We start from the raw sequence: 144,179 nt of genomic DNA on the forward strand, positions 1-144,179 counted from the left end.
ACGTCGGTTGAATAAATAAATGACTTACTTATATCTTGACATTTTGGAGATGTCAGAAAGAGAAGAAATAGGGAGTTCTACAATCCCCAGTATTGCCTGTGGCAGGATTCAGCGCTTGACTTTGAAAGCATGATGTGTAGCCTCGCCTAGAGAATGAATCTTCCCCGGGTGGAGGGATGTGGATATATGTTTGACAAATCAATTTCGTTCTCTGAGAAGGAGAAGGGAGACTCCCACAGGGGTCAGGCAGCTCAATTACCAGAGGCAAAGCAGGGTGGCGGAGGTCTTGCAGAATAAGGTGGCCCCTCGTGCCAACGGCTGCACGGGGACTGGCTAGCGTCACCTGGTCGGCTGGGCACAGCTGCAGGGAGCCTCTGAAATTAATAACATCCTCACCTCCACCAGCAGGGCCAGCCTCCACCTTCATTCTCTCGGGTTCAGAAACACCTCAAGGCTAAAAAGCAAGCAGTGTTCTGCTAAAGAGGAAAAATGCCCCCACCGGGTCCTGGGAGTTGCTTCTCTCTTGTTATTCGGGGGACCATTTGCCCCAGGGGCCCTCTCCCGCCAGTGCCCATGACTGGGATCATTTACTCTTCCTCGCAGGCAGAGGGAGCTAGCATTGTGGTACCCAAGGAAGTCATAGAGAATAGTTTCTGCTCAACAGCAGCACAAAAGAGGCAGTGAAAGTAAGGGTTAGGAGTATGGGATAAAAATATTCTAGGGTATTCCCTGATGGTCCAGTGGCTAAGATTCCATGCTCCCAATGCAGGGAGCCTGGATTTAATTCCTGGTGAGGGAACTAGATCCCACATATGCCACAACTAAGAGTTTGCAGCAACTAAAAGCTGGCTCGGCTGAATAAATAAATAAACATTATATATATATATATATATAATTCTACCACTCAGTAACAATATAATTGTAGGCAAATTTTTCACCTCTCCAAGCCTCCATCTTATCATTGATTACCATAAGTATTTGTTATAGTACTTAGTTCAGAGAATTGTGAGATTTTAATTAATATGTAGAGAATGCCATAAAAAGTACAAGTGATAGACATCAGCTATTACTACTGCAGTAATCATTAGTGTGTGTGCGTGCATGCTAAGTTACTTTAATCGTGTTGGATTCTTTGTGAAACTATGAACTAAAGCCTGCCAGGTTCTTCTGTTCATGGGATTCTCCAGGCAAGAATACTGAAGTGCATTGCCATGCCTTCCTCCAGGGGATCCTCCCGAATCAGGGATCAAACCCACATCTCTTACGTCTCCTGCATTGGCAGGTGTGTTCTTTACCACTAGCACTACCTGGGAAGCCCCCATTAGTGATACCCACCAAATATTTCTTGCTCTTTGTATTCAGGTACATGTAACATGGTAGATTTCTCCAGAAAGGTAAACTAGCCACATGACTTGTTTTAGTCAATGAAATATATCACATGTCTCCTCCAGGCAGAAATTCTAAAAGCTGGTATTCAGTTTACCCATACTACTTTCTTCCTGGAAAACATGGAAACATAGAGATGAAGCTTCCCTCAGCCTGAGGGCTTGAGTGAGGAAGAGAAAAAGCCAAGATCCCAGCGCACCTTAGGTAGACCTGTAGTAAGAACAAGAAATACACATCCACTGAAACATTACATTTATTTCCTGCTTTGACATAATCTCATCTTTTCTACCTAAAGAAAAAAGGTGGGGGCGGCTAAAGGGACTTCCTGGTGATCCAGTGGTTGAAAATCTGCCTTGCAATGCAGGGAACGTGGGTTCAATCCCTGGTTGGGAAACTAAGATCCCGCATGCCGCAGAGTAGCTAAGCCCGTGAACCACAACTAAAGAGTCCAAGTGCCACAATCTCCCTGATGCACCTAAGACCCAACACACACATATATATGTGCATATACATATATCTATATATATGGTACCTAATGAGACCCCACGTGGCATTAATGGTAAAGAATTCAGCTCCCAATGCAGGAGATGAAGGTTCGATTCCTGGGTTGGGAAGATCCCCTGGAGAAGGAAATGGCCACCCAACGCAGTATTCTTGCCTGGAGAATCCCATGGACAGAGGAAGCTGACAGGCTGCAGTCCATGGAGTCACAAAGAGTCAGACATGACTGAGCAGGGACACACAAACATGACAACACAGCCCTCAAAGACATGGAGTTAACCTGTGACTCGAGGGGGTCCGTCTACAAATAGGAGACCATCACTGGAGGCTGGAAGGGGCCACCCCTAAGGTGCAGGGCTAAAGTATGTGGTAAAACTGCCACCTTCGCTAACCCAGAATACAGGTAAAATGTTATAGCTCCAGAGAGGTAAGTTATGAGACAAAATTTTCATTTTGATTGCATTGGCTTCATTTGGTGAGGTGATACAAGAAAGCAGCTCAAAAAGCAGCAGCCAGGGACTTCCCTGGTGGTCCCGTGGTTAAGAATCCGCCTACCAACGCAGAGGACACAGGCTCGATTCCTGGTCAGGGAACTAAGATCCCACATGCTTTGGAGCAACTAAGAGCACATGCTACAACTACTGAGCCCAAGCACCACAGCTAGAAAGTCTGCTCACCACAATAAAGGGTCCACCTGATGCAATGAAGATCCCACATTTTGCAACTAAGACCGGATGCAGCTAAATAATAAATAAAAATAAACAAATATTTTTTAAAAAAAAAACCCTGAAATGGGGTGTGTTTTAAAACAGAAAGGAAAAAGGAAAAGAAAACAGTTAGTTTGCCAGCAGGAAGGACTAGAAATGCAAAATCCCGAAACTCAGAGACTTGTAGATTTAGAAGAGTAAACATTAGAGATAAAACCGAGAAGTACAAAAGCCCATGAAGACTTTGCAGCAAGATCAGGTCGAGAGTTCAGCCTCACACCCATTGTTGGTGTTTATGAATGCCCTTACAACTGTGCTTGGAACCCGCAGCTCCACACAGGGGAACACAAGAACCTCTGTATCTGGGGTTTGGAGGGTGTGGACTCACTCTGTCCCACGCCCAAGCCTAAGACCCAGGGTCCTCCCAGAGACCTGGCCTGTATTCCTGTCCTGTCTCACCTCCTGTCTCCTAATTTCCAGTCCGTCTTGGCTCTCTGTCCAAAATTCCAGCTTTTTTAGCTCCCTGCCTTGCAAACCCCACCCTGTCCTTCTAGGGGTCTTTTTCTGAGCCCTGATCCTAACGATTCTGTCTCCACCAGCTCCTGTCAGGCTACAGGGATCCGGCAAACCTGAGTCTTTGGATATGACCCTAGTCAGTCTTGAATCCATGATATTTGCCTGTAAGTTTTCAGCATGCCCCTGACTCTGCGGTCTTTCTGGGCTTTCTCTAGTGGTCGTAGGCCAAGGACTGGCCAGTTTACAAGCCACAACTGAGCAAGTGTCCCATTGTCAGCACAGCATGCCTGCATGCATTCTGTCACCTCAGCCATATCTTTGCACCCCTACGGACTGTAACCCTCCAGCTCCTCTGTCCAAGGGATTCTCCAGGCAAGGATACGGGAGTGGGTTGCCATGCCCTCCTCCAGGGGATCTTCCCGACTCAGGGATTGAACACGCATCTCTTATATGCCTCCTGCTTTGTCAGGAGGGTTCATCACCACTGAGCCACCAGGAAGCCCGTTGTTAGCACAAGGAGCCTTGATATTTGGCCACCCAGGGCCATGGGTCTGGGGCAGCATTACTTTCACGGCTTAGGTTTGCCTTGCTCATATTTAGGACTGACTTCTACTCTATTTCCCTCCTGGTATTTTTTTTTCTTTCTATCTCCACGAAACATTAGTTTGCAAATGTCCCATTTTAGAGAGCTTTTCATCTTTAGAAAAACCCACAGTTCTGTTCTCATGAACCTGGAAGTTAAAATGTAACAGCCATGTTCCCAGCCATGTGAGAAATGACATCCTGATGCATCACCCCTGACATTCAGTCTGCCTGGCTCACACACCTGCACAATTGTCAATTGTTTAATTTTTCTTCCCAATCAGGAGAAACCTGAGAAAAGACACCTTAACATCTGCTGGGCTTTCAGGCAACTCATTATAGGAATTCAGCACCTGGGTTGCCTGTGGAGTGTCTGCTCAGTTCTCCCCAGAAAGAGAGTTCCTAGGGGGCTCTACACTCATCTATTCATCAGACAATTGATACAGGCAAATCTCATAAATGTCAAAGCAAAGTGCATCCAAGAAGCTTCTTTTAGTACATTTTAAAAAAAATTTTTTTTTTTTTCGCTGTGGATCATATTTGAAATCTTTATTGAATTTGTTACAATATTGTTTCATGTTTTTGGATTTTTGGCTGCAAGGCACAGGGGATCATAGCTCCCTGACCAGGGATCAAACCCACACTTCCTACAGTGGCAGGTTGAATCTTAACCACTGGACCAACAGGGAACTCCCACTATATTTTCATGACAACAAAGATCATTCTTAGCAATGTATGAAGGGGAATAACCTTGCAAGTATTTATTCAGAAAGAAGGAGAGACATAGAGAAAGAATGTGGGAGGAATGGGGAAGGGGGAGAGACAGACGGGGGAGGAAGGAAGAGGGGAGAGAAGAAGGAGGAGAGAGAGGGGCAAGGAAGAAGCTAAAGTGGGCTGAGCAAGCTGTCCACTGGCATCTACTCATGAAAGGTTCTAGACTGTGCAATGCAGAACCACAGGCAGACCATGTGAAGAACACCCCAAGGGATGAGGGTCCCCTGCTCTCATCAAGCTTGCAGTCACATGGTGTGGCAGGGCCAGGAAACATATCTTGTGAATGAATCACACAGCCATTAAAGAGTGGAGAGCCCCTAGAGGGGTGAGACTACACATTGGCTCGGCCCCATAAATATTAGCAGTTCTGTACACCATAGAGAAATGTGGGCCATAGGCTACATCACACTGTTGGAATGTGATACCAATAAAATCTTATAACTGTTAATAAATTTTCATCATAGGCAAGTGTTCTGGACAACAAAGTTATTGTCATATTCTGCAGTTGGCCCAGAGTTAAGCACATGTTTCTATCTGAAATAAGTCAGTATAAAATCTTTTACAACATATTACCTTGAACAACAACCATAACCATTTTTCTCTTATTTGTGACCATTGAATGAATATAATTTAAAAATAAAACTTTTCTGCTTTCATCTGTGTAAACTGCCTGCTCCTCACCCCACCCCACTCAAAAAAAAACAAAAAAAAACAAAAAAAAAAACAACCCTCTAAATTATCAAGGGAATCTCAGCTGAATTATTCCCAGCGCTGTCATCCTGCCATTATGAAAGTGAAGGTGTTAGTTGCTCAGTCGTGAATGACTCTTTGAGACTCCCAGGTTCCTCTGTCCATGGAATTCTGCAGACAAGAGTAATGGAGTGGGTTTCCATTTCCTTCTCCAGGGCATCTTCCCCACCCAGGAATCGAACCTGAGTCTCCTGAATGCCCATTAATTTGCAAAGGTCCTCACCTCTTTCAACTATCCAACGTAAGTTTACATTGAAACGCAATAGCTCATACCACAAAAGTAAGCCTACATGGAATTTTTAAAAAGGACTTGGAACAATGTAATGTCATTAAGTGGTTTTGAAAATGGAGTGGACAAACCAATCAGTCAACAAAGGAATTAAGAAATGAATTAGTGGCTTCCCTCGTGGTCCAGTGGCTAAGACTCACCCTCCCAATGGAGGGGGCGCTGGTTGGATCCCTGATCAGGGAACTAGACCCCACATGCTCCAACTAAGAGTTCACATGCCACAGCTAAAAAGGTTCCACATGCTGCAATGAAGATCAAAGATCCTGAGTGCCATATCTAAGACCTGGCACAGTTGAATAATTTAAAAAAAAAAAGAAAGAAAGAAATGAATTAATACAAGAGCCTGAAATCCAATAGGAAAGAAGTGAGAAAATGTGAATTGGGAACATTATCAAACTCTACTTTCACCGTAGGATCAGAACATTTATTATTAATTTTTTATTAAAAATTAAATTGTCACCAGACCAGTTGGTCTAAAGTTCTACATGATTTTTGCTTGTACATGTGGAGAGAATGATTTCCAGAAACACACTCCTGTTGACCCCACAGAGTATGGGGTAAATAGATTGTGCTGGTGGTGTTGAGAAGTTGGCTTCTTGCCATTTCATATGAAGGCAGTGAAAAAGACTGCTAGGGAGTCAGAAATTATGTGTTAGGTACAATTTTTAGTTCTCTGGATATGAAATACTCACTACTTTATATTTGAGGACTCACATGTGAGTCTTAATGTAGAAAGATGGAAAAAGACAAAATAATAAGGCGACATCTAATAGTGTGCTAGTTTTGAGATGTAATCTAATGTAACCTGATTATTTTATAATTTGTCATGTTTCTTTAAAAGGCTTGATAAGTAGGCTATTTTTTTCTTTTCTATCCAAGTCTGCCCTCTTGTTCTCCCTCTTGTTCTAAACAGGAAGAACAATCCTGATGATTATGAATGAGAATACATAGTCCCTGGTGGGATCATGGCTGCTAATTCTATTTCATCCCATTCATAAACCATCCTAGGTAAGTTACCGGTTGAATACAAGTACTGAATTATTCAGTGGAAAGTGCATGGAAATATCCTGTGAAATAAGGAGAGCCTATAATACGCATTTAGCATTCTTTCAATCAACTGTCCTATGTCATGTCTGCCTAATCCTCTCCCTGCCTTCAGCTCAGCAAGCCCTTCAGCTTACACACACACACACACACACACACATACACACACACACACAAGCACACAAACTCATTCTAAATAATCCCTCTCTGCTTTAACACGAGGAAGTCTTCTTTAACATACCTCATTCCATAATAAAATCCTTGTCAGAGCTATTTTTAAAATAAAGGACTGCTTTCAAGGAAAAATTATAAATAGGACCTCATTAATCGAGACCCAGCCTCAGTAATTTTACATATGTAAGAAGAGTGTAAAAAAATGCCATATCTGATCCCTTATGAGCAAATAATTTCCACTCTTTTCACAGTCATCCTTCTATCCTAAGGGCATGGGTGGCCCATTTCTAAAGCAGGTGTATTTTAAAGCGTTTGGTTTACATGGTTCCAACTTAAAATGAATTAGCAAATGAAATCCAGGGATACACTTGAGTAAGAAAGAGGGCTACAAATGGTGTGAGGCTTGATTGAAAACTGTAAGATGCATTGGAATCCAGCAAAGACTTTTTAAAATGATTTTGCTCTGCGCTTCCCATTAGTGTTCAGCGAATAGATTCATATCACAAATGGAAGAGTGGAAAGAGCAGGGCGATGATTCGCCTAGAGGAAGAGATAGAGGTAGAGATGAAAGGCCAGCGTTTGGCAGTCAAGAAGGGAGGAAGGTGGGAAGGGGGAGGAGGAAGGCCATGGTGCAAGAGGAAAGAGACAGAGGGAAGAAGAAGAAGAAAATCAACGTTTTAAATATCTGTAGGAATAATCGTATTAGAAAACAAACCCATGACGCCTTCAATGGGGCCCAAGGCTACTGTGTACAGGGTGCTTCCAGCATTCTGCACTCTCGTGTAGCCAAAAGTAGGGTGTCCTCTGCTCACGGTGATGGTCCTTGAATGGAAAACAGTGTAAACTCCAAGTTCCTCTTGGAGTCCTGCAGGCTAGAGGCCCTGATATGCGGGTGAATATCAGCACTAGAAGGGACTTGATGGTCCCGACTCCTCCCTGGTCTACAGTCATTGCTGTTCAGACACTCAGTCAAGTCCGATTCTTTGCAACCCCAGGACTGCAGCTCACCAGGCTTCCCTGTCCTTCAGCATCTCCCAGAGCTAGCTCACACTCATGTCCATTGAGTCAATGATGCCATCTAACCATCTTTGTCCTCTGTCATCCCCTTCTCCTCCTGCCTTCAATCTTTCCCAGCACCAGGGCCTTTTCTAATGAGTTGACTCTTCGCATTAGGTAGCCAAAGTATGGGAGCTTCAGTTTCAACATCGGTTCTTCCAATGAATATTCAGGATTGATTTCCTTTGGGATTGAGTGGCTGAATCTCCTTACAGTCCAACGGACTCTCAAGAGTCTTCTCCAACACCACAGTTCAAAAGCATCAATTCTTTGGCATTCAGCCTTCTTTATGGTCCAACTCTCACATCCAGACACGACTACTGGAAAAACCATAGCTTTGACTATATGGACCTTTGCTGGTGAAGCAATGTCTCTGCTTTTTAATGTGCTGTCTAGGTTATACTTTCATAAAGAGGAATTATGTCACTGTCACGAAGATATGCAATTGCTTCCCTGACCTGCACCTTGGTTATCTCTCCAAGCTCATCTTTGACCATCTCTCACTTATATTGACTTTGTGTTTTTTCAGTTTCTTCCCAGAGTCAGGTTCTTTATAAGAGCCTTCACCAATGTGTCTCCCTTTGCCAAAAAACTGCCCTTCTCTCTCATCCCCTGAGTATCACTTACTTCTTCAGGAATCAAGCATCTTATCAATGGCAAGGCTCTTGTAACTGAAGTCACAGAAACCCCAACTCAATTGGTTTATTTATAACAAAGATGTAGTGTAAAACATGAAGTCTTTTTTAGATGAAAATATTACTTGTTTTTTTTTAACATCTAATTGGTGGATAATTGCTTTACAATGGTTGTGTTGGTTTCTGCTGTATAACAACCTGAATCAGCCATAAGTAAATATATCTAGATCCCCTCCCTCTTGAAGGATGATGGGACAGAAAGACGGACAAAGCAGGGTCATTGATGACATTGTTGAGGAGCTGAGTTCACCAGCCTGAGAAGTCCCAGAGGGGTCTTTTGCTTATTTGGCTCCTTTGTGGTTGCAGATGGATGGGATGGTTCTATTACAGGCAAAACACAGGTCACAACATCATCCAGAGGAGAGGAAAGCCTCTCTCGGTCTCTGAGTGTCTCTAAGAGTAAGGAAATATTTCTCAGAATCCTTAATCGGGCTTTCAATTCTCAGTGACCAGCACTGTGTAACAAACCCATGCCTAAACCAATCACCAGCAAGAGCGGGATTACCATGATTGGATTAGTGAAGCACAGATTACAGGAGCAGAATTAAGTCAGCCAGAAAAGAGGATGGTGTCAGACTGGCAACCAACACTATTTTCTACAACCCCCAAACCCTTGCATGTTTCTTTAGGGGACCATGTCCTGCCACCGCTCTCGATTTTGCCCCCTCAGAAATCTGAATCATATATTGTGATCGACTATTCACTTATATGCATGCATGGTATGTTGCTCAGTCATGTTTCACTCTTTTGTGGCCCCCTGGACTGTAGCCTGCCAAGCTCCTCTGTGGAATTTTCCAGGGAAGAATATTGGAGTGGGTTGCCATTTTCTCCTCCAAGGGATCGTCTTGACACAGGGATTGAACCCATGTCTTCTGTGTCTCCTGTATTGGCAGAGAGATTTCTTTACTACTGAGCCACTGAGGAGTCATTCACATATTTGTCTACCCATTAATTTTAGAGCTTCTTAAAGTTGTACATTATGGCTTGTTCACTGTCACAGTCTAGAACCTGGTACGGGCTTGGAGCTTAAGAATGAATGAATACATGAATACATGATGACTATATAGAAAGTAAAATGTGAGTCGCTCAGTCGAGTCTGATTCTTTGTGATCCCATGGACTGTAACCCATCAGGTTCCTCTGTCCACGTGACTCTCTAGGCAAGAATACTGGAGTGGGTTGCCATTTCCTTCTCCAGGGGATCTTCCTGATCCATGGATTGAACCTGGGTCTCCTGCAGTGCAGGCAGATTCTTTTCTGTCTGAGCCACCATGGAAGCCCAAATCATTGTATAGATAGCTATTGGATACATGGGTAATCAGTAGCTTTCTAATGTAGCCATTCTTTTTCCCATTCTACACTTGGGCAAATTCCCCTTCAGAAAGAATGAAAAGCTTTTCCATCCATCATCATGCTATGGAACAGAGCCAGAACTTAACTTCAGAGGCTCTAAGCTGAATGCTGCATCCAACAGAAATGAGGCAAAGAAGGCCAGTGTATTAAAAAGACCTCCCCAGTGTCCCAGAGTAGCAGTGCTTGGAACTCTTTTTTTTTTTTTTTTTTAATGTAATTTTATTAACATGTCCAAAGACCATTTAAAATATTGAGTATAGACACACACTTAATCCTAAGACTTTTATTCAACCTGACTCAAATCTTACTCCGACTTTAGCTTTTTTTTCATCCCAGAAACATTTATATAACAAATTGACCATGATCTTTTGAGGATTCGGTTTGCAATCCCAACAAATTAAGGACCCTGAAGAATCAATTATTTTTACTTATCTCCCAGGCTAAAGGGGAGGAAGCCCTACATTTCTGGAACTTTGGCTTGAAACCTCTTGAAAGCATTACAGAAAAGCCAAGGGAATTAGACAATAAGAATTCTTTCAAAACAGTAGGATTTAGAGGATCTTATTACCTACTTTATAATCTTACCTTAAGGCTGTAGAAAGTATTAATTGGAGCAAAGACATCCAAAAGGGAACAGCGACTGTAAGTCATCTGCATTGTTGAAGTCTGTCTTTTATCTTTTTAATTGTTACATTGCCTCACCCTCGGCATCTCTTTCAGATAAACCTCCCCAACTCTTGACTCCCTAGTGTATTTCTTTTTTCCCCTCAGGACACCGACAGGAAAAATAAAAAGAGCTGGGCCAAGTGAATCAATGGCACTTCAAACTCCATTTCCTGCCCTGTTCAGCGGTTGATCCCTTCAAGAAAAGTGGGTTGGATAACAGAACAGGCACTAGACACGAAGAAAAACTCCGAAGTATCTCTAGAGCTGCCTTACATAAGGCCTGAATCCCCAGCATCCAGTTCTAACCATGGAGTGCAGCCCACCAGGCTCCTCAGCCCATGGGATTTTCCAGGCAAGAGTACTGGAGTGGGGTGTCATTGCCTTCTCTGAGAAGCAAGATACTGTTTCTCAATAGAAAGTGTGAAAGATTTTAAAGTAGGTTGGAAGCCACTCTGATCAATGAAAGCAGGATGTGCTAATAGCATCCTGTGGTTCCTCATTCACTGTGCCTGGGAGACCACCTCATCCCACTCACACATTTTTTTTTTTTTTTTGATGTAATCATCTTTGGCAAAAAAAAAAAAAAAAGAAAAGAAAAAAATCATAATCCCATGGAAAAGGGACTTTTGATCTTCATAAAGGGACCAAAAAGCCAAATCAACCCCTATTTTAAGGAAAATGGGTCCTGGTATAATTTTCTCTCCCAATTTGTAAATGGTTTCTCAGTGCATTAGGCTAACACTTGATTCCCTTTTTGCAGAAGATTTCTGAAGGCTATCAAGGGTACTGAAATATTTCTTAAACTGCAGTCCTTGATTCAGTTGAAAAATGCCAATTCCTGGGTGCCCCTCCCAGATTCTCTGACTCTGAAGTTCTGAGCGATAGGGCCAAAAATCAGAAACAGCTCCCTGGGTAATTCTTATGTATGCTACGTTGGAAGACCAATAGGCATGGCAAATGAATTCATGGACTTTGGAGTCAGAAAGCACAGGATTTGAAGGCTGTAAGCTTAATAAACAAGAGAAATCAACTCGTATGAGGAAAGGAAATACATTTCATCTTTATTGGTTTAACTAAGTAAACAGGATATTTATGAAGCCTGGTGGCTGCAGAATGTCAGGTTCACAAAGATTTTATCGATGACAATCAAGCAACTCTCGGTTCTGTGAAACTGATTTGTGTGCCCTGACTTTCTCAACTCCTGTCATTTTATCATAACTTATGAGCTGGGCCCTTCCTTTTGCTTCTCACCTGTTCTGCATATGTCTAGACAGTACACTCTCCAGACTGGACAGGTGCCTGTGAACAATCGTTTGGATTCAGATATTTAACCTCGCCCATTATTTTGACACTTTTTGACAGATTCTAAACTAAGAAACAGCCAAGGGCTAACCCCACTGCCCCGAGGCCTCCCCCTAAAAGAAAAGCCTGAAATTGGCACTGGGGGTTTTGATTGGTAGGGATTCCAGGGTCTGTTTTCTGAGTCTGGCTGACACTCAGCGGAGCCAAGGTCCTCACGTGGAGTGGTGAACTGGGTTAAAGAAAGGATCTTTGTGAGACTTCCCTTGTGGTCCAACAGCTAAGATTCCAAACTCCCTATGCAGGGGGCCCAGGGTTCGATCCCTGGTCAGGGAACTAGACTTCACAAGCTGAAACTAAAGATCCCATGTGCCACAATGATGATCAAAGATCCTGAGTGCAGCATCTAAGACCTGGCTCAGCCACATGAATCAATAAATTTTTAAAAAGAATGGTGCTGGGTATTTCTTAAACTTGCTCTGATTGGAATCAAAGAACACAACTGGAGTGAGCTTAAGTAGATAATAATGATGATGCTGATGCCACCGAGGCAGTTCAGAGGCTCCAGTGAAAATCTAAACAGCCAAGCCAATAGAAAGATAGGAAGCCAGGGCTATTCCCAGGTTTTCAGCAAGGAGAGTGGGCCAGTCTTTGTTCCAGGATCCTGGTTTTACTTGACTCTGCTCTCAACACCCACTCTTGCAGGAGAGTCTGACGACCTCCCCGCCAATCACTTTCTCCATGGCCTGGCAGAAAGTGTCACACAGTGGAAACCAACATTCTGCAGCCACCAAGCTTCTTGTGAGTGGGGTGGCCCGGTCCAAACAGTAGCCCCAGGCAACCCCTCTGGCACTTACCACGATCTTAAAAAAATACAATAAAATGCAACAGAATGTAAACTCTCAGCAGACTGACAAACTGTTGAGGGAAGATGATCTATGCCTCCTATGAGGGTTCAGCGCCTGGAAACACTGGGTTTGGACTCGGCCTGTCACCGTTTGAATTGCTAGTCCCCTTACCAAAGTTGCTCATCTGATTCTCAGTATATTTCAATCCGAAAACTACTCTATTCATTTGTAAAACAGGACAGTGCTAGTACTTAATTCTCAGGTTACAGTAGGGATGAAATGTGAATACCGGCATCCACCTAACAAGGCATCACCCGGTGAGGAATTTCTTCACCTCCCAAGCTCAAATGGAAAAACTTCTGTCCGCAGCCCAGGGGGAAAGGTACAAATCTCATTAACAGACAGCAGCTGTTATTAACAAAGACTCTTTATTAACAAAGACTCTCATTAACAAAAACTCTTTGCTCAACCTGAACCTGCTGAGTGATGAGTAAACTGTCCCTTTAAATCTAAAAGAGATATACCAAGGGTAGATGTCCAGAGTTTCCAAAGAGGCCCCGTAGCAATGAAGATGTCTCCTCGGTGAACTATTTCCAATCTCCCTCCAATAAAGCCTTGACAACCACTCTCATGCTCTGCTTCTGCTTTGGGAATTATTCAAATACTTGATTGGTATAACAGGGTGAGAAATTAGTTGAAATCTTGCTCTCCTTTTCACTCATTTCCAGACTCTTCCACTCAGGGCTGGAAATAGAAATAGGGTCTGGAGTTCCACTAAGGGGAAAGTCCTATGGCCACACTTACGAGGAAACTGGAGAGGCCAGAATGTATGTAGGGCACGGGGCCAAGGCTTAGAGCCATGAGGCTTAGGGCCACGCCTTGGAACTTCAGCAGCATGGGTGTTCTGGAGGTGCATCCCTGGTGCCCGACTCGGGGACATTGCTGGACCGCGCTGGACAGTCCTGCAAGAGGAGTACAGCTGCCCCCAGCTAGCATCCCACCCTCATTTTGAAAGGACTATGTAAACTCTTGAGTTTTTATACAGTCCAATGGGGAGACATCCTAAATATCAGACTTTTTAAAATTAATTTATTTTAATTGGAGGCTAACTACTTTACAGTGTTGGAATGGTTTTTGATACGTTGACATGAATCAGCCATGGGTGTACATGTGTCCCCCATCCTGAACCCCCCTCCCACCTCCTTCCCCATCCCATCCCTCAGGGTCATCCCACTGCACCGGCCCTGAGCACCCTGTCTCATGCATAGAACCTGGACTGCAGGTTCTTAATGACCTCAGCCCGGTGGGGACACGGCATTCTATTTATAGATATTTTTTCTTGTTATGTGATTCCTATTTTTTTAACTGGAAGATAATTGTTTTACAACATTGTGTTTCTGCTATACAACAAGGTGAATCAGCTTCGTGTACACATATATCCCCTCACTTTTGAGCCTCCTTCCCACCCCACCCCCGTCTCACCCCTCAAGGTCATCACCCCTCTGGAGCACTGAGCTGAGCCCCTGTGCTACGCAGCAGCTTCCCACTAGCATCTGTCTTACACACAGCAGTGCATACCGGCCAATGCTGCTCTCCAATGCATCCCACCTCTCCTTATTTGTGTCACATTTCTTTACCTCTGCCACAGGGGAGCAATCCCTCCTTGATATATACACATATACATCTGTGTGCATGTGTGTGAGCGCACACATGCACACTCAGTCATGTCTCACTTTTTATGACTCCTTGGACTGTAGTCAGCCAGGGCCCTCTGTCCATAGGATTCTCCAGGCAAGAATACTGGAGTGGGTTGCCATTTTCTCCTCCAGAAGATCATCCTGACCCAGGGATCAAACCCATGTCTCTTATGTCTCCTGCCTTGGCAGGTGGGTTCTTTACCACTGCAGGTTCTGGGCCTGGCAAAGGAGTGTGGGTGTCTTTGAGCACCTCTGGCCACCCTGATATGACTGGGTCTGTCTACAACAAGACTCAGACTTTTGGTGAGCAGGGATTTCACGCAGAGACCCTGCCCTCATTTAGCCTGCCCTCAGCCTTGGGCTCCACTGGGCCCCTGGCCCCCAGGGTGGCCCCCAGTTACACACCACCACCGTTCCTGCACATTTTGCCTGCCCACTAGCAGCCTCACTCACTGCTCGTTGTTGCAACCGCCTTCTGCAGGGTGCTCAGAGCCTCTCTGGTCAGTGCAAACAGTCCCCCAGCTCCCTGCAGTCCAAATCGCAAGCCTTCAAACCCACCTGAGGCAACTCTCCTTACTGGACAAACTAAACCCTGAAGAAGGGTGGGCTGGGCGGGCCTGTCCTGGGCAGGAGAGAACACATGGAGCCCATTACTCTAGGGGCCCAGCACCCTGTGCTAGAATTCCTAAGAGGTGTAACTGTGTCGGCCGAGGCTCTGGGGGAGCCTGCCTCCCAGACTCACTATTGTATGTAATGTATGTATATGTGTATTTGTAAATGTGATAGAAGTCTTCTGGGAAGCCACATATATACATCTTACTATCATCTAAGCTCCGGCCTGCCCCCTGATCACTCTCTTCTCAGGGAGCAACTTCTTCAGCAGCCCCTGCTCAGTGGGCTGGACCAAGCAAAACACCATGGCTGGGGAGGGGCAGTGACTGAATGTGCTAGGTGTTCAACCCAACACCCCCTGCACCTACAACTATGGATGAAGGTAGAGTGTGGCTGGAATGAGCCCATAGCTCCTGTTTCCCCGACAGAAAACCAGTGAATCCTGGGCCCTACAGAGAGGATCCAGAGTTTGTAAGGTGCAGAAACAGAGAGGCCAGGAGGGGCCATCAGAAAGGGATCAGCAGCAGAAAAGACAGGCAGAGATTAAAAGGGAGGCTCAGACAAGAGCCAGAATAACCAGCCAGGGAAGGCAAAGAACACCAGCATCAGAAAGATAATTCTAACCTGAGATCCTATTGCTGCTGCTGCTGCTAAGTTGCTTCAGTCGTGTCCGACTCTGTGCGACCCCAGAGATGGCAGCCCACCAGGCTCCCCCGTCCCTGGGATTCTCCAGGCAAGAACACTGGAGTGGGTTGCCATTTCCTTCTCCAACGCATGAAAGTGAAAAGTGAAAGTGAAGTTGCTCAGTCGTGTCTGACTCTTAGCGACCCCGTGGACTGCAGCCTCCTAGGCTCCTCTGTCCATGGGATTTTCCAGGCAAGAGTACCGGAGTGGGGTGCCATTGCCTTCTCCCGAGATCCTATTAGTTGTATTCATGGCCATTAAATTTTATGATGATCCAGGCACTGTGCTAAGCTGTTTAGATATATTAATCTCACCTGACTCCCTAAACAACCTGGCCAAACAGTATTAAGAACTCCACCCTATAGAAGAAGAAACAGAACACGGAAGTCACCCAAGGCAGCCAGCTGATAAGCAAACGGGGAGAACGGAACTCTGGCTGGGGTGAGGGGCCATGGGGCAGGGCCAGAAGGAAGGACCTATGCTGAAGGTGAAGCTCCAATACTTTGGCCATCTGATGCAAAAAGCTGACTCATTGGGAAAGACCCAGATGATGGGAAAGACTGAAGGTGGCAGAGGAAGAGATGGTTAGATAGCATCACTATGAAGGGACATGAATTTGAGCAAACTCCAGGAGAGAGTGGAGGACAGAGGGGCCTGGCGTGCTGCAGTCCATGGTGCCACAAAGAGGTGGACATGACTTAGCAACTGAACAACAACAGTCAGCACTCGTGACTCACTGTAATCACGTTCCATAAAGTCATGGCAAACACCGAATAAGTGAACACTGAATTCACTCCTGAGGGAAATACATTTTCATCAACCAGTCAACACATGTTTTGTCTGTGTTTCTGTTTAAAGACACCTTATTGAATATATGTGTGTGTTAGTCACTCAGTCGTGTCTGACTCTTTGTGACCCCATGGACTGGGGCCCACCAGGCTCCTCTATCTGTGGGATTCTCCAGGCAAGAATACTGGAATGGGTTGCCACTGCCTTTTCCAGGGGATCTTCCTGATCCAGGGATCGAACCTGGGTCTCCTGCAGTGCAGGCAGATTCTTTACAGTCTGAGCCACCAGAGAAGCCCCATAAGATATATACTTGATTCATTAACATTGAATTCACAGACAACAACAGCACTGTAACCCTGCCCGAACAAGGCTTACCCGACACAAGCATTTTCTCCGTAAGACACATCCTAGCCTTTTTGCACTTGGGAACACCGGACAGCTCTTTAGCAGTACGCGTGGAAGCTGTTCAAAACAGCAAAATCACAACCCAAATCACAGAAATGTGGAAAGCATGATGCTAAATACACTATGAAAGAGACCTCGTCAAAGTCTGAGCAGAAACAACAGAGTGTCACCTTGATAGTTTTTTTTTCAGGTCTATGTATGTCCATAAATGCCTGGGAAAGAGCGAGTATCAATTTGATGATTACAGATAAGTCTTAGCAAGTACAGTAAGTAACCTACGAACCTTCAAGTCGTGAACTTTCAAAGATGGAAACACACATTCGCATGTCCAATCATGTACATGTGGAAGTTTGGTCATGTATCTGCATTCTCCACAAGTGGTGGTGCTTCTGTGTACTTTACAGTCCTACATATAGTAGTGCAGTATGTTTATCTCAAGCCCAGAACCTTCCATCTGTGTCAGATATGAGTGAGATCCAAGCTTGCCCCTCCATCTCCTATTGCTGATGATCCTTCAGCTCCACCATCTCCCACCTCCTCTCCCTACTGCAGTCAATAACTCTTCTTGCCTCTTCACTCAGTGCCAGCCCATGTATGCAGCCGTTGTATGGTTTTTCTAGCAGTCATGTATGGATGTGAGAGTTGGACCATAAAGAAAGCTGAGTGTCGAAGAACTGATGCTTTTGAACTGTGGTGTTAGAGAAGACGCTTGAGAGTCCCTTGGACTGCAAGGAGGTCCAATCGGTCCATCCTAAAGGAAATCAATCCTGAATATTCATTGGAAGGACTGATGCTAAAGCTGAAACTCCAATACTTTGGCCACCTAATGCAAAGAACTGACTCACTGGAAAAGACCCTGATGCTGGGAAAGATTGAAGGCAGGAGGAGAAGGGGACAACAGAGGATGAAATGGTTGGATGGCATCATGGACTCGATGGACATGAGTTTGAGCAAGCTCCGGGAGCTGGCGATGGACAGGGAGGCCTTGGCATGCTGCGGTCCATGGGGTTGCAAAGAGTCAGACACGACTGGGCAACTGAAATGAACTGTACTTTTCACGGTACTGCACTGTGAAATGAAAAATGTTTACTTTCTGTGTTTGTTTTTATGAATTATTTGTGTGAAAAGTATTATAAACCTATGACAGTAGAGTATTGTATAGCCAATTGTGTTATTTGGGTACCTAGGCTAACTTTGTTGGACTTAAAAACAAATTGGACTTACAAAGGCCCTCTTTGAACAGAAGTCTTTCTTAGGTAAGCGAGTTCACAAGTGTGGAATCAACAAGCCATGATGGTTGACAATACTTTCTCCACTAGCAGTTCTGTCTTGAGCAGGAGAAGCACCTGAGCCCATTTCCCCATCTGTAAAATGGGGCTTACATTGCCTTCTCCCAAGGTTACCAGGGAGTATGAGACTGTTGACTCAGGGAAGCAGGTGAAACGGGTTCAGAAAACTTTCACGCCTTTCTGCCTCTCTCCAGACGCATGGTGGATTACCTCCCATCCCTACACTGATGAGAAGCCTCAGCGAGGCTGAGTGATTATTCAAGGTCACACAGCTTAAAAGCATCTGACCCAAGATGCTCCTCACGGAAGGCCTCATTTGAAGTTCCGCAACCTGCTGCCCCGATAACTGCAGCATGAATGGATTTGCTTGTGCGTGTTTTTTCTTCCCTTCTCCTCTTCAATTCCTCTTCTCTCAGCCCAGGGAGACCGGCCACAGGGAGGAAGAAAATGAGCCGATTAGTCTGGGCTGGGCAAATACCATTACACAGCAAGCCTGCCGGTAGGGAGTTCATGGAGTCAAGCGTAGGCATTGAATCCCAGCGCATCACAGCACTGAAGTCATCTTCATCTTTTAGCTTCTTTCCAGGCCATTCATTCACCAAATAGACAAATATCTGCATTTTTGTAGATAAAAATGAATGCAGAAGGAGCCATTTCCAAAGATAGATGACTGTCCTTTTTCCTTCAGCAAAGTTTAAAAAGGTAAAAATTATCATATTATGGGCTCAGTGGTCATGGAGAGAAAATGAGGCCACTGCTCAACGGGGGAAATTGCTCTCCTTGCTCAGGAATGTTTTAGCATTAAATTAACTCTCCTATCTCCTGCCTGCTAATAGGAAAGCTCTCACCTCTCTGTTTGGCAGGGGATCTACATTTGCATTTAGATGGAGCTGTTGTAAAGATGGCCCTGCACAGAGGCCTCCATCCCTTATTTACAATAGCAGCCGAGTGATAAAATGATTATCACATAAGAGGTTGTTTCACTGGTTTTGATAGAGCCAGAACCAGAATGGGAAAACCTGTCATGTGAATTAGTCAATGAAAGGAAAGGATAGTTTTTCCACCTGGTGAGAGCTCTGTGGCCTCTTTGACAACACTGAGGCAGGCTAGCTCCCCGCTGTCTGACAGAACACGGCTGTCCAGACACTTATTGTTGTTTAGTTGCTAAGTCGGGTCTGACTCTTTGCGACTTCATGGACTGTAGCCTGCCAGGCTCCTCTGCCCACGGGATTTTCCAGGCAAGAATACTGGAGGGGGTGCCATTTCCTTCTCTAGGGGATCTTCCTGACCCAGGGATTGAATTGCGTCTCCTCCATGGGCAGGCAGGCAGGTTCTCTGCCACTGAGCCAGCAAGGAAGCCCTGCCCAGACACTGGCTCCCTGTAAAAAGGCAGCAGAGGCTGCTGCTTCTCACGCTCCTGCTGCTTGCTGGACAGATTCCACGTTACAGTTTGCAGATCTCTTCACATCTCATAGCGGAAGGCAACATGCGGATTGTTGTTCCCAATTTTCAGATGAGGAAACTGAGGCTTGGAGCTGGGGTGCAATGATTCTCCTTTGGCCATATGGAGAGAATGAGAGTTTGAGAGCAATTCTAATCCCAACATAATGCACGATCTTTTACCAACACACCTCCTTAATCATCCATCCATCCATCCATCCTCCTCCCAGCATCTTCTTAAGCTCCTAGAACAGACCGCACTGAAGTGAGATCCAGAGAAAAACCGTTCTGATTTCTGCAGTTCATTGTGTGACACTGGGTAGCTCCTCCCACACTCGCACCTTTTTCTAGTCTCAAAGTTTTTTATCTATAAAAGTTAAAGATTTGGACAAATGTACCAGTAAGAAAAGCTTCCATCTCCTATATAAGTGTTGCAGCTTGTTCCAACATACAGGAGCCTGTCCAGCAGACTAAGAAAATGTTCAGCTGTCAAGGGAATGAGTCCATTCCAAGCTCCAGAGCAGTGTTTCTCAGGCTTAAGCTGCCATCAGAATCACCTGAAGGGCTTGTTAAAATCTCTTGCTGGCTCACAGAGATTCAGATTCTGTAGGTCCAGGACAGAACCCAAGAATTTACGCTACTAACATGATCCTGGGTAACTCTGATGCTGCTGGTCAAGAGATGGCACTTTGAGCATCATTGCTTTAGACATAAGAAAGTTCATACCATTGCAGGAAGGACTCTGACTTGTCACTTTTTGAGCCATCACTAGAGCCTTGTCCATTTCCGCTGTTTTCCTCACCTGTGATGACATTAGATGGTACAAGCCCAACCAATGGGATATCTCACCATCCACATGCCCTTATTGGCTAGGGAAATAATGACCACAGCAACTGACCACACCAACAGATGGGCAACAGGTGAGGCAGTGGTCTTGAAAAGTTTCAATAGGAAAATTCTTACTAGTAATACTTTGCAGAAACTATAAAACCAAGTCAAGCACAGTCTTTGGAAAGCTGGTTGTCTGTCCTGTACTAAATAGCAGTATAACTTCCCTCAATCTGGTGATAGATTCAAAAAGAGACAGATTTTATATGTAGGATGGATAACCAACAAGGTTGTACTGTATAGCATAGGGAACTATATTCAATAACCTGCAACAAACCATAATGGAAAAGAATATGAAAAATATACATGCTAGTGGTAAACAGCCTGCCAATGCAGGAGACAAGGATATGATCCCTGGGTTGGAAAGGTCCCTTGGATGAGAGCATGGCAATCCACTCTGGTATTCTTGCCTGGAGAATTCCCTGGACAGAGGAGCCTGGCAGGCTACAGTCCATAGGGTCACAAAGAGTCAGACATGACTAAAGTGACTTAACATGCATGCACACAGATATATGTATATGCATAACTGAGTCACTTTGCTGTACAGAAGAAATTAACACAACATTGTAAATTAACTATACTTCATTAAACTTAAAGATAGATTTTGGCCAGATCAGCCAAATGGATCCAGAGGTGGAACATCCAAGAAGACCCAAGATAACATCCAAAAAGAACTTGTCAACTTAAAAAATAGTCACAACCTAAAAGTTGAGAGTTCTGTTTTATTCAGTGAGAATTTTTAGGATTTCAAGCCTGGGAGACAGCATCTCAAGTAACCCTGAGAGAACTGCTCTGAGAAGATTAGGGAAAGAGTCAGGTTATATAGAAGTTTTGTAACAAAGGGCAGGTTGTCTGAACAACAAAAGCATTTTCATGAATTAAAGAAAACCAAATATCCCAAGTTAAGGAGTTTAGTGCTTTCCTATGTATGGGAAAATGCTTACTGAAATCATTCCTTTCATGGGCATCTCAGCTACTCATCTGGTCCCATCACTTCATGGCAAAGAGAAGGGGAAACAATGGAAACAGTCAGAGACTTTATTTTCTTGGGCTCCAACATCACTGCAGATGGTGACTGCAGTCATGAATTTAAAAGACACTCCTTGGACGAAAAGCTATGACCAACCTAGACAGCTTATTAAAAAGCAGAGACATTACTTTGCTGACAAAGGTCCATCTAGTCAAAGCTATCAGAGAAGGCAATGGCACCCTACTCTAGCACTCTTGCCTGGAAAATCCCATGGATGGAGGAGCCTGGAAGGCTGCAGTCCATGGGATCGCTGAGGGTCAGACACGACTGAGCGACTTCACTTTCACTTTTCACTTTCATGCATTGGAGAAGGAAATGGCAAGCCACTCCAGTGTTCTTGCCTGGAGAATCCCAGGGATGGGGGAGCCTGGTGGGCTGCTGTCTATGGGGTTGCACAGAGTTGGACACAACTGAAGCAACTTAGCAGCAGTCAAAGCTATGGTTTTTCCAGTAGTCATGTATGGATGTGAGAGTTGGACCATAAAGAACGCTGAGCACCAAAGAATGGATGCTTTTGAACTGTAGTGTTGGAGAAGACTCTTGAGAGCCCCTTGGGCAGCAAGGAGATTAAACCAGTCAATCCTAAAGAAAATCAACCTTGAATATTCATTGGAAGGACTGAAGCTGAAACTGAAGCTTTAATACTTTCGCCACCTGATGAGAAGAGCCAACTCGTTGGAAAAGACCCTGATGTTGGGAAAGATTGAAGGCAGGAGGAGAAGGGGATGTCAGAGGATGAAATGGTTGGATGGCATCACAGATTCAATGAACATTCATTTGAGCAAGCTGCGGGAGATGGTGGAGGACCGGGAAGCCTGGTGTGCTGCAGTTCATGGGGTTGAAAAGAGTTGGACATGACTGAGCGACTGAACAGCAGTCAGCTATCCTGGGCCAGTACCCCATGTTTTTCACATTGAGAGCTCCCTGGGGCTCACCATAGGGAGTGGCTGCAGGCTGATGGTTGTTAAATCAGAGGTATTTTCCTCCTTCCTGAGTGCCCTTAGGCTCACAGTGGAGAGCTGGAATTGCTGATGACTGTGACATCCTTGTTTACTGATATAGCAGGAAATATTCCATTTTTCAACCTTCACAGCAGGTACTGTGCTGTGTGTCCCTCTAGACCCAGAAAGTGGTCTTGCCAATTGGTTTCTGTCTCACAGCATACAAACTGGAATCCACTCATACATCCCAGCCTGGGAGAGCATGATTGGAAAAAAATAAAAACCTCTCCAGTCTGTGCCTGGGTATCAAGAACTCCTAGTAAAATAGGATCATGAGATGGTGTCCCAGGCTTCCAATGAGTGCTTAATTGCTCAGAGAGGTCTGACTCTTTGTGACCCCATGGACTATAACCCACCAGACTCCTCTGTCCAGGGGATTTCCCAGGCAAGAACACTAGAGTGGGTTACCATCCTTCTCCAGGGGACCATCCCGACCCAGAGACTGAACCCACAGCTCTTGCATCTCCCGCATTGGCAGGCTAATTCTTTATCACTAGCACAACCTGGGAAGCCCAGAGATCACATTTAAGGGAACTTCAACTCATCATCTAGTGTGTATAAATAATTGCTGATCCTTAAGCTGAGATTTCAGCTTTCATTAAAGCATTCTGCCTTGACAACACCCAGAAAACGGGGTCAGCAGAGATGCCTGGGTAAGTGAATGAGACTGAATGGCTGTGCTGGACTCGGGGAGAGGGAGGGTTAAAAGACTGCCACCTGCTACTGTTGCTTCCACCTCTGGCCCCCACTGCGAGGTAATGACCCCTGAGAGAGAAGGAGGAAGGCCAGACAGAGTGTGGAAGGGAAATGCAGATGAAAAGAAATCAGAACGTTTTTTCTTTCATGTTTCAAGTACCAAATTATGCTTGACATTTGAATTTTCCCCAAGGCTCACTTCCATAAAATCATGCCAAATTACCTTGAAAGGGTTGGAGCTTCCCAGAGAGACTTTTGACTGTAATCAAACAGGTCTCCTCCATTGTTCCAGACACTCTGAAAGGATGTGGAGGAGAAGGGGTGGAGGGCAGGTGATGGGAGGCTGGCTAACGAATGGTGTGGAGGCTGTAGTTCTGGTCAGAGGCCCACCACTGTAAGACCAGACATAGAAGCCGCAGACATACTAGGATGCAGCCATCCCCAAGAGCTGGGAGAATATGAAGATACCAAAACATTCTAAGGCAAAGGGATGTGTAATAATCCTCATATTGGCTAACATTTATGGAGGTTGATTGCAAGACCACCTGGAGAAAGAAATGGCAACACACTCTGGTATTCTTGCCTGAGAAATCTCATGGACAGAGGAGCCTGGTGGGCTACAGTCCATGGGGTCACAAAACAGTCAGACAGGACTTAACAACTAAACAACAACAACAATATTTCAGGACAGGCACTGTGCTGGGGCCCCTACTCAAAATTTGAACTTCATGACGGCCAGGGGCTGTTATTATTCAACCTTTGAATATGAAAGCTGAAGACAAGAAAAGATGAAGTAATTAATCCTCTTCCAGATGCCAAAACCTGAGTGCAGGTGCTACTGTATTGCCTGACTGACCAGGTGTAATGCCAATGCCCCAGGAAGAGGAAAGGGGCAACCCAGTACCAAAATATCGTGCTATGTTCTACTGTGATAAGTCACTTCAGTCGTGTCCAATTCTTTGCAACCCCATGGACTGCAGCCCACCAGGCTGCTCTGTCCATGGGATTCTCCAGGCAAGAATACAGGAATGGGTTGCTGTGCCCTCCTCCAGGAGATCTTCCTGACCTAGGGATTGAACTCTCATCTCTTACATTCTCCTGCATTGGCAGGCAGGTTCTTTACCACTACTGCCACCCAGTATTGAATATCAAACTATCAATGGGTGGAACTTGCCCAGAGGCCCAGTGGTTAAGATGCTATAGCTCCAATGCAGTGGACACAGGTTCAATCCCTAGTTGGGGAATTAAGATCCCACATGCAGTGCCGTGTGGCCAAAAATCTAAAACTCAAAGTATCAATGGGCATCATTATTTGATTGAATCAACCAAATCACCCAGCTTCAGGGGCTTCATCTAGACTAACTTATATTCATTGACTGGTCAGAAACCACTCATTCTATCACATCTCTCTCCTGCTGGACATACCAGTGTCAATGTTGGATAGGCGTGGACACCAGGCTGGGAAAAATCTTATAGACCAGTGGAAGCTCACTGCTGCAGGAGGCCTTGGCCCTCTCCAAAAGGTTCTTCTAGATGTTGCCTCAGAAGCTGGACCTGCTTCCTGTGGACTCCTTGCTGACTCTACTCTCTGAGTCACCCATTCTCGTGGGTGACTGTGGTTTAAACTCTTGCTTTCACTGGACTTGGTTCTTTGCTCTTTCCAAGCAGCACTTCCCTCCTCGTGCTCTGACACCACTTTTGTTGGTCCCCACCATTTATTCACATGGATTAATGCTGAACACTCCTTACACTTCTCCATGCCAACTCTTGACCCTTCAGCAGTTCTGCCAAAGTCATCTTTCTAGAAGCAAATCTGATCATACCAACTGTCTGCTCCAAACCCTCCCACAGCTTTTGAACTCTTCTGGAATCAAGCCCAGGTGCTTCATGGGCTACACAAAGACCTTCGGGCTCTGCTCCCTGGGACCCACCTCTCTCCAAGCCCTGCTTTTTCCTCCATGCTCCACCCACTGTCCACCATCAGCATGTCTACAAACAGACAGTGCTTTTTGTATCCCCCAAAACTTTGTGGGACACCTGCTGGACACACCAGTGTCGGTGGCTCAGATGGTAAAGATTCTGCCTGCAATGTGCGAGACCTGGGTTCGAACCCTGGGTTGGGAAAATCCCCTGGAGAAAGGAATAGCAACCCACTTCAGTATTCTTGCCTGGAGAATCCATGGACAGAGGAGCCTGGTGGGCTACAGTCCGTGGGGTTGCAAAGACTCGGACATAACTGAGCAACTCACTTTGACACTTTCTTGTCCTCAGGCAGATAAAGTCGTGGTGGTGGGAGGAGGTGTGTTCCAGGCAAGCCCCTGCCCATTCTTCAGTTCTCACTCAAATGCCACCTATAGGCACAAGACCCACATATCTCTCTGAGCAATTAACAAGACGAAACAGCCACCTCCACCTCAGTGGAAGGCCCCATGGGACTGACAGAGGTGACTGAGTGGGAGTTTCAGCCAAATATGACCTCTGAATAGGCAACATGTGGAACCAACCAGTCATCCAGAAAAATATCCAGGGAAAAGTTCTCTAGCAGGAAGCAATTCTCTAATAGCATGGAAATCAAAGTGAACATTACCGAAAACGCCAGCTCTAACTCCCAAGTTAGAGGGAGCACTCCCGAGTTTGTGCTCTAGAGGAGCAAACTTGGAAAATACTGTATTCATTGCTAAGCAGGCTTTGCTCAGCTTCACGGTAGAGACAACCCCAATGAGATGGTGTGCCATGTGCCCCTCCCCCGGCAGATGGATGCCTGCCTCTGTAGGTTTCCTCCAGGCTCAGGTGCATCAGTTCAGTCTACACAGCATGTGTCTTTCTATTCCTGCCTAGAAGCCTCTCAGAACCCCAGACCAACTGGCTGCACCTTGCCCTTCTGTCTGCAGCTTCCACAGAGAACTGAAATGAAGTGAAGTGGAAGTCACTCAGTCATGTCCGACTCTGCAACACCATGGACTGAATAGTCCATGGAATTCTCCAGGCCAGAATATTGGAGTGGGTAGCCTTTCCCTTCTCCAGGGGATCTTCCCAATCCAGGGATCAAGCCCAGGTCTCCCACATTGCAAGCAGATTCTTCACCAGCTGAGCCACCAGGGAAGCCTAAGAATACTGGGGTGGGTAGCCTATCCCTTCTCCAGGGCATCTACCCAACCCAGGAATCGAACTGGGGTCTCCTGCATTGCAGGCAGATTCTTTACCAGCTGAGCTACCAGGAAAGTCCCTACAGAGAACTGGGCCCCCACCTATTTTCTGGCTTCCACTCCCACTGAATTATAAGCACCAAGGTGCTCCCAGCCTGTGGTTGCTTAGTTCTTCCTGCCTTGAACTCTACACTAACCCAAATCAATCCTGCATCTTCACTGTCCCTTTGAATACCCAAATTTGAACTTCTATCTTTTGGGGATAAAGTCCTGGTTCACCTAACCTGGGGCTCACCTGTTCTTGCCATCTTCCCCAGCCTTTGACTAAAAAAAAAATTTCTTTTCATTATATTACCTCTCTCTCTCTCTGCAGGACATATTGAGGCAATTTGCAAATGCCTCATGACATCACTCAGCTTGGTGCTTTATGGAAATAGGTTTTCAATGAATATTTGATTTGAAACATGAATGGTTTTACTTCCCAGTGATGAATTTTGACTATGAGATGGAGATGATCACTGCTAAGAGGCCCCAGTGGATGGCTGAGCTTAGAGGGCACACCAGGCCCCGGCCAGTTCTGCCCCAAAGTGGGACTCCTTTAGGGAAGTCTCTGCACTGGAGCTCCTGTTGTTGTTCAACTGCTCCCTCGTGTCCAGCTCCTTGCGACCCCGCGGACTGCAGCACACCAGGCTTCCCCGTCCTCCACGACCTGCTGGAGCTTGCTCAAACTCACGTCCATTGAGTTGGTGATGCCATCCAACCATCTCATCCTCTGTCGTCCCCTTCTCATCCTGCCTTCAATCTTCCCCAGCATCAGAGTCTTTTCCAGTGAGTCATCTCTTTGCATCAGGTGGCACAGCCATGAAATTAAAAGACGCTTGCTCCTTGGAAGAAAAGCCATGACCAACCTAGACAGCGTATTAAAAGGCAGAGACATCACTTTGCCGACAAAGGTCCACAGAGTCAAAGCTATAGTTTTCAAAGTAGTTGTGTAGGGATGTGACAGTTGTCGCTTCCGTGCACCTGGCTAAGAGCTTCCAGGAGCTCCTCCAGAGTTTCAAGCTCTTCTACCCTATCTTCCTTCCTCGTTTCTTCTTTCACAGGCATCAGGCCTGCATAATCGGGCCGCTTTCCCCACCCACACCAGAAAAGCCTGAGGGCCCCACAGGCTCCTCCTGTCCTGTTTTCACAGATAAGGCTCTTGGATTACTTGTAACTACACCTGGGCACTCCCTTCCAGGAGGGTCAGCCCTGATACAGTATCATTCCATCATTCCACAGACAAGGACACTGGGATTCAGAAGCTAAATATCATGCCTTAGGTTGTAAGCCAAGACGATATGGAACAGAGAGAATTTACGTCTTGAGAGATGAATATCACAGTTTAAAGCAGCAGTTCCCAACCTTTTGGGGGCACCAGGGACTCATTTCATAGAAGACAATTTTTCCAGAGACGAGGTGAGGGGGACGGTTTCAGGATGATTCAAGGATAGTAGGGTTAGAGAAGCTAATCTATGAGAATCTAATGCTGCCACTGTTGATCCGACAGGAGATGAAGCTCAAGCAATAATGCAAGTGCTGGGGAGAGGTTGTAAATATATACGAAGCTTTGCCTGCTCGCCCACCCACCACTCACCTCCTGTGTGTGGCCTGGTTCCTAACAGGCTATGGACCAGTACCAGGTACCAGGTACCAGTCTGTGGCCTGGGGGTTAGAGAAATTGAAAGTGTTAGTCGCTCCATTGTGTCTGACTCTGTGACCCCATAGATTGTGGTCCAACAGGCTCCTCTGTCCATGGAATTCTCCAGGCAAGAATACTGGAGTGGGTAGTCATTCCCTTCTCCAGGGAATCTTCCCGACCCAGGGATGGAACCTGCATCTCCTGCATTACAGGCAGATTCTTTACCATCTGAGCCACCAGGAAACTCCATGGCCTGGGGGTTGCGGACTCCTGGTCTAACTTGACAACTCTGCCCCTGTTAGTGGATGAATTGTCCAAGATTCCAGATAAGGATTGTTGAGGCTGAATCTGCTATGGTTTGGGCTGGGTAGATATGAGAACAGCAACACTGAGGTCTGTGCCAGAAATCAGCAAGCAAGCAGAAGGTCCAGTCTGCCACCTGGGATGAAGCAGTCAACACAAGTATCAGGAGATCATTAGGAATCATAAAAGGAAAATTTTGAAAACTTCAAATCCAGAATGACAATCCACAAATAAGACATAGCAAACAGAAAGAAGGAAGATGGGGCTGGCCAGAGTCATGCTTCCAAGGAGGTCCATGGACCGGAGTCTCCTTCACCTTGGGCTGCCTGTACCAGCCCTCCATCTCCTGACACTGCAGAGGTAACCTGGACAGATGGCACTGGAGAAAATCCAATTTCCCTCTGTGCCTTATTTCCTTCCAGTTAGAGCAGCAGGATTCAAAAGCACAATATGGATGACCATTACTGAACTGACATCATTTGGTCATTTTTCAAGTTGATGGGACTTTGAGAGTGGTGCATCGTTCATAGCCTCACGAACCGCGGAAAACAGAAAGTGTAATTGAGTAACACCTCCCACTGCATTTTCAAGGCTTCCCAGCATCTCAGGGCATGGGGCACTCTTTATCATCAGAAATACCCAAAGCACCTTACCCTCCAAAATGGTAGTCATTATACCCTCTATCTCTTGTTTGAGGAAATAGGAAACAACTGCTATGAATGAACCAATTCTTTCAAATCTGCATTTCATGAATCTCAAAATTCACAGTCATTAGAAAATTGGTAATGCATAGATGGGCAAGATGTGTTACCTATTTGGTTGTAAGACAAGGCTTTCCTTAATGGTAATTTTTGAATATATGGTATTATACTGCACTGCGACAACAATCTAGATTATCCCCATATTACAGAAGGAAAAACTGAGGCACAAAGAAATCGAATAAGTTGATAAAGGCCACTTAGTGGAACTTTGGTGATATCCAAAGTTCTTTTTAAAACTGCCAAAAGGGCACTAAGTGTGGTGTGTCAGACTCTTCCCTGGCTGTACGTGTAGAAGACAAGCAAACTTCAACTGGCCAAAACAATATTGTCTGGATTTTAAACAGGAAACAGTCAGTTTTTGAAAAGGAAAGTATTCCCAAGCCACATTTCCACCCACCCAAGCTGTGGCGGCCACCCACTGCTGACCTGGCTACCCTCCCTCTGTCTACACGTCTGTACAGCTCAGAATCCTATCCATCTGCTCCAGTGGGAACGACCTGGAGATTACCCAAAGTGGCCTGGGTCTCTCTACACCCTTAACATCCAGCACAGAGTAGCAGTTCAATAAATGATCCTTGACTGTGGAGTGAATGAATCTGAGAGGCCAAGTCAGGATAGAACTTCCATGGACTGGAACAAAAACTCAGAATAAATCCAAGTCACTAAGCCACTAATTCAAGTGCTAAGGCCCTGTACTTTGTTCAGACAGAAACTGGGAAACCCCACAGAAGCATGACCCTGGACCTGTCACTCAATGACAACCCATGAGTTGACAGTGAGATAACGAAAACCTGATCTCGTGGTCGTCAAAAACCAGTGGGTGCTGTTCTGAATACACCAGCATCATGAATTTTTAAAAAATGACTCGCAGACTCACTCTACTACCAGGCTGTGCATACCAAATGCCAAACAATAAATTACAAAGTGGAGTGGGGAATATCAGACAAATGGGTGTTTTGAGCACCATAGAGAAAAAATTTCTCCAGCCACAGCCATCTGTGGATCGAGACACAACAAACCGTTCTGTGCTTTCATTCTGAGCAGAGAGCACTGATCAATTGCCAGGTTGTCAAGCTCTTTAAAGTCTGTTTTTAAACTCAGAGGCTTGACATTCCAGAGCATAAGTGTTGTGGGTTTGCCTATGGTGGCCTGGTGTGTGTGCAGTGTGGCAATTCCAGACATGTCAACAATTCCCCACCAAAGGGAGAATTGAAATGATGTCTTTCGAGCCAGAGGATACCGCATCCACGTGCTTGCCTTGGCGTCTACCTTCCTCTGGAAGGCTTGAGGGAGGTGACCGTGTCCTGTTTATGAACTTACCGCAGCAGCACCCTGGCCTGCACCCTGGGGAAACTTGGCCACCGGCTTCACTCTCTTCATCAGCCCCTCATCCACGGGGAGCTGAGCGCTGGGCAGTAAAAGTGAAAGTGTTAGTCGCTCAGTCACGTCCGACTCTTTGTAACCCCATGTACCATAGCCCACCAGGTTCCTCTGCTCATGGAATTCTCTAGGCAAGAACACCGGAGTGGGTAGCCATCCCTTTTTCCAGGGGATCTTCCTGACCCAGGGGCCAAACCAGGGTCTCCAGCATTGCAGGCAGATTCTTTACCTTCTGAGCCACCAGGGAAGTCCCGAATTCTGGGCAGAGATGAGCCAAGGTTCTCTCTTTTGGAGAGGTGTCATGAGGGAAGGGGCTCTCCTGGGGAAGATCAACGAGATCATTCTGGGGATTAAATTGAAAAGGTTTTACCCAGTGTGGGACTTCTTCCCTCTGTCTGTAAAGCTTCTCTGCTTTCTCCCTACGAGATACACAAACCCAAGTGACTACAACTTTCCAGAACTATGGCTGCCAGCTGCATTGATAACAAAAATAGCTGACACGGATTGAGCACTTACCAACTGCTGAAATCCTTCCATGCTCTCACAGCTTGCCGCCAGCACGGAAGTGGAGCCCGCACCAGGGAGCGCAACAGCAGGACCTGAATGGGAGGAGGAGACGCTGATGTGTGGGAACCAGTCTAGGAGGCATCCCAGAGATGCACAGCAGCAGCAGGGCGCCAGCCCTTCCGCTTTTCCCCGTTCAATCCTCCAGCCACACAGAGCAGCTCGGAACAACCCGGATCTTCCCAGCTGCGACCTTTGTGTTGCTCACTGTTTGCTACCTTGATAGCCACGCTCACTCCACTCTGTCCTTCAGTGTCTGGGAGGCTTCATTCTCTGCTGCCCTAGGCTGCCTCCATTCGTCCTTTCTCTGTGCGTCCAAAGCCCCTCGGAGAGGCAGAACATAATCAATATGCAGTCTGCTGCCGCCTCACAAGAAGGGGAGCTCCTTGAAGGTGTGTGCGTGTGTGCACGCGTGCTCAGTTGCTTCTGACTCTTTGTGGCCCTTTGGACTGTAGCCCACCAGACACCTCTGTTCATGGGATTCTCCAGGCAAAAATACTGGAGGGGGTTGCCATACCCTCCTCCAGAGGATCTTTCCAACCCAAGGATCAAAATCAAGTCTCCTGTGTCTCCTGCATTGGCAGGCGGGTTCTTTACCCACTGAGCCACCTGGGAAGCTCTCTTGAAGGTAGGGACCAGGAATAAGTCATCACTGGTCCCTGACTTGGCACAAAATAGATACTCAGTAAATTCTAGATTAAGGGGACTCCCCTGGTGGTTAAGGCTTCACCTTCCAATGCAGGGGCTGTGGGTTCAATCCATGGTTGGGGAGCTAAGACCCCACAAGTCTCACAGCTAAAAGAACAAAACATAAACAACAGAAACAGTACTGTAACAAATTCAGTAAAGACTTTATAAATGGTCCATGTGTAAAAGACTTTTTAAAAATACTAGTTGAAGTCTTCCCTGGTGGCTCAGGTGGTAGAGAAGCCGCCTGCCAATCCAGGATACAGGGGACACAGGTTTGATCCCTGATTTGGGAAGATCTCCTGAAGAAAGAAATGGCAACCCACTCCAGTATTCTTGCCTGGGAAATTCCATGGACAGAGCAGCCTGGTGGGCTACAGCCCCTGGGGTTGAAAAGAGTCGGATACAACTGAGTGACTAACACCGTTGAAGGACTAGAAAACACAGCTTCATTATTATTTTAGATACAAGAAAAAGGTCCTCTGACATTCTATAGATGCCAAAGCATTCCATAATTATATGCTAATAAAAACATAACTTAATGAAACAATGCTGTCTCAAAGACTTCATTTTTTTTTTTCACTCCCATCCTCTTTGGGGTATGAAGAAATACAACTCAAGAACTGCTTAAGAGATCAATTTGCTCCTTGGTATCCCTTTTCTTACCCTTGCTACCATCCTGAAAGTAAAAGTGAAAGTGTTAGTTGCTCAGTCATGTCTGACTCTTTGACCCAAGCTCCTCTGATCTTGGAATTCTCCAGGCTAGAATACTGGAATGGGTAGTCATTCCCTTCTCCAGGGATCTTCCTGACCCAGGGATCAACCCTGGGTTTCCTGCATTGCAGGCAGATTCCCTACCACCGGAGCCACTAGGGCAGCCCATTACCATCCTAGTCTTGGGCTATTTGTCCATATAAATTTCTTTGAAAATTTCAAAATTCACTGAAATAGTCTAAGAGCAAGTAACCAGATAATGATTGATAATAGCCATTTTTAAAAGAACCCATTTTTGAGCTGGTTGTAGCTCAGGCCTTGTTGGGTTTCCCGGCTGTTTGAGATGGCAGTCTGTACACATAGTCACGGCCTCTATAATTATTCCCAAATGCAATTACATTTCCAACAGGAAATCCTTCTCTAGAAGTCATACCCAGCCCAAGCAGCTGGACCATTAAGCTTGTGGAACACTGGGTGAAAAGGTCAAAGCCTCGTTTCCATCCTGGTGGTGACTCAAAAGTAGAACAGTGCTGGAAAATGTCAATAGTGGTGGGATTAGAGTTGAGATTTTCTTATATTTTTCTGTTTCCCTTTCAGCATAATGAGGATTTACTATTTTGATCATAGATGTGATTATACATTATACTATAGACATAGTATTCGTGAGTATATCATGTGTGTGTGCCAAGTCACTTCAGTCAGGTGTGACTCTTTGTGACCCTATGGACTGTAGCCTGCCAGGCCCCTCTGTCCATGGGATTCTCCAGGCAAGAATACTGGAGTGGGTTTCATGTCCTATTCCAGAGGATCTTCCCGACCCAGGGATCGAACCCGAGCGTCTTACATCTCCTGCATTGAAAGCTGGATTTTTAACCACTAGAGCCACCTGGGAAGCCCTAAGTATATCATAGATACAGGTAGATATAATGATAGGATTGTAAAGAATCTGCCTGCAATGCAGGAGACCTGGGTTTGATCCCTGGGTCAGGAAGATCCCCTAGAGAAGGGAATGGCCACCCACCCCAGTATTCTTGCCTGGAGAATTCCAGGATAGAGGAGCCTGGTCTATGGGGTCACAAAGAGTCGGACATGACTAAGTGACTAACACTTTCACTTTTCACTGTACTATAGACTATACAATTTTATAATTACCAAAAAAAAAAAAATTGTAAATGGAGGACAAACTCAGTTTAAAAGCAAAGAAGCAGGCCTGAAAGTCTTTACATGTAAGTCAGAAAGACAAACCAGAGTAGGAGCATAAGATGAATCCAGGATTGAATCTAAACCAAACAGACATGCCTCAGAGACCATGTGTGTGTTCTGCATGGAACACATGTGTAGCTCTAAGGTTTCCAGCAGCCAATGGTGAAAAGAGAAATCTGAGCAATTCCCCAGGTCTGACCTCATACAAGAGATTCCCTGGTGGCTCAGAGGTTAAAGAAAATGGCCAACATTTCCATACTCTGGGCCCAATGGAAAAATCTCATCAAGGTCTTATATGAAGGCTAATTCTGCTAGTGGTGAGGTGAATTTTTCTGCTGGCCTGAGCTGACTGGCCAGGTTTTGCAGATAGCTCATCATTACCCCCTTGGCTTTGCCAAGTCAAGAACGCACATCCCCCAGGGCAGAGCCACCCCAGGTCCACCCTCTCTATCATTTGTCATCCACCCCATCCTCTCACAGTCCTTCTGCTGACAATTTGTCCTGCTCTAGTTTCTCTTCCGCCCCCTCCTCCCAGTTCAATCCAGCATTTAGCTGCCTTCCCAGTTCTAGACTTGCTCCTCAGACTCAGTTGAGCCTTTTCAGTTCCTGGTGGTGAAAAGCTTCTGCAAACTAGTCAGCCAGTCTTCAAAGTCCCTGTGCCTGTCGGGGAAGGAGAGGGTGGGACGAATTGGGAGGGTAGCATTGACATATAAGGGCTTCCCTGGTGGCTCAGCGGTAAGGAATCTGCTGCAATGCAGGAGACACAGGAGACATGGGTTTAATGTCCAGGTCGGGAAGATCCCCTGGAGAAGGAAGTGGCAACCCACTCCAGTATTCTAGCCCAGAAAATCACAAGCTCAGCGGAGCCTGGCAGGCTACAGTCCATAAGGTTGCAAAGAGACATGAGAGCACACACACACACATATTGACATATATACACTGGTGGTGGTGGTGCTGGTTTAGTCACTAGGTCATGTCCAACTCTTGGGACCCCATGGAGCCTGCCAGGCTTCTCTGTCCATGGGATTCTCCAGGCAAGATTACTGGAGTGGGGTGCCAGTTCCTTCCCCAATATACACACTACCGTGTTTAAAATGGGTAGTGGGGAGCTGCTGCATAGCACAAGGAACTCCGCTCGGTACTCTGAGATGAGCTCAAGGAGTGGGGTGGGGCAAGGGAGGGAGGTTCAAGAGAAAAGGATATATGTATACATAACTGTGGTGTTGGAGAAGACTCTTGAGAGTCCCTTGGACTGCAAGGAGATCCAACCAGCCCATTCTGAAGGAGATCAACCCTGGGATTTTTTTGGAAGGAATGATGCTAAAGCTGAAACTCCAGTACTTTGGCCACCTCATGCAAAGAGTTGACTCATTGGAAAAGACTTTGATGCTAGGAGGGATTGGAGGCAGGAGGAGAAGGGGACGACCGAGGATGAGATGGCTGGATGGCATCACGGACTCAATGGACATGAGTCTGAGTGAACTCCGGGAGTTGGTGATGGACAGGGAGGCCTGGCGTGCTGCGATTCATGGGGTCGCAAAGAGTCGGACACGACTGAGTGACTGAACTGAACTGAACTGATAGCTGATTCACTTTGTTGTTCTCCAAAAACTATCACAACATTGTAAAGCAATTATACTCCAGTTTTTAAAAACGTCTGCATGCCTGTTATGGCATGGGTCTGGTCACCCCCATTGCCTTCCTGCCCTTCACATCAGTCACCTTCAGGTGAAATCCGAGAAAATGAACAGTTGCTGCCTCACATGCTCAGACAGTGATCTAGAGCAGTGCTCCTCAAAGCTGGCACCTCAATCAGCGCTGGCCCACTTGACCCACCAAGAGAGACGGGCAGAAGCCAACGGCAAGCTTGCCAGAGCTTTGATGGCACTGCCAGGTCAGCCAGCCACGGGAGCACTGAATTTGCTCCTTGTGCAAAGTATAGCCTAGCTCAGGTGTGGCTGCCTCAAGCTGCTGCCAACCAGTCGTATGCTGGAGGAGCACTTATCAGTGCCTGATGGAGTGGGAATCTTTAGAAAGTCCTTCCCCAATTTGGTTTGGAAGTACAATCTAGAGCCTTGCAACCAGTCTCTTGTCTGAGCATAATAGCACCATCAGGAATTGAGTTCCTGCTACTTTCCAGACACTGTGTGAGACAAATTGCCAGCGCTTTTCCATGTAATCACACCCACTCCAGGAGGTAAGTACTACTACCATAGTCGCCATTTCTCGGCTAACACAACAGAGTCCCTGGGTAGTTCTGCACCTTCCTCTAGGTCTTGTGCAGATGGCAGAGGTAAGTGTGCCAAATCCGCTTGAATCTAAAACCCATGCATCTACTATTGCCCATCGTAGCAGGATGATGTCTGCGGGACTCAGGGAATCGGCAGGAAACCGCAGGCTGTTTGTCCTTAATGAGGAGGAAGTAACAGGTAGCTTCTTCCCCTGCCTTCCCTACCTCAGTTCTTTACACTTAGAGCTTGTTATTCCTGATTTTAAAACAATTGTTCCCATGGAAACACCCTGGCAGCTTCTCTTAGCAACCATAGCCATCTTTCACCATTTTCACAAAGTTGGTTCAAATACAAAATTGCTTTTTGAAAGAGTTTTCAGAAGCAAAAACCAAAGTGATCAGTTGACCAGAGCTTGACTTTTTACACATCTTAAGAAAATCAAGTGGCAAGTTTTACACATCTTAGGAAAAACAACTTTCTAGTGGTGTTTCAAAACTAGGTGAAAAGAGAAACACCCAGGTTTGCAGGTCAGGATAGTGTTTGAAACCTAAATAATATGCAAACTCTCAGATGTGAAATTTTCCTCTGGTTGACTAAAGTTTCACAAACTGAGAGTCTTTAAGGTTTACAGTTTTTTTAATTAATGTTTTACCGGAGTATATTTGCTTTAGAATGTTGTTAGTTTCTACTCTACAGCAAAATGAATCAGCTACGTATCCCCTCTACGTATACACATATCCCCTCTTCCTTGGATTTCCTTCCTACTTAGGGCACTACAGAGCACTGAGCAGAGTTCCTAGTGCTATATGGTAGGTTCACATTAGTTATCTATTTTGTACATAGTATCAAGCACGTATATATGTCAATCCAAGTGTCCTAATTCATCTCACCCCTCTTCCTATCTCCATGGTGTTCATATACTTGTTCTTTATGTCTGTGTCTCTATTTCACAACTAAGATAATCTATACCAAATTTCTAGAGTTTATACATGCATTAATATACAATATTTGTTTTGCTCTTTCTAACTTCACAATGTATGATGGTCTCTAGGTCCATCCAAGTCTCTACAAATGAGCCGATTTCATTCATTTTTTATGACTGAGTAATATTCCATTGCATCTATGCACCACATCTCCTTTACCCATTTCTCTATGGATGGACATTAAGTTGCTTCCACATCCTGGCTATTGTAAATAGTGCTTCAGTGAACACTGGGGTGCATGTGTCTTTTTGAAATTATGGGTATATGCCCAGTAGTGGGATTGCTGCATGATACAATAGTTCCATTTGTAGTTTTTTAAGGAATCTGTATTAGTTCTCCATTGCCACTGTGACAATTTGTTGCCAATTTAGTGGTTAAAAAAAAAAAAACCACAAATTTAACATCTTACAAGTCTGTAGATCAGATGTCTGACATGGAAGTCCTCAGGCTAAGATCAAGGTGCAGGCAGGTGCCTTACTTTCTAGAAGCTCTAAGACAGAATCCCTTGTCTTGCCTTTTTAAGCTCCTAAAAGCTGCCTGCTTGCCTTACATCATGGCTACCTTCCTCCTCCTTCAAAGCCAGCAACATTGAGCTGAGTCCTTCTCAGGCTGCCATCTCTCTTGACAGCTCTGCCAAATCCCTCTTCCCCTTGCAAAGACCCTGTGATTACATCCCGCCCTCGGATAATCCAGGCTAATCCCTCTATTTTAAGGTCATCTGATGACAGGCTTCATTCCGTCTGCATCCTTAATTCCTCTTTGCCATGGCACCTAACCCAGCCACAGGATCCAGAGATTAGGAGGAAGACGTCTTGGAGGAGCTATTTTTCTCTCTACCACAGTGGATACAGCAGCCTACACAGCTTTTCCTAATGAGTAAGAGAACGTGGGCCCAATGGTGGACTAACTCGTGGCATCTCCTCACTTGCAGCCACCATGCATCTCTTTGGCCTCTTCCTCTTGTGTATTCTGGCTATGAGCTAAAGTATGTACTTAAAATAGCAAGTTTTACCCCAAATGGCAATGGTCAGTGCTGAGCAAAAGGTCTGTGGAGCAAGACTAAGCCTCTTAAGCATTTGTTACCTGGACATGGGGCTGGAGTTGGGACCACTACCAGGTGGCCCACTAAGGCAAGACAAGCTGGCAGCGAGCAGCTCGGGCTCAGAGCTGCTGACACGGGCAGCTGACCATGATGGATGTTGGAGAAAGGGCTGACTCCATGAGGTGCAAACCTTCCCTGAAACACGGCGACAATTATCCCATGAAGACATTTATATAGTAGGACAGAAAACAAATCCCCATTGTGATCAATACAAACAAACCGAAAGCTGTAATTTGCCAGGGACAAATGGCTTCCAGGGTGGCTGGAGAATGCGCAAGCATGCCATCAAGTCCTGTGTCCGGTTCTGTGCTGACACCGTGGAGGGCAGTGATGGGGGCCAGGGCGCGCAGGAGTCTCCCTTCCCAGATTGGGAAGGGAGACAGGGATCCCAGCAAAGCTAACCTACAATGGCAAACATGCTATGCAAAGGATCAAGGAGTTGTGAGGTGCTTTTTAAAGAGTCAGAGGAGTTTGGAAGAGATGGAGTCCCTGTGACCTGGGGAGAGGGCAGTGAGGGGTCAGTCAACAGAGGTGAGGAAGCAGCAAGTGGTCGGTGGGGAGTAGGGCTCTGTCTCTTGCTAGCTGCATGCTCTGGCAACTGACTTGACCCCAGGTGACTCAGTTTCCCTGTCTGTGGAAAGGCAGTGATATTAGAACTCTTGGGTTTACCTGTTGAAACAAGACCCCATGCACAACGCTGGGAACATAGTAGATATGCTATGTATTGGTTTTGGGTTTTGTCTTTTTTTTTACGATTTTTTGATGTGGGCCATTTTAAAAGTCTTTATGGAATTTCTTACAATATTGCTTGTGTTTTATGTTTTGATTTTTTGGCCCCGAGGTGTGTAGGGTCTTAGCTCTCCAACCAGGGATCGAACTTGCACCGCCTGCACTGGAAGGTGAACTCTTAACCACTGGACTACCAGGGAAGTCGCTGTGTTTTGTGGTAAGAACACATAGCGTGCGATCCACTCTCTTAACAGATCGATGGTGGTGGTTTAGTCGCTAAGTCGTGTCCGACTCTTGTGACCTCATGGACTGTAGCCTGCCAGGCTCCCCGTCCACAGGATTCTCAGGCAAGGATACTGGAGTGGGCTGCCATTTCCTTCTCCGCTCAACAGATCAGTAAGTGTCGAATCCAGGACCGCTATCTGTGGGCCCAGTGCTGTACAGCAGATCCCTGGAGCTCACGTGACTTGCATGACTGACTTGCATGCACCCTGATGGGGGAGTCTCTACTCAGCGTGCTGGCCCTTGGGCTGCAGCTGTGATTGTTGAGTGCACTTAGGGCTTCCTAGAAAGACGGGAATGAGGCTGCACCGAACAGGAGGAGCCAGGCAGGTAGTCTGACTCTGCTCACATTAGGGATGGAGCCTCTTCTCAGCAAAGAGGTCAGGATCAAGTTGCAAAGTGGTCTGGCTACTGCTTAGTTGCTCTGTCATACCCAGCTCTCTGCTGCCCCATGGACTGAATCCCGTCAGGCTCCTCAGTCCATGGGGCTCTCCAGGCAAGAACACTGGACTGGGTTGCATTTCCTACTCAGTGGATCTTCCAGACCCAGGGATTGAACCCTTGTCTCCTGTGTCTCCTGCCTAAAAATACCCCTAGAAAGTCCCCATGTGAGTGAGATCAAAAAATCAAAAGAGAGACACTAGGCCATCTGAAGCTTGCACAGTGGGGGATATTCTAGAATGTATGGTTTTCTAGAAAATGTCAGACACTCTGAGCCCATTTCCTCACCCACAAGGTAAGGATGGCTGTCACCTTTCTCGGAAGGGCAGGAGTGAGGTTTAAATGCGGAAATGTCACATACCTGGGGCTGATTCATGTTGATATATGGCAGAAACAAACACTATATTGTAAAACAATTATCCTCCAATTAAAAACAAATTTTTAAATGAAAAAAATTAAATGAGATATCTTTAAAGTGCTCAGCACAGTGTCCAGGGTATAGTAAGTGCTCTAATGTATTAATTATTATTATTATTCCAAAGGGTGTGTAATCATCTTTTTTAGTAGTTTTCAAATGTGTTTCTGTTGATTTTAACAGTGAAACATTTCCTCTCTCCCACAAGAAGCCTCATGTGGTAGAAGAGGGCAGGCCTGGTTGACTTGGGGGGTCAAAGCCCAGAGCCCGCCTTGCCCGCCTCCTCTCTGCCCCCAGGGCACCTGCCTGGAGAAAGCGTCCCTGTACTGCGGAGGCCCATAGAGGAGGGTACCTTGGCCAGGGTCCACCTAAGGGCCTTGCTACCTGGTGCTGAAGCTGGTTTCCGAATGACCAGTTCATCGCACAGCCAGTTCGCTGAGTCAGTTTGATAAAAGTCAGTGCACTTGTTATTCCACCAAATGCCGAGTCATCAGTGACTAATGTCTGAGTTTCCCAAATCATCATAACGTGCTCCAGTTTTAACGACTTATTAGCTTTAGAGCGATTTATACTGGACCCATGGGTGTTGCTGTGAGGAGCCGGAACTCCTTAGCCAGGTTCCTTCTCATCCTTGGCACAACCCTTAGCACTCCCTCTCACTGGCCCCCAGTTCTACCTCCTGCACCACCAGGAGCCTGTCCCCCGCCAAATCCCTGCCCTTTGGAGCTCCAGGTTTCCCCACCCTTACCCTTGTCACCTTGGTTTACCCTGCCCTGCCCTCTGCTGCTCAAAGCCCCTGTGGGGTCTGCAGCCCAGGCTGTGTTCTCAGCTGACCCTGCTCTGCACCTTCCTCTGGCAAACCCTCTGATCTGTCTCCGGAGCTCCAGTCACTATGGGAAGCTTGGGGACAGACACACCATGAAGAGTTCCCAAAATCTTCTGAAAGCTGATCACCTAAAACTTCTTGGAAATCATCGAAACCTTTTGTTTTAAGAAATCAACCAACAGTTTAAAATAAATACAATTTTAGGAAATTTTGCAAATTCTTTGAATTTGTTATTTGGCAAGTTAACCATATGATGAATTCTCTGCAGTTCTATTGTTTTTTGGAAAATTGACCTAAAACTGGAACACAGATTTCTAGTCCAATTCACTTTCTTCTAAATAACACTTCTCAGTACTCGTTTGTAAACACAATCAGTATGTCTTTATTGGTATGGTTAAATTTGGTTTCTCTTCTCCCTTTATTTTTGGCAACTTGGTTTTTGCAAAATGCTTTTTCTCAATTTTTTTCAAACTTGCTTTCTTTTTAAAAATGCAATGTTTTAAAGATGTTAATGGCCTCATTTTAATTTGCACATATTCTTGTTAATAATGAAATCTCCTTAATGTGAGTTAAAACTAAAAGCCTGTCAGAGTAATTCACAAACATTTAAAAACTCTGTAGCAATTCTAGGAGGATTCCCTGTTAATATTCTTAAGGACTTTCAATGGATATACTAAGTGGGCCTTGGTATTAACGGAAATAGCAAACAAATTAAAATTGGACTCTCAGTAACGATTGGGAAATAATGAATACACACAGCCTTCAGCATGCAGCTGAATCTAGTTGTACAAGAGCCTCCTACACTTTAAGAATATCTTTACTGAATAACCATCATGCTAATAAGTATCACTTAAGACTGGTATTGAGTCACCTGACTTCTCTATATTTCTTTCAGGAATGCACAAGAGAATGACATCAATCAAATTTAAAATAATGCAAACCTCATTTGGCGTTGAGGCTAGCTGCAATCTCTATTTGCAGCATAGAGTACATTTTCATGTGAGCAATGTAATTTGCAAGGAATTAAAATTCCAGCCTAAGAGACATCTCAAAATCCATTCTCAGGCCTTGGCGAATATCCTGATGATCCATGAGAAATGTCAGAATGATCCGCCATTTCCACAGTGGATTACAACTTTGAGAACAGTACCCACCACCACTGCAAGGATAAATCGCTCTTCAGGCTTAATCGCTTTGAAAATTCGGTTTATACTAAAAGAAAAACACTTTGCTATGTATTTGTACATTAAAAAAACAGGATTTAACATGGAGCTTTAATACATTATCCTGTTTAATCTTCACAACAATCTTTGGTGGTAGGTATTACAATCACCACTCGAAAGATGAGACGCTTGAAGCTCAAAAAGACTAAATGACATTCCCAAGTTCACCCAGCTAATAAGAAGTAGACAGGCATTAAATTTAAGTCTCCTGGCTCTGAGCCAATAAGTTAAAACAACAAGCATACACTGCTTATCATATACATAGACACTCCTCTTTTTTTCTTTCCCCCAACCTTTATTGAGATATAATTGACAAAGACCACAGTGTAAGTTTAAGCTGTACAACAGAGTGATTTTATGTACGTATATGTTGCAAAATGATCACCACAACAAGGTTAGTTACCATGTCCATTGCTCACACAGCTACAGTTTCTGTGTATATGGTGAGAGCTTTAAAAACCTACCCTCTTAGCAACTTTCAAGTTTCTAATATGATATTGTGCTCACGCTCTTCAGTCATGTCCAACTCTTTGCAACGCTATGGACTGTAGCCGGTCAGGCTCCCCAGTCCATGGAATTCTCCAGGCAAGAATACCTCCTCAAGGCGATCTTCCCGACCCAGGGATCGAACCTACGCCTCTTAATATCTCCTGCATTGGCAGACAGGTTCTTTACCACTAGCACCACCTGAGACGCCGTTAGTAGCTATAGTCACCATGCCATGATCTTTATAATTAGACGTTTGTACCTTCTGACCACCTTCACCTGCTTACATTTTGTCTAGCAGCAGCTTTGCATTATAAGGATGGAACTGGGTAGTTGCGACCGAGATTGTAGAGCCCACAAAATGGAAAATACCTTTGTAGAAAAAGTTTACTGATGGCTCTGCTAAAAATAATGGCAAAAATGAAAGTCAACTTGTAGCCCTACTGAGAAGCGGGGGGGAAAAATCCAATGGAATCAGGGACTTGCGTTCCAGTCTAAGCTATGTACAGGCTTGCCTTCTCACGCCTGTGCTCCGCTGCTTAGTTGTGTTCCACTGTTTGTGACCCCAAGGACTGTAGCCCACCAGGCTCTTCTGTCCATGGGAATTTTCTGGCAAGAATACTGGAATGGGTTGCCGTTTCCTCTTCCAGGGGATCCTCCTGATCCAGGGATTAAACTCATGTCTCCTGCATTGGCAGGCAGATTCTTTACCACTGAGCCACCTGGGAAGCCCAGCTTAGTGTCATATATTGGACAAAGCAGTTCCCTGTCTGGACCTCAGTTTCCTTATCTGTAAGATAAATTAAACTAAATCACGATTTTTAAATCAAAGCTCTTTCCCTCAAAGCTGTCTATAATAAGCGCTGTGTGTACAGCAGACACAAACCCGTCTATTTGGAAAAACAGCTGGGGTTGGAGGCTACTGTCCTAACGTATCACCTCCCAACCTTGCCCATGTGCTCTGAGCTTTGTGGGGGGCGGGGGAGAGGGTGTGTTTCACAGTCCACCACAGCCACAAACACAAAGGCCACTGAGCTAACCACTCTCTATGTCCCTTCCACAGTCGATGTTCATGATGTGGAATCCATGGCACCTTGTAAAACTCTCAGATTTAGAACCCTCCAAAACTAAACTTCATCTTTGAAAATTGTCTTCATAACCAAACCACAGCTGAGATAGAGTGAAAAGGAAATGCATGCATACATATCTGCCATTTCCCCTACTTAGCCATAGGACAGCCTAAAGTGTATCTTTCTGCTTTCTGGAATGAGCTGGAGCTCTCTCTGATCTGTCTTGAGCATTTTAAAACACAAAAGCAGAGTGTCAGCCTTGGGGAGCTATACAACATGAGGGATTGTCACTCCAGTGACAGCACTCCTGGGGACAGTGCTGCTTCAAAAGGCATCAGGCAGGTAATGACACTGTGAATTATTTGTTGCCTGAGCAGGGAGGGACTAGTTTGAGCAGCTCACAGGTGCATTGGAACTGCATCAAAAAGTGTTTTGGTCCCTAAGTAGGGCACTTTGGAGAAAGAGAGCTGGTCAGAGGTTCTAACAGCCCAGAGCTCTGGATGAGAAGTCAGGGCATTGGCACAGCCTTCCCTCTGACACTCTCCTCGCACCCGAGTCAAGTTTTCTGGGCTTTCTGGGACTATGACGTGACTGGCTGCACAAAAAACTAACTGTGGGCCAGGCTTTGTGCATATACAGCTCAATTAATGCTCACAAACTCTCCACACACATCAGATCTCCATTTCATGACAAAGGTAGGAGATTGAGTTTTACTAAGTTAAGTAACTTACCCCAAATTACACAGCTAGTCAGTTGGGCAGCAAGGCTTTAAACTAGCTATCGGAAGCAATTTGTAAAAAATGGTTCAGGTATATATGTGTAACTGAATCACTTTGCTGTATACCTGAGACAAACACAACATTATAAATCAACTATTTCAGTGTTGTTGCTATTTTGTTGCTAAGTTATTTCCCACTCTTTGTGACTCCCATGGACTGTAGCCGGACAGGCTCCTCTGTCCATGGGATTTCCCAGACAAGAATACTGGAGTGGGTTGCCATTTCCTTCTCCAGGGGATCTTCCCAAGCTAGGGCTTGAACCCGCCTCTTGTGCATAAGCAGGTGGATTCTTTACGGCTGAGCCACCAAGGAAGCCCCTATACTTCAATAAAAACATTTCCATTAAAACATGTTAACAGCCAAGGTATGGCTGTGAAGTCAAATAGCTTCTGTTTGGACCCTGTTTTTGCCACTGACAGGTGTGACACTAGTCAGCTTGTTTAAATACTTTGATTTCTTTATCTATAAAATGAGCCTGATGGTGCTACCTGCCTCATAGAATTTAGAGGATGACATGATTCTTACAAGATGCCTAGTAAAGGAACTTCCCTTGTGGTCTAGTGGTTAACATGTCACCTTCCAATGCAGGGGGTGCAGGTTCAGTCCCTAGTTAGGGAGATAAGATCCCACATCCCTTGCAGCCAAAAAAATTACATAAAATGGAAGCAGTATTGTAACAAAATCAACAAAGACTTTAAAAATGGTCCACATTAAAAAAAAAAAAACTTAAAAAAACACCTGGTAGATATTGAGTCATAATTATGGTCACTATTATTTGTTGTTCAGCAGCTCAGTTGTGTCCAACTCTTTGTCACCCCATGGACAGCAGCACACCAGGCTTTCCTGTCCTTCACTGTCTCCCAGTTTGCTCAAACTCATGTCCATTGAGTCAGTGATGCCATCCTACCATATCATTCTCTGTTGCCCCATTCTCCTCTGGCCCTCAACTTTCCCAGCATCAGGATCTTTTTCAGTTGAGTTGGCTCTTCACATCAAGTGGCCGAAGTATTAGAGTTTCAGCTTCAGCATCAGTCCTTCCAATGAATATTCAAGATTGATTTCCTTTAGGATTGACTGGTTTGATCTCCTTGTAGTTCAAGGGACTCGAGTCTTCCCCAGCACTACAGTTTGAAAGCATGTATTCTTCGGTGCTCAGCCTTCTTTATGGTCTAACCTTCACATCTGTACATGACTACTGGAAAAACCATAGCTTTGACTAGACGGACTTTTGTCAGCAAAGTGATGTCTCTGCTTTTTAATATGCTGCCTAGGTTTGTCATAGCTCTTCTTCCAAGGAGCAAACATCTATCAATTTCATGGCTGCAGTCACCATCCACAGTGATTCTGGAGCCCAAGAATATAGTCTGTCACCGTTTCCATTGTTTCCCCATCTATTTGTCATGAAGTGATGGAACTGGATGCCATGATCTTAGGTCACTATTACCATCACCTGGTTAATTCCAAAATCCATGTTGCTAGCCACCCTGTAAAAATCAAGCTTCCTCCCTATGTCCTCTCCAAGAGAACTCTTATCAATGTCTCTGATGAGCTACATCAGGTCAGGCCAGTGACAGGTCAATTCTTCTACCTCATTTCACCCCTAATCTCTCAGTAGCGTTTGATGTTGCTGAGCACTTCTGCCTTGAAATATTAATAGCTTCTTGTCTAGCCTTTGGGACACCACATTCTTCTGGTTTTCCTCCTTCCTTTGAGGTCACTCATTCTCATCCTCCTATGCTAGGTCCTCCTCCTTTCCCAGACTTCTAAAGGGAAGAGAACCCCAAGCTCTCATTCTCATGCCCTTCTCTTCCCTACTGACACTCCTTTGTTGGGTTATAATGTGTGGGCCCACACCTTCAAATGAGCTGGCAACTTTCACATTTCTCTCCCCACCTGGAACTATTGGAGCCTCTGAGCTCCAATAGCCTTATGTTTCTGCTTGGATGTCTCAAAGGCACCACACACTTAAGGTCCTAAACAGAAATGCTGGTTTCCCCTCTATTCAAACATCTGTCCTCCTTCCAATCCATGTCAATAAAGGTGCCACCATTGGCCCTGTTATTCAGGCCATAAACCCATTAATTCCTCTCTTTCTCTCACATACATATCAAGTTCATCAGTAAATTCTCTTTTTGTACCTTATATGCCTCCTTTTGAGTGTGTTTTTTTTTCTTTTAAAAAATTTCTTTAATTAATGTATTTTTAAGCAGCTGTGCTTAGTTGTGTCTGACTCTTTGTGACCCCATGCACTGTAGTCCCCCAGGCTCCTCCGTCCATGGGATTCTCCAGGCAAGAAGACTGAAGTGGGTTGCCATTTCCTCCCTCAGGGGATCTTCCCGATCCAGGGATCCATCCACCTCCTCCCGACTCTCCTCCACTACCTGACGCTAGTCAATCAAGGTATAGGCTAAGGCATTTCTGGACTGGCTAACATTCATCTATTCACAAATGATGTGTCCTAATGACAGTCCATGCAGGAAACTCTGACCTGGGGAAAAATGGGTGACCCGGAATCCATCAAAGACTAGTCCAGGACAGAGAAATGGACCCCATGTGACAAAGCAAACTAACAGCACATGTCCAGGAAGGTACAGCAAACTCAGCTCCAGATGAGACGAATGGAAATGCCAAGGGCTCCAGCGAGAAAGGCCTGGGAGAACCATGACTCAGGCTTCGAGAATACGCCCATTCTCTGCGTTGACATTCAGATATTTTTAGGATCCAGGCTTCTCTGATGGCTTAGTTGGTAAAGAATCTGCCTGCAATGCAGGAGACTACTTTTTTCACTTTCATTTTTAGAATCCACTACCATGGAGCCATTTCATATCTATGTTTGGTCATCATAGAATCAAACCACATCAGGTCAAAGGAGACTAAGCTTCAGACCTCACCTAGGATCAGAGGATTCTCACCTGAAGACTCAAAACCTCTAGATGGTTCATGAAGGTATTCTATGCGTGATTTGTTAATATATGTTTCAGGAAAACTTGGTCGAACTCATAAGACTGTTGCAAAAACCAACTGCTTAGATATCTTTGCTTTTTTTCTGAAGTTGTATCAACTCAGTTATACACCACATACATCAGAATCCCTTTCTCAATTTCTGAGATTAATAAAAATGAAAAGACAAATCTGTATTTATGGTAAAGTACAATTTTCAGGATTTTAAAAGCATAACTCATGCAAATATAAAATGAACACTTGTCAAAGATTTTATTCTACTCATTAATTACTGAGGGAAGCAGTGAGATGTTAAGACTGGTTCAAATAACATTTAAGGGACCAGGTCTTTATAGGCAATTAAGTAAAGGGCTATTAGGATAACATTTCTGGACTAGATACAAATCCTTAAATGTCCACTAGGGCAGCAAGCTATAAACTACAGATTTTCTGTTCCACTGGACACAAATCATTTGCATCTATCCTGGACAAAAATCTACAAAAGTTAACATGTAACTTCACTAAATTTGAAAACTTGAATCAATATTCAATAATAAGTTGAACAAGATAAACCCCTCTAAATTTAGATGGGCCTGTGCTCTATGTATCCGTCCATTTTTTGCCTTATTTTCAAATTATGGACAACTCAGAAGTCTCTCTACTACTTCATCATATCACACATAATCTCCAAAGTGGCTGGCATCAGTATCTTTGGCTTGCTTACTCATATATGTGGGGGAAAAGAAAGGTTACCAGACATGACTCCTTGAATGTGCTTCAGAGCCCTTCAGAATGGAGCAAACTTCTATGCTGAAATTTTTGTAAGAAATCCTGGACTGGACTTCTGGAAACCTCTATTATTTTTCATCTGTCCTAAGGCTAGGAAAACAAGTACAAGACATTTTCCACCAGATTTCACCCGGTGGTATACGTGCTTATATTTGGGGATGAACTCCTCTCTTCTTGATATCCCCCAAATTTGTGACATCCCTGCCCTAGCAGGGGCCTCAGATGTGCAGATGACACCACCCTTATGGCAGAAAGCAAAGAAGAACTAAAGAGCCTCTTGATGAAAGTGAAAGAGGAGAGTGAAAAAGGATCCCAAATGCCATGGGTGACTAAGGCTTTGTGTCACAAGGAAAGATCTCACATGATGCAACTAAGATCTGACAAGGCCAAATAAATATATTTTTAATTAAAAAATATGGAAACTCAATAAAAACATTTATTTTTGAATGCTATGGAGTTAGGTAAGAATCAGATATCATAAAAAGTTTTACTTAGCTTAAAAGGAAAGTCGACTAAATTGAGGGTTAGTGAAGAAGGAAGAAAGGCTGTCTCACGTTTTGTTCCATGTCCATAAAATGAAGAACATGAAAATATCAACACTACTGTATTTAAAATAGATAATCAATAAGGACCTACTGTACAACATAGGAAACTCTGTTCAATATCTGCAATAACTTACATGGGAAAAGAATCTAAGCATGGATTATATGTATAAAGAATGGATATATGAATATATTGATTATGGATACAGATTATTATGATTATTTATATAGAGAATAGATATGTATATATATATTGATTATGCCAAAGCCTTTGACTGTGCAGATCACAACAAACTGTGGAAAATTCTTCAAGAGATGGGAATATCAGACCACCTTACCTGCCTCCTGAGAAATATGGTCAAGATTTTGTCTTAGAATATAGTTGATAGTCAATAGTTGAGAACACATTATGGATTCCGAGTGTTATTGATCAGTCTCCAAGGCATTCTTATAACATTTGAAATATTTGAACTAATATAATTTTAACTATTGACTTCTTGACCATATTCAGGTCAAGAAGCAACAGTTAGAACCAGACATGGAACAACAGACTGGTTCCAAATCAGGAAAGGAGTATGTCAAGGCTGTGTATTGTCACTCTGCTTATTTAACTTATATGCAGAGTACATCATGTGAAATGCCAGGCTGGATGAAGCTGGAATCAAGATTGCCAGGAGAAATATCAATAACCTCAGATTCCCAGATGACACCACCCTTATGGCAGAAAGTGAAGAACTAAAGAGCCTCTTGATGAAAGTGAAAGAGGAGAGTGAAAAAGTTGGCTTAAAACTCAACATTCAGAAAACTAACATTATGGCATTTGGTCCCATCACTTCATGGCAAATAGATGGGGAAACAATGGAAACAGTGAGAGACTTTATTTTTGGGGGTCCAAAGTCATAGCAGATGGTGACTGCAGCCATGAAATTAAAATACACTTGCTCCTTGGAAGAAAAGCTATGACCAACCTACACAGCATATTAAAGAACATTACTTTGCCAACAAAGGTCCATCTAGTCAAAGCTATGGTTTTTCCAGTAGTCATGTATGGATGGTCAATGTTGTACCATAAAGAAAGCTGAGTGCCGAAGAACTGATACTTTTGAACTGTGGTGTTGGAGAAGACTCTTGAGAGTCCCTTGAAATGCAAGGAGATCAAACCAGTCAATCCTAAAGGAAATCAGTCCTGAATATTCATTGGAAGGACTGATGCTGAAGCTGAAGCTCCAATACCTTGGCCACCTGATGCAAAGAACTGACTCACTGGAAAAGACCCTGATGCTGGGAAAGGTTGAAGGTGGGAGGAGAAGGGGATGACAGAGGATGTGATGGCTGGATGGCATCACTGACTCGGTGGACATGAGTTTGAGCAAGCTCTGGGTGTTGGTGATAGACAAGGAAGCCTGGCGTGCTGCAGTCCATGGGGTCACAAAACTGAATTGATATGTATATAAAGAATGGATATGTATATATATATAGATAGATAGAGAGAGAACCTAATCACTTTGTTGTATATCTGAAACTAACACAATATTATAAATCAACTATATTCTAAGCCAAAATAAAAATTAAATTTGAGAAAAAAAACTAGTATCAACAATATTGCTAACAAACAATCCGAAGTAAATTTCCCTCCTCAGTCTATTCCATCCCGTATCATTGATTTCCTTTCTGCTGGTGTGGGTAAGCAGTCTGCTTTCATATGTTAAACTGAAAAGAGTCCTTGAGATCCCGACTCCATCTCCTGATGCAATCTGAAAATTGGTTCAACTATGTCAGATCAGAAGCATGTGCCTTAAAGTCTAATCTTAGCCATATCAATACTTTAGAGTATTTGGTATAATCACTTTCTAGGAGGCTCTGAGGTTACCTTTTTTGTTGAAGAGACAAATTCTAGCCTGTAGAACCTATGGCCAAGACTCAGAAGAAAGCAGAGACCTCTTTGATTATGAAGCTGAACGACCCTGGTTAATGTACTACAGCAATCAATAATATCAGAACGGAGAAGAAAATTCTATATTGTGGTAGAGTGCATACCCATTTCATCAGAATCTGATGGCTGTTTCCCCTGAGGGTGAGAACATATTACGGATACCGAGCGTTACTGACCAGTCTCCAAGGCATTCTTATAACATGTAGGACTTCTGAAATATATGAGCTAATATCATTTTAACTACTGAAACTTAACCAAGGGTGAGCTGAACGTCTCTTTTGATTTGATAGTTTTTCCCATGCAACTCTTATGTTAATGTAAAACTGATTTAGAGATTTGTGTTCAGTGCTCGGTCATGTCCAAATCTTTGCAACCCCATGGACTGTAGCCACCAAGGTTCCTCTGTCCATGGAATTTTCCAGGCAAGAATACTGAAGTGGGTTGCCATTTCCTGCTCCAGATTTAGAAGTATGGAGACAACCCAAAAAAAAAAAAGAAACCTAATTATTTTGGAATGTGAAGTCAAGTGGGCCTTAGAAAGCATCACTATGAACAAAGCTAGTGGAGGTGATGGAATTCCAGCTGAGCTGTTTCAAATCCTGAAAGATGATGCTGTGAAAGTGCTACACTCAATATGCCAGCAAGTTTGGAAAACTCAGCAGTGGCCACAGGACTGCAAAAGGTCAGTTTTCATTCCAATTCCAAAGACAGGCAATGCCAAAGAATGCTCAAACTACCGCACAATTGCACTCATCTCACACACTAGTAAAGTAATGCTCAAAATTCTCCAAGCCAGACTTCAGCAATATGTGAACCGTGAACTCCCTGATGTTCAAGCTGGTTTTAGAAAAGGCAGAGGAACCAGAGATCAAATTGCCAACATCCACTGGATCATCAAAAAAGCAAGAGAGTTCCAGAAAAACATCTATTTCTGCTTTCTTGACTATGCGAAAGCCTTTGACTGTGGGGATCACAATAAACTGTGGAAAATTCTGAACGAGATGGGAGTACCAGACCACCTGACCTGCCTCTTTAGAAATCTGTATGCAGGTCAGGAAGCAACAGTTAGAACTGGACATGGAACAACAGCCTGGTTCCAAATAGGAAAAGGAGTACGTCAAGGCTGTATATTGTCACCCTGCTTATTTAACTTATATGCAGAGTACATCATGAGAAACGCTGGACTGGAAGAAACAGAAGCTGGAATCAAGATTGCCGGGAGAAATATCAATAACCTCAGATATGCAGATGACACCACCTTTATGGCAGAAAGTGAAGAGGAACTAAAAAGCCTCTTGATGAAAGTGAAAGAGGAGAGTGAAAAAGTTGGCTTACAACTCAACATTCAGAAAACGAAGATCATGGCATCTGGTCCCATCACTTCATGGGAAATAGATGGGGAAACAGTGGAAACAGTGTCAGACTTTATTTTTGGGGGCTCCAAAATCACTGCAGATGGTGACTGCAGCCATGAAATTAAAAGACACTTACTCCTTGGAAGAAAAGTTATGACCAACCTAGATGGTATATTCAAAAGTAGAGACATTGCTTTGCCAACTAAGGTCCGCCTAGTCAAGGCTATGGTTTTTCCTGTGGTCATGTATGGATGTGAGAGTTGGACTGTGAAGAAGGCTGAGTGCCAAAGAATTGATGCTTTTGAACTGTGGTGTTGGAGAAGACTCTTGAGAGTCCCTTGGACTGCAAAGAGATCCAACCAGTCCATTCTGAAGGAGATCAACTCTGGGATTTCTTTGGAAGGAATGATGCTAAAGCTGAAACTCCAGTACTTTGGCCACCTCATGAGAAGAGTTGACTCACTGGAAAAAACTCTGATGCTGGGAGAGACTGGGGGCAGGAGGAGAAGGGGACGACCGAGGATGAGATGGCTGGATGGCATCACGGACTCGATGGACGTGAGTCTGGGTGAACTCTGGGAGATGGTGATGGACAGGGCGGCCTGGCGTGCTGCAATTCATGGGGTCACAAAGAGTCGGACATGACTGAGCAACTGAACTGAACTGAATTATTTGTAGTATCTTTTTTTATAAGGCACAAAATCAAATCTTTATGATTTTCAGGGGAACTCTTAAAATCTAAAATATTGTGCTAGATGTAAAAAATATCCTGGGAATGTCATTTTCTTTTTCTCAGTTTAGGATCCAAACTTGGGAAAAATCAAAAGAGCTATCAGAGGAGATTTAGTCGCTTGACTGAAACAGAATCATGGTTGCCTGAGGGAAACAACTTGGTTACCTATTTAATCAAATTGACAATATAATATTTTAAAGACAACATGATTATAAAGAACCTGAGCTTGTGTGTATGGGGAAGAATAATTGTTCTTCATTGCTCTTGTTTTTAAATAATGAAAAACATGATAAAGTCAACACAAAGACCAGAAAATTATCCCAGTGAGATACAGCATCCCTCAGTCCCTATACTTTCACCTATTCCAGAATGTCTTAAAAATGGAAGCCTCCAGCACATAGCCTTTTAAGCCTGACTTCCTTCACTTATAAGAATGCATTGAGCTTCATCCACATAGTTGCAGATCTCAGGAGTTTGCTGACAGGGTCCCACGGCATAGATATACAATAGCTTGTTTATCTATTCATAAGTTGAAGGATGCTTGGATTGTTTCCATTTTTGAATAGTTATGAATAAAGATTCTATAAATATCTGTGTACTGGTTTATGCATAAACATGAGTTTTCATTTCACTTGGGCATATCTAAAGGGAGGTTGCTGGATCTTATGGTAAATGAATGTTGAACTGCCAAACTCTTTCCAGTGTGACTGTATTATAATCTTGCATGCTCATAGGAACACATGAGGGTTCAAACTGCTTCACATCATGGATGGAGAGTCATTCTTTTGCATGTGGGTGTCCAATTGCTACAGCATTTTTCAGTATGACTGTGATTTCCCTAGTGTTCCTTTTATGCCTTTGTCAAAATCAACAGACCGTACATGGAAGGGTCTACACCTGGATTCCTCTCTGTTTCACTGACCTATGTGTCCATCCTTTTTGACAATATCAAACTGGTTTGAGGTTTTTGGTTTGTGTTTGGCCATGCCTTGCCGCAGGCGGAGTCTTAGTTCCCCAACCAGGGATCAAACCTGCATTCCCCGCATTGGAAGCAGAGTCTTAACCACTGGACCACCGAGGAAGTCTCTAGTATATTTTTACAATAAGTGTGAAATCAGGTAGTGTGATTCTTTCAGCTTTGTTCTTTTCTAAAAATGTTCTGGCTCTTCTGTATTCTTTGCCTTTGTTAATGTTAGAATTAGCTTGACAACTGCTACAGAAGTCTTTCTGGGACTGGCTGGGGTTGACTTGAATTTATGCATCAATTTGGGAAGAATTGGCATCTTGACAATATTGTGCCTTCCTATCCACAAACATAAATCCACTTATTTAAACCTTCTTTTATTTTATTGACAATTGTACTATAATTTACAGCATAGAGATATTCTACATAACTTTTTAGATTTATACCTAAATATTTCATGGGGTTTTTTTGGTGTCATTATAAATGGTATTTTTTAAATTTATGAATGTTCATTGCTAATTCACATAAAAATACACTGATTACTATACATTAACCTTATATCCTGTCTCCTTGCTAAACTAATTTATTAGTTCTAGGAGCCTCTTTGTGAATTCTTTAGGATTTTCTTTATAGACAACTATGCCATCTAAGAGAAGAAGCACTTATTTTTCCTGCCAACCTATATGACTTTTATTTCTTTTTGCTGCTTTGCTTTTTCCTTATTGTGCTGACTAGCACATCCATGACGATGCTGAATAAAACCACAGTTAGAACAGCCCCCACCAATACCAATCATACCTTTTAAACAAAAAAAACTCACTTCAACCAAAATAATTTCACAGAGAAAACTAGGAGGAAGGAAATTGAAAAGTCACTCTTGCACACACACATTTCAGTAAACTATCAAAGTTCATGAACACATAGGACAGAACTAACTAGAGCCTCACACCTCTGTGCTCCTCATCAATGGGATGAAAATGAACAAGGTTTCTTAATGGGGCCACTCAAATACAGCCACTCTTTACTACATAAAAGTAATAAGTCAAACATGTACATTTAAAATTACGCTTAGTCATCAATGTTTCATTATCCAGTCTTAGGAAATATCTAGGTAAACAACAATTATCAATTAACTCAATTTAATATTAATTCAAGGTTTCAAGTTACCTGAAGATGTTGGAAATTATGTCCAAGCTGACAGGCCACACCACATAAATACTGCTATGATAACATTTTTCACAACTATCACTTCAATTTAGTTAAACAAAATTTACATTTTTTATAATCTTAAACTCCTATGTATGGGTAATGCTAGCTTATTTGATCAGCAAACTAAGTTAGAAAGTCCATGAGAAAAAAATACCAAGATCTTCATAATTATAAAATCAAGCAAAAGATATATATACAGTTATTGCTTATAAATTAAGCCAAAATTATTGAACCAGTCTAATTTTTCCAAAGATTTATCTTACCTATGTGAAGTTGAATTCTTATACTAACATATTTATTAGCTAACATTTTCATTAGGAAGCATTTTAAAAATCTACTACTTCAATTGGAGGCCAAAAAAATTAAAGAATAAATTAAAAAATCTACTACTTTAAAGTGTAGTTTACCTATTTTCTGTGTTTTTGGGGAATATGAGATTTATATGAAATGTACCTATTTCTTCAGAGTTCTCCTATTTTAAGACAGAATAATCTAACCTGGAGATAAGAAAACACTTCCTATGTGTAAAATGAGGCTTTTCTGAATCACAGACACACAGACAGCTCATAGCTTCAGTTCTATAGCTTCAGCCTCAAGTCAAAAATAATCACAGAAACAAAAACTCACCAGTTCAGATCTCAAAGAACTGCTCTTTCCAGTGAGCATGAGATGCTTAATTGATTGTGCTCACAAGTAGACAAACATAAAAGCATCTCAAACCAGAATGTATGTCTCCCCGGCAGAGAATAGATAGATCTCCATCATTCATTCACAAGAGATAATAAAACCAAATTCCCAATTCTTGCTAACACCAAGAGGAATAACAAACCAGAGACTAAACAAAAATGTAAAATCTATAGACATGAAACAAGCAGAAGAGATCTAGAGAAATAGAAAACCAGAAAAGTTAGAGTTCTGTTGCCATTGAGATTCACCCGGCAAGCAAGAAAAGATGTTTCTTGTGAGCAGCCTTTGAAATGCATTTTTCAAGCAGCAAGGTTTAATCAGCTCTGTCGGGTTAGTCCACTTGGGCATCTCTGCAGAGCAACCTACAAAAAGCATAATTTTCAAAAAGACAAAATCTTGACTCTTGTGTAAATATAAAATGAACTCATGTCAAAGATTTTATTCGATTCATTCATTAATGAAGGAACCAGTAATGTGCTAAGACTTGTTCAAAGAATATTTGAAGAGCTAGGTATTTAAAGATGATTTACTACAGAAATGTTAAGATATGATTTCCGGGTTAGATACAAAACCATTTGAAGTTCAACAGGATAATAAACTGTAATATTTGGGGTTATCAGTTCAATCAGACAGAAATTACTTGTATCTACCGGATGGAAAAAATCTCCAAGTTAACATATAATGTCAAGAGTGTGAATCTTTAACCAATACCAAGCAGAGAGTTAAACAAAATACATTCCCCACCTTGGGTGGGTGTGTTCATGATGTTCAAGGAACATGCTACACACTTTATTTTGAAATTCTGAATAATTTTTCTGAGGGCTCTTCCCTGGTGGCTCAGATGGTACAGCGGCTGCCTGCCATGCAGGAAATCCAGGTTTGATCCCTGGGTTGGGAAGATCTCCAGGAGAAGGGAATGGCAACCCAATTTTTCTGAACACTAAATAAAAGCTGTCCTACTTGGGAGTTGAAAGCTTAATGCCATAGTGTTCTTGGAGAGCAAAAATATTCAAATTGATTGTTCTTGACTGATGAAAAAACATTCCCTTCCCTTTTGCCCAAGACCTCAAAGCTACTACAGGTCATGGCTGAGGCTAGAACCCAGCATTTCAATGCCCTCCATTCCACATGGTTTGAAATACTCTCTGAAGAAGGTTGATGGGTTCGTTAAGATGCTTTCAAGACAGCAAATCAATAAAATGAAGGAAATAGATACTCAGTGTTAACCCACAGGCATCCATTAGAAGAAACTGATCGAGGTAGAGAAGATTAAAGAGATCTGACCTCTTTCTGAAAGGATGGAAAGAAGTTCATAACAGTAAAACGCCGTGCCATCCACCCCCCTCTCCCCTCTGGCCCTGAATGCCTCCTTCCAAAGACACTATAAATCCCAGGCTGAGGAATTTCCATTCAGCCAAGTCCCTGGCCTGGTCAATGATCCCGGAAAGCCAGTGTGAGATAGATCTGGATCCCGAAATGAGTCTTGTGGATTGGGTTCTCGAGCCCTCCCCGTCCACCCTCTGCAGCATGGCCCAAGGAGTGGGTTTTCTGTTCTGCTTGATTTCTGCTGCTGCTGCTAAGTCGCTTCAGTCGTGTCCAACTCTGTGCAACCCCATAGATGGCAGCCCACCAGGCTCCCCCATCCCTGGGATTCTCCAGGCAAGAATACTGGAGTGGGTTGCCATTTCCTTCTCCAAAGCATGAAAGTGAAAAGTGAAAGTGAAGTTGCTCAGTCGTGTCCTACTCTTCGCGACCCCATGAACTGCAGCCCACCAGGCTCCTCTGCCCCTGGGATTTTCCAGGCAAGAGTACTGGAGTGTTGATACTGAGCCACAATTTCTCCCTGCAGATCACAATCAAAAAAAGTTTGATAGTCACTGCCATTGGTATCACCCTGCCTACCAGATCACCAGCAGAGAAAAGAAAATACTGCAAATTTTGTCAGCTCCCCCCAGAGCAGAGGTAGGTACAGGCTTCACTTCATTTTACAATGACTGTAGCATTTTCTTTTCCCACCTATCAGAACATTTCAGAAAAAATAAAATATTTTTAAAGAAGATAAAATATCTGTCTAAGATATGCAAAAAAACCAAATTTGTAATATTATAAAGAAAGCAATTAATCCACACTTAAAACTAATTGCCTAACCCACTGGGTCTTTAAATTATTCATTAGTGCTATTTAAAAATAATTGCAGTTTATGAGGAAAACCCATTATGGATTTCTTTTAAGAACTAAAAAGAAAGGGTTTCCTTTTTTATTTACCAACTGCTTACGGCCCTTGAAACCAACCCATTTTTTAAGCCAGTTTAATAGCCTCATGATCCCCTCCTCAGTCTAATCAGCTTTAACATTTATCACACCAACACTTTGTGAGGGTCCCTGTAAATAGATTCTGAACTCCTGGACAGGATGATGATATTGTTCTAAAAGAATATGAAAGATGGGTCTGGAAAGGAAGAAAGGAAAAGGACTCTTAGAGAACAAAGCAGGAAACCAAGATGCAAGCATTTTCGCAGGTGGTTCAAGCTGGTCCCTCCACTTCCAGCCAAATGGCTGAGATTTCCCGCCCTGTTTGCTCCTGTCAGCCAGGACTTGCGAGGATTTACTTCTTGCCTCAAGTTCCTTAATTTCTCCATTTCCTTCAAAGAACACTCAGAACTATGGCCATGAAATGGCAGGACTACAAAGGACTTCTGTCTAGTCTAGTGGCTTTTACCCTGTGTTCACAGCACCTCAGAAGTTCCCAGTAGGAAAGGGCTGATGAACCAACAGGGCCCGTGATTCCCAGTTCCGCGCCGACTCCCCACTCCCCAGGATCCATCACAAGAGCCCACTTTGAGTCGTCTAAGATTCCACTCGAAGGAAGCATTTTTCTGCTAAAAACAAAACTTGAAAGTGACTCTCAAGGCGTCTCTAAGAATACCACTGGAGAAGGAAATGGCAACTCACACCAGTATTCTTGGCTGGGAAATCCCTTGGACAGAGGGGCCTGGCAGGCTACAGTCTGGGATCACAAAGAGTCAGACATGACTGAGTGACTAAGCCACCAACCACTCAGAATACCATAGCCCAGAAGAGGAAGTGACTTGCCCAAAGCAGGACAGCCAGTCACGGAACTGGGAGCCAACCTGGCCTCCTGACTCCAGGTCTAATGATCTGCGCCCTCCATCAGGCAAGGTACACCAAAAAGAGCACGAGCCTTGGGTCCAGAATGATCTGGATATAAATCTGATCTCAGTCCCAGCTTTTTGTCCTTTGCTGTTGTTGTTGTTCAGTTGCTTAGTCGTGATCGACTCTTTACAACCCCACGGACTGCAGCACACCAGGCTTCCCTGTCCATCATTATGTCACGGGGTGTGCCCAAACTCATGTCCATTGAGTCAGTAATGCCATCCAATCATCCAATCATCTCATCCTGTGTCACCCCCTTCTCCTCCTGCCATCGATCTTTCCAAGCATCAAGGTGTCTTCCAATGAGTTGGCTCTTCACATTAGATGGCCAGCATTTTGGAGCTTCAGTTTCAGCATCAGTCCTTCCAATGAGTATTCAGAGCTGATTTCCTTTAACCCTGGCTAAGCTAGTATATATGAAAACACCTTGTATGTAATATGCACATACCAAGTGCTCAGGTGTGAGCAGCATCTTTATCAGAGATGTTCCTTAAGCACCCCACTGGGAATGTGCTTGTGACGGTCATCACTATACCAAAGGTGAGAGTGCACAGGCACACACACACTCATGTGCACAGCTATATGACTGTATGCAGATACAAAGAAGATCTGTGGGCTGTAGCTTCACTGACCAACCCCTATCTTCACAGTGTGGGTCTGCGGGTACCCAATCCTCTTAGAGCCCTGCTACCCACACCAACACACCTTCCTTCTTCACTTCCTTAAAAGCAAACAAACTGAAGGTGGGGAGGGCAAAATAAGCAGAATGTAGTCTTTTGACAGTCATTGATAAATATAAATTTGCAATAGTAAGCAAATAAACATAGTTTGGGGGGCCTAACAAAAAGATGGAATCTGGTTAATTAAACGAATGACTATAAGTGACATTTATCTTGCCATGCCATGCTTAGTCGCTCAGTCACATCTGACTCTTTGTTACCCCATGGACTGTAGCCCACCAGGCTCCTCTGTCCCTGGGGATTCTCCAGGCTAGAATACTGGAGTGGATTGCCATGCCCTGCTCCAGGGGATTTTCCCAACCCAGAGATGAAACACAGGTCTCCCGAACTGCTGGCAGATTTTTTACCATCTGAGCCACCAGGGAAGCTGGTATCTTACTGACACCTAAGATTTATGCTTCCTTCTTATGTAACAATACTCTGACTTTATGGTCTTTCTTTCTGGAGCCAGCTCTCTCATTCATTGTCCTTTTGTTTGAGTAGGAGTGGCCCCACCCCTAATTCCAGAAGGGGAATCTGATTAGCTGAAGCCAGTGGGCGTATCATCCATGCTTCTGGCCATAGTAATTGGTTCTGGGATGGGACAGAACTCAATCAGGGCATAAGGCATGGACAGGCCATGGACATAACTCACTCAGAGAGAAAAAGGATGTTTGCTGGAACTACTGAGGGAAAGCATCTTTCTTCAGCTGATTCTGAGTTTTCCTTTTATTTGAATATTGATATTCTGTTCATCATGAATTTTTGCATTTTTCTACACATAGTATGAAAATATTATGTTTCTTAATTAATGAGTTTTTTTTTGATGTACACTTAAATTTTGCATCAAGGCAAAATTGCCTCAACCCTCTCAGCCTTGTCCTGGCCCTGGAGGGATACTGGGCTCACAGCTGACATAGCCGTTCTTTTTTTGCTTGAAGAAGGACCAGGGAGGTGAGAGGGGGCCACCACATGGAGCTTTGGGAGGAAAGCATGGGAAATGCATGGGATCAAGAGAAACCCATTCCCAGTGATCTGAGTTACCAGATCCAGCTTTGCCTAAAGCTTAGCCCTCCTGCTTGAGAGTTTACAAGCACCAGTAAATTCTCTTCCCTCTGACTTATAACCAAAATAATGCAAACTGACACAATGGCTCATTACAAGGAGTTCACCTCTGGATGTACTGGGGGGAGTGTTTCTAAAAGTCCGAGTAACACTTCCACCTTCAGACACACAATCGATCAAACGGAGCCAAGTGTCTTCCTTGGCCGTGGTCAGTGTCCTGAACAGCAGCTGTCACTTGTAGAGTACTACTTTCTTCTATAATTTATTAAGTCCCTTTTACATGTCAGGTACTGACATGTACCTGACATGTATATGTGTGTGTGTGTGTGTGTTAGCTGCTCAGTTGTGTCTGACTCTTTTCAACCCTATGGACTGTAGCCCACCGGACTTCTCTGTCCATGGGGATTCTCCAGGCAAGAATGCTGGAGTGGGTTGCCATGCTCTCTTCCAGGGAATCTTCCCAACCCAGGGATCGAACCTGGGTCTCCTGCATTGCAGGCAGACTGTTTACCATCTGAGCCACCAGGGAAGCCCCAGGTACTGTACAAACACTCTGTATACGTTATTTCCTGTCATTCTTACAGCTCCTCAAAATGGTATTGGGTCATACTATTATTACCCATATTTTACAGGAAAGGAAGCCAAAAATGAAAGAAAAAAAAAAGTAGGACATACAAGGTCACAGGAAAAGAGGCAGAGGCAGGGTTCACAGCCAAATCCGCTGGAACCAAAGCTTCTGTTCTTAATGACCATCTGATACAGTCCCAAGATTTACAAGAAATACCTGTTACAGATGCTCCGTGTGTATTTGAGAAAATGAATAAATTTGTTACTTAATTAGCTGAAAGGTGAAATGTTAGCCATTTTGATATCCACTCATTTCATTTCAATTTACCTCCTTCTATAAATAGAGTGTGAAACACAGCCTCTTTAGGTTATGTTTGGGTTAAGAGCAGTTTTTCTATTAGGGATACTAGTCTCAGGAGTTACACATCATCAACATTTTTTAATACAAACTGATGAAAAAGCACACACAGAATAATGGCTCTATATCGAAAGAAATTATGTGGTGAATTTGGTCTCCTTACTTCAAAGATTCGGTGTGTGTGCATGTTTCAGGCAGGGATGAAACCAGGTCAAGGACTTTAAAATGTTTTCTAAACTCTGAGACAAATGCACAATTCATTATTACTATCTTTTTATGTTTATTTTCTTGAAGTAGGGACTCAGTATCCAAAACCCTAATTGAATGTTAAATTTCTCTCCCTCTATGACTGAGAGCAATCATTTGATGAGTATGTTTGCAAGACAAAATCAATACAATCTTAAGCAATAAATTTATCTGACGAAGGTAAGTATCACAGTACAAGAGTCCCAGGTTTTTAGCATTCTTAACCAAAGCAGTAAATAAACAGACTCCTCCCAAAGCAAAGATGGAAATATAATTATTCAGTCTCTCCATGTCAGATTTGCCCAGAAATTGAAATATTGTTAGCAAACACGGATTTAAATTTTGTGCTCCAATGAATTGGTAGATCTCTTAGTTTATTGTTTTGATTTCCCTGCATTCTAGCACAGGGAAATTATGCAAACTCTCACTACATGAAAAGAATACTGATAATTACAGAATTTGCCACTTAGCTGGAAGATCATTTTGCAAATCTCTTCTGATCTATTGGCACGGTAGCCTGTGTACATTTGCGTCACTGCTCTTCTTGAGATTTGTGATCCGATACACGTGTTAAGTGTGCATGAACTGCAATGCACAGCCAACTGTTCAATTCAGCAAATAAAAATCATCGTAGCTGGTTTTCTCTGAGGGGCTGGTTGCTTAACAGACTCAAGTTATCCTAGAGCCCAAGGTTGGAAGTCCAGTCTGCTTCCAACTCCACCTGCAGGTCAGAAGCCCTTGGAAAACTTCATGAAACACAAACCCCAGGTCCCACTCTAGACCGGCTGGGTGATCATCAGAGCCCAGAGAACCTGCTTTTAAATATACAGTGAGGTGAGGTGAGGTGATTCCTCTGCACTGCCAGATGGAGAGTGCTTCTGTGTCCATGACCCACAGAAGAGGTGGAAATAATGCCATCCATTGTTTTGTCTGCATGACACTCAACCTAACTACTTTTTGTTGTATTTATTTACTTATTTATTTTTTAATAAAACCTGTTGGACCCTACCCCTCCTCAACCTTTCCCCTGACTGCTATAATGTCATGGAGATACAAGCTCACAGGCTTTGTTTCCATCTGGAAAGTCTATACTGCTTAGAAGCCAAGAGAAATGTATTTATCATGGAGCCTTAGAGGGTGTCTGTTTCCAGGGTTCCATCTGCATTCTCCACGGTAATTCTCTGTTGAGGTTCAAAGTCTTCTCTCCATTATAAATAATAACCCTTCAACTTTATGAAAGCAGTAAGTCTTTCAGTTAAACATCTCTTTTCACCTGGCCATCTTAAATCAAAAAAGCAATGGAGTGTAGAAAAAATACACGGGCTTTTAATCCTGCACTCACTACCTGGCAGATTGTTGAGTCCCATTGTGCCTCAGTTCCGTCATCTGCAAAATGGGATTTAATGGCATTATTATAATATACATACCTCATGGAATTATAAGAATTAAATGAGATGTGAACTAAATGTTGTTTAGTCACTAAGTCATGTCCAACTCTTTGCTACACCCATGGACTGTAGCCCGTCAAGCTTCTCTGTCCATGGGATTTCCCAGGCAAGAATACTGGAATGGGTTGCCCTGTTCTTCTCCAGGGCATCTTCTCAACCCAGGGATGGAACCTGCATCTCCTGCACCGGCAGGCAGGTTCTCTACTGCTGAGCCACCAGGGCAGTCCATGATTAAAGAGACGGTAGCTCTTACGGTAATCGGGCTTCCCAGGTGGCACTAGTGGTAAAGAACCTGCCTGCCAGTGTAGGAGATGCAGGTTCCATCCCTGAGTTGGGACAATCATCTAGAAAAGGGCATGGCAATCCACTCCAGTATTCATGCCTGGAGAATCCATGGACAGAGGAGTCTGGCAGAGGAGCCTGGCAGGCTACAGACCATAATATGGAAAACAGTCAGACATGACTGAAGTGACGTAGCATGTAGCCTGCATTATGGTACTTGCTGTGACTAAACTTTGTTTTCCAGACTGCTGAACCCTGGAGTTCTGTATTCGATGTGGTTTAATCTACTGTTTTCTTACTAAAGATGGGAATATAATCCCAGTTATGGTTTGTCCCCAAGCAGTGTTCAATAGACAGATTAGTTTATTTAGGATCGGGGAGGTCATACTTGCCACATTCTTTTTTCTGGTCAGAAAATGGAATGATTCCATTATTTCTGTATCATCCCCTTTCAGAAAGATATTGGTGGGGTTTCCCTAGTGGTTCGGTGGTTAAGACTTCACCTTCCAGTGGAGGAAGGGGTGCTGGTCCCATCCGGATAAGGGGAGTTAGGATTCCACATGCAAATAGAACATAAACAACAGAAGTAATGTTGTAACAAAAATTCAATAAAGACTTTAAAAAAGAAAGAAAGATACTAACAAACCACAGTGTCCAGGGAAGTGTCCAGGGAAGTGTTAGAAACCAAGACTGCATTTTGCAGGAAATGTTTTAGAATCTGGCATTCTCAGCTAAGAAAAGAAAAGCCATCAGGGAAAGTATGACAGTTGTCTTCAAATATCTCCATAGCTGTTCCAAAGAGATAGAAGAGGCTTGCTGAGATGGTCCCAAGAAGTAGACTTAGAGATGAGCTGTAAGGCTTCCCCAGCACTCAGAATCTCAGGATTTCCCATGACCTGAGCACTCTGCTTCTCTTGAAGCTAATGAGAAATGAGTGTTAATTTTTAAAAAGTCATATTACAGTGCTGCCCTTTCTCAATATTCAGAAATGGCTGGGGTTCCTGCTGGGAATGGTAGCCTGCAAATTAGAAAGGAGCCGCTATAATTCACATGAGAAAAACAACCCCCAAAGCATAGACATACGAGTCACAAAGGCCAGCTGGCTGGTGAATGATTTAAGGGGGTCCAGAAGCCCCATCTACAGGCGTCGGGCTCTCCAGACTGTTTAGAGCTCTGGAACATCATGATTACTGGTACAGGGAGAGAGGGTTACTCCACAAATGTCCCTGGCTACTCTACAAAGCCCTGGCCACAGGAAACCCATCCAGAGGGGGCGGGTGGGGACTTTCCTTAATCTGGAAAGCAGACCATTGTTTAACAGGACCTGAAGCCTCTGAATTCAGGAAAGAACAGGAAAGCTACTTTTTCTTCAACTTGATTTTCGTGATTCAAGGCATGATGCACTAGATAAGAAGCTCTGAAATCCCTAGGTTTATGCCATAAAAATATAACAACTTACGCTTTGCTTGGTAACAGTGCCATTGTAGGGAATTTCCTGGCAGTTCAGTGGTAAAGACTCCACACACCCAACGTAGGGGGCACAGGTTAGACCCCTGGTTAGGGAACTAAGATCCTGCATGCCACATGGTAGGCCAAAAATAAAAAATAAGTAATATTAGAAAAATAAATAACATCACTATTAAAACCCTTCCCAGGTGGCGCTAGTGGTTAAGAACCCACCTGCCAATGGAAGAGACCCTAGTTCGATCCCTGGGTCAGGAAGATCTGCTGTAGGAGGACATGGTAACCCCTGGAGGATCCCATGGACAGAGGAGTCTGGCGGGCTTCCGCCCATGGGGTGGCAAAGAGCCGAGCGTGACTAAAGTGACTTAGCATGCATTAAAATACACCTTTTCTGGGAAAATCACAGTCTAACAAAATTGTTATGCCTACTATAAAAACAAAAGAGTTAGCCAGTCGAGATGATAAACAAGCAAGCTTCTTGCAAATGAATGCCATGCCTCTTTGACTCTCAAGCATCATATTCTCTAAACATAAACCATTTATGGGTACTGTGGTCCTTATGTGTCCCCCTAAAATTCATATGTTGAAACTAACCCCCCAAAATGATTCTGTGAGGAGGTATGGCCTTTGGAAGGTGATGAGGTCATAAGGATAGAGTCCTCATGAATGAGATTAGTGCCCTCATAAAAGAGGCTCCAAAGAGCACCCTCATCCCCTTCAGCCATGTAAGGAGACAACTAGAAAGATAAGGAAGAGAGCCCCCATTTAACCATGCTGACACATTGATCTCAAACTTCCAGCCTCTAGAACTGTGAGAAATAGATTTCTGTTGTTTTTAAGTCACTATAGGTATGGTACCTGGGCTTCCCAGGTGGCTCAGTGGTAAAGAATCTGCCTGCCAATGCATAGAAGATGTGGGTTCAATCCCTGGGTCGGGAAGATCCCCTGGAGAAGGAAATGTCAACCCACTCCAGTATTCTTGCTAGGAGAATCCCATGGAAAGAGGAGCCTGGCAAGCTACAGTCCAGCGGGTCGCAAAGAGTTGGAGATAACTAAAGTGATTTGAGTATACACACATGCATATTATAGGGTATCTTGTTTTAGCAGCCCAAAGGACAACATCAATGAGAGAGCCATCTAAGGAGGAAGACAAAGGGGCATAAAGGTTTACATTCATTGCTCTGGAAGGTGCAGTGGAAATGGCAGAATTGGCACCAAAACTCAAACCTGCTTCTCCTACTGGTACGTTATAGGCTGAAGAAGCCAGAGACTCTGGAGAGGGCTATTGGGCAGTGTGGCCAAAATGCCAATCTAACCCAGGCTAATGCAAGGCACCAGAATAAACTGGAAGGGTGCCATGTTAAGACCCAAGGTTTGAAAGAGTGGAGCCAAGACCATAAATGCAGAATTGAAGTAGAGGATGGGATAGAGGCTCTTTGGAAAATCAGTGCTGTTCCAGATATTCAAAGAGGCGCTCTCGTACTGAGCAGAGACTCGGCATTTGCAAAGTTAACCTGAGTTTCCAAATCTTAGGTTTGAAATCCTGTGAGCAATTGGAAAATCTTACATGATTGCAAACTAGACCTCTACAGGGAAAGGTAATACTACCATTTTGCACAACTCTGAGAGACACGATTTACAATATGGAACATGTCTTCTAGAGTTGTGCAACATGGCAGGCCTACAGCACAGTTGATATTTTAACAGTGTCTGAGCTAGCGACCAAGCCTAACTCACTGCCCAGCATGTGTATCTTGGTGTGGCCTTTTTGCTTTCTCTTCAGTGTAAAGTGACAGACTTCATTTTCTTGGGCTTCAAAATCACTGCAGACAGTGACTGCAGCCAGGAAATTAAAAGACTCTTGCTCTTTGGAAGAAAAGCTATGACAAACCTATACAGCATAATCACTTCGCTGACAAAAGTCCGTAAGTCAAAGCTATGCTTTCTCCAGTAGTCAGGTATGGATGTCAGAGTTGGATCCTAAACAAGGCTGAGTGCCAAAGAATTGTTGCTTTCGAACTGTGGTGCTGGAGAAGACTCTTGAGAGTCCCTTGGAAAGCAAGGAGATCCAATCAGTCAATCCTAAAGGAAATCAAACCTGAATATTCATTGAAAGGACTGATGCTAAAGCTGAAACTCCAATACTTTGGCCACCTGATGTGAATAGTGGACTCATTGGGAAAGACCCTGATGCTGGGAAGGATTGAAGGCAGGAGGACAGGGAGATGACAGAGGATGAGATGGTTGGATGGCATCATCGACTCGATGGACGTGAGTCTGAGCAAGCTCTGGAAGATAGTGAACGACAGGGAAGCCTGGCTCACTGCAGTCCATGGGGTCTCAAAGACTCGGACACGACTGAGCAACTGAACAACAACATGGGAGGGTGAAAAAGGACGACACTTTTAAGCCAGTTGCAAATATCAAAATGGAAATAGAGAAGAATCGAAAGGAAATGCTGAATAAATTTAAGGATAAAATTTGAATTTGGTAGTTGCTTCAAGGCAGCCAGTACTCTATAAGGAATCAAGAAAAAGTAATTTCTGAAACTGTTGAGCGAGTGTTCCAGCAAGAATTTATTTTAATTGCTTTATAAATTGCTTTAATCCTATATTTAGGGAATCATTAGGGGCCTGAAAGGGTCACTTAAAATTTTCACTTATGCTTAACTAAGTTTTATAGAGAAAATTACATGTTTTAATAGTATTCATAGAATCAGGGACTTGTAAAGGTCTCGAGATGTGTCCTTTTAAAATAGCAAAGGTCTGTGACTCAATATCACTTAATTCTCACAATAGCCCTGTGAGATAAAGATAATTATTCTTTTTATAGATGAGGCAACTGACCCTCTGAGGGTCTGAATTATTTGCAAAGTAAGCAATTTGAAGGAAGGATTCTACCTTATTCATCTTTCCATCTCAAGGGTCTAGAATGTGGCAGACACTCAGCATTATTATTTCAAGGATTCTCAAGCATGTTTCCCAGACCAGTAGCAGCAGCATCGCCTGGAAACTTTTTAGAAATGCAAACTCCCAGGCTCCACCCCAGACTTCCTGACTCAGACACACCCAGTACAGGGCAACCTACATTTTAACAAGCCCTCCAGGAGATTGAGGGGCTTCCCTGGTGGCTCAGTGGATAGAGTCTGCCTCCAATGCGGGAGACCCGGGTTCAATCCCTGGGTTGGGAAGATCCCCTGGAGAAAGAAATGGCAACCCACTCCAGTACTCTTGCCTGGAAAATCCCATGGACTGAGAAGCCTTGTAGGCTACAGTCCTTGGGGTCGCAAAGAGTCAGACACGACTGAGTGACTTCGCTTCACTTCACTTCCAGGAGATTGAACAGAGGTCTGAATAGTCAAAGCTATGGTTTTTCCAGTAGTCACATACAGATGTGAAGGTTGGACCATAAAGAAGGCTGAGCATCAAAGAACTGATGTTTTCGAATTGTGGTGCTAGAGAAGACTCTTGAGAGTCCCTTGGACTGTGATCAAATCAGTCAGTCCTAAAGGAAATCAACCCTGAATATTCATTGGAAGGACTGATGCTGATGCTCCAATATTTTGGTCACCTGATGCAAAGAGCCAATTCATTAGAAAGACTGATGCTGGGAAAGATTGAAGACAAGAGGAGAAGGGGGCAACAGACGATGAGATGGTTGGAGGGCATCACTGACTCAATGGACATGAGTTTGAGCACACTCTGGGAGACAGTGAAGGACAGGGAGGCCTGGCGTGCTGCAGTCCATGGGTTTGCAAAGAGTCGGACGTGAATTCACAACTGGACAACAACAACCAGGAGATGGTGGTGCACATGAAAGTGTGTAAGAAGACTGGTGTTCAATGAGCAGTGAATGAAGTGTATTCAGGTGAGACGGTGTGTATCCAGGTTCTTCGGAGCCCTAGGAGACACGGAGGAGCAAGTGTCAAAGAGCTAGGATAGTAACATCCCAGTTCTGGACTGATCTCTGCTGGAGTCTCCCTCGTCCTCATTCTCAGAAGGGGCTGTGTGCCCTCAAACCACAATGTGCCAGGATCTGCTCACAGCTGCCATGCCCACACCTCACCTCGCCACCAGCAATGTGCACAGAATCCCAGTCCCTTCCCTGCAATGAATATAATTAGTCAAGTTTCCATTTTTCTTTCTTCCTCCCAAATTCCCCGCAGTGAGGGCCACCTGAGGAAAGAAAATTTCATCTTGCACAAAACCAGATTTATCTGTTCTTTGCACAACAATACAATGAAAGCCCAAATGATTTCTCCACATTTGGTAGCACTTAGAAGCTTTTCATCAGCACAAGAATAAGGAGTACAACTATTTTCCTCATTTCTGTTTACGGCAGCGATACAGCTGAAAGAAAACAATTTAAATCTATCAACCGCAGAGATGTTTTTGACTTAAGACAAGCACCAAAGTTTCAGCATTTATCTAGCATCACAGCTTGTCTTGAGACGAAAACAGCCTACGAGATCATCTATCTAGTCCCTGCAAGATGATATACAGTGGTACCCAGAGCAGTTTCTGTTAAAGAATTATGTATATATTTTAATATGTATCAGGGAAAAAAACATGTGACTTTCATATCATACCCACAATTTCACGGATATTATTGCTTGTGGTGGTGATGCACTTCCTTCTCCTTTGTGCTCATGTGTGCAGTCATGTCCAACTCTTTGCGACCCCATGGAGGAGCCCACCAGGCTCCTCTATCCATGGGATTCTCCAGGCAAGAATACTGGAATGGGTAGCCATTTCCTTCTCCAGGGGATCTTTCTGACCCAGGGATCGAACCTGCATCCCCTGCATTGCAGGTGAATTCTTTACCCCTTGAGCCATCAGGGAAGCCCTTATTATTGCTCAGAGTAAAGCTAAAGTAACTAGTGAGTCAAAAACAAAACTGAAATGCTTTCAGAAAACATCTGTAAATAAGCAATAGCCCAGGTATTGTGCAGATATGCCAGAAATCATGAAAGTGATACACAAAGTTTGGGGATTAGGTAATCATCCCTAATAGGCTACTGGAAGGAAAGAGAATTCACCCCCCTCCAGATGGTTCAAATGGAGAATCTTCAATGAAGGAAATTCTTAGGGAGTTGTGGGCAGTACTAAGGGAACTGAAGGTGATGCTCAGGCATCTGGGAATCAATCAATGGGTGGAGGAAGTCATCCCCGCCCCAAGGCTGAAGGGACAAGGGAAGGATATAGTGCAGCTGGAGCTCTGGAGGAGAAGTGATCTGGAAAGAGCCAAGACAGAGTTCTGGAGCGAAGAGGCGTGAGAAAGCAGCTCAACCTTTCCTCCTTCCTCTCATCTGCCTCTTCTTCCCATTGGCCAAACCCAACTGGAAGCCAGAGGCAAAGGAACCAGGCAGTCCCTATGGTAGAGGCCAGGCTCCAAGACACAAGTGGCACAAACGATGAACATAGTGATGGGAAAGACAGCGGCTAGTGACAGGGAGACAGGAGTCTGTGGCACTTGCTTCTTTCAGACGTGCAGACCTGCCTGCCCAGCAGGAAAGGCAGGCCAAGGGGGCTTTAGGAAGACTCACTGGTCAGAAATATGACTGCAGAGATTGGTAGATCTCAGAGAAGTTCCACAAGGTATCTGCACCTCAGTTTCTTTGCCTGGAAAATGGGAAGGTTATCTCTGCATTGCAGGTTGGTTGGGAAGATGACAAATTACATGTCACATTGCTGGTAAACACAAGATGCTCAATAAAAAGTAGCAACTTTCACGCCAAATGAAAGAAGCAAAACACAGAAGTCACATATTATATGATTTCATTCACATGAAATATCCAGAATAGCTAAATCCATAGAAACAGCAGATTGGTGCCTGCTTCAGGCTGAGGGGAAGGGAAACTGGGGAGTGACTGCTTAAGGAGTTGATTTCATTTGGAGGGTGCTTAGAGGGGGATAGTGAACCTGTGTTGGAACTAGACAGCTATGGTGGTTGGACAACATCATGAACGTACTAAATGCCAATGAATCACTCACTTAGAAATGATTATATTTAATACTAATTTGCTGACAAAATTCAACATCCATTTATGATTAAAACTCTCCAGAAAGCAGGAATAGAAGGAACATACCTCAACATAATAAAAGCTATATATGACAAACCCACAGCAAACATTATCCTCAATGGTGAAAAATTGAAAGCATTTCCCCTAAAGTCAGGAACAAGACAAGGGTGTCCACTTTCACCGCTACTATTCAACATAGTTCTGGAAGTTTTGGCCACAGCAATCAGAGCAGAAAAAGAAATAAAAGGAATCCAAATTGGAAAAGAAGAAGTAAAACTCTCACTGTTTGCAGATGACATGATCCTCTACATAGAAAACCCTAAAGACTCCACCAGAAAATTACTAGAGCTCATCAATGAATATAGTAAAGTTGCAGGATATAAAATCAACACACAGAAATCCCTTGCATTCCTATACACCAATAATGAGAAAGTAGAAAAAGCAATTAAGGAAACAATTCCATTCACCATTGCAACGAAAAGAATAAAATACTTAGGAATATATCTACCCAAAGAAACTAAAGACCTATATACAGAAAACTATAAAACACTGATGAAAGAAATCAAAGAGGACACTAATAGATGGAGAAATATACCATGTTCATGGATCGGAAGAATCAATATAGTGAAAATGAGTATACTACCCAAAGCAATTTACAAATTCAATGCAATCCCTATCAAGCTACCAGCCATATTTTTCACAGAACTAGAACAAATAATTTCAAGATTTGTATGGAAATACAAAAAACCTCGAATTGCCAAAGCAATCTTGAGAAAGAAGAATGGAACTGGAGGAATCAACTTGCCTGACTTCAGGCTCTACTACAAAGCCACAGTCATCAAAACAGTATGGTACTGGCACAAAGACAGACATATAGATCAATGGAACAAAATAGAAAGCCCAGAGATAAATCCACACACATATGGACACCTTATCTTTGACAAAGGAGGCAAGAATATACAATGGAGTAAAGACAATCTCTTTAACAAGTGGTGCTGGGAAAACTGGTCAACCACTTGTAAAAGAATGAAACTAGATCACTTTCTAACACCACACACAAAAATAAACTCAAAATGGATTAAAGATCTAAATGTAAGACCAGAAACTATAAAACTCCTAGAGGAGAACATAGGCAAAACACTCTCAGACATAAATCACAGCAGGATCCTCTATGATCCACCCCCCAGAATTCTGGAAATAAAAGCAAAAATAAACAAATGGGATCTAATTAAAATTAAAAGCTTCTGCACAACAAAGGAAAATATCAGCAAGGTGAAAAGACAGCCTTCTGAATGGGAGAAAATAATAGCAAATGAAGCAACTGACAAACAACTAATCTCAAAAATATACAAGCAACTTATGCAGATCAATTCCAGAAAAATAAATGACCCAATCAAAAAATGGGCCAAAGAACTAAATAGACACATCTCCAAAGAAGACATACGGATGGCTAACAAACACATGAAAAGATGCTCAACATCACTCATTATCAGAGAAATGCAAATCAAAACCACAATGAGGTACCACTTCACACCAGTCAGAATGGCTGCGATCCAAAAATCTGCAAGCAATAAATGCTGGAGAGGGTGTGGAGAAAAGGGAACCCTCCTACACTGTTGGTGGGAATGCAAACTAGTACAGCCACTATGGAGAACAGTGTGGAGATTCCTTAAAAAATTGCAAATAGAACTCCCTTATGACCCAGCAATCCCACTGCTGGGCATACACACCGAGGAAACCAGAATTGAAAGAGACACATGTACCCCAATGTTCATCGCAGCACTGTTTATAATAGCCAGGACATGGAAACAACCTAGATGTCCATCAGCAGATGAATGGATAAGAAAGCTGTGGTACATATACACAATGGAGTATTACTCAGCCGTTAAAAAGAATTCATTTGAATCAGTTCTGATGAGATGGACGAAACTGGAGCCGATTATACAGAGTGAAGTAAGCCAGAAAGAAAAACACCAATACAGTATACTAACACATATATACGGAATTTAGAAAGATGGCAATGACGACCCTGTATGCAAGACAGGAAAAAGACGCAGCTGTCTATAACGGACTTTTGGACTCAGAGGGAGAGGGAGAGGGTGGGATGATATGGGAGAATGGCATTCTATCATGTATACTATCATGTAAGAATTGAATCGCTAGTCTATGTCTGACGCAGGATACAGCATGCTTGGGGCTGGTGCATGGGGATGACCCACAGAGATGTTATGGGGAGGGAGGTGGGAGGGGGGTTCATGTTTGGGAACACATGTAAGAATTAAAGATTTTAAAATTAAAAAAAAAAAAAAAATACTAATTTGCTAGGGCTGCCATAACAAAGTACCATAACCTTGAGTGCCTTAAATAACTGAAGTGTATTGTTTCACTATTCCTGAGTCAGGAAGATCTGCTGGAGAAGGGATAGGCTACCCACTCCAGTATTCTTGGGCTTCCCTTGTGGCTCAGCTGGTAAAGAATCTGCCTGCAATGTGGGAGACCTGGGTTCGATCCCTGGGTTGGGAAGATCCCCTGGAGAAGGGAAAGGCTATTCACTCCAGTATTCTGGCCTAGAGATTTCCATGGACTACAGCCCATGGGGTTGCAAAGAATCAGACATGACTAATCGACTTTCACTTTCACTTTCTTTCTGGAGGCTGGAGGTCCAAGGTCACGGTGTTTCATGGTTAGTGCCAGGCATCTCTCCTCGCCTTGGAGATGGTCAACTTCTGTGTGTCTCTATGTCCAAATTCCCCTTTTGTAGAAGGGTGTCAGTCATGTTGGATCCAACATGTAGGACCACATCATAACTTCACTAATCTGCAATAACCCTGTTTACAAATGAGGTCAGTTCTGAGACTCTGGGGACTTCAATATAGGAACTTAGTGGAAAGGGGAACAATTAAACCCTGAACAACAGTTAATTTTATATTATATGAATTTCACCTCATTAAAAATATGGGAGAAGAGTAACCAATTATTATGATCATTATTATGAAAGTCAGTGGCCCAGTATCTCAAGGTCAAGTGTAGCATAAAAACCCCTGTCAAGAGTTAATTCTTTGCTGGGCAGAAACAGAGACAAAGACATGGAGAAACAGACTTGTGGACACAGTCGGGGAGGAAGAGGGTGGGACGAATTGGGAGATTAGGATTTACATATATATACTACCTACCGGGGTTCCCAGGTGACGCTAATGGTAAAGAATCCCTCTGCCAATGCAGGAGATTTAAGAGACACGGATGCAATCCCTGGGTTGGGAAGATCCCTTGGGGGAGGTCATGACAACCCACTCAAGTATTCTTGCCTGGAGAACCTCATGGGCAGAGAGAGGAGCCTGGTGGGCTACAGTCCAGGATGTTGCAAAGAGCTGGACGTGACTGAAGTGACTTAGCAGGCATGCATATACAATATCGTTTGTAAAATAGCTAGCTAGTGGGAAGCTGCTGTGTAGCACATGGAGCTCAGCTCAGTGCTCTGTGTTGACCTAGAGGTGTGGGATAGGGGTGGGAGGGAGGCTCAAGAGAAAGGGAATATATTTATACATATAGCTGATTCATGTTGTTGCACAGCAGAAACTAGCACAATATTGTAAATCAGTTGTACTCCAGTGAAAAAATAAATATTTTTTTTTTTAAAGAAAGTAGACTGCAGCCTAAACATTTAAGGGGTTTCCAATTTTTTTTTTTTTTTTAAAGAGAGAGAATAAATTCTTCATGGGCCCTAATTTAGTCTCTTCCAGATATCACTACTTTGATGGTCGTGGGTAATGCTCACCCGACCCACGCACCTTCAAAAGTGCCTGGAGCTATAGACAATGAAGGTGCCATGGGGATATTAAGAAGGTAATTAGAATGTTTGTTGAAGACACCAAACTCTTACCCTGGAGTGAGAACGATAGACAGCATAGCATGTTCTAGCAAACATAAGCATGCCACAGCAACCTACTTGGCGAGCTCACTGTCTATTAACTCCTTGCTAGAGACTTTGTTGGAGCAGGAAATGGCAACCCGCTCCAGGATTCTTGCCTGGAGAATTCCATGGACAGAGGAGCCTGGCGGGCTGTGGTCCATGTGGTTGCAAGAGTCAGACACGACTGAGCGACCAAGCACAGTGACATTGTGGTAACACTTACTACTCAGGCTCTCCTGCTCCAGTCCACCCTGGCCTCATCTCCACCCTGTGCTGGCTGAGTCCTGCCAAGTCCACTCCCTCCTTGGGGGGTCTCATGAGACCCCTGCCCCTTGTCACTCTGGGCTGTGGCTGTTGCTTACATGTTGCCTTTATCATCGTCCGCAGCCAGATGTGTGTCACTGTAAATGCTCAGATTTCTCCTTGAGCATGGACCTGTCCTTCCTTCCTCCATGCTTTGTCAGGTGAGAGTGATCTGATACATCTGTGAGTCCTGGAGATGGCATCTATTTGGCCCCAGAGTCTGCTTTCTAAACCTGGGCCTCTGTCCCAAGTTGGCATGGTCTCCACCTGCTCCACTGGCCCTCCTCTGTTTTCTTGTAACAACTGTTAACACGTATTGAGGACTGACTATGTGTCCAGAGCTGTTATTATCTGTATGTCAGAGATGAGGAAACTTGGACCCAGTAGGGTTATAAGTCCCAAATAACAGAGCCAGGACACATCAGAAGGAAATGAACCCTGACTCCAAAACCTCTGTTCTTACCCACAACACTGGACTGTCTTTCAACACCACGAACACCATTAACATTGCTACCCTACTAATACTTTAAATGTGAATAGTGATCGCAGTTTACACAACATTTTAACAGAACTAAGAAAATGTGTCATTGAATCCAATGTTGAAAGAGCATCAGGGGCTAAACTCAAATTCAACAAGTATTTATATACTAACTGATTTTAACGTTTTTCCACATCTACAATTTCACAAATACTGCATAAGACTCATTGTTTGAATCAAAGCAAGAGTATACCTTATTTCACTTCGCAATTTTACAGTTTTCCAAACATCTCCACATATACTATAATATTTGAACTTTATAAAATTCCTTGAAGCAGAAAAAAATGGAAACAATTATTCCTATATTTCAGATGATAAAACTGAGGCTGTAAAACGTTGAGACACAACTTGAACTAAGGTCTCCTGGCTTGTAATCTTCTATATAACATGCTATCTATCAATGGACTCATTTGGGGATAATATATTCACAATAATTCAACCAATTTGGCAAGTGCTGTTCTGTAATCTCTGTTATAAAAGGCAGCATGCCACTTTTCCTTCATCGAGCTAGAATCAATTTCTAACAAGACTGTTCTCCAACAGAAGTGTTTCTGCATTGCTTTGAATGATAGAATGAAATATTCAAGCAACTGGCCTTATGTACAACACATATGCAATGAAGGTGAGGAAATGACCCCAGACTCTCTTCGGAATCAACATTCTTCATTTAATCAGGAGATCGAGATGGTCATGGGGTGAGTATTTGGACTAGATCCCTGTCTCCAGAAACAGCACGGTCAAGGCAGGAGATTTGCTCTCCTCCTCGCTAGAATTACAGGAAGGAAGATTTCAGCTCTCTGGTAGGCATCCATCCCAAAGACTTCATTTCCCTTTGTGTTTTCACAGCCAGGAAATCCCTCATCAGATTGAAACAAATCCCTCTTTCTCTTCTCTAAGCCCTCATCTTGCTCTGTTTTCTAGGAGGAGAGGGAACAGCTGCTTATTCCTAAGAAGCAGCAACCAACCCCTGAAATCTGTCCACCCCAGCACGCTGTGGGATTCCAAATATTTTAGTGTCAGACATCTGAGTGTTAATTACTTTACCGTGGCTCCCACATCCAGGCTGATGGGTGCAAAGCCAAGCTGGCCCAAGCTAAGCATTGCAGGAAGAGAAAGCAGAAAGCAGGTTCTGGCATCGCCAGAGGGTCCTAACATCACCCAGGTTCTCACACATTACTTGTTTGTTACCATCCATCGCTCTACTCCAGGGCTCGGCACCCACCACCATCCACCCCCAGACACCTGTGTCTGCAAAGACACGCTCAGGTACACAAAAAAGAAACTCTAGGTTTGACCTTTCACTCACTCTCTCAGCTCCTCTCCCACCTCATTGCATCCCACCTTGATCCATTAATTTCCTCTTGGATGTTGAAATGCTCCCTTAGTCTAAAACTGAAGCTGCATGTCTTATCTAGTTTCTTTCCCATAGCCAGGGGTTTTGGGGTAACAGCTTTGCACAATAAGCATAATACTTTCTCACATAGCCCATGTCATTTCCCCATGGTGTACAATGACTGGGAGAAGCAGTCTGTATCATACATTATTAATAGGAAGACTTAGGGAGTAATCATCGCAAGACAAACACCCCATAGCAAAAGAAAATCTTAGAAGTTGGTCCTTGGTCCCCTCGGTGGGTGGGCATTTAGCTGGAACTAGTATTCTTGCCTCAGAGAAGGCACTGGCAACCCACTCCAGTACTCTTGCTTGGAAACTCCCATGGACGGAGGAGCCTGCTGGGCTACTGTCCATGGGGTCGCGAAGAGTCAGACATGACTGAGCGACTTCCCTTTCACTTTAAACTTTCATGCATTGGAGAAGGAAATGGCAACCCACTCCAGTGTTCTTGCCTGGAGAATCTCAGGGATGGAAGAGCCTGATGGGCTGCCGTCTATGGGGTCGCACAGAGTTGGACACGACTGAAGCAGCTTAGCAGCAGCAGCAGCAGTATTCTTGCCTGGAGAAACCCATGGGCAGAGGTGCCTGACAGGCTACAGTCCATAGGGTTGAAAGGAGTCGAACACAAATGAAGTAACTGACCACACACAGAGCATAAATATAGTCGTCATAATATCCATTATAGTAAAGATACGATCTAATTTTATCATATATAATGATCTGACAAATACAAATGATAAAAATAAAACACTAGATCATTAAAAAATAAGTCTCATTAACCAGAGATAGTTCTGGACCCCAACTACTATTTCTACTGGGGGACTAACAGTACTTGAATCCTTGTCTCCCTGTTGGGAAAGTGACAATTAATAGGATGCGTGCTCTGTCTTTTGGAGAAGGCAGTGGCACCCCACTCTAGTACTCTTGCCTGGAAAATCCCATGGACAGAGGAGCCTGGTGGGCTGCAGTCCGTGGGGTTGCTAAGAGTCGGACACGACTGAGCGACTTCACTTTCACTTTTCACTTTCATGCACTGGAGAAGGAAATGGCAACCCACTCCAGTGTTCTTGCCTGGAGAATCCCGGGGACGGGGGAGCCTGGTGGGCTGCCATCTGTGGGGTCACACAGAGTCGGACACTGAAGCAACTTAGCAGCGGCAGCAGCAGCTCCGTCTTTAACGCTTTCAGTTGTGTTCCTTCTCCATCTTACCAGCAACCTTGAACACAGGTGGTAAATTTTGGATTTTAGACTCGCGCATTCCTCCTGGGGGACTTGAGGACTTCAATCCAGATACTCCTGGTCTCCGTGCTCCTCTTGAGTTCTTTGTGAACCTTAAAAATTCTGTACTCTGCTCCTTCTGCAAATGAAACTATCTGGAATACGTAGATCCTGGGCTCCTGTCCCTCATCACCTGCCCCCCACACACTCCCAGTGAGAGTTCTAGATCAGGGGCTGTCCAGTGGGACTTCTAATAGGTTTTCTGGTTGTTGTTTTTTAATGTGGACCTTTTGTACAACATTGTAAATTTGTTACAACATTGCTTCTGTTTTATGTTTCAGTTTTTTGGCCTCCAGGCATGTGGGATCTTGGCTCCCCAGGATCAACCCAGCACCCTCTGCATTGAAAGACGAAGTCTTGACCACTGGACCACCAGGGAAGTCCCTCTAAATAAGGCGTAGACCATTCCACAGAAGAGAGGGGCCATAACCTTCTAATCACACACACAACAGCCCTCAATGGGGGAAAAACTCCCTAGAGAGCCACCAAAACCTGTGTGTATCACTGACTTGAGCAATTACTTACTGTTTTGCAATTAAATTCACTCAGGAAAATGGAATCATTACTGTGAGGAGCAGCTAACCAGCAAAGGGCCAGAGTGTGCTTTCAGCCATATGGCAGGCAATTCCCAATGATGTCGACAGAGACTTGCGCATGAGCGACTGCGAGGCAAGTCTCATTCCTGGGAGAAGCTCTGAAGTTTCACTATCACAAAAGGGAGCAGAAAAGTGTAGGGACTGAGTGTGGCTGTATGAAGCCATCATTTTTATGCAAACAGACAGACTAAGCACGCACCCAGTTCATTACAGTATATTCTACTATCCTGTCCAAGTTTTAGGGGAGGTAGAAGAGAGTACATCTTCTGCAAAAGCTTCCTTTTAAAATTTCTTTCAGCACATTGATATTCTGCTCGCAGCAAAGAAACACTCAGGAATAGTATCTGTTTTGAGTTAGTGAGTAAAGATCCTTAATATGCTAAGAATCGTGCTGATGGAATGCACAAGGTCTAAAATGCAAAATTTAACACATGGGCTCCGTGTTTGAGGTTGTTGGTAAGATGGAGAAGGAACCCACGGAAAGCAATAAACACATGTGCTCTTAACTGGTGTCACTTTCTCAAGAAGGAGACAAAAGGATTTCTTAGAACAAGTCTTGCCATCAGCCTCCACACAGACAGGTATGAAGGTACAAAGGTCAGAGGATAGTGCCAGCCCTGGTGCAGATATGCTTGGCCTGGGTCAAACCCCACACAGCAGATTAAGTGAAACTCATCAGCCATGTGTCAAAACATTCCAGATTTTCACTCACTGGCATGAAACAAAGCCTCTGATGTAAGGGCTGGTTTTATAAAGGCTGCGTGTGGATTATAAACTCAGAGAGGAAAGACGTTGCTTCTTGCTTTTATTTCACTCCTGTAGGTTCCAAGTATGTGATTGCTTCAACCATCCCATAAGAAGGAGGGATCCCAGTGAGAAAGCAAGTAAAAGGAAACACAAAGTCCAGAAAAGGTGGGAGATACAGGAGAATCCTTCACTGGGTTCATCGTAGCACTCTTTGCCTGGAGGAGAGTGGGCTAACCGGGGTGATGACCACAATCAGAGTAATCCCAGTAATAATAGTGATAATAACAGCTAACACCCACTGAGTGCTCTCTGTGAGCCACGCACTGAGTTAGGTGCTCTGCACACGTTACCTGCTGATTGCATCCTCTCAAATTCATCCTATGTGAATTTCAACTTCCCTGCATAGGAGGTACTACTGTTGCTTCCATTTTACAGATGAGGAAAGTGAGGGTAAATGATGCAGGAAAGGAGATAAAAAGTAGAGAGATCAGTTAGGAAGGAATGGGAATGGGCAGGAAAAGTAAAGGATGGGCATTGAGTGGGAGAGTCTGGCCAAAATTTGCAGAGGAGGGGATACATCCCCAAGGTCAAGAAAGGCAGATGGGTACCACGGATCCCAGCAGCCAGGCGGGGTCCAGGGTCTGGATCATTAGTGGATGAGGCAGCCAGCCCAGCGGTCCGTGGTAGCAAGCTCTAATCACAGGCACAGAAAACACACATATTGAGCAGCGGCTCTTTCATAGTTCCTGCTGCATAAGATTCTTATAACCACCCTGAGGTACAAACACCAGGACAGAGGTTCAGAAAGCACTCACCTAAGCTGACATCCTTGGGAATCCATAGAGCTGTCACTCAAGGAACTGTTCAAGCTCAAGCCACCTGTTAAATGCAGCTGCCTCTCAGGGTTGCTTAACCAGCACCTGAGGTTCTTAGTTCTTGAAACATTCACACATTGACTACTTGGAGTATGAACCAAAGTCCCAGAGCCCGAGAGACCCACTGAATAAGGAGGGAAGACCATTTCCACTATGGGATGGACGGTTACCTCCAATAACCGACTGATGGTGGCAGGGGCAGGCTTGAAGGACAAAGCAGAGGTCAAATCAGCAAACTGCAAGGAGCAAGACAGGAGGCATGCCGGGTGATGACCATGTGATAGAGGAAGAGAGGCCATAAGGATCGGAATGAAGCAAGAGGCCAGGTAATCAGTTGGCCCATCACACCCACAAACAGCCTCAGTTGCCTCTGTAGCACTGAACAGCCAGCAAAAACGGTGCTGTCCGTAGAAAGGAAGGGGTTCTGTGTCCTTCAAAATTCCCTCCCTGGACGCTCCAGGTGCTGGGATTGTAGACAACAAATTTGAGCCTCCTTTGAACTCTTACCCCTTGGGATGGTCAAGACTCAACTCAGTATCTTTTTCCTCCACCACTAACATCCTTCCCACTTAACATGATGTGGTGTCATCCCCAGGACCTTATTCAGATGCTTCTTTTTAATTCACTTTCAGACGCAATCCTGAGGTCAGACACTTTGCATGCATCGGACTCTTTGCGACCCCGTTGACTGCAGCTCACAATTCTCCTCTGTCCATGGAATTTTCCAGGCAAGAATACTGGAGTGGGTTGCTATTTCCTACTCCAAGGGATCTTCCCAAACCAGGGATCAAACCTATGCCTCCTGCATTGGCAGGTGGATTCTTTTACCACTGTGCCCCCTGGGGAGCCCCAGACATTCTGAGGCAGATCCAAACATCTAGAGCATTCTATTGTGTTATTAATTGTGTTATTAAAAGCTTCCTCCCAGCAATGTGTCCCCCAAATCCTCAGAGGCTTCCAGCCTCTGTCTCACCTCAGATATAGGTAGATGACCCTGTTAAACTGCCAGGTCTAATTACCAGTTCATACTCTAACCTCTTCTCTAATTTAAAAGACTGCTCATTTCGGTTCTTTTTTATTTCCCTGCTTCCATTCTTTCTCTTCAGCAAAATGAGAGGTTAAGGCCTAACCACCTTAGTGGTCTCAGTGCTGCTAATAATGAGAAAACCATTGGTTATTTTTTTTTTCTAAAGATAAGAAGGGACCAGTCTTTTCAAATAAGGAAACAGAAAGGCTTTCCAGAGGGAGCAGGTGGAAAAGTGGTAAACGGGAAAGCAGTGTAGCAACTCCACTTGGGTTTGCAGCTTCTTTCCTGTGTCCCTTTGAAGCCGACTGGACTGAAAGCATTCGTTTCTTCACGAGAATAGAATGTTTGACAACTAATTAAACCTGGGTTTTGACCTTAGGCTTGAACAAAGTTTGTGCTCATGGAGTACAGAGCTGGGTTTGAAACAAGGGGAGGGGAGTGTGGCTACCATAAACACGGTTGGGGATTAGAAATGGCTGTTGATGTTCTGGTTTTCAAGAGTGGACGCGTGCCATACACTAACGGTCAATTTGCCTCTTTTTAAAATGCACTGACCATACAAACCCTTTTTCACCTCATTTAATTGTGTGCTGGTGTTTCAAAAGGCACTTCCGAATGCAGTGTGGTCCAAGGTCCTGACTCTGGACTGTTTAGAGCTGACTCCCCATCCCCCTGACCACTGCCTCTGGCCTTGCCTCCCAGTAGGCTTGCTTCAAGCTGGCAGCCAGAGTGAGCCTTTTAAAACGGGACAGCTCACATCACTCTGTGCTCACAAATCAGCCAAAGACGTCTCTTTATCTGTCAAAGTAAAATCCAAAGTCCTGGCTAAGACATCTGTGCCCACCCAGTCTTACTCCCACCTCATCTCTCTCTTTCTCTCTCACTTTCTCTCTCCTGCTATACCTCCACCTTGCATTTCCTAAAACATCCTCACTGCCCATTCTGTTTGCCTTCTGCAGGGAATGCTCTTTCCCAGGTTTCAATGTGATTTACTCCTTCACCTCTTTTAGATCTGGACACAAGTCCCCTTACTAGTGAGGCCTTTTCTAATCACTCTACTCAAAACGGCAAGCCCCAACCTTCCATAGCCCCTACACACACGCACACACACCCATGCATGCACACATATACCTTTTTGTTCAAGATTCAGGGGTTCCAGTTGTGTGCCCCACGGAGCCCTCTGCACCCCTGTTAAAGCTCTAAAATCCAGAAAAGGCACCTTTGCAGAGCTCTTAGGGGCTTCCTGCCAGCTCTGTGGCAAAGAAACTGCCTGCAATGCAGGAGACCCAGATTTGATCTCTGGGTCGGGAAGATCCCCTGGGAAAGGGAATGGCAGCCCACTCCAGTACTCTTGCCTGGAGAATCCCATGGACAGAGGAGCCTGGCAGGCTACAGTCCATGGGGTCGCTGAGGGTCAGACACGACTGAAAGACTTCACTTTCCCTTTTCACTTTCATGCATTGGAGAAGGAAATGGTATCCCCCTCCAGTGTTCCTGCCTGGAGAATCCCAGGGACGGGGGAGCCTGGTGGGCTGCCGTCTGTGGGGTCGCACAGAGTCGGACACGACTGAAGGGACTTAGCAGCAGCAGAACGACCGACACATTCACTTTCCAGAGTTCTTCACAGCGTTGGCTTAAAGGCTTCCCTTCAGGTCAGCTCCTCAAAGACAGCATCTATGGAGGGGACCCCAAAGAGCCATCTGCTCAGCCCCCCTCTTAGTCTCCTTTCCAGGAATTTGGATTTTGAACAACAAAAATAAAAAACCCAGGCTACATTTGGATGGCTGGGTCTGCAATATCATCTCCCACCGATTTGTGAGTAACAGAGAAGAACAAAGCTCATGCCCAGAGAGGAACAAAGAGGAAAGGCCGTTCCAAGGCATCACCCACCTTGCACGGGTGAGACACCCCAATATTCTAAAGGAAGCTTCTCTTTTCTGTTAAGTTAGTTTGAAAAAGACAGGCTATCTTTTTCATCTCTGCATCCAAACTACCTGACATGAAATAGATAATAAAATATCCAGAACAGAGTGCATGAGCAGATGAACGGATGCATGAGCGGGGGAGTGCGGGCCGTGGGGCCTGTCACTTACAGAGCAGGACATTGAGAGACATTGGAAGACAGCTCTGTGACAAGACAGTGATACTGGTCTTAAGAGACCCGCAGAGAGAGGCTCACAGTAAATATCACAACGAGGGCAGTCCACGCACGTGTGGGAGGACCTGACTGAGAAACAAGTTCCAGTCCCATCGGATGTCTTGAAGTCACCATGCTGCTGGCTAGCAGCACCCCAAATGCAGCCCTAAACCAGCAAGCCCCAAGTGAGAGTACAGGGCCCTACACGGAATTCTGTCCTGAATTTCCTTCTTCCTTTTTTTTTTTTTTTTTTAATAATCAAGGAGTTACATTTAGAAACAGACACTTTCATTCCATTCATCTTAAAGAAGGCTGAGTGCCAAAGAATTGATGCTTTCAAAATGTGGTACTAGAGAAGACTCTGGAGAGTCCCTTGGATGGTAAGGAGATTCACATCAGTCAATCCTAAAGAAAATCAACCCTGAATGTTCACTGGAAGGACTGATGCTGAAGCTGAAGCTCCAGTATGCAAAGAACCAACTCATTGGAAAAGATGCTGATGCTGGGAAAGATTGAAGGAAGGAGGAGAAGGCAGTGACTGAGGAGATGGTTGAATGGCATCCTCAACTCAATGGACATGAGTTTGAAAAAACTTCAAGGGATAGTGGAGGACAAGGAAGCCTGGTATGCTGTAGTCCATGGGATCACAAAGAGTCAGACACGACTTAGCGACTGAAAGACTAAAACACCTTCCCTGGAGACCTCAGACACTGTTCACCTGAACTTGGCAACGATTTTTCCGTAAGTCAGCTAGTCTGTCAACAATAAGATTCAGTTTCTATTTTGCACCAACCATTACGAAAATGTGTAAAAGAAGTAAAATATGTCCCCCTGTCCTGAATTTCAAGTGATGCGTCACACTGTCCCGGTGCCCATGCCTCTGATGCAGGGACGCGGTCACTTGGAGGACAGTTGTCTCAGTAGCAGAGAGTGGATGGAAGTTGGAGGTCTCCTTTTAACCCTGGTATGTGGTACCCAGTACGTGAGGTACTCTCTGCAGAACACTTCGCGGAGCCCGGCTCCTAGTAAGTGCTCGATGAAGACGGCTTAGCCTGTCTCAGCCTTGGTTTCCTGTCAGTAGATTGAATTAAATTGGACCGGATGCTTTCTAAGGTTTTTCCCATTCTAAATGTCTATGATTTTTATCAGTCACAGCAGAGTTTGGGGGCATAGCTTTGGGGCATCCTCCGTTGTCACCCAATCAAGGCTCTGCCCAAATCAAAACCTGCCAAGGAAACAAACCCCCAAGGGGACTGAAGAAGCAACATCACGGATGATGACAGTGATGGCAGTGTTCTTCTGCAGAGTTAATGGTCGTTAGCTGGTCTCCGAGCGTCCCCCAAGGACCTCTGCTGCTAATTAGGAAAGATGTAGCGAGAGGCGTTGGGGTCCCCAGGGCCCCCCTTTTCATAATTTCTCATGACTCCTGCTTCTTTGTGGTTGATGCTCCATCCCATTAGCGCAGGCTGCTCTCCTTCTTTCTGATTGATGGGAATAAAGTAGGACAAAGACAGTGAGAGGAGCCAGTGAGCCTGGGTCCCCAGGCAACACCTCAAGTGCCATCCCGAAAACATGAGCCCTTATCACCAGAAATCTCCCAACAGAATCTAGGTGCTCACTGGGAAACCTGAACTTGACCCATCTTCATGTCCTCAGCATTTGTTGAGGGCCTCTCTATGTGCCAGGCATGTGTAACTAGGCACCAAACTTGTAAACAAGCAATTAGCACAGCATAGTAAGTGCTTTCATAACTATACAGAAGGGTGTTGAAATCTCCTTGCTCTACAGGAGAAGGTCATGTGCATGCATGCCAAGTCCCTTCGTCTTCTCTGACTCGTTGCAACCCCATGGACGGTAGCCAGCCAGGCCCCTCTGTCCATGGGATTCTCCAGGAAAGAATACTGGAGGGGGTTGCCATGCCCTCCTCCAAGGGAGCTTCCTGACCCAGGGATCAAACCTGAGCCTCTTACATCTCCTGCATTGGCAAAAGGGTTCTTTACCACTAGCGCCACCTGGGAAGCCCGGAGAAGGTCCAGAGGAGGAAATTTCTGATCAGGGCTGAACAGGCTATCTGAGGACTTGATGAAGGCCAGCTTCATCTGGTCTGACTCAGTCTCCCCGGTCTACATACCAACTTTCTCCTTCTCCTTCTCCCTGCAGCCCTTGTAAACTGAGGTCCTGCCACACCTAGGACCGGAGCCCAAGCAGGTAATGACAGTGTAATGGTAAATAGAGTGCTGCAGTCGCAAAGAGTCAGACATGACCTGGTAACTGGACCATGGTAACTGACCACTCCTCCCCTAGATCCGCTCTCCACATTTCTCCCCACCCCACCGCCTTTCCCAGGAGACTGGCCACCGTGGACTCCATCGATGGGGTTCTCTGGCCCCCTCGAAGTAAATCAGGAGCCTGCAGGGCAGGAGGAGGGAGAGGTCAGCTCCCCTGACCAGCTCCCTGCCTAGCTGTGTGCCTCCCCAGCACCCTCCATGCTGGGCGATGGTTGTCAGCACTGGTTCCTCCACCCAGGTTGTTGTTCAGTTGCTCAGCCATGTGCAATTCTTTGTGACCCTATGAAGTGCAGCACACCAGACTCCCCTGTCCTTCACCATCTCCCAGAGCTTGCTCAGACTCATGTCCATTGAGCCACTGATGTCATCCAACCATCTCATCCTCTGTCTCCCCCTTCTTCACCCAGGACCACACTCCTGTTGCACCAGCTCACGCAGACTTCTGGGACCACCCTTGCCCCTGAGCCTTCTTTCTGCCGTCACCAGCCCAGTGTACCTGACCACCTCACATCAGTCCCCTTAGCCCAGCCTACGTCTGTGTAAATGGCCTTGTCACTCCAGTCTTTCTAGCTTCTTCTTTGGAGGGTGCCATCTGTTTCCTGCCGGGACCTTGCCTGAGACAGATGTTGACATAAATACTTTGAGACTAAAGGATTTAGATCAATCCCAGAGTTATTTCCCTGGTGGATCCAATGTTTTATGGAAGGTCTCATTGGTAAACTTAAGAAAGAATTTTGCAAATGAATATCTAAGAAATCTTTCAGTATTTTTTTCCCCCTAGAAGGCTTTCAGGAAATTTCAAAAATCCCCTGGAATTTGATCCCCCTAATTCTGGGAGGGAATCACTGTTCAAATTTACTTAGTAACTGCAAAAACTCACCCACAAAAAACTAAGTACAAATGTCTCACTTGGCTATTCAGGACCCATTATAATTAGGCACTTACTGACCCACCTCACTGGCTTGATTCTTTCCTCCCAGTCTGCCCCTCTCAGACCACAGTCCCTAGATAACTGTCTCTCCCTTTGGCTCATCCTGATCCCTTCGCTTGGCATATTCTGTCCCCTCCAAACATTGCTTGCCTCCCATTTCTCCTGTTATTGGAGTCCTAGCCATTCCTTGAAGCCCAGTTCAAGTCTCCCTCCCAGTCTTGCCTAATTCTCTACTATTTCTGGCCTTTAATCCATCCATCTCTTGTTCTCTCTCTCCTCTGGGCTCCTGAAGCATCTTTATTTTATTTTATTTTTTAATTAACACTGACTAAAACTGGCTTTGGGCTTCTCTCGTGGCTCAGTGGTAAAGAATCTGCCTCCCAATGCAGGAGACATGGGTTCAGTCTCTGATCCAGGAAGGTCCCACACGCCACAGAGCAAACGAAGGCCACGCCCCACAGCACCCAGTGTGTTGCTCTAGAGCACGGGAAGCACAGCTACTGAGCCTTCACACTGCAGCTACTAAAGCCCATGCGCTCTGCAGCAAGAGCAGCCACTGCGATGAGAAGCCCACGCACGACCACTGGGGAGGAGACCTGCGCCCTGCAACCAGAGAAAAACCCACGCAGTGACAAAGACCCAGCACAGCCGAACAGTAAGTAAATACACATTTTTTAAATTGTCTCCCTTGGGCAAATACAGTTCTATTTTTAACACATATAGATTCACAAACAGCTCCATCACCCACAAAACCCCTCATGCTATCCCTTTACAGCCATGTATACATGTATATGTGTTTCTTCATACATGTGGAAGTAGTGGAAGTGAAAGTGTTAGTTGCTCAGTCGTGTCCGACTCTCGTGACACCATGGACTGCAGCCCGCCAGGCTCCTCTGTCCGTGGAATTCTTCAAGCAAGAATACTGGAGTGGGTAGCCATTCCTTTTTCCAGGGAAACTTCCTGACTCAGAGACCAAGTATGTATATAGAGAAAGATTTATTATAAGGAATTGGCTCATGTGATTATGGAAAACAGCAAGTCCCTAAATCTGTAGGGACTGTCAGCCAGCTGGCATCCCAAGAGAGCTGTTGGTGTTCATCTCATCCAAAGACCAGTAGGCTCAAGACCCAGGAACGAGCTGTTATTTCAGTTCAAGGTCAAAGCAGGAAAGGCCCACATCTTAGTCCAAAAGCAATCAGGCAGGAGGAACTCTCTTCTGCTTAGAGGAGGGTCAGCCCTTCTGTTCTATTCAGGCCTTCAACTGATTGGATGAGGCCCACCCACAGCAGGGAGAAGAATCTGCTTTACTCAGTCCACCAACTTAAATGTGTTGTTGCTGTTTAATTGCTAAATTGTATCGGACTCTTATGTGACCCCTAGGACTGTAGCCTACCAGGCTCCTCTGTCCATGGGCTTTCACAGGCAAGAATACTGGAGTGGGTTGCCATTTCTTCTCCAGGGGATCTTCCTGACCCAGGGATCAAATCCGTATCTCTGGCCTTGGCAGGCAGATTCTTTACCACTGACTGAGCCACCATTTAATCTCATTCAAAAACACCATCACAGAGACACCCAGGATAATATTTAGGCTTCCCTCATAGCTCAGTCAGAAGAGAATCTGCCTGCAATCTGGGTTCAATTCCTGGGTCAGGAAGATCCTGTGGAGAAGGAAATGGCAACCCACTCGAGTATTCTTGCTTAGAGAATCCCATGGACAGAGGAGCCTGGCAGGTTACAGTCCATGGGATCGCAAGAGTCAGACATGACTTAGCCACTACACCACCACCATCAACGTTTGACCAAATATCTGGACCCCCTGTGGCCCAGTCAAGCTGATGCGTAGAATTAATTACTGTGATTGTCTAAATGGAATCAGATAGTATGTGCACTTTTGAGAATGAGTTCACTCAATGTAATGTATTTGAGATCCATCCAATCTGTTGAGTGTATCTATAGTTCATTCCTTTTCACGGCATAGTGGTATTCACTGTGCAGCCACGGCACAAAATGAATTGTTTTTCTCTTCATTTACTCATGCAAGGATATTTGTGTTATTTCCAGTTTGCGACAATTATGAATAGATTTGTATGTATAGATTTCTGTATGAGCATAAATTTTAATTTCTCCATGATAGCCTGATGGTGGGATTGTTAAGTCATGTGATGAGCATATTTCATACGGAGTTGCCAAAGTGTTTTCCAGAATGCCTATGCCATTTTGCAGTCTTACCAGCAGTGCATTAAAGTTCTAATTATTTCCCATCTGAGGTACTGGTATTGTCAGTAATTTGCTTTATTTTTTTCCTTAATCATTCTAATAGGTATACAGTGATAGCTCATCATGGTTTTAATTTGCATTTCCCTAATAGCTAATGATCTTAGACATTTCTTCAATGCTTATTGACTTCCATATATCCCCTTTGGTGACATCTCTGATCAAGTCTTTTACGAATTTTCTAACTGGATTTGGGTTTCTTTGGTTGTTTTTTTTTTACCCTAGTGTTGAAAATTCTTTATATGTTCTGGATACAAATCATTTGTCAGATATGTGATTTGCAAATATCTTCTGCCAATCTGTAGCTTGTCTTTTCCAACTTTATTTTTCACAGAGTAAAAGTTCTAATTTTACTGAAACCACATTTACCAGTATTTTTCTTTTTTTGAATCATGTTTTGGTGTCAGGACTAAAAACTCTTATCCAACCCAGGTAACAAGGATATTCTCTTATATTTTCTTTTAAATGTTACACAGTTTTACAGTTTACTTTAAATAGATTATCTCTCCCTTCTGAGTTAACTTTTGTATAAGGTGTAAAGTTTAAGTCAAGACTCATTTGCTTAACTTTCTTTACAGATGTCCAATTGTCCCAAATTCATTTATTGAAAAAAAAAAAAAAGCTCTCTCTCACTGAATTCCTCCAAACAGTTATCCAAAATCAACTGGCCAAATTTGTGTAGGTTTATTTCTGTATTCTATTCCCTTTCATTTTTACATTTATATTCCTGTTTTCATTTTTCAGTACCTGCTTTGTCTGGTTTTGTATAAAGGTATTCCTGGCCTTATAAAATGAGTTAGCAAATGTTCCTCCCTCTCTGCTTTTAGAAGACATTATACAGGATGGATTTTTATTTCTTTACATTTTTGGTAGTATTATCCAGTGAAACCTTCTGGTCTTAGAGATTTCTTATAGGAAAATGCACTGCGGTTTGGAGCAAAGCTTCTTGGTATGAAAAGAGTGTGCGTTTGCCTGGCCCTCCACTCTGGATATATTTCTTTCAGGCATCTCATAGGGTAGGGTCAGGGGAGGCTGTGGTAGGAAAAACTTTTAGGGGTTCTGATGCTGAGCCCCTAGCCATCATTCTAGACTTATGCAGAGCTGTTTTGCAGCCAGTGATCAAGAGGCCACCATGAAGACTCCATAGTCTCCCAAGAGGGGCCATAATCTGGGTCACTCCACCCATCAAAGCAGCCAGGTAACAGGCCCCTTGGCTTAATTAAAATTCAAGCTTGTGGAGTTAGAGAACAGTTCAACTGAAAATGTCTCAGGAGCTCCCACAGTTTAGTCCATCCATGTAGCAGGCTTTCTGGTCACTGAGCCTATAAATGTTGATGTCATGATAACATGAGTCTTCCGAATGCAGTAGCAAAGCCTAGCTCAAGGCCCTGGGTCTCTGACTCTTCACACCCCCCCCCACCCCCGCTGTCTCCTCCTTCTTACCAGATTGAGCCAAACCCTAAACCAAATCATACAAGCAAACCACAAACAGCTCAAAGAACTCTAAATCATTTGTTTATTTATTTACTGGCCATGTGACATGCAGGGTCTTAGTTCCCCCACCAGGGATTGAACTCAGGCCCCTGCAGTGGAAGTGCAGACTCTTAACCACTGAACCACCAGGAAAGTCCCCCCAGATCACTTTTATCCCGATGGCTGTCATAAAATTATCAACAAAACTCTAAAGCATAATTTTAAATAAATTATCTTAAATTCCATTCAGCTTCTCTGAAGTACAGGAAGAAATTAAGTTAAAAAGTGAAGAAGAATTCTTAAAAAGCATCCCTACAGTGTTCTTTTTAAAGAGTTGATCAAAATTTATTAAGTTTCAATTACCTGTGAAGCATATAATCGGTTCCTCTGATGGATACAAAATAAGCAACAAGCATGGTCAACCTTAAGAGCGTTCACTCTGGTATGAAGACAGACTTGGGTCTTCCCTGGTGGTTCAGATGGTAAAGAATCTGCCCTCAGTGCGGGAGACCTGGCACTTCCCTGGGTTGGGAAGATCCCCTGGAGAAGGGAATAGCTACCCACTCCAGTATTCTTGCCTGGAGAATTCCACGGACAGAGGAGCCTGGCGGGCCAGACAGTCCATAGGGTCGCAAACAGTGGGACACAACTGTGCAGCTAACACACAGACTTGGGGCCAGTGCTTAAAATTCAGAGCTTGTGCTCACGCGCTGTGTGATTCAGGTTCTAGATTTGAGGACAAGTTATTAAGAAATCTAAGGCTCAAAGGAAAATCTGCGAAACTGGGTGATAATCCCCTCAGGGTGTTTGGGGAAGAATAAAATAAAATCACTTGTGTGAAAGCAATTTAGCACAGTGTCTGCACATGGAGGGTCCTTGGTCAATATCAGCTGGTCAGATGATTACATGGATGAAGGCTTGCATCAATCAGCTTAATATCCAGTTGGAAAACCAAGAAAAATCTAAATCAAACAATGAGGAAATAACCTTACATTATGCACTGGCTGTAGTACAAACTGCATAGTGATAAGTGGAATAAAGTTAAAAAGGTAGCACTTGGCAAATTTGACCAAGAAACACTTTTAGAAAGGAGGAAGACTTGGATGGGATCTGAAAAATGGGCACAGTTTGAATCTGTGGAGACCAAGCAGCCAGCAGTAGAACAACCAAGAATAAAGGCAGAAACAGAACAAGAGGGAGCATGCGGCAGCCGCGTCCATATGCGAGCCTTCACATGCCACCAGAAGTGAACCAAACAAAATTAAAGCAGTGTGTGAAACTCAAGTGCTACTTGGCCTCTAGAGGTACCCTTAGCTAAGCCCCACGGCTCATCACACCAGGAATGACACGTATTCACGACTCCCAGCTTCAGCCTCTCTGCTAGATCTCCAGGATTTCTGGCAGAAGAATCAGCCTCAAGACACAATCAGCAGGCATCCATGTGCACAGCATCTTCCTAGACTGCACGTCTTCTCAGGCCTCTGTCTCTAACACACTCCAGAGGAAAGATTGCTTTCTCCTCTTCGAAATGGATAAGATCAATACACACAACTCTTCAAGCTAGCCAATGGAGGCAAACTGCCCTGGAGCACCCAGATAACACCTCCATTAGCACCTTGGGGTAATGGTTTGTTTATGCGCCCCAGCAAGCCCTTTGCAATGGGGAAAGGAGAGGCCTTCAACCAACCTCTTGATAAATTCTAGTCATCAAGCTAGAGAATCTATTTCCTGTGGAATCGAAAAATGCTCTGTGTTAGAAAACGAAGCAGAAAAGGTTTCACATTTTCAAGAGCACAGCCTCAACATTCTATAACAGACAGCATGCCTAGGTACTCGGTGTGTGTTACCTCCTTTGGCTATTACGACTTTAGGAGGTTGGTAAATGTTCATAATTTACAGGCAGTGAAACTGATAGCACCTAGAGAGATGACATCACAAAGCTGGAAAATGGGAAAATCGGAATTTGAGTGGGCTTGTCCAACTTAAAAGCCTGTTGGTTGCCAAGGGGGTGCGGGGAGGGGAAGTGAGGGATGGACTGAGAGTTCGGGGTTAGTAGATGCAAACTGTTACGTATAGAATGGATGGAAACAAGATCCTACTGTATAGCACAAGGAAATAGGATCAGAGTTCTAGGATAAGCTGTAATCAAAAAGAATGTATAAAAACCGAGTCACTTTTGATGTACAGCAGAAATGAACATGACATTGTAGGTCAACTTTACTTCAATAAATAAATAAATAGATAAATAAATAAAAAGCCTATTCTGAATATGCTAAATACCAAAACAGATAATTAGGCCTGAGAAGGAGTAACTTACATTGCAGAGTCCCCGTCCATCCATGTCCATGAAATTTGGGGCAGTGATCTGTGAGACAGGAAGGGTAAATAAATAAATGAAAATTATGTGCAAATGTAAGCACAGGGAGGTGTGGAAGACGAGCATTTGACACACACAAGAGGTTTGGTGACAGGGTTGTGAGATATCGTTCCTTAACATCATTACACTTCATTATTGATGCTTCACAGTCGTAAATTTTGTATTTATTTGTGGCTTTTTTTAAACACAGTCCCGTTTTGATATGAAAGTCATGCTGACAAAACAAGATTGATTAAAGTTTCTAATTATCTGTCATCACAGCATGACCAGTGGCAAATGGAATGCATTTTCTCATTTCTTCCAGAAAAAAAAAAGAAAATAGAGAGAGAGCTCCTAATGCAAGACACAAAGCTCTTCTGGTTCACTCAAGTGCTGGGTAAAAACCTGCATGGCAGGACAATAAAAGGGGTAGGTGACAACCCATAGCCTTCCAGCAAAGCTGAAAGCAATCAACCCAGAGCCAAGAATAAGGACTCCAGAGTGCCCTATACAGACACCCTGTAGAATATTCTCTTCCTGTCTTTCATTTGGGTACCAAATATGGGCTTCCCTGGTGGCTCAGATGGTAAAGAACCCACCTGCCAATGCAGGAGATGTAAGAGACGTGGGTTCAATCCCTGTGTCAGGAAGATACCCAGAAGAAGGGAATGGCAACCCACTCCAGTATTCTTGCCTGGAGAATTCCATGGACAGAGGAGCCTGGTGGGTCATGGGGTCGCAAAGAGTCAGACATAACTGAGTGACTTACATTAACACACATAACTCGGTTGAATCTGCCCTTCCTATGGTAGCCAATCCTATTGAAATGGAAACAATCCTATTGAAATTCTACATGAGTGCCTGCTTATAGCAACACTGGTGGCTGGAACAAATAACTCAAATTATCAGTGGCTTAACACAAACAAATGTATTTCTTATCCAAGCATCAGTCCAATGCAGGAGTTCCTAACTGGCCAGCAACCTTTCACAGAGTGATTCAAGGATCCAGGCTTCTTCTATCTGTTGTTGCCCAACCTCTCCAGCCTCAGAATCCCTTCAATCCAGCCAGTGGATGGGGGAGAGATACAACTACTTTTAACCTCTTTAGCAGATAAAAGGTACTTTAGACACAATTCATGGCAGGAACACTGTGGTGCTGAAGAAGACACTTGAGAGTCCCTTGGACAGCAAGGAGATCAAACCTGTCAATCCTAAAGGAAATCAGCCCTTAATATTCATTGGAAGGACTGACACTGAAGCTCCAATTCTTTGGCCAACTGATGCAAAGAGCCGACTCATTAGAAAGGACCCTGATGCTGGGAAAGATTGAGGGCAGGAGCAGAAGGGGACGACAGAGGATGAGATGGTTGGATGGCCTCACTGACTCAGTGGTCATGAGTTTGAGCCAACTCCAGGAGTTGGTAAAGGGCAGGGAAGCCTGGTGTGCTATACTCCATGGGGTCGCAAAGAGTCAGACACAACTCAGAGAATGAACAACAACAAAACATGGCAGGAACCAGTCATGAAGCCTTTGGGGGCTGGTGGCCACTTCCTAGTAAAACTCTCATCCCTGGTAAAGCAGAGTTGGGTGGGTGGTGAGTCATCTTTCCACTGCCATTTCGTCTGCCCATCCATCATTTGCCCCCATCTCCTCCACACATGCATACACTGACTCCCTGCTTGCGCATCACCTCAGTACTATATCTAGTGCAAAGCACAGGAACTCAGAATGAAAATAGTCATCTCCAGTCAATTTTTACAAAGTTCCTCATGGAACCATCCCCTTCCCCACCTCACCGAAAAGAGTTGTCTACCCACCATACACACAACACCTTGCAGGTAGCTCAGTGGTACAGGATCCACCTGCCAACGCAGGAGACACAGGAGACATGGATTCAATCCCTGGAATGGGAAGACTCCCTGGAGGAGGCAGTGACAACCTACTCCAGTATTCTTGCCTGGAAAATTCTCTGGACGGAGGAGCCTGGTGGGGCTACTGCCCATGGGGTCACTAAAGAGTCGGCTGCAACTTAATGACTGGGCATGCACGCGCACACACACCCAACCTACATAGTGGTGATAAAGCAGGGACCAGAGACTCACCCAAAAAAAGGAATAAACTTCCCATTCTCTCTGCTGAAGAGAGACCCAGCATTCACCAGCAATGTTCTGTTTTCTAATATTTTACACCACAGCCATAGCCCGAGAGGCAGAGTCTGCCTTCTGGGTAGTGACAGACAATGCTCTCTAGCTTGTCCATTGCATAATGTTTGATTCTGGACCTGTTCAGCCTCTGATGTCCATGTTCTCACCTCACCACCCACACACAAAGCCCACAGTATATATTTCAGGTTTTTCCTAATGTTAGCACCCCTCCTTGGAGAGGACCTGACGCTGGGAACACATCCTTTTCCTCTCAGCAGAATTCTGAAAATGCTCTAAGCCAGTATCAGCAGGAAGTCATTCTAGAAATGCTCTGTGTATTTGGCAGCCTAAGTTTAAAGTTTTATAGAGTGTTTTTTTATTAACTTCTTAGAGACTAAGAAGCTAGGAAACTGTATTCTTTCTTCTAGACTATGTTTGGACTATTTCATACGCATTCAAGGACTGATTAAAAACATATGCAAACATTTGGGAACGATTGGGAGCTTGGGATTAGCAAATGCAAACTAATATATATATGATGGATAAACAAGTTTCCATTGTATAGCACAGGGAACTATATTCAATATCCTGTGATAATTTTTAAAAAAGAATGTATACATATGTGTAACTGAGTCACTTTGCTATACAGCAGAAATTAATACTTTGTAAATCAACTACAAAAAATTTTTAATTAAAAAAATGCAAATATTCTGGTAGCAAATTTCCTAGGCTCTATGTGCCTATATTGGCCCTTGGGGTGGTCCCATTAAGAGTCTATGTTTGCACCTCAACTATGTTCCTATTTATAAGCCACAATACCATCTTCTGATTTTCTTCATTGTGGCAAATCTTTGGTATTAGGCCTTTTCCCAAAAATCAAATCTATTTTCAAAGATATCCATTACCAAGTCTGGTGAGTAAAGTGGATAACCAGTCACACTGGGCCAAAATACAGGGTGTATTTCAGGAGGGGCACACAAATAATCTATGTACAAGAATCCCAGGTGGAGCTTTGTAAAAATAAGCACCCCAGGTGGAAATGTGAGGATATGTTATGATACATTTATCATCTTTCACATTGTGAAAAAGGTTTGAAGGATGCTATAACATATACTTGTGAACCCATCACACAGTTTAAGAAACAAAGCTTTATACATACATTTGAAGTCCCCAGAGCCATTCTGCAGTGCCAGGGTCACCCCACCCCTCCACCCTCGCCCAGAGTTACCAGTGTTCATCACCTGAAGTCTGTTTCCCCAGGGTGTCTTTATAAGTCTTTATACTTTTACTAGATACATATTGAAATGATACAAACCATTGTTTGGTAGATTCTTGAGCTTTAAGCAAATGATATACTATACTCATCCATGCACAACTTCCTTTTTTCAATCTTATGTTTGTAAGATTTAATCATGTTGATAGATACAGCTGTAGTTCATTCGTTTTTCACTTTCATTTGGTGATCCACTGTATGAATATAATATATTTTATTTAATCTCTTCTCCTGCTGTTGGACATTCAGTTTGTTCCTAATAGGTCATTATACATATCTGCTATGACCATGTTTGCATTTCCTTATCCTATCTATATATTTTAAGAATTTCACAGGTGTTCTTCCTGTCTACCCAGATCAAGAACTGATGCTCCAGTGTAGGATCTCAAAACGTGGTCCCTGGACCAGCAGCCTTCACATCACCCGGAAACTTGTCAGAGGTGCAAATTACCAGGCCTCCCCCCAGACTGACTGAATCAGAAACTGGAGGGGCGGAGGGTGATCTGTATTTTAACAAACTTCCCAGTTTGTAACAAGAGTCTAATGCTTGCTAACATGTAAGCAGTACTGTTCTACTCTGATGCAATGATGCCCTCGGTTTGCATGTCTTGGAACCCAAATTAAAATTTCTGAAATGTTTGTGCAGTGACTGAACATTGAAACAAATACAGAAACTCCCACTGACAGCTTCAAAGCACGAGATGCATTCTAATGCGATATACTAAGGTCTAAGGAAGAGCTTTGAAAATCATACAGCATAAGACAAGTTAGTAATACTGAATGTGGTAAATTTGTTTTAAGACATTGTTGTGCTGCTTTATAAGTCAGGACTCATGTAGCTATAGACAACAGCCAGAGAATACAGCAATACAAGGGCACAAAGTCATTTCAGTCAAGTATAAGTGTTTAAAATAACACTCAAGAGCATCTGAGGCATTAAATATATTTCTGAATGAGTTTCAGGATCATCACCCATCTGGCATGGAATTGTTTTCCTCTGTGTTTCAATATAAGCTCTTGCTTGTGTTTTGGCTGTCTGGGCTACTTAAAATCCCATGCTCTTGAAACAAACAAACAAAAAGTCCTATCTCCGGATTTGTTGGTGAAGCATAATAGCTTTCCAGAGTAAGATGAAACAGTGAGAAGAATGGGATTAGAACCATCTATCCACCAGGCACAGGGGCCAGGGAATTAGCCAGGTCCGTCATGAAAAGTCAGCAAACCAGTCACAGCCCAATACTCAAAGGGCTTGGCATTTTTTTCACCAAAATTCAGGAAAACTGTTGACACCATGGGTCTTTTATATAATTGGAGGTTCCCAATAGATGAATAAGAATGACTTCAGGGGACTTCTCTGGTAGTACAGACAATAAGAACCCATCTGCCAATGTAGGGGACACGGATTTGATCCCTGGTCCAGGAAGACTCCACATGTCACAGGGCAACAAAGCCCCACAACTACTGAACCTGTATGTTGCAACTACTGAGGCCCGTGAGCCTAGAGTCTATGCTCCCCAACAAGAGAAGCTACTGTAATGAGAAGCCCAGGCACCACAACCAAGAGGAGTCCCCACTCGCCACAACTAGAGAAAGCCCATGTGCAGCCACAAAGACAGCACAGCAAAAAAAAAAAAAAAAAATCAAAAATCAAGAATGACTTAGGGTCACAAAAACAGAACATGGATAGAGAAATCCAAGAATCACCAGTTTTCATCTAGGGTAGGGTCTGGTCAAGACCAAGGAATGTCCCCATTCTCACTGAGGGGCTGGGATTTCTCAAAGGATTGAGGCTGAGAAGCCAGTGGAAGCTCAATTTCTAGGAGAGGGCACAGGGGGATCAAGCACAGGGACTCCATTAGCAAATGGGAGGTGGTGTGACTCCGTGTCCAAAAGGCAGCCCTTGGACATCCATCTAAGGATCAGAGCTGCCCAAAGGATAAGTCAAAGGCAAGTCCTTGGATGGAGAGATGGAGCCTCTGAGTGCTTCTGGTCTCAATCAGATTAGGCTCAAGACTGCAGATGGTGATGCAGCCATGAGATTAAAAGACACTTGCTCCATGGAAGAATAGCTGTGACAGACCTAGATAGCATATTAAAAAGTAGAGACATCACTTTGGCAGAAAAAGTTTCTATAGTCAAAGCTATGGTTTTTCCAGTAGTCATGTACGGATGTGAGACTTGGACCATAAAGAAGTCTGAGCACCGAAGAATTGATGCTTTCAGATTGTGGTATTGGAGAAGACGCTTGAGAATCCCTTGGACAACAAGATCAAACCAGTAAATCCTAAAGGAAATCAACCCTGAATATTCACTGGAAGGACTGATGCTGAAGCTCCAATACTTTGGCTACCTGATGAGAAGAGCTGACTCTCAGGAAAAGATCCTGATCCTGGGAAAAATTGAGGGCAGGAGGAGAAGGGGGTGGCAGAGGATGAGATGTTTGGATGGCATCACCGACTCAGTGGACATGAGTTTGAACGAACACCAGGAGACAGTGAAGGAGAGAGGAGCCTGGTGTGCTGCAGCCCAAAAGAGCTGGACTTGACTTAGCAACTGAACAATAACAATGGGCTCATGAACATGGGCATATGAGGAGTGGACTAAGTTCTGAGTAGGAGCATCAGTGGACCCAGACGGGAGGAGCTGGGCAGCAGACCATGGGAAAACAAAGAGGAAGTCAACAGAAACTCAAAGAAAAAAATAAGTTGAATGTTTAACCTACTGTCATATGCCTCCCTTTCCCCATGAATAGGACATCCAATCCCCTCCACTGAGGGAACAAGGTGAGTGGAAGAGAAGCCTCCTGAATTCAGGTGGTCACTGCAGGGAGCCAGGCAGAGAACAGATGTGGCAAGTTATTCCGTACTAGAGGCTTCACAGTCAGAGCCAGGAATGTAGCTTTCTCCACAGTGAAGCATGAGACGAGGTGGCTTGAGAGAAAAGGTGAAGCCAAAACAAGCTGGGAGAAGGGAGAAGGAATAGGTTAAGGATCCAGGAAAGCCAAGAGTGAGGGAAAAGCCAGAGAAGGACAAACTGGAGAGGTGCTGGATAAACTCTGGCTACCAGAGTCTACAATGTCACTCAACGGAGCCAGACAGGAATGGACACATTCCTTCTGGGTCACATTCAACCAATGGGAAGAAATGGGCTTGGCGACAAAAATCCTGGGTTCAGAGAAGTGAAGAGAATAGAGTCCTCATAAGAAGCCTTCTTCCCTACCCCTCTCCCTCCACTGCCCTTGTCTCTAGGCAGGCTTCAGCTCCCAAGTAATCCAGACGGGACTGGTATACTGGACCCAGCACATCAGATACCGCTAAAAAGTTTGACAAGAGTGGAAAGGCCAGGGTTTCTTTCACTGAGTGGTAAATAAACAATGATCTAACTCACAAAGCAGATTCTCATTTATTTGCAAATCTAATTTATGCAAAACCACTAGTGACCAGAGATAGATGGTATCACCCACCCCTGAACCATTTTCTACTGTAACAACACCAGGATCTTTGGGCTCCTCTGTGTTTACTGAACTGAAATGAACCCACAAGTGGAGCCAAATGTTTGTTGAGAACTTTCTGAGTGTTGGGCCATGTGCCCTGAGGAGAGAAAAGGTGAATTAGACCCAGTTTTCTTGTCTGGACAAGGCAAGCATTGATGTCAGTGTCTTACTCCAAACTCCTCCGATTAACCAGGTCAATATTTATATCAAGTTTGGGATCTTCTTCCCTCCCTAAAAAGAGTTTCTGGTTCAGTAGTGGTTTCAACAAACTGTCAGACATTTAAAAACAGGGCAATTGCAAAAGGAGCATTTATTACTATATTGAAGCCTTAATAATATATTTGCTTAAGAACAAAACTGAACATTAAGGCAAGTACATTGTGGACTAGATGTAGTTAATGAACTACTAAGTGAACCCTTCCAATTGCATTTTTATCTTGAGCCCTGGGCAAACTCCTTTGTATTCTTTAATCTTTTCCATCACTCACACACAGGGATTGTCAGCATGGGCCTCAAAATGGGAACACTCTCTTCCTCAATTACAAAAAAAAAAAAGATTCAGTTCTGTTGATTCACAACATTCTCTTTAGAGCAATTCTCTAAAAGCACTTAAACGACTGTTTTGCTGCTTATTAGGCCAAATGGGTGTCTGCTAACTGGCATCAATGTTTTTCCCACTTGTGCTGCCTGGCTTCCCTGTTGATAAGACATTGTGGCGAGAACCAGACCCACTGTGTGTTGAGAGACATTAGATGGGAAGTAATCCCATAACTTCTGCCATCATTTTACTTGTTAGTGAATAAGCAAATCTAAAACCAGAGAAAGAGGACTTCCTTGGTGGTCAAAAGTGGCTAAGTCTCTGCTCCCTAAGCAGAGGGCCTGGGTTTGATCCCTGGTCAGGGAACTAGATCCCACATGCCACACCTAAGACCCAGTGCAGCTAAATAAATACAATAAACAAAAATAAATATTAAAAAAATAATGAAACCTTTTACCAGCCTCTATTAAAACCAAAAGCAAGTTTATGTAGAAAGGATACATATCCTTACATCATATGGCTAAGGAAGGCTCTGGGCTCCCTACGTAGGGAGCCTGGTTTTGTACCTGATGTGAAGAGCCAACTCACTGGAAAAGACCCTGATGCTGACCCCATCTTTTCCTCTCTGTTGAATCTCCCTCTGCCTCCTTCTTGTAAAGACAATTTTGATGGCATTTAGGAAAGCCAGCCTCTAACCATCTCTCCAGACTGCCCTGTTTCAGGGGCAGAAATTGGCTGGGCTGCCGCCTGTATTGGTTTGCTAGGGTTACCATAACAAAGTTCTGGGTGGCTGAAACAACAGAAACGTATTGACACATGGTTCTGGAGGCTGGAAGTCCAAGATCAAGGTGTGACGGGGGCTGGTTCCTTCCAAAGACTATGCGAATCTGTTCCATGCCCCTACACTAACTTCCAAGGGTTTGGCTCCCTTGTCTTGAAGATCTCTGCCTTCATCTTCATGTGGCCAAATTTTCCCTTTTTGTAAGAACACCAGTCTTACTCGATTGGTGGGGCTCAGCCATCTTAACAACATTTGCAAAACCCTGTTCCTAAGGATTTCAACACAGGAATTTGAGGGGGACATAGTTCGACCCATAACAGTGCCAAAGAGCCTACTACCTTCTTGTAGATTTCTCTTTTGCTTATTCTCTGTCTTGACTTCTGTCCATCCTCAGCCTCTGGACAAGCTCTGCCTATCTTCCTGATGAGGGCAGTCCTGGCACAGATGCAGACCTGTCCCTGGCCTGCCTCCAACTGACTGCCATCTTACCCTTACCTTGTTCTGATTGCTGACCTGGAATTCTTCCCAGCTCTTGCAGCTCTCAAGCCAGTACGGAGCAGGGATTCCATACACAGTCGATTAGTTCATCGATTGGTTACCACCCAATAGGTGGATGTCCTTCTAGATCCTGACCTACCTGGGCTGCCACAAGTACGTGCACGTAAGCCCTGCTCAGCCACATCTTCAGCCATGACATTATCCGGAGGTGAGATACCAGAGAAATGACTGAGAGTTTACAGTTCTTTAACTCACGCAGGGCAGGCCCAGGTTATACACGGCAGCCCAGGAAGAGAAGCACACAGTTTTCTGATCAGTCAATAAAAAAGATAAGATCACGTGCAGTCCCTAACTGACATGCAAGACTCCTGTTAGGAAAATTAGACTACGTCTCTTTGTGGCTTCAAAGTCTGAGAAAGTCAACGTGATGGAACTCGAGGCAAGAATGCTAACAAGGAGTCCTGTTTCCAGTTTTCCTGAGGCTTTCCGGTTAAGTTCAGCTCCATAATTGCCTACTGCTGCTTGTCCATCTGCCCCTTCCCCACTCTGTCCTTCCCTCCTTTCTTCTATCTTTATTTCAACACCATCACAAGAATTCTAGAAATCCTAACTTCAACACAGATAAATATGGGGGTGAAGATACAAGAATCACCATCCATTTTTGAGGTGTCAATATACACAAAAGGCCATGAGACAAAGATAGGATGGTAGGAAGCCCTTTTACTTCCTCTTTAAAAGATCATTTCCTTTTCTTTTTTTAACTGGTCACTTCCAATTCTTGTTACAATTGCTTTGGGCTTCCCAGGTGGTTCAGTGATGAAAATTCTGCCTGCCAGGCAGGAGAAACGAGTTCAATCCCTCAGTCAGGAAGATACCCTGGGGAAGAAAATGGAAACCCACTCCAGTATTCTTGCCTGGGAAACCCCATGGACAGAGGAACCTGGCAGGCTATAGTCCTTGGGGTTGCAAAAGTCAGACATGACTTACCAACTAAAAAACAACAATTGCTTTATTAATAAAATCGCTTTGTGTCAGTTTCTGCTATACTACCAGGTGAATCAGCTATAAGTATACATATATCCCCTCCCTCTTGCGTCTCCCTCCCACCCCAGTCCCATCCCACTCCTCTAGGTCATCGCAGAGCGCCGAGCTGAGCTCTCTGTGCTGGACAGCAGCTCCCCACCAGCTGTCTGTTTGACACACGGCAGTATATATATGTCAGTGCCTCTCCTCCAGTGTCCCATCTTCCCCATCCCCTCAGTGTCCGCATGGCGGCTCTCTACATCTGCGTCTCCATTCCTGCCCTGGATGGGTTCATCTGTGCCATTTTTCTGGATACCACATATATGCATTAATACACAATATTTGTTTCTCTTTTTCTGATTCACTTCACACTGGGTGTATATCCTGAGAAAACCATATGCAAAAAGCTCACGTAATTGTAGGGGCTGCCAAGTACAAAATCTGCAGGGCAGTCTAGCAGCCTGGAAACTTGGTAAGAGTTGATGTCACCGTCTTGACTGCGTATTCCAGAGGCCAGCAGGTCTGGAAACTCAGGTGCGGTTTCTCTGTCACAATCTTGAAGCAGAATCCATTCTACTTAACTCTTCTCTGTTAGGACAAACTGAGTGGATGAGGCCCATTCACTTTATGGAGGGCTTTACTGAAAGTCTATGGATTTAAATATCGTAGTAGATAGATACTATGGATGAATGGAGAGACGAGATAGAGGTAGACAGAGATAATGAATGACAGATGACAGATGAAGGTGGTCACCAGACTGATGACTGACAGGTAAAGATACATGACAGAGACAGACGATCAATAGACTAAAACCAGACAGATAGATAGATATCCCCGCTGGTTGTCTGAAGAGACCTGACTAGTACACCTTCTAAATCACAAAGCTCTGGGGTGAGTGGGTTCTGACAGAGCTAATTCAAGACCAGCAGCAGCAACCACAGTATGAAGGACAGTTGGGGGCAGGTGAAGAACCCCCAGTGTCAGGCCCTCTGTGAGTGGCTTCACAAACACCAAGGGAGCTACTGCTCAGGCAATGTGAATAGGCCTCTCTTAAAGAGCAGGAAGTCCCCTGAGGCAGGCCTCCCAGGGACCCAAAGATGCGTTGCTAAGTGCCATCACCCCTGGGAAGGCACTCAGAGGCAGCTCCCCAGGGATCTTCCCTTGTTCAAAGGACTGAGGGAGCTTCAGGGACTTGGAACTCCAGTGAGCGAGAGTACTTAGGAGCCAGGGAAAGGGTGGTGGAGAGAAGGAAGAGAAGTCACACAGTTCACATATGGAGCAAGGAAAAAAGTCTCACTGCAGGGAGGTGGTCTCTCTGATTTTTCATGCATGCCTCTGCTACCCTCTGGCCCCAGATGGCATCTGAAACATACAGTTCTGCCAGCCTCTGGGTGGGTCCCCCATGATCCTCTTCTATGCTCTCATCATCCCTCAAAAACGGGATGCTTGTTTGATTCGAGTCTGCCTGTATCATTGGATGGTCCTGGTTTCAGAATCTTGATTCCTTAAAAGAGGCTTAAATGGCTCCAGATCCTCAGCAGGGTCTCCCAGGACACTCGGGAGTTGACTCAGCTTCCCAGAAATGCTGTATGAAGTCAAGAGCTATTTACTAGAAGAGCCCACAAGATGGAGAAATCAGGGCCGGCTGAGAAGGCAAGCAAGTCTTCCCAAGTCACGCCTTGAAGAAAGGCTTCAGTTGGAGCAGCCGAAGAATGGGATCACTGATGTCTGTTCAAGAGGCAAACGGCAGCTTGTAGGGAAAGATGGGGCAGAGAGAAGACCCACCTGCTAGGTCACAGAATGCAAGTCAGGACGCTGTCAGAAGAAAACGTGGGGCGAGTGAGAGCTCTGTCTCAGCTTTCACTCATCTACCATCACCACCTTCATCCTGAACCTCCCTCCCTGACCCTCACTTAGGCCTGATCTGGTCACTCTCAGAGTGACCTTGCTGACTCTGCACTCGCTGCAGCCTCCTTCTGATGTTTGGAATATTATCCCTGCCCGACCTCGGCTGCTCTCCATGAAAACCATGGCTCTTCATGCTGCTAGTTGGCCTCCATCTGCTTTCAAAATGCCCCTCCTGGTTCGACCTGACCCCACAACCAGGACCCCTCAGTCCACCCATGAGCGAGGGGCAGATGCCAGGGGCGGTTTGCCTGACTTCTCCACTGGACATTTTACTCCAAGCCTCCGCCACCAACGGTGGGTCATTTGCGGTTTTAATAGAGATGCAAATCCAGATTATAAAAAGCACTTTTAAAAATAGAATGTCTTTGCCCGTAGAAGAAAGCATCGCATGCACACACAGAGGGTTTGTGAAATGCCTGTTTGCAAAATAAAGCCACATCCTCCAGGCTGTGAATCATACCGTCCCCAGAAAGTGATGCCATTTTCTGTGACGGCGTGACAGGGTCCCTGAATCAGGCTGCTACAAGCCTGTTGAGAGAGTGCAGCCTTGCGGGATGAATTAAATGGTCGTTTCTACCTGTCACTAATTTCCCTTGCTGGGTGAGCAACAGCTCTATTAATCAGGAGAGACCTTGATTGGTGCAGCTTCTCTGTCTTCAGCCTCAGGTGTGCCTGGCATGGCTTGTGGAGCGCGGCAAGGGCTCTGGGGCCCGCCAGCCTGCAGGCAGCTGCTGGAGTGGGTCAGTGAATCTGATTACACTGCTGCTCTGTCCGGAGTGTCTAGCTCTATTTTTTTTCCCTCTCCCTAAAGAGTGGTGTGATTACTTTATGCCAAGCCACTCAAGGATAATTCATACTGTCAGGCAACCCTTGTGTTTGCCCATTATCCGACAGTTTGGGGCTCACTTCATATTCCAGAGTGGCGTGATATAATGTAACACGATTTGAAATACTGTAAAGCAATAACCAAAGTAACACAGTTTGACATCTTGAGTCTCAGAGGAGGCAGGCCCACGCTGGCTATGCTGGATTTCTACTTCCCGGTAGCTGCTACTTAATACCATTCGACTTTTTAAAGCATTACCTGTGCCTAAATGCAATTAGCAGGTTGAGGCATTGGAAAAGGAAATTCCTCAAACTTGATAAGAACCGTCAGTGACGCTATCAGTCCTAGGTGGAGTCTCTCTGGTAGGGATACCACATACCCACACCTATGACATGAACGGTTAGTGCACATTTCACATCACGTGATGAGACTGCGCTCGCTCCTCCATGGGAGCCGCAAGGTTCTCTGTACGTCACACCCATCCAACCAAAGCACAACTATTTATTGTGCACCTACTATGAGTAAGATGTTCAGATGAAGGGGCTGGCATGAGAACACGAAGTCAGACAGGGTGTGATGGAAACTACCAGCCAGCTTAGAGCAAATGTGGTTTAAAGCTTGGAGAATGAGCTGGATCAAAGCACCGAACTTGCTTGCCCCGCTGATTTCTTTGTTCTTCACAGGAGCCAAAAGCAAGGGTTTAGGGGCCAGAGGGGAGGTGGCTGCCTCAGCCCCTGCAGCTGACATTCCAGAAAGTCAAGAAAACCTGCTGCCCCAGCACAAAGGCCCAGATTTGGGTCCTGAGCCTATTCAAAGGAAAGAAACAAATTCTTAACAGCAAAGAAACTCCCCATAATCCTTTCTCCTTCTCAAACAATTACCCAGTCCATCTTTTCTTCCTCTGTGATTGTTTTAAAACGACAGTGCCTGCTTTCTAAGTCCATTTCCTAACCTCCCATGCTCGCGCCAGGCCCCTGCAATCTCACTTTCACCCAGTCATTCCAGTGCATTTCTAACTACAGCTTCATCTCCCCTGCTCCCTCACACTCGACCTCCGAGCTGCTCCTGAGATGTGGACCACCTCGTCCTTCATGATACGGTCACTTCCTACAACCTGCCTCCTTCTTTCCTCTGAGACTGCTTCTAGGTCCCCTCTGGGGCTTGTTCATTTTCTCCCAAAGTACTGTGCTTGCTTGGTTCGCTGCGCTCTCTCTGCTTCGTGCTCTTTCTCGGGGCAAGCCTCTCTGTTTCCCCGTGGATTTCAGTGCCCCATTTGCATTTGTTGTTGTTGTTTAATCGCCAAGTCCTTCCAACTCTATGACCCCATGGACTGTAGCCCACCAGGTTCCTCTGCCCATGCGATTTCCCAGGCAAGAACATTGGAGTGGATTGCTATTTCCTTTTCCAGGAAATCTACCTGACCCAGGGATCAAACCCGGGTCTCCTGCATTGCAGGCAGACTCTTTACCATCTGAGCTACCTGGGAAGTCTGACTCCCAAATCTTCATCTCTGACACAAACCTGATTTCCAGTTTCCAGGCTTGGAGTTGTCCACCAGGTATCAGCTAGCTGGTATCATCTAGCTATCTGATCAACCTCCCCTTCTAACTGTTGGAAGTTAAATGCTGGAAGCAGCCAATGTTCAGCTTAGGGCTCCTCACTCTCCTTCAGCTCTACTGATCCAGCAGCAAGGACTTCTTGGAGTTCCTTGAGCATGCCAAGCCCTTCCCCAGCTCCTGGCTTTTCAAGTTAGAGTTCCCTCCTCTTATAATCCTGTCCTCCTTAAAAGTCTTTCCTTGCTAAAAGGGGCTACACAGCTTCCCATGCTTATTCTATTTCATCATTTATCACACTCAGTGGTTATTGTGTTTATATTCTTATTTGTTGTCTAGCTCTGTTTCCTCTTGGTACCACATAACTCTCTTCTCCACTAAATGATAAATGCCCCAATCATAGTTTCTAAGTCTGTTTTATTCTACAATGTACACCAAACTTCTGGCATAACTTACAGGCTGTGTTAAAGAGATTTTGAAGCAAATGAAAGAAGAAGGAAAGTCTGGAAAGAAGAATGGAAGAAAGGAAGGAAATGAATTCCACAAGTACTTTTAGACCAGATAAAAAGTTTATCTTTCCCCATATATATAACCCACCATATATCCCAGATTCTCTATCTCATCAATGGCATCATTAGTCACTATGCTGCCCAGGTTAAACACCTCAGAATCAGTTCATTCATCTCTGCCATCCAGTAGACCACCAAAAGTTATCATCTCTACCTCTAAAACATACCTCAGATTCCCTCCTCATCTCCATCTCTTCTTCTTAGTAACTTGGATAAAGTTTTCATGATGTCCCATCTCATCTCCAGGCTTTAAACTACATGAGCTTCCTGGCTGGTCCCTGCTCCAGACTAGATCTCCTGCCAACACCCAAACTCTAAGAGAGAAATGTGAGGTCATTTCTCTTAAAATCTTTCAATGGCTCCCCATTGACTGAAGAATTATTTCCCATGGTATTCAAAGCTGTTGAGATTCTGACTCTATCCTATGTCTCCTATCTTATCTCCAAGGGATACCAGAGATTCTCTTTCTCTCTCCATTTTCACAGGTACCGTATCCTCCCCCAGTGATATGCATGCTGCCAACCTTTATCTTAACCACATCATCAGTCTAGAATTCAATTTCAACCCCTTTCCTCTCTGCAAGACCCCAAATCATAACCAAGCCCAGTAATGTTCACATAAATTAAGTAAATGTCATTTTCCTATAAATTCAGGACAGTAAGTCCCCTATATAGGAACCTTCATGTTGTGAACTTTCAAAGATGCAAATGTGTCCGCATGTTTAGTAATGTTCACACATCTGGCATACACTGTCACATTTTGTGCAACCTCTACAAGTGGTTGTGCTTTTGTGTACTTTATTGTGTAGTATTATATGGAGTACAATACCTTTATTTCAAGCCCTGGATGTCCAGAAGCAAGCGTAAAAAGCAGTGGTGGCGTAGCTGCTGCTACTGTACTTTTCAAGGTACTGTACTGTAAGATTAAAAATATATTCTTTATTTTTTTGTATATTATTTGTGTGAACAGTATTACAAACCTATTACAGTATAGTACTAGACAGCCAGTTGTGTTAGCTGGGTACCTAGGCTAACTTTGTTGGACTTACAAACAAATTGGGCCTATGAATGTGCTCTAGAAACAGAACTTATATGTAGGGGACTTATTTTAAAAGCTAAGCATTTTTACATAAAATTTAAATCAATTATTGGATTTCACGAGCAACTAAACTCTCTCTACACTGAGCACCTACTATGCACCGGGCTTTATATATTGTCTTTACACACACCATCTAAAATAGATAGTACTATAATCCTTACTTGTATAGCGCAACAGAATAAACTTAGGTAAATGGAATTACTGTACCCAGATCGCCAGTTAGCAAATAGGAGAGGCAGAAATCTCACCCAGGTTAAGACTGTTTTCTTTAAAGCAGTATTTGGTACACCCTCAAAAGACTGAGGTCCCATTTGATTTATATCTACTGCTCAATATCTAGCCTACAGTAGGCAATCAATAAACATTTGTTGATTGAAGGAAAAAGAGTGGAAAATCATCAGGCTTCCCAAGGTTCACAAGGGAAACCAGGAGCCTCCTTTGTAATTTGGCTGAAGTAACTATTCAGTCAACATTGAATCAAATGTGAATTGAATTGAGTTAACCCAAGTAATAGAGGTAGATATGTCTCCTGAATTGAAGACAGAAAACTCCCTTCTATATGACTTTGCAACTTATCACTGTCAGAAAGGCTGAGAGCGGAGAGAGCTGGGGCTGAGCGGGCATACACGGAAGAGTCTGGAAAATAATCAATTGAATTCAAACCACCATACATCATGGATGCTTAGAGCCAGACAAGACCTGGGAGATCATCAGCTTCTCTTCCTTCATTTCACAGAAGAAGAAAATAAAGCCCAGCAGGGGATGTGGCATTGTCTAAACCACCCAGGCTAGAGGAACATGGGGACTGGGAACATACTAGACAGGGTCCCTGTCTGTTCCACGGACTTGTGCATTGCTTGTCAGAATGAGCCCTCAGTTGTCAAAATGACTTCATTATTCTCTTTCTTTCTAAATAACTTTAAGATAAATATCCTAATTTTTTCTTGCCTTACATGCCTATTTAAAACTTTTACGTGTTCTTTAATTAATAGTTATATTGTTTTCCTTGAAAGGAACATCTGCTTCGATGTTTTGCTTAATCTTGGGGTGAGGAGGAGGAGAGGAAGGAATAAGGTAATTTATAGCATCAGTCAGGAAAAAAGAAAAAAGCCATACATTTAGAGAACTTCCACTTTCAGGTATGGAATGAGGTCTTTCTAGCCACCAGCCCTTAAAAACCATAACCTTAAACCTCTCACTGTTAAGATAAGGGAGACCAGGTCACACTCAGGCTAGAAAGGCTGGGGTTCAGATGGACGGAGGATGGTGCTGAAATTCCACATCGGGCAGGATGCTCAAAACTGCAGTTGACACAGAACACTGCTCAAACAATAAACAGAATGCTTGTCAGCTCTCGCAATTGCAAAGTCCACCGGGAGGGCTGGCATCAGCTGAGGACTGCTCTAGTAGGATCAATGGTACATTCATGACTCAATTTCACTTAGTTCAAAACTGAGGTTACGAAGATGAAAAAAACTCCCTGCCCATTGAGGGAGACAGAACATCTGTGCATGCTGCGTCTACCCCCTCACCATCTACTGTTCAGCTCATTACACATGCATAATGAGAGGTATGCATAGAATACCTGAGGCCACAGAAGGAGGAACATCCCCAGACTGGGCATAGCACTCAGTTTTCCTCCTTAGAGGGGTCAGGAGGTGTGTCTGAATCCTTAAAGAACTAGCTAAAATTAGTCTTGGAGGTGACGTGGAAGAGGAAACACAAACACAGAGATTCTATTTGTGTGTCATGGTAGAGGATCACTGAACGTTCAGTGCTCACAGAGAACAATACAGAAAGGGAAAGGAAAGACCAAGAAGTAGAGACTTCCCTGGTGGTCCAGTGGCTAAGACTCCATGCTCCCAAAGCAGGGGACCTAGACTTGCTTCCTGGTCAGGGAGTTAAAGGGCTTCCCAGGTGGTGCTAGTAGTAAAGAACCCACCTGCCAATGCAGGAGACTTAAGAGACTCGGGTTCAATCCCTGGGTTGCGAAGATCCCCTGGAGGATTGCAACCCATCCCAGTATCCTTGTCTGGAGAATCCCATGGACAGAGGAGCCTGGCGGGCTAGAGTCTACAGGGTCACAAAGAGTTGTGTGAAGCGATTTAGCACACATGTAGGGAACTAGATCCCACACCTGGCAGCCAAGAGTTCACATGCAGTAACTAAAGATTCCACAAATTGCAACAGAGTCTGAAGATCTCATGTGAGGCAACTAAGACCTAGTGCAACCAAATAAACAAATGTATAAGTGTTAAAAAAAAAAAAAGACCAAGACGTATGTAGCCTCAGATAACAGAGGAGATTCACACAGGATGGAGAGTAAGATTCTGGTCCCAATTTCAATGTGTGTGGGGTTTTCCCCATACATTCAAACAAGTCTCTAACAACAGAATTCAACTCAATTCAATACTATCTACCCAGAGACAGGATCAGATTCTACAGGTTAAGGTCTCAGTGCTCTAAGACTGTCCCCTCAACCCCCTCCTACTTCAGATGCCAGTCACAAGCTCACCAGTGCTTCTGACCAACCAGCTATAGACTGAAGTTTCCCATGACTTCCTCCATGCATGCATGCTAAGTCACTTCAGTCGTGTCCGACTCTTTGCAAACCCATGGGGTGTAGCCCGCCAGGCTCCTCTGTCCATGGGATTTTCCAGGCAAGAATACTGGAGTAGGTCACCCTGCCCTCCTCCAGGGAATCTTCCCAACCCAGGGATCAAACCATCATCTTCTGAGGCTCCTGCATTGCAGGCAGGTTCTTTGCCAATGAGCCACTGGGGAAACCCGCCTTCTTCTTATGTTTGATCAATTTGCTAGAGAAGCTCACAGAATTCAGAGTAACATAATTTACTAGATTATAGGTTTATTATGAAAGGATATAACTCAGGAACAGCCAGATAGAAGAGATGCACAGGGCAAAGTCTGCAAAAGGGAGATAGGGTTTCCTTGCTTTTTGAGCACACTACTCTCCTAGAAATTTCATGTGTTCACCAACCAGGAAGTTCACTGAACTCCCATCTTTTTAAGTTTTTATGGAGACTCCATTATATAGGCACCATTGATCAAATCCTTGGCCATTGGTGATCAATTCAATCTCCAATTCCTCTCCTTTCCTCAGAAGTCAGGGAGTGGGACTAAAAGCTCTAATCTTCTAAATGCTTTGTTGGTTGCCCTGGCAACCAGCCCCTATCCTGAGATGTGGTCCAAATGTCACCTCCTTAATATAACAAAAAATACCTTTACTTCTCTTTTCATAGGAAATTCCAAGAATTTTAGGAGCTCTATGCCAGAAACAATGGGTGAAGACCAGTCATATATTTCCTAGTATAAATCACTATATTACAAAGAGATACTGAGGAGATGACTGGTCACCATTTAAGAAATTAAAACAAATGTAGATTGGGGCATTTTCAACATACAGAACCTGAGAGTGGAGGAGGGAATTCCACAGGTAGTTTATGATATGAGAGAAGATGGAAATGGTCTGATCCCTGAAAAAAATAGCCATATTTAGCATAGGCATGGGAGGGAGACCATGGCAGAGATAAAGAACAACTTTAAGCAGTTGTTAGTTGTCATAGAAAATCAAAAGGATCCTTAACGATGAACTGACTTTCTCTGAAAAAGTGTTCAAGTTTTTGTTTATTCATAGGAAGCTTTTCATGGAGAAGAAATCCATAGATTTCATCAGAAACTCAAAGATAACTATGACCCCAAACTGACAAAGAATCACAAAATCAATGGCAGTAGAAAATAAAAAAGGAAGTTATAGCTTCCCCACTGGCTCAGTGGTAAAGAATCCACTTGCCACTGCAGAAGACGTAAGAGACTTGGGTTCCGTCCCTAGGTCGGGAAGATCCCTCGGAGAAGGAGAATTCCATGGGCAGAGGAGCCTAGAGGGCTACAGTACACGGGGTCACAAAGAGTCTGACATGACTAAGTGACGAACAATTTCACTCTTATCTAAAAAAACACATTTTTTTAAAGGGGGGGGTAAGAACTTCAAAGGAATATTCTAACATTGGATGAAGAACTAGCAGAATTCTCAAGTGTGGTTCCATGAGAGAATTAATCCCTAACACCTAAGGCAGAGGTCCCCAACCTTTTTGACACCAGGGGCCAGTTTCATGGAAGACAATTTTCCCACAGATCAGCAGAGAGGGGGTGGTTTCAGGATGACTCAAGCACATTGCATTTACTATGCACTTTATCTCTATTATTACTACATCAGCTTCACCTCAGATCATCAGACATCATTAGACCCCGGAGGTTGGAGACCCCTACCCTCAGGCATCCACTGCACGCAACAAATCAAACTCTCTCTCTCTGCGACCTAGAGACGTACTAGTCATATTCTGCTCTTGGAAGAACTGATCAAAAAAATGATCAGTCAAATCAGTTTCTGTGTCCTGTGGTTCCAGTGAAGAGCCCGGTGGAGAATAACTACATGATTGATTGCTGTTTACGTCAATGGATTCTAACATTCTTTAGGGGAAAAGAAAAACTAGCTGTTTGTCAAATAGACACCACTTAGTTCAAATACCTAATTTAAGAAAATAAACACCGCACCAATATAGATGTATGCGGGGATTGCATGAATGCTATTACTCTCCTCAATGGTTTGACAGTTCTTGCACATGTTTTCTTTTATCTGATATGGGCAAATGGGACTCTCATTTTTACTGGAAAAGAATAGGGAGGGGAAGTGTCCCAGAAGGGGCAGTGGCTAACCTCATCACACCGGTTACTCGCAGAGATGGACTGAAACCAGGGTCGTGTGAGCCCCCTCTTCCTTTCTTCTCGCCTTTCCTTTCCTCTTTTTCTGTCAAAAGCACGGTCTCTGATTATTTTCCATTAAATGCGTCATTCACATTCACTCTCCAGAGAGCACTTTGGAAGCGTTTTTATTCTTTAACTCAATCACTTAGCATGGTTGCTCTGTGAAATCTGTGGTTTGGAAACCTTCTTGTTGCTCCTAATTATTCCACTTCTTAGATTCCTAGGATGTGTGCACCTGATAATCAAGAGTTATTCATTGGAAGTCTTCATTACGTTTGATACGGATAATACAAATTTTACTCGTGAAATGCTACTCGGGGTCTCCTTTTTGAATGAAGACATTGATTTACTTACATTTTCAGAACACACACAATAGGCGGAGAATTAAAATAATGGACAAGAACTGATAGAAAACAGGTGTGACTGAAACTTCAGTGGTGTATTCTTCAGGCTTGGAGCAATGCTGGGAGAAGAATGTTTACTATACAATAATAGAGACAGCAAAAAAAATAATGAAACAAAATAAACAATAAATTCTCATTGCAATGAGTGCAGTTTCCCAGCTGGAGCCTATTTCAGCACTGAGAAGTGCAACCAAAAATGAACACACAAAGACTGCTAAACTAGGTAGGTTTTATTTCCCCTAGAGACTGGGAAGAACATAGCAAGAGTGTAATTTAATTTCTGCAAAATGTTTTCTAAACAAGTTCAGGGGCTGTATCATTTGGGTTGACAAACTGAATACCAGGTCTGAAGTCCTTGTAATAAGGTATATGCCCTGACTTCATAAGAGAAACTCATCACTCAAATCCACAGCTGAGAAGGCAACAAAATTTAAGGGGGATATACACAGAACCACTAAAGGCCAAACCTGCCTGCAACTCCTGGTGCCTGACATGTGAAGGGCAGAGCATTTAATCTGCTGACCCTCAGCATCCAGAAGAAACTGCAAGTGGTCAAGACTAATTTCGAGTGGTTATTTTTGGCAGCCTGGGTCTATGTGGTAACACTGAATTAGTTCCACCGGCCAGTTTTGGTGGCGTGGCCATCACATTTGAAGAACCTCTTTTTCCTCCTACTCTGAGCTCTGAAATAAACAGTGCCGATTTAACCCAATTTGATTCTTGGTGCATTTTTGTAGATCTCATTGCACAGATGGATTGAGATAATTTAGGGGAACTGAGATGGACAAAAATCAGTCTTTTTTGTTGTTGCTATTCTTCTTGTTCTCAAAGTGAAAGTATTAGTCACTCAGTCGTGTCCAACTCTTTACAACCCTAAGGGCTATAATAGCCCACCGGCTCCTCTGTCCATGGAATTCTCCAGGCAAGAATACTGGAGTGGGTTGCCATTTCCTTCTCCAGGGGATCTTCCCAACTCTGGGATCGAACCCAGGTCTCCTGCATTGCAGGCAGATTCTTTACCATCTGAGTCACCAGGGAAACCAGAAAAAAGAGGCTCGTGGTGACCCTTACGAGGCTCAAACCCACATCCTTAGTGTTGTTAGCACCATGCTCTAACCAACTGTGCTTACCAGCCAATCTGAAGGCTGGCCGCCTAAAAACCTAGGCTAAGGGGAGTGCTGTAGACCGAATTCTTGTGCCCCTCTACTGTGGAAACCTAATTCCAAACAGTGTGATGGTATTGGGAAGTGACGGGCCTTTGGGGCAGTGATTAAATCACAAGGTCAAAACCCTTCAAGTTCACACAGTAGCTGGTCCAGAAATATAGTGTCTGATCCCCTGTAGTGGATACTGTTATGTGTTGCCCGGGTTCCGCTTGCAGTCCTGCAGCAGGGAGAACTGGGCAGAAAACAGCCTCCAGCTGTCAGTACTTCAGGTCGCAGAGAGCCATGAGCTCCTGGTTACACCACGTAGGCAGCTCACATCCTGATCCAACGAGAGCAGAAAGGCTGGGACATTTCCATCTGACATAGGATTCTGGCGGACAGATTCCAGAGCAGTGGCCACTCTGGCCAAAGATTTATAGGGGCTGCTCCTTGATTCCACTTCTTTCCCAGCCCCTTCCCTTCACAAGGGATCCCTAATAAATATCTTGTACCCCAAGCTGTAGTGAAGGACAGGGAAGCCTGGCATGCTACAATTCATGGGGTCACCAAGAGTCACACATGACTGAACAGCAAGCTTTGTCCCAGCATCTCCTCCCACAGTGCCCGACCTGCGACACCCCAGTCTCTTGACTACAGATCCGCTGTTTACTTTCATAAGAATTACAGATAATGCTTCTTTAAAGCCTGAAGAACAGCCCCTCAGCACAGCAATGCCTGAGGCTAACAGGGCAGCGGATCAGAAGGTTTATGTTAAGCCAAAATCTCTCCAAGGTGAGCGCTGCGTACAGACATCTAAGCCCCCGGAGTTACCTCGATTTATATTTAATGTGCAAATGCTTCAAGGAGGCCTGCGCCTGGAAGCCAGATCAAAGCATTTATCCTCACAATGTCTTAGAAAAACTTATTAGCTGACTGTATACCATATTCGGGAGGAGCAGGGGAAAAGGCGGGAAAGAAAAAGAAAAAAAAAATCTGTAGCCACCAGATAAATGGAGAAAGCCCGGGGCTGGCAGGCGGCGGTGGTGACTGTAATGCATTGTGATGCATCGCCAGCGAGCACTTGTAGAGCAACCGTGGACCGTGTCTGACATCGCCTCCGCTGACCTTTTCAATATTGCCCACGCGCTGCGGAGCCCGTGTTTCTAGAGGAATTCAAATCGAATGTACTCAGGCAGAAAGGATTTGGCTGTGGGCAAACCCTATCAGTCTCTTCACGTTTCGCCTTGTCATTCTCATGTAAATTGTAATTCTTTATTAGCATGGCCAGCCTTCCGCCCAGGTGCAGGAGGCCACGTGTGTCTGCGCGGAGAGCCACCCAGCCAGCGAAGACACCAGTGCGATCGCCTCCCAGGGCAGGGAGAGGAGCTGAGCCCACAGGCCACTGAAAGCACAAAAGCGGCAACATGAAGTTCAAAGGAAAAAGGATCTACTCTCTTTAGCAAATTTTTGTTTTCATCTCTGTTGCTGCTTATCATTTTGTTTGGTTTCGTTTTTAACTGGGGATATAGTTGCTTTACAAGCTTGTATTAGTTTCTGCTGTAGGACACGTGAGTCAGCTGTATACCTATATCCCCTCCCTCCCTTAGCGGTGGGATCACCCCTCTAGGTCACCCCAGAGCACTGAGCTGAACTCTCGCTATACAGCAGGTTCCCACTAGCTGTTTTACGCCTAACAGTACACGTACATCAGTCCCAACCTTCCAATTCATCCTGCCCACCCCCGTGGCCACATGCCCCTTCCCTACATCTGTGTCTCTATTCCTGCCCTGCAAGTAGGTTCATCTGTACCATTTTTCTAGAGGCCACATATTGGTTTGGATAAAAAGTTTTGTTCAGGGTTTTCCGTAATATGTTATGGAAAAACCCAAATGAATTTTTTGACCAACCCAAAAATGCACTCAACAAATTTTTAAGTATACAATACCATATGTTAACTACACCCCCATGAACAGGAGCTCTCTAGATGGTATTCATCTCACATACCTGCAACTCTATACCCACCAAACAGAAACTCCCCATCACCCTCTTCCCCAGTCCATTTTCTATACGTTTAACTTTGTGTCCTTATAATAGACACACACACAGGGGCATGAAGAAATTCTTGGAGGAGATAGATAACAGATACATTTATTATCTTGATAGTGGTACAGGTTTCATGATTATTAGTAGCAACTAGTGTACTACTTTTTGTATATCAACTTTATGTCAGTAAAGCCATTAAGAAAAACAAACTCGTGTATAAATGATGATGCTAAGAATACTAGGTGTACATGTGAATAAGGACGTGCATTAAGTGAGAGAATGTGTTCATTACAATGGGGAGCATGGCATACATTGCAAACGCACCTGCATAAAATCTATCTCTAAGAGTGCTTGAAAAATAAAATAAAACGAAAGTACTACTACGAAAGGTGGGAGGGAGGGAGAGAGAAGGAAGGAAGGAGGGGAAAAAAGAAGAGATGAAAACTTGCCATGTGGTCAGCTCTTGGATTTCCATTTATAAATTCCCCTGAGTAGGCCATCATCCCCATCGCTCAGTTCCATGCATTCCTCAGCTGCCTTAGGGGAGCCCGGGAGAAGGACAATGAGGATGACTGGTGATAGGAGGTGGCAACAGTGGAGATTACATAACGCTACTCTGCTCTCACTTCAGCTAAGAGCAAAGTCAGAAGGGCAAAGGAAGTCAGCTCGGTAGGACCCATTTAAGGCCTGGCCGTTGCATGGCCGTTGGCCCAGTCGTGTCCGACTCTTTGTGACCTCATGGACTGTAACCCACCAGGCTCCTCTGTCCATAGAATTTTCCAGGCAAGAATACTGGAGTGGGTTGCCACTTCCTACTCCAGGGGATCTTCCTGATCCAGGGATCGAACCTGCATCTCTCGCGTTTCCTGCATTGGTCTTTACCACTGTGCCACCCAGAAGTCCAGAGCAGGCTCAGAATTCATGGCTTCAGTCCTTCCAAATCCTTTCCCTTACTCCTGCTCACCACTTACCTTGCTTACATGTGGTGGTTCTGAAAATGTGGTCCCAAGACGAGAAGTATCAGCATCACCTGGGAACTTGCAAACTCCCAGCCTTCATCCCATTGCAAAGAGTCAGACGTGACTTAGCAACTGAACAGCAGCAAGGCCTCATCCCAGACCTGGGATCAGACTCTCTAGGATGGATCCAGCAACCTGAGTTTTGACAAGTTTTCCAGAGGATCCTGATACAAAGTGTGAGAACCATTTCTCTAATATCGGCTTTGCTTATCTTTTGAGCCTTATCTGCATCCAACCCAAGGACATTTAACCAGTGGAGGGAGGGAAGAGGAGAGTCATCTCACCACTGTCACCCCCTGAGGGGCATTTCTAGCCGGGAGGAGCTGGTGGATTTTGGAAAACAGAGTCAACGCTTTAATGAAAGGTCCACAAACGTGGAACAGAAGAATCAGAAGACAAGGATTTAATGGATTAACTCCTTCCCAGAGTGAGTCAGAGCTTCCAAAAGAATAGTAACTGGAGGTTGTAATGGGGAAGCAACTAAAATCACCTCTTATCTGGCAACCCTGGAAACAGGTAAGCCTCCTGGGGAAGCAGCCATGTGAGGGAATCTAAGAGCTGCTTGGTTGAGAGCCCAGGTGTGATTCAGCATGGGACATTCTTGGCTGGGCCATCACGCACCTGGCAGTCTGCCGGAGGTGGGTGCGCCCAGGCACTTACAGGAGACATTGGGCAGCACCCTTTCCAGGTGCCTGGGACAGGGCTCCAAGCATCGGAAATGCCAGGCAGGGTAGCAGAGACAGCAGTCCAGCCTCAGGACAGGACACAGAGGACGATGGAAGTCTTCTACCCAGCACGTGGATTGTGCATCCTGTCCCAGTTAGGGCTGGGTCAGGAGCTGGTGAGCCTCACTTGGATAGAAAAAGCGTCAGACACTTCTGTGAGGAGACACTGGAAAGACAAGAGCTGATGGATCCAATCCAACCTTGCAGGTTTAGGAGTTCAAATGAATCCAAGGACTTTCCTTTTTTTCCCTAGATGTGGGATTTCAGGGGTTTACTGGGGCAAATACAACTGTGTGCTAAAGAAGAAAGAGCTTACGAAGAAGGCAGAAGAGGTTTGCAAGACGTCAGCAAGCTCTGAGAAAACAATATTTTGTCATGTTAGGTGTAAATTAATTTTGAAAAATGGATTATATTTCTCTAAAAATACATACAACTCTGAAAATCAAGGCAGGGGAAGGAAACTGATAAAATCTGTTTCGGGTTTGGCAGAGCAGAGTCCAGTGTATTTGGGAGTGAGGCACAGCATTTCAGGCAACAGGCTTTACCTATCGTCCTTCTTTCTCTCTACCCATAATAATCTGTTTCTCTGGTGGCTCAGTCTAGTAAGGAATCTGCCTGCCACACAGGAGACTTAGGTTCAATCCCTGGTTGGGGAAGATCCCCTGGAGAAGGAAATAGCAACCCACTCTAGTATTCTTGCCTGGAAAATCCCATGGACAGAGGAGCCTGGCGGGCTATAGTCCATGGGGTTACAAAGAGTCGGACATGACTTAGCAACTAAACCACACCCATAATCTTTACGATGCAAAGGTTTTTAGAGGGGAAAACACCTTAAAAGTCATCCACTGGACTCCCTTGATGGACACATGAGAAATCTTCAGCTTAAGGAAGTTAAATAATGGTGTACGGTTCCACAAGCCAACAATGGCAAACTTTAGAGTACTTGAGGACCAGATCAGGGTCAAAGTCCAGGAGTGAGGATCATTAACAAGCCACACAGAAGCCAGCAATAAGACACTCATGCTCCATTATCCATTGAGAGAAACACACATGATTACGTAATGATAAAGAGACCAATCCACCAAGAAGTCACAACAACCCTAAACATGGACACACCAAACAACATAGTCTCAAAGTATGTGAATCAAAACAGAGATGAACAGAGAATTAGACGAATTCTCCATTATTGTTGGAGACTTCCCTACCCCCTTTCTCAGCACTCTGCTAACACTTGAAGGCGATGCCTGCAAATCTCCAGGGTTATCTCTTCGTGCAGCTCTCTCCCTTTCTGTGCTCTGCCCTATGAACTCTAGCTACCTTGATCTCCCTGGACTCCCAGCCCCACCTTGTCAACTCAAGGAGACTGCTGGGCTCCTCCTGAGGTCTCACTCTCTGTTGCACAGCCTGGAAACTCAAGACAGTAAGTTTTCTTTAAAACACATACACACACACACACACAATTTTTATATATTTTGTCTGGATTTTTTTGTATTGTTTCTGGCAGGGTGATGGGCTTCCCTGGTCACTCAGACAATAAAGAATCTGCCTGCAATGCAGAAGACCTGGGGTCTATCCCTGGGCTGGGAAGATCCCCTGGAGGAGGGCATGGCAACCCACTCCAGTATTCTTGCCTGGAGAATCCCCATGGACAGAGGAATCTGGTGGGCTACAGTGCATGGTGATAAATTCCATGCCGGTCCCTCTTCCTTGGGTGAGCAAAAGTCCATATAGGAGTTTAAACTGGGGCTTGAGTCCAGTCACAGGGATCTTGGCAAAGAGGCCACAGCTGGGAATCTATCACACAGCATCCAGCAGGAATGTAGTCTCTAGAAGACTCTTGGGAGCCCATGATCAGCAGATTTATCAGCCATTTTTAATCCCAGTGGTAGAATGAAATTGTACATCACCATCTTCTCTGTGCCCATAGTGGCTAACATAGAAGAGTTCAAAATGAGTTTTATTGAATATAGAGTTTGTTCATTTTTTAAAAATTGAAAACAGTTCATTGACCCAATTTTTTAAAAATTATAATTTAAACTTAATTCATTATAACCATCATGTAATAGAATGATAATGTTAACAGCTTTCCAAATAACTTTTAAATAATGGTATTAAAAATAAGTGAGATAATACAGCCCTTATAATTTAGAAAGCAATTTCATATGCATTATCTTTTTAAATCTTTTCTAATTTCTTTAATATAGATACATACACTAAAGCTCTTAATGATTATTTGACCTCAAATTTGATCATCTAGAGCTAGGACTCAAACTTAGATAATTATTTAACTGTAATTTACAACATATATAGACTCTACCTTTTAAAAAAATTGATGTCCTTGGGGGAAAAGTTAGGGTCTGTTCTAAACTAAGGAGACTGAAAAGACAAAATAACAAAGTGACAGTCATAACTCTCGATTGGCTCTCAGTCCAAAGAAACAATCATAAAATATATATATATAGGGATAAAATAGAAGAAATTTGAATATGGATTGGATATTAGATATCAAAGAAGTATTATAAAATTCACAGACTTGCTCATGATGTCATCATTTGTAGGGGGAATATTCTTATTCCTGGGTTTCCCCGGAGTTTCAGTGGGCAGAGTCTGCCTGCAGGGCAGGAGTCACAGGAGACTTAGGTTCGATTCCTGGGTCAGGAAGATCTTCTGGAGGAGGGCATGGCAATGCACTCCAGTATTCTTGCCTGGAGAATCCCATGGATGGAGGATCCTGGTGGGCTACAGTCCACAGGGTCACAAACAGTCAGAGACAATTAAAGCAAATTAGCACACACATGCTAGTGTGTTCTTATTCCTTGGACATGTATGATGAAATAATTTGGGGCACAATGACTTATCTCTACAATTTAAAAATGATTCAGAAAAAGTTATATGTATATATTACACTCATATATAAATAAGCAAATATGACAAAATGCTAGCCATCATTGAATCTAAGTGGTAGGTGTACAGGTATTCACCATATGATTCACTCGATGTTTCTTTATATTTGAAAGTTTTCATAATAAAAAGATGAAAGGAGATTGAAATGACAATATTAAACTCTAAAATGAAAGAAAAATAATCTACAAATGGACGAGGAATGGCTGTAGAACCATCTCCACTGGCCTATGAATTTCCCTTTCGTACATCAACCATACGTACAATTTTAGAGTCATGCATGTGCGCATGCTAAGTTGCTTCAGTCGTGTCCAACTCTTTGCGACCCTACGGACTGTAGCCCGCCAGGCTCCTCTGTCCATGGAATTCTCCAGGCAAGAATACTGGAGTGGGTGCCATTTCCTTCTCCAGGGGATCTTCCTGACCCAGAGATGGAACCCACATCTCCTGCATTGCAGGCGGGATCTTTACCACTAGTGCCACTAGGAAGCCCTGGTAATTTTAGAGTCACATAAGTGAAAAGAACTGCATTTAAACTAGAAGCCTTTTTAGATTTAAATATTGTTCAAGTGAATAAACTAGTATTTATGCAAATATATTTGAATGCTTTAAACCTTCTTTGTTATAGCAATACAAATTTAGATACTTTTATTAATATTATAGAAACCCATTTCCAAATAGCCTGACGAAAGTAGAGAAAAACACTACAAAGTTAATAATCTTATAACAACATATAATTTTCATGCTAAGACATACAGTCAATTCTCCTTTTCCTTGGTTGTTAAGTTCTATAATGTTGCCAGGAACACTAAATTAACAAATGTTGAATCATTACTCCTGGAGGAAATGTGCATATATGTATAGATACATATCTTACATGAATTATATTCTTAAATCCACTAAACACATTCTCTAGATTCTATTGTCCTTGTCCTTATTTTTCGAAGAGAAACTGAGTTTCAGAGTGTTAAATGTTTAGAGTGTTGAATGTTCAGAGTGTTAAACAGGTTCAGAGTGTTAAGTCTGAGTCCATTCCACATACAAGTGCTAGAGTTGGGATTCAAACTCCTACCCAACTGGCCCCAGAGTGAGTTTCTTACGCTGCTCTGTGCTGCCCCTACCCTCTCCATCATCTGGTCATCTCTCTGTGCATGCATGCTCCGTCTCTCAGTCATGTCCAGCTCTTTGCAGCACCATGGACTATAGCCTGCCAAGCTCCATGAGATTCTGCCGGCAAGAATCCTGGATTGGGTCACCATGGCCTCCTCCTGGGGATCTTTCTGACCCAGGGACTGAGCCTGTGTCTCCTATGTCTCCTGCACTGGCTGAAACAAGAAGGTAGAGAGCAGCCTTGCTTGACCTCTGCTAAGAAGTTGCCTGCTGGGTGATTTTAAATTCTCACTGCTCCGTGCATGCCTGTGAGTGACCAGAAAACACCGGAAATATCTATGTGAGGGTTAAAAATAAATGTTAGCAAATTCACATAGAATCTGCAAACAATGCAGATTGATGGTAATTTACAATTGTGAAACTTTCTACTGAATTGTAATGGGCAGTACCCATGTTAAATTCATTTCTATTTGTCCGACAGTGCTTACCCCAGTGAAGGTGGCTGGTATATCTTTGATAAATAACTGAGTGAATAAATGTAAAGTTAATATTCTAAACCCAATAGGTGGTGCTTCATCAGTAAGGTAACTCAGGACTAAGACAAGCAAGACCAGACAAAGATTACTTATAATTCTTCAATCATTTATATTTAAGATGAGCAAACAATTTGGGGCAAAGTTAAAGCTCAGGACACTGCCTCCAGACTTATGGGGGGAGGGTGGGCAAGAATGCACCTACAAAATAGATTGTATATCTATCAAAACAAGAACTCATTCGTTAAAAGTAAAGACAAGATTTTCTCAATAGTGCTAAGTTCCCAGTCCACAGGCTTCCCAGGTGGCTGCTAGTGGTACAGAACCCACCTGCCAATGCAGAAGACATAAGAGACTTGGGTTAGATCCATGGGTGGGGAAGATCCCCTAGAGAAAGAACTGGCAACCCAGTGTTCTTGTCTAGAGAATGCCATGGACACAGGAGCCTGATGGGATACAATCCATGTGGTCACAAAAAGCGTCAAACACGACTTAGGGATTAAGCAATTCTCTATAGCCCTTGAGAAAGAACTAAAGGTCCTTGACTATGCTTAATGACTCATGACTCCCAGTCCACAAAAAAACAATAATAAACAGAATGCATCTTGTGACTGCAGTATATTAATATGAGTAAAGGCATAAAGTACAAACGTTAGTGCCAGCTCTTCGGTCCACAAACCTCATGATCAGTGAATGATCACATCCCTTCTTCCAAAGTCTGTTGGTGACTGGTCACTGTACAATCTGGATAACAACGAATAACAATCTATGATTCAGATGACACGCAGACAGCAACATGTGCGCTTGTGTTGCTTCTTTATCTCCCAGGGATAAACCTGTGACACGTTATAAAAATGGGTAAGTGGAAGCGGGAACTGGCTGAAAAAGATCACAGTGCAGCAGGAAACAAAAAGAGATACTTCCGGAGGTGGAACCTGATTCTAATGTTGCTGCTGCTGCTAAGTCGCTTCAGTCGTGTCCGACTCTGTGCGACCCCATAGACGGCAGCCCACCAGGCTCCCCCATCCCTGGGATTCCCCAGGCAAGAACACTGGAGTGGGTTGCCATTGCCTTCTCCAATGCATGAAAGTGAAAAGTGAAAGTGAAGTCGCTCAGTCGTGTCCGACTCTTCGCGACCTCATGGACTGCAGCCCACCAGGCTCCTCCATCCATGGGGTTTTCCAGGCAAGAGGACTGGAGTGGGGGGCCGTCGCCTTCTCCAGATTCTAATGTTAGTGGAGTCGTAGAGGATCATGGGATGTGGACTCTCCTGCAGTCACCTTAGTTTGTTGCAGCCAGAAGAAGTTAGTGAAGGCAAATGTATTGACTTCAATGAGGAAGGATTTCTGAAAAAGGAGATATGTCCCAGAGGAAGTGATACTTGCAAGGGACTTCACATGAAAGGCACACTCAGAGATATTTGATGATTTTGAAAGCACACAGAATGAAATGTTGAAAAGCTGATTCAGACTCAGAAAGGAGTATGACAGTTCACCAAAATGCTCACTGTGTATCATAAATTAAACAAAGAGAAGTCAATCACTATTCAGACTACTCTTGATAAATTTTTTACAAAGAAGTAAGATGTCTTTATGCTCAGTGTTTCAAATGCTTTCAATTACTTTACCAAAGAAACATCGTTTTTCTACTATGTTTTAATTTTCCTACACATTTGTAACTGACAGCAAGAATTTTCTTAATGTTTTGACAAAAAAATTAAAGGCTGTTGAACACTCATAATTTTCCCATTGATTATTAAGATCATTCTGCATGGTTTAAGCTTCTGGGGTCAATTTATGGTTCCCACTATTATGAGAAGCATCTAGGATCATCTGTATGGCAATGATAAAACAATGTTATTAAATAAGACTGGTAAGTTAGCAAAACAAAGTAACAATGAAGTAAAAATTATATTTATTTTACCTTTCCATGAAAAGAAAATGCGCATTCCTATAAAACAAGCAACATACCAATGAAGTTCCAGAACTAAATTTTGTGTGAGAATTGGACCTTTCTTAAACAAAAATTCATAGCTCTGACATTTTCAGTAAGAGGGAAAAAATTTTTTACCTGTTTACATTTGGAAAAGAGAGAAACTTATAAAACAGAACAGAAGTGGGTAGAGGCTCAGAGCTGCCTCTGACAGTTAAAGCCTTGTGACACTCCCAGGTGTCTCCATACCTAGGAAGTCAGAGCCTTGCTCTCCCAGCCAGGCCACCCCTCTTGGAGGCTGGGCTTCATTGCAATAGCCTTCTTCTGTAGCCTACATGGCATTTAGCCAACCTAGGCAGCTAAGGTCAATCAGTGCTGGTCAATTTATTGTGAATTGATTTTTAAAAATATACACCCAACAGGGCTTCCCTGGTGGCTCAGTGGGAAAGATTCCACCTGCAGTGTAGGATATGCACGTTCTATCCCTGGGTCAGGAAGACCCCCTGGAGGAGGAAACGGCAACTCACTCCAGTATTCTTGCCTGGAGAATCCCATGGGCAGAGGAGCCTGGCGGGCTACAGTCCATAGGGTCACACAGAGTTGGACACAACTGAAGCAGCTTAGCACGCACACACCCATACACACAATGACTTGAGATAAGGCTGTCACTCTATGCAAGCCCAGCCTACTCACTGTCCCGAGTTGCAGATCAGATCAGGATGCTGTCTTTAAAATCCCTGGCACCTCATACTTTATATCGTGGGGAAGGGCAACAAACAAGAGGGTCTTACAGACCCTGTAGAAGTCAGCTGACAACACAAAGGCTGAGGATGAAAAGCCCAGCTGCCAAAGGGGAGAGGGATGGGGGAGGGAAGGACTGGGTGTTTGGGATTAGCAGATGTAAACTATTATATACAGAATGGATAAACAACAAGGTCTTACTGTATAACACAGGGAACTATATTCAATACCCTGGGATAAACAATGAGAAACAATGCTTTAAAGAAAAAAAAAGAATGTCTATAGGTATATAACTGAGTCACTTCGCTGTACAGCAGAGATTGGCACAACAGTGTAAATCAACTGCACTTCAATAAAAATAAATAAAAAATGTGAGAGTCCAGTTTATTTCCAAGTGCTTGTCTGCTGGGCATCTACTGCAGCAGGCACGATGCTGTGAGCCTGGGACACAGAGATGTGAGTAACTACCAGCCATGGAGCTCACGGCGACCAAATGGACGTGTACGCGAATGAAAACCTGTGAAGCTCTGCAGGAGCTTGACCAGGAGGTCATCCTCCTGCCAGGGGATGTAAGGAAAAGCTACAGGGAAGATGAGGCAGCTTCAGGCCCACTGCAAGGGCGGAGGTGCCCATCAGGTGGAGCCACAGAAGCGCAGGCACAGACGCTGGAGGAAGGTGAGGGCGGTTCTGGGCAGCTGGCTCCATATGCAGGTGGAGCACAGGCCTGGTAGGAATGGCTGCAAATGGCCACTCCAAGGCAGGTAGCCACGGTCATTCCTGAAAATCTACTTTCTTCTCAGTCAAGGGAGATGCTTTAGATCCCTCAAGTAGAGGTGAAGGTTGGCCTTAGCTAATGATCACTGCACCCAAGCTTTGCTCAAGAGAGAGAATCATGGGAGAGAGGACAGGATTAGAAAGCCTAAGCCTGGATACAATAAAGACCATGCGTGTTTTTTCTGCTGCTCTGCCCCCCCAGGAGGCCACGCAGCTCCTAATAGATGGTTGGCAGCCCATCAACCCATCAAGGCATGTAGACTTAGCCCCAGTACCCTTCAAAAGAGCCTTTGGTTGTGCAAGAGAAAATCTAAATGGAAGGGGCAGAAACAAAGAGTTTAAATCTCTCTTCCTTATTGAAAGGCGTCTTCTTTGATGAAGGCATTTTGGCTAAGATTTTTCCATTATATATTTTTCCTGTTGAGAGACTTAAAGTTTTCACTTGGCAGGCTCAAAGAGTTTTACTGGGGGCTGAGGCAGCTGCAAAAGATATTACCAGGTCTTTGCTCTAAGGAGGATTGGGCCTCCATGAAATAACATTCAGCCAAAACCGAGGAAAAATATAGCTTTTAAGGGACTTCCTGTGGCGAGAGCTAGCCAATAAATTTTAGGAACAGCAATATCTGGTGTCCATTTTTAACTTGTTTCCTGCCCCAGGCTGTCATTTCCCACTATTCCTCAACCTAGATTCTCTAGAGAAGTCAGTGTGGGTGGGTGGGGCTGGGGGCTTGAAGGTGGGGCGCTTCTATTCACGTTTGATGTGAAATAGTAAGGAAGGCATCAAGGCACAGACATCCAGAAAATAAAAGACTTCAAAGAAAAGCTATGACAAACCTAGACAGCATATTAAAAAGCAGAGACATCACTTTGCTGATAAAAGTCCATATAGTCAAAGCTATGGCTTTTCCAGTAGTCATCTATGGATATGAGGGATGGTCCATAAAAAAACACTGACAGCCAAGGAATTGATGCTTTCAAACTGTGGTGCTGGAGAAGACTCTTGAGAGACCCTTGGATAGCAAGGAGATCAAACAAGGCAATCCTGAAGGATATCAACCCTGAATATTCAATGAAAGCACTGATGCTGAAACTCCAATACTTTGGCCACTTGATGCAAAGAGCCAACTCCAATACTTAGGCCACCCCACAGGAAAAGACCCTGATGCTGGGAAAGATTGAGGGCAGGAGGAGAAGTGGGTGACAGAGGATGAGATGGTTGGATGGCATCACTGACTCAATGGACATGAGTCTGAGCAAACTCTGGGAGACAGTGAAGGACAGGGAAGCCTGGCATGCTACAGTGCATGGTGTTGCAAAGAGTCAGACATGACTTAGCAAGTGAACAACACAGACAACCAGAGAGTTCTGGAATATGGGGCCGTTGGAACTACTTAGCACATGCTGAAAGAGGAGTGGGAGAAACTCCAGACTTAGACCCATGAAGCAGGACAGAGCCTCCAGTTATACAACCTGGTTAATAAAGGAAGGCTGGTGGGCCAGACACTCAGGTTACTTGCTCTGCTCCCTCCAGAAGGCTTCCCAGCTTTTAGATCATTGTGGGAGGCAGCAGCCACATTTCAATTGAGCCTCTATGCTGGTTCTGTGAATCTACCTACGTGTAGGTCTTACCAGACTCACACCAGCTTTGCTGCTGCTTAAATATCCTACCTGCCACCTGCCAAGACCAACTGCCTCTTTCCTGAATGCTCGGCACAGTCAGCCCAATCCCCGGCTACAGGCAGCAAAAGCAACAATTGTTCTCAGCTCTTGGCTCCAGTAAGATCTCACTAATTGGTCTCACCACCAAAACACAGGTCATCCTGAACTGGGAGAGTAGTACTGGGGTAGGTGGGTGGGTGTGGGTGTGGGTGTGGGTATTGGTGTGTATGTGTGTGTGGACTACCATGTGCAAAAGAGATAGCTAGTGGGAGCTGCTATATAGCACAGGTCAGCTGGGTGCTCTGTGATGACCACGAGAGTGGGATGAAGAGGTGGGAGGGAGGCTCAAAAGGGAGGGAATGTAAGTGTACAATATAGCTGACTCACCTCATGGTGCAACAGAAACTAACACAGCATTCTAAAAGCAATTATACTCCAATAAAAGCAAAATAAAATGAAAGAATCCAGGTACAAAAGTGAAATAATACATCACCCTTATGGAGGCAACATCTCTGGAAATCCTAGCAGGTTGCTCTCTTTTCTCATTCCCTTGAGAAATTACTGATCCTCTGCGTTCAACCAATTGTCTTCTCCATGAGAAAGTTTGTTACCAAGAAGAAAAGGAAATGATCTGGATAGAGAAACCCTTTAAAGAGCATGGCAATCCAAAAAGGAAGGTCCATTCACTCATTTAACAAAGATTCCTGAGCTATGTGCTAAGTGTAGGGAACACGATATGGAGTTGTTGTTGTTGTTGTTTTAATTAGATACACAGAATACAGTCGCTGTTCTCTGGAGCTGTCTTATCCAAGACGCCCTGTGGTTGATTTGAGCACAAACCACAGGTGGGGCTATGAAAGAAAGGAACTCATTTCTTTGAGAGCTTTTTTAAAAATTTATTTATTTTTAACTGGATGATAACTACTTTACAAAATTGTGTTGGTTTCTGCCATACATCAACATGAATCAGCCGACGGTATATGTATCTCCCCTCCCTCTTGAACCTCCCTCCCACCTCCCACCCCCTCCCAACCCTCTAGGTTTTAGAAGAGGTGGCTGAGCCTACACAGCCAAAGTGTGAAATCTGGCAATAAGCCACCAATAGTTAATTAGGCAAAGGGGCAGTGATGGGAAAGCAATGTGGCTGGGGGAGGCCGGCAGGTGCACATGGATCAAGGGAACAGAGCAAATCCTAGGAGCTGAAAGGACCCCTTCAGAGTGGGGTAAGCACAGAGTGAGGCAAGCTCATGCTCAGCTACTGCAGAGCCCCATACAGGAGAAGAGGCCACTCCTAGCCCCACTCCAAAAGCAGCTCCAGAAGGGGGCCCAGCTCCCAGCACTCAAGACCTTATGGAATCCCCACCCCCTGAATCTCAGTAGGACCTGCATTACTGCAGCCAGCGCAGCTGGTAGGAGTCCAAAGTGGTCGCCACACAGTTTGGGAAAAAGAAACTAGAGACAGAATTAAAGTTTTAAGGATGGGACCAAGGAACTCAAGACCTCTTGGATCAAGTGCCCTGTTCCTCAGAGCCACATCACTTCTATTTAGTGTCTTGGCAAGCAGAAAGTATCTGTTGTGTTATGAGGAAGTCAGTCTCCTGTGTCCCCGGTCACGTCTCCCATTTTACTGATTACTTTAAACTATCTTTGTTATTTGCTTGTACAAGGGCTATCACCTAGCTGGAGGTCATAGACCCTCATATGCCTTGGGAAAACATCTTAGCATGCACACAAGCAGCGTTCTGAACTTGTGCAGACCCAGCGTTCCAAGGTCCACACTATGTTTTTCCTTAGCTTAGCAGGGCATGACAACCCCAACTGATCAACCCAATGTACTTTTATTTGGGTTATGCTGTATTGCTATATTTGCTTTTATTCTTTTCCCATGGTGATTTTCTCATGACTTGGGGCAACAGGCAGCTGACTATTAACCCCTGCACTGCATCTTAATTTTGACCAACAGACTGTGGTAAAAGTGACTTCGCTGACTTCTGAGGCAGGGTCATAAGAAGCTTTATGTCTTCCTTCTGGCGATCTTGGAAAGCTGGCACTGCCTTAAAACCGCCATGCCACGAGAAAGCCCAAGTTAACCACACGGAGAGACCACATGAAAACAGAAAGATGCCCAGCCAGCACTTGGCCCGGGAACCCAGCTGAGGACCAGACACATGAGTGAAGACCTCATGTTAGACATTCATCCCAGCTGAACCTCCAGAAGACTCCAGCCCCACCCAATGACTGACTGCAACTGAGTGAGAACCACCCAGCTGAGCCCAGTCCATCCACAGAACTGAAAGAGTGGAATAAGCTGTGGTTTTAAGTCACTTAACTATTGAGGTGGCTTGTTCTGCAGAAATGGAAAAATCTGTGCCTGGACATTGGTGCTGCCAAATAAACAAGACAAACAAACAAAAAGATCAGATAAAACAAAGCACAAGACCTGAAAATGTGGCGCTTCCCTCGTGGTCCACTGGCTAAGATTCCTTGCTCCCAGTGCAGGGGGCTCAGGTTCAATCCCTGGTCGGGGAACTAGATTCCACATGCCACAGCTAAGAGTCTGCACACCCCGACTAAAGATCTCACATGCCTCAACCAAGATCAAAGATCCTCTGTGCTGCAATTAAGATCAGGTACAGACAGATAAATAAATTTTTTTTTAAAAATTAATAACACTGAATTCTCAGTTTACACAATTGGAAAGACATTTAGTTACATTTATTAAAAAAAAAGAAAGAAAGAAAGTTTTCCATTGGACCAACAGAGTTGTGCATTTCACGTCCTGAGTAGCTAGTGCTGCCCAGACAGGCTTAAGGGAACCGCTTCTGCTGGACAGAAGTCAGCTCCTGTCTACCTGTTGAATTTCTACAGTCTCTAATTTGCATCATGTGCTATCCTGACGGACACTGATAGTTCAGTGTGTCCTTCTGGGCATAGTGCTGTAAAACTGTAACCGAGTTGATTAATAAGGTGTCTCTATTTCCCCTCTTTCGTTCACTGCCATTTACAAGAAAACAGCGAAAGTGGGTGGCAAAATATAGCCCTGTCAGAATCCTGCCTTAACAGAAATAAAGAAAAATGTGAAACTGTCAAATCTCAAGTGTTCTATATCCAGGGGAACATTATTGCATTCTCTCTGGAATCCCTCAACATCCCATAATGCTCCTATCAGTGAGGGGAAAAAAAAAAGAAAAAAAGCAACACCATGATGTGCAGATGCTTCTTCTGGGTTTATTTTCATCTGGTTTGGGGATGACCAGGGTGATTTTTGAATTCCAATAAGACAGTTACACACAGTATTCCTGCCTTCCCAATTGGGCAGAAATATATTTTATTCATTATACCAGCCAGATTAAAATGCCCAGGAAGGGACTTCCTTGGTGGTCCGGTGGCTAAGACTCCGAACTTCCAATGCAGGGGGCCTGGGTTCAGTCTCTTGTCAGGGAACTGAATACCACATGCTGCCAGGAAGAGTTCACGTGCTGCAACTAAAGATCCCACATGGGGCAACAAAGACTGAAAATCCCACATGCCACAACTAAGACCCAGCACAGTCAAATAAACACATAATTTAAAAAATAATAATAATAAAACAGAATGCCCAGGAAGTTTCACCTTGGTCTGGGGAAGTCCAGTATTATTGGTAGAGATGGTGGATGTCATCTAATCTAGCTAACGACCTTAGACATTTATTTCTCCACTCAAAAATATTTCCTTCCCTGTCTCCTATGAGCCAGGTTCTGTGCTTTCCCAGTCCATCTGTCTCCTCTGTGGCGGATAGCTGTGGTCTAAGCCTGAAGAGTTTCATTTACTTGGGAGTTCTGATGGAGCTAGCTCTGAACCCAGGTTCGGGCCGTGATGGTCTGTATTTTCCTATCACTCAGATTTCCAGAGTGTGCTGGCACCTCTCCCTCAGGATGACTGGTTATTCAGTTCTCTCTTCAGTTCCAAGAAGCACTGCCTGTCCTTTCCATAAACTCCTTCTACTTTGTTTAAATAAGCTGGAGTCGGTTTTTATTGCTTCCAACTGAGGAACGCCACCTGATCCATTCCTTCTTACACATCAGCAGGCAAGGAATTTTATTTTCCTCAAGACTTCTCTCCAGCTTCAAATAAAACAGAAAGCCCTGCTTTGTGTCAGTCTTAAAGCCTTCGTATTTTAATGTCTCTTGGATGCAGTGGAAGCCGTAACTTTTGATCATATTACCTTGAGAAGTTGCTTTGTGCCAGACATAATGGGGAAGTCCAAACTGCAAAGGCACAACTCTCAAAGCTGTGGGGAGACATCTCATCCACCTTACTAGACTGTAAGCTACTTTCTGTGAGATATTGTGGTGTGTTTGTTTTTGTATCCTCAAAAATTCCTATGCATCAGCATGTGAAAGCAACCCAGATGTCCACTGACAGAGGAATGGATTAAAACAAGATGTGGCACCTATCTACAACGGAATATTAATCAGCCATAAAAAAGGAATGAAATTGTGCCATTTGCAGAGACATGAATGGACCTAGAGACTGTCATACAGAGTGAAGTAGGTCAGAGAGGGAAAGATATGTATCATATATTTCATGAATATATGTGAAATCTAGACAAATGGTACAGACGAACCTATTTGCAAAGCAGAAATAGACACACAGACACAGAGAACAAAGGTATGAAAACCAAGGGGGGAACACAAATGGGATGAAGTGGGAGACTGGGATTGCCATAGATACACTGCTGCTGCTGCTGCTAAGTCGCTTCAGTCGTGTCCGACTCTGTGCGACCCCATAGACGGCAGCCCACCAGGTTCCCCCGTCCCTGGGATTCTCCAGGCAAGAACACTGGAGTGGGTTGCCATTGCCTTCTCATAGGTTGACACTTCCTTCTCCAGTGCATGAAAGTGAAAAGTGAAAATAAAGTCGTTCAGTCGTGTCCGACTCTTCAAGACCCCACGGACTGCAGCCCACCAGGCTCCTCCGTCCGTGGGAGGGATACGTGCACTACTACCTATGAAACAGATAACCATTGAGAACCTACTGTCTAGCACAGGGAACTCGACTCAGTGCTCTGTGATGACCTAAATGGGAAGGAAATTCAAAAATAGAGGTGATATATGTATACTATCTTCCTACATGGTGCAGTGGTAAAGAATCCACCTACCAATTGCATCTCTCTTGCAGGAGATGCAAGAGACGTGGGTTCAATCCCTAGGACAGGAGATCCCCTAGGGGAGGAAATGGTAACCCACTCCAGTATTCTTGCCTGGAAAATTCCATGGACAGAGGAGCCTGGCAGGCTCCAGTCCATAGGGGTAGAAAAGAGTCAAGAGACGACTGGGCACTGGACACACGTACACATACAGCTGACTCACTTTGTTGTACAGTGGAGGCTAACACCGGAGAAGGCACTGGCACCCCACTCCAGTACTCTCGCCTGGAAAATCCCACGGAGCCTGGTGGGCTGCAGTCCATGGGGTTGCACAGAGTCGGACACGACTGAGTGACTTCACTTTCACTTTTCACTTTCATGCACTGGAGAAGGAAGTGTCAACCTACTCCAGCGTTCTTGCCTGGAGAATCCCAGGGACGGGGAAGCCTGGTGGGCTGCCATCTATGGGACTGCACAGTCGGACATGACTGAACCGACTTAGCAGCAACAGCAGCAGCAACTAATACAACACTGTACAGCAACTATACTGCAATTTTTAAAAGTGTTTAACTCCTGGGCATGTGCGCTTTAAGAACAGTAGACATGGCTTTCAAGACTCAGTAGAATATATAAGACCACTGGATGGATGGGAGTCTTGGAAATAGAAGACAGTGTCTCTGGAGATTGGAGAGGATTTAAGAACTAAACCCTTGGGAACAATGACATTTAAGAAGAAGAAAGAGGTAGAAAGAAAAGCCGGTAATAAAAGCAAAGGAAGCAACCAGAGATGCAAGAATGAAGTCTGTTAACACAGAAGCCAGAGGAGACTAGAGTTTTGAAAACTGGACAACAGTCAACAGTACCAAATGCTGCAGAGAGTTTAAGCCAACTGAATACCAAGGAAAACTCAAAGGTTTAGGCAACAATCATCATCGATGATTCAAAGGTCATTCCCAGCAGAGCAATGGCAACCAAAGCCAGGTTGTACTGGTTGGGGAGCCAACTCAGGGCATGACTTTTTACTGTGGTGATAAAAGATGAAAAGAAAGAATGAGCCATAGTCTGGGACAAAAGTAAGATGCAAAGTGCCTGCTCTTTGTAAAAAAAAAAAAGAAAGAAAAAATCATAAAATGAGTAATTATTTTTAAAATGAAACATCCAAGCTGATGCTTAGTTCTCTGACTACCACTACACCCCAAATCTCTTGGACTGCAAGGAGATCAAACCATTCAATTCTAAAGGAAATCAACCCTAAATATTCATTGGAAGGACTGATGCTGAAGCTGAAACTCCAATAAATACTTTGGCCACCTAATGCAAATAACTGACCATTGGAAAAAACCCTGATGCTGGGAAAGACTGAAGGCAGGAGGAGAAGGGGGCGACAGAGGATGCGATGGTTGGATGGCATCACAGACGCGGTGGACATGAGTTTGAGCAGGCTCCGGGAGTTGGTGAAGGACAGGGAAGCCTGGCATGCTGCAGTCCATGGGGGCGCAAAGAGTCAGACACAACTGAGCAATCAAACTGAACACCCCAAATGCCGTTTTAAAATAATAAAAATAATTGGTGAAATTATTTTGTGTAGAACTTTGTGGTCTACAATACATGAGTCCGTGCCCTCTCTCTGGTGCTTAACCAAAACTGATTTACTCAAAACCCCAAACCAAGAATAGTCTTATATTTAATCTGAGATGAACTAAGACTCTAAAACCCTTCCTTTGATCAGGGACTGAGAGCACTTGAAAAGAATACTGTGGTAATCCTCCCACTCTCCACCTCTTAAAAAAAAAAAGTAAGAAGCACTGATGCAAATGCAAGTGCCTTTTGTGTGTATGTGTGTGCTTTGAACTAAAAATCACCCAATAACACAGGAGCAGGAAAAGTGCCCACGTGAAGGTTTTCTCTGATGAAGACAAAGACCAAAAAACCACTTCCTAACATGGTCAGTGGGTCTGAGAAAGAAAAGTCAAAGTCCTTTTCATGATAGCTGGATGCCAAAACTTTTATCCCTGTAATAATGCATTTTTTTCTAGGTGTAAGAGTTTCCTCCTAATGTTGGATGTGGAGAGCAAATGTGCTAAGTCGCTTCAGTTGTGCCTGACTTTGTGCGACCCTGTGTGGATTGTAGCCCACCAGGCTCCTCTGTCCATGGGATTCTCCAGGCAAGAATACTGGCATGGGTTGCTGTGCCCTCCTCCAGGGGATCTTCCCACTCCCAGGACTGAAACCATGTCTCTTACGTTTCCTGTATTAGCAGGCAGGTTCTTTACCACTAGTGCCACCTGGAAGAGCAGACATCCACAGGTAAATATGATTAAATGGCTCAGCGGATCCTTTCTATACTCCATCCTCCCTGCCCACTAACGAGCTAGCTTCTTGAGTGAAGGGACCTCTCCATCCAGTTCATACTGTATTCTCATGACACAGCACAGTGGCTGGCATGTCATAATTATCTAATTAATTAATTAATTAGTGCTTTAGCTGAGGCTCTTATCATCTCTTGCCTGAACAATTATGTTGCCTAAGAGTTGCCCCTGCTTTTATTCGTTTCCCTGGTATCAGTTATCTATTGCCATGTAGCAAACCCTCACAAAATAGAATGTCCTAAAACAGCAGCAATCCTTTATTTCACCCTCGAGTGAGGAATTTTGGCAAGGCTCAGCAGGATGGGCCCTTCTCTGTTCCATGTGGCATTCAACAGAATGGGCTCAGCTGGGGCCTGGAAGATTGACTTCCAAGATGGCACACTCACAGGGTGCAGATTGTCAGCTGCGAGCTCAGCCACGTCAACTGAAGCCTGGAATTCCTCTCCTTGTGGACCTCTCTGTAGATGCTTGGGCATCCTCACGGTGTGATGGCTGAATTCCAAGAGCAAGTCTACCAAGAGAGCTAGGTGGAAGCTGCATTTCCCCTATGATGTGACTCGGAAGACACACAGCATCATACGTCTGCCCAGATACTCCTCCACAATAGGAGTGTCAACCTCACATTATAGGAAGAGCATGTGGCATGTCGGACATTGCTGCAGCTGTTTATACAATCTGCCACATTCTAAGCATCTTGATCACGGCTTCTGGATTTGCTGAAACACAAAGCTGACTGTGGTACCTCTCAGCTTAAAAGCATCCAGCGTTCCCCTTTACTAAAAGGATAAATTCCCTACTCCTGGTAGAGGAACAGAGGAGCATGGAGGGTGTAGAAGGCTTCCATGGCCAGGGCCTGGTCCCTGAGTCCTTCCCAGTGTCCCTGCGTCCTTCCCAGTGTCCCTGCTCACCTGGTCCGCCAAGTCATGCTCTTCTGGCTATCTCAAAAAGATCATGTTATGTACCTGATCAAGGGCGTCCTCACCCAGGAAGGGTGAGTGGTCATCCTCGCCACGGCTCCTCTGCCGCAATCTGGGTTAGGATACTTCTCTACATCATCCAGAGGAGCCTTCCATCGGACAATTTAAGGAACAATTTATTTTTCAGTTTGTCTTTGAAAATGACCTCCTGGAGAGAGCAAACCTATTTTATTTATATATATATATGAACTTAGAACCTCACAACAATAATAGTTATCACTATATTAAAGGATAAAACTGTGACATACCAAGAATAAGTAACTGAATGTTACCATAAATGGCCAGGCTAAATTTTAATCTGCATTTTCCTGGTTCTAAAGCTCTCATTCCCCTCAGAAAGTGATCTATAAGGCTCTTAAATGTACCACTAGCACAAGTAATATAAACAGATAAATGGTTTCTTCAGTTCTCAAAACTAGCAAAATAAATTTGAAAGATAAATGTAAAACCAGCATAAAAAACAGGCAATAACCATAAAACAAAGGGTGGTAAGCTTACGGCATCATCCTTTAGGAAAGTCTAGAGAAAAAGGACTAGGAATTAGTGCTTCTTACTAGGAATTAGTGCTTCTTATATGCACATCCCACCAAAAAGCAGAACAGAATAAAGATGGCCCATGGACACAATTCTAAAATATTTCATAAATACCTAGTAATTTCTAGAGAAGAAGGCTGAGGAGATGTGAGGCAGTCGGGGTAAAAGATGTAGAAACGCTTCAAAAACAAGAGCCCTCCCCCACAATCTCAGTGTCTCACCTTCGCTTTTCCCTGGCTGGAAGGAAAGCTAGAGACGGAATAGAGAATGATTATAATTGCTCAAAGCTAATTACCACCAGCAATAACAGGGATTTAGCAATGCAGTAAAGAAAATAAATAAGACAAGATACCCTGAGGGAGGGAGAGACTTGGGAGGGAAGGAAACACAGAGAGACCCAGTTTTGCCTCCCTCTTCCTGCAGATCAAAACACTGTGGACAAAATCCTGAGTTTCACCTTCTGTAGTTTCCAGCGGCTGGGAGCAAAGTCCATACAGTGACCAGAGACAGGTGGATGAAGTTTGGAAAGAGAATCATTGGGACTAAAAGTCTGTTCAAGGTGAAGTTTTGGGACTCTGCTTGGAATTAGGAAAACAACCCAAAGCCCAGAGTGATCGCAATGATAACCCAAGAAAAGACTTTTTTAAAACTAAGCTGCAGAAAAGAAAGCAGAAATTGGTCTACTTACCATTTTTTTTTAATTTGAAACAGTAGGAAGGAAAGAATAATATTGTCTAACATACATCCAAACAAAAATTTCAAAAGAAGAAAAATATACCGAGTAGGAAGTATTAAAAGTGCTAAGGGGTAAAAATTTTCCAAAAACACTAAAAGACGTGAATCTTCAGATTCAGGAAACACAAGATATATAAAGCAGGGTAACTAGAAAGGATACTGTGATGTATCCACAGTACATCATGGTACAACCACAGAAAACCAAAGGCAAAGAAAATCTCAAGTAGCCAAGGAGAAATGTTAAATCACATATAAAACAATGCCAATCAAACTGCCTCTTTATTTCCTTAACAGCAACTATGAAATCCAGAAAAGCATAGGATATTAACTCGAAAGTACTAAGAGACTGTCATTTTTATTAATGCTTCACCACTAAGTGAGTCCACGCACTTTCACATATAGTCTTATGAAGACAGAAGGGGAAAGGTGGCCCGACAATAATAACTAAGGTGGAATTTTTTATTAGCTTGTCCAGGTGGAAACTTAAGACTGGAAAATAAATATTGAAGTAATAGGATTTGCTGTTTCATACCCAAAATAAAGTGTTGCAAGAAAATACATCCAGATAAACTGTGATCCCGTCTCAGAAGGAGTACTAAATTAAATACAAAGTTGAAGAAATACTGCATCTATGACCCACGGGTCTCACTAAAGGGCCAGCCAAATGATATACTTCAGGGAAAAGGAGATGACCTATAAAGGAAGTCTAAGGTTCAAGAAATAATGTTAGCCAAATACAGCAATAGGCATCACAGAAAAATCCAAGGCAGTTGTTGGCAAACTATAGATAGATCATGGGGCAAATTCAGCTCACAGTCTATTTTTGAAAATAAAACTTTATTAAAACACAGCTTCTCATTGCCTATGGCAGTTTCTACAAACAACAGCAGAACTGAATAACTGCAACAAAGACCTTAGAGCCTGGGTATCTAGCCCTTTACAGAAAAAGGTTGCTGACCCCTGGTTTAAAGCATTTGCAAAATAAAACAACAAAAATAATAGTTAATGGGTTAAATGAAAAAAATAGCAGAAAATATTGATATACAATAATATGTAAAACAGGGTAACTGATTGAATTTAAAGTGTTCTAAGTTCTACCATTATTATTTGGAGAAAAAAGATATTGTTTAACTTCAGATTTTATGTTTTTTAAGCATATTGCAATTTTAAGAATAGTGGAAGTTTCCACTCCAAAACAATAGAGGGGAAACATGAAATTTAAAAATGCCATCAATCCAAAACTAGACTAGAAAAAGAAAATGGCAAAGCAGAGAAAAGACAAATCGAACCAAAGAACTACGATTCCAAAAAGACAGTTAGCCATATCAGCCATAAATGTATAGACTGACTAATATTTACCAGTAAATAGAGAATGTCAAACTGAGGTTTAAAAAAAAAAGATACGCTAGTGTACAAAATGAATATTAAAAACACATAAAAATAACCGGTGTAGCTTCCTGATATCAGATAAACTAGACTTTATGGCCAAAAACAGTGCCTTTGTGAATAAAGAGGGTTGCATTGCAGTCAAGTGTTTGCCTCACCAGGAAGATACAGCAATTCTTTAATTGTTCATGATTAATAGCACAGTCTCAGTTACAAGATAAAAATTATATAACTTTCACAGAAATTGTCAAATCCACTAACACAGATTGTAAAATACATCTTTCCTAAGAATAAATACAGCAATCAGAAAGCTATCAAAGGTTTAAACTACACAATTATCAAGCTTGACCTAATGAACATTTATATGTGTCCTGGCATCAAACAATTCTGGAAATCACATTCTATGCAACCACTCATAAAGCATTTATAAAAACTGACATCATTACAGGTCAGAGAGTTCTTAAAGCTTTTCATAGAACCAATATCTAATAGACCACATTCAACCACATTGATCAAGTTAGAAATCAGCAATAAGATAACTAAGTCAAATGTGTTTGGACACTTTAGAAACACACTTTTGAAAGAACTTTTTTATTGTGTATATTTCCAAACATATATGTAATCAATCCTGTGTTTGTATCAACATTCAAACACACACTTTTAAAACCACTCATGGGTCAAAGAAATCATCATGAAAATATTTAAGTACTTGAGACTAAACCACAGTAAAGTCTTATACAACAAATTTCTTGGCACACACTAAAGCAAGGCTCATAAGGTTAATTTACAATCTTAACTTATTAAAAATAAAGACTAAAAATTAAGGATCAAAGCATGTAATTTAAGAAGTTGGTGACAGAACACAGAATAAACTCAAAGGAAGTAGGAAGAAAATAATAAAAAAAAATACTGGCTTAAATTAATGAAATCTAAAATAAAGATAAAATACTAAGGATCATCAAAGATTAAAGTAGGTTCTTTGAAAAGACTTAAAAAGTAAACCTTCTTACACTGAAAATACTTAAGAAAAAGAGAACAAACACAGTATCATGATTGAAAAGGCATAACTGAAAAAAAAAAATTACAATAGACAATGAAACATGATATACACAATAAGAGAGCATTGTAAGCACCCTTATACTGATAAATTTGGAAACAGAATAAGCTGGCATTATCTTGAGGGAAAAAGCATATGAAAGTTACTCAGGAAGAAACAACAGACCTGAATGTTCCTAAAACAAATAAAGAGATTGAATCAGTACCTTATCTGATAAAAAAGAGCAAACTCAAAGAAACGCCCCCAAATAAGTAGGTTTTCAATTCTATAGGTTTTTTTCTTCTTTTGCATTACTTACACTAAGGACGACAAAGAAGGCTGAGCACCGAAGAATTCATGCTTATGCACTGTGGTGCTGGAGAAGACTCTTGGACTGCAAGGAGATCAAACCAGTCAATCCTAAAAGAAATCAACCCTGAATATTCATTGGAAGGACTGATGCTGAAGCTGCAGCTCCAATACTTTGGCCACCTGATGTAAAGAACCAACTCATTGGAAAAGACTCTGATGCTGGGCAAGATTGAGGGCAGGAGAAGGGGGTGACAGAGGGTGAGATGGTTGGATGGCATCACCAACTCAATGGACATGAGCTTGAGCAAGCTCTGGGAGATAGTGAAGGACGGGGAAGCTTGGTGTGCTGCAGTTCATGGGGTCACAAAGAGTACAACTCAGTGACGGGACAACACTACTAAGGTTATCCATATCGTTTAAAGCCATGGTCTTTTGGCTACCAAGTGTTATACAAACTTGGAGATTCAGGGAAAACTATATAACCAGATACTCCAAACACTGAGAAAATACATCATAGAACTAAACTCAACATGTATGTTCTCCAAAACCACAGAGCAAGGCCTTGATATTTAAGGAGCTTCAAACAAATTCTTTATGAAGGTTGAGTTTCATGCTTAAGAACAGGTGAAGGGGATTAAGAAATACAAACTTTCAGCTGTAAGACAAATAAGCCACAGGGATATAATGTACACGTAGGGAATATAGTCACTAACACTGTAACTGCTTGGAATGGTGACGGATGGTAGCTGGTCTTACTGCAGTGATCACTTCACAATGTATAAAAACACTGAGTCACTATGCTGTGCACCTGAAACTGATAAAATATTGTATGTTAATGGCTACTCGATTTTTTATTAAAAAGGCAGGTAATCTGTCACATCATCCATGTTAGGAATTAAGCCATTCCATTCCCTGAGTTTTCCCTTGAAATCCTAAAGTGGATCTAAAAAGTGCTTGAAAGTTTTCCAGAGTGGCCGTGCAATAGGTCCCAGGTTGCTCTGTTGATAGTTCTCTAAGCTGCAGATGTCAACTTTCCTTAGGTTAAATTTCCCCTCGACTGTTTCCCAGGGCTTTCATGGTGAGCTGCAATTCCCAACTCACTGTCCCTTCCCTCAGCTATTGGCTTTTTTCCTAGGAAACCTGGAAGAGCAGGTGGCTTTGGACTGTCAGAACAGAAACTCACTTGAAGCTTGCATTAAAAGAGCAGGAAGCACCTGGTTCACACGCGCGTGCGTGTGTACTCACACACACACACACACACACGACAGCTCTTCTGTCATACACAGCTGGAAAGAACACTCCCCCAATTACCCAAAGGCACCTCTGGGTGCTGCTTCATCCTATAAGATCCAGCAGTTGAGGGGGGCAGACACAGAAAGAACGAAAGGGAAGCCACCGAGCAGCGGACTTTTCCCACCTGACTCCACCCTCATCCACATTTAGCACAAGCTCATTACCATCATTTGCTTCTCCAGTGAATGCAATTAAACGCAACTCCATGTCTGATCCACTGGGAACCTGAAATGCTGCTTACAAATTACCTGCCTTCCTCGGCCATTACTGCGCCTGTTTAAGCCAGCATTGCACTAACAACCAGAAGGGAACTGCAGAAAAACACAGCTTGGAAGGGAGATGAACCTGAGTGTGCATTCTTCGTCCTGGTGGTCTCACAATTTAGGATGTGCTTCAGCAAAATTTAACTTTAACCTACCGTTACCAAAGCTTTAATTAAAAACCCCATTCCCTTTAGACTCGCTATTTGTCCCAGATTCAGTTATGCCCTATCCCAGATCTACATAATTGCCCTGCTTTCTGGCTGAGGTGACCCTGGAGCAAGGTCTCTGCTGCTGCTGTCACTGCCAATACAGAGCCAGTGCCCACAGCGACAGCTGCCCCTGGTCCCTGATGTCAGCAGGGAGTACGCCCTGATGGTGTCTTACCTCACACGGGTGCCACGCACCTCCGCATCACAGTCACCACTCTGGGGTTTTCTCATAGCTCCTAACGTGCAAAATGCCTCAGGACTCGCAAGGCACTCACAAGTAACCTGGAAATGCAGGACAAATTGGGACCAATGGGAGATGGATGTCAACAGATAAATTCTCTCCCCACCCTTCCCTCTCTGCAACATGGCGGGGGTTGGTGGGGAGACATTGCCTTGGGGTGAAGCTGGTAACAGCTGAAAATGCCTCCTCTATTTGCTCCCCTGCTTTCAGCCTCACTCTGGCCACCCTGGGATGACACTCCCCAATAAAGTGTTAGGTCTTACACCCTGACACCTCAGGCTCTGCTTTGCAGGGAACCTGGAATGAGACAGCATTCTTTGCTGGTGGGAAGCTGCTGCATAGCTCAACTTGGCACTCTGTGATGACGTAGATGGGAAAAGAATCTACCTGCCAATGCAGGAGGTGAAAGCGGGGGGGGGGGGGGGGGGGGCGGTGTGTGCAGGGGTAGGGGTTTGATCCCTGGGTCAGGAAGATTTCCTGGAGTAGAAGTGGCCACCCACTCCGGTATTCTTCCCTGGAAAATTTTTTGGACAGAGGAGTCTGGTGGGCTACAATCCGCGGGGCCACGAAGAGTCAGACACAACTGAGTGAGTGGGCAAACACAACACACAGCTGACCTCCTTCATTTACAGCAGAAACAGCAGAACACTTTAAAGCAATTATACTCCAATTAAAAAATGCTTTAAAAAGGGTTATCTTTGTCTCTTTGGGCTCCCTCCTTCAGGAACTGGACTCCTACTGATTGGCCATGAACTCAAGCCAAAACTGACCGCTCACACACACTCCGGCCTGCGCCTTGACTAGTCCCCACACCCACACTAAATCCATCAAAGCATGAGCAGTGAGTGGATCATGCACAAAACGAAGGCTCACCTTCAACTTCCTGAAACTTGCTGCTGAAGTGTTTCACGCTATGTTTTTCATATACATAGTCAGAAAGCAAACACTGAAGAATCCTTCTTTCAAGCAAATGTTGGTTCAAAAATATGTGAGGCAAAAAAGAGGGAAGAGAATCATTACCCAAGATCAACTGTCATCACAAATTAAAGCATTTTAACATTCAAATATAAAAGCTTATTTTTAGGCAATTGAGCGGCTTCCTCAAATTTTATTGACATGAAAAAATTAATTTAAAAAATCAGAATGTTTAGAAGTAGTTTCTCTAATCATGCATGAGTGATGTAAAAAGGCGACATAACAGAAAATTTTCACTTTGCTAATCCATTAGGTATTATGTTACATTTCATGCTTCTGAATCATTAGATTTTTTTTTTTAAAGCAAACGATATTACTGCTAGGATTTGACTTGCTACTGCTATGTTAAAATGAAACATTTTTACATGAAATGTTCATTTTTATGTTTCTTATGTTTAGGGTTTTAATTAGTAGAGGCAACAGGAGGATTTCATGTGGCCCAGGGGC

The sequence above is a fragment of the Budorcas taxicolor genome, chromosome 2, assembly GCF_023091745.1.
Source record: "Budorcas taxicolor isolate Tak-1 chromosome 2, Takin1.1, whole genome shotgun sequence".
In the NCBI taxonomy this organism is placed as follows: domain Eukaryota; kingdom Metazoa; phylum Chordata; class Mammalia; order Artiodactyla; family Bovidae; genus Budorcas; species Budorcas taxicolor.